At 43.0% G+C, this 105732-nt stretch overlaps 7 protein-coding genes across 11 annotated transcripts; 5 read left to right on the forward strand and 2 right to left on the reverse strand.

Moving 5' to 3' along the window:
- Positions 1-4663: 4663 nt before the first annotated feature.
- On the forward strand, positions 4664-6842 carry LOC311011800 (somatostatin receptor type 5; the record flags this gene model as incomplete). The annotated part of the gene is made up of 2 exons (XM_084006928.1): positions 4664-5088; positions 6152-6842. Exons 1-2 carry the CDS (start codon positions 4682-4684, stop codon positions 6840-6842), a joined length of 1098 nt encoding a protein of 365 aa, XP_083863054.1. The 5' UTR covers positions 4664-4681.
- A 3393-nt stretch (positions 6843-10235) lies between these two features.
- rem2 (RAS (RAD and GEM)-like GTP binding 2) lies at positions 10236-40339 on the forward strand. Its single transcript, XM_084007712.1, has 5 exons — positions 10236-10926; positions 14261-14597; positions 16491-16564; positions 24896-25073; positions 38763-40339. Exons 1-5 carry the CDS (start codon positions 10915-10917, stop codon positions 39083-39085), a joined length of 924 nt encoding a protein of 307 aa, XP_083863838.1. The 5' UTR covers positions 10236-10914; the 3' UTR covers positions 39086-40339.
- Positions 40340-47407: 7068 nt separating this feature from the next.
- Positions 47408-54909, reverse strand: nop9 (NOP9 nucleolar protein). Of its 3 annotated transcripts, none has more exons than XM_084007243.1 (12): positions 54796-54909; positions 53679-54031; positions 52796-53032; positions 52529-52705; positions 51687-51794; positions 49909-50050; positions 49631-49823; positions 49404-49544; positions 49161-49280; positions 48837-49049; positions 47739-47844; positions 47408-47647 (listed from the first exon to the last, which is right to left on the reverse strand). In XM_084007243.1, the coding sequence occupies exons 2-12, from the start codon at positions 53974-53976 to the stop codon at positions 47493-47495; spliced, it is 1890 nt and encodes a 629-aa protein (XP_083863369.1). In that variant the 5' UTR covers positions 53977-54031; positions 54796-54909; the 3' UTR covers positions 47408-47492. The 3 variants fall into 3 exon arrangements, with proteins under 3 accessions (XP_083863369.1, XP_083863368.1, XP_083863367.1); XM_084007242.1 differs by having other exon boundaries at positions 52529-52708; XM_084007241.1 differs by having other exon boundaries at positions 52529-52711.
- Positions 54910-60088: 5179 nt separating this feature from the next.
- tgm1l1 (transglutaminase 1 like 1) lies at positions 60089-75824 on the forward strand. Its single transcript, XM_084007679.1, has 14 exons — positions 60089-60246; positions 64225-64505; positions 64628-64819; positions 67282-67533; positions 69662-69780; positions 70546-70653; positions 71147-71324; positions 71709-71847; positions 72137-72329; positions 72677-72830; positions 72989-73273; positions 74213-74373; positions 74455-74591; positions 74694-75824. The coding sequence occupies exons 2-14, from the start codon at positions 64226-64228 to the stop codon at positions 74836-74838; spliced, it is 2343 nt and encodes a 780-aa protein (XP_083863805.1). The 5' UTR covers positions 60089-60246; position 64225; the 3' UTR covers positions 74839-75824.
- Positions 75825-77039: 1215 nt separating this feature from the next.
- abhd4 (abhydrolase domain containing 4, N-acyl phospholipase B) lies at positions 77040-81945 on the reverse strand. The gene is made up of 8 exons (XM_084008607.1): positions 81783-81945; positions 80492-80577; positions 80224-80328; positions 79817-80105; positions 79031-79230; positions 78818-78929; positions 77898-78084; positions 77040-77556 (listed from the first exon to the last, which is right to left on the reverse strand). The coding sequence occupies exons 1-8, from the start codon at positions 81830-81832 to the stop codon at positions 77467-77469; spliced, it is 1119 nt and encodes a 372-aa protein (XP_083864733.1). The 5' UTR covers positions 81833-81945; the 3' UTR covers positions 77040-77466.
- A 344-nt stretch (positions 81946-82289) lies between these two features.
- On the forward strand, positions 82290-84113 carry dad1 (defender against cell death 1). Of its 2 annotated transcripts, none has more exons than XM_084008609.1 (3): positions 82290-82600; positions 83629-83774; positions 83878-84113. In XM_084008609.1, exons 1-2 carry the CDS (start codon positions 82390-82392, stop codon positions 83757-83759), a joined length of 342 nt encoding a protein of 113 aa, XP_083864735.1. In that variant the 5' UTR covers positions 82290-82389; the 3' UTR covers positions 83760-83774; positions 83878-84113. The 2 variants fall into 2 exon arrangements, with proteins under 2 accessions (XP_083864735.1, XP_083864734.1); XM_084008608.1 differs by having other exon boundaries at positions 82291-82600; positions 83629-83792.
- A 2712-nt stretch (positions 84114-86825) lies between these two features.
- Positions 86826-91311, forward strand: pigr (polymeric immunoglobulin receptor). 2 transcript variants are annotated; one of them, XM_084007088.1, is made up of 8 exons: positions 86826-86955; positions 87525-87866; positions 88370-88451; positions 88603-88829; positions 89773-89863; positions 90548-90636; positions 90754-90803; positions 90898-91311. In XM_084007088.1, exons 1-8 carry the CDS (start codon positions 86907-86909, stop codon positions 90979-90981), a joined length of 1014 nt encoding a protein of 337 aa, XP_083863214.1. In that variant the 5' UTR covers positions 86826-86906; the 3' UTR covers positions 90982-91311. The 2 variants fall into 2 exon arrangements, with proteins under 2 accessions (XP_083863214.1, XP_083863215.1); XM_084007089.1 differs by having other exon boundaries at positions 90901-91311.
- Positions 91312-105732: the final 14421 nt, after the last annotated feature.

The following is a 105732-nucleotide window of genomic DNA, read 5'->3' on the forward strand; positions in this document are numbered from 1 at the left end:
AGAATGGTACACAGTTTACCTTTCAGAAGAAGGTCTAAGTCAGGACCCCTTTACCCTTTGTTGCTTGGATTTAAACTAGTCTCCCAACTTTATGGAAGTGTGATTCTAAACACTAATATAACCGCCTCAGCAGAATGATGTGTGAAAAGGAAAATTAAAGAAATGTAGAAATGATTTCTTGGTGATGTGCTGACTCCCATGACCACCTCTTTTGACAGGCTGTTGCTGTGTCCGGGCAGCAGATGGCAGCAGAGACCGAGCTCTGGTCTGGGATCCTCTGCTCTCTCTCCCACTGACATGTTCCTGCCAAAGTCATCACACTGCCATGGATCCCAGATCACCACGGCTGCACTAACGAAGGCGGGATATGCATGGAGGCGTCCAGAGGAGATGTGTTAATGAGCGAGGTCGGCGCTGACAGTATAAGTATGTGCATTAATGACTCCCATCTATGTAAACAGCAGATCAGCCTCTCTGCTCTCTATTCCAGTCATGTGATCTCCTTCACACTGCCTGGACACGCATCACAGGTGTGTTGCATTCACATGCACGGGTCACTGGATAAGCTTGTTTAACCGTCTGTGTGTGTGTGTGTGTGTGTACCATAACCCCCCGCTGAATGTTTGTGTGTCAGGTGTGTTTTCCAGCTCGCTCATTCATCTGCAGTATTTAGTAGACAAGTGTGTGTTCCTCTCTAATGTGTACCAGTGTGTGTGTGTGTGTGTGTGTGTGTGTGTGTGTGTGTGTGTGTTGCATGTGTTCAGCACCAGCAGATGGGTCAGCAGTAAGCCACTTGACTCGCTGTGTCAACAGTGGAAGGCTGGTGATGAGTTTATATGAGCCATCGGGTTTCCTGCAGAGCAGCACAAACACCGTGACCTCCACTGTGTGTGTGTGTGTGTGTGTGTGTGTGTGTGTGTGTGTGTGTGTGTGTGTGATGTTAAATGGCTTAAGCTTCTGTGTTATATATTTAAGAAGGGAAAAAAAACAGACTTAGTGCCATCACTAGGCCTTCACATCACTGTTATAAAATAAATGTGATTCACAATATTGTCCAGATAATAATCAAATTATTGCTTAAAATCTTCAAATTGCACTTAAAGTATATATATTTTGAAGTCACAAATAATCTTAAATAAGTGGGGTTTCATCTTTCCCAAAATGAGGGAAAAATGCTTTTATATAACTGATAATAATTTGAAATTAGATTATTAGTTAGTGAAAACTCTCTCAATGTCCTGATAATAAACTTATAGAACAGAAAAGCAGATTAAAGAGCAGTTTTGACCATTTAATTCAAAACCAGAAGGTGAGCCTCATATTTGATGAACTGAATAAACAGTTAGAGGTTCTCCAGGTTTGAGTCCTGCTGTGTTCTATTAGACCCATAAACTTTACTGCCTCCATGTTCCTCAGCTCAGATGTTGAGGAGGAAAGCCACGATGCGTTCCTCTGACTCCGGGTTGATCCCTCCTCGATCCCACAGCTGTCGCTCCGTTTCTCCGCTCAGGTTCATAAAAAAAAGCTTCTATTTAGTTCTCATCCGTCTTTTATGATCTGAGGAGGCGTGTTTGATACTTTCCACGCAGGCAGGCCTCGATGGGAGCAGGCATTCATCCTTCCTCCTTCTCAGTGCTCTCTCTCTCTCTCTCTCTCTCTCTCTCCTATATACCTCTTTGTTCCCCCGAGTCTCCTAATAATAATAATAATAATAATAATACCCTCCGTCAGCTATCAGTGGAGATTAAAGTTGTGACTACATCTGTATAATCAAGAAACATTACGTGGCCAAAAGTATGCGGACATCATTTGTCACTCAATCGACTCGGTCCCCCCAGTGATGGGCTTTTCTAGCAGCACCGTTACCTTGGAAACCGTAACCTAGGATTAAATAATGGCATAAAAACTGTGGAAAATGTGCACACCGAAGAACCAACCAGACTAAATGATTTATTATTAATATTACATGGTTTTATAGTAGAATTTACAGTTGAAACGATGTTTGTCATGTAACACGAGAGAGAAATAATATTAAATATGCAGCCGCTGAGCGTTGGGAATAATCGGAGACTGATGTTGGATGTTGGAATACATAGTTCCAGATGTTTCCAGGAGTTTCCGGTTCCCCTTCATCGGCCTTAAGGCTCCTCGAATGTGTGATCAGGTACTTCTGGCTGCATTCTTCTGTGTCCATGTGTGTGTGTGTGTGTGTGTGTGTGTGTGTGTGTGTGTGTGTGTGTGTGTGTGTGTGTGTGTGTGTGTGTGTGTGTGTGTGTGTGTGTGTGTGTGTGGTGAAGGGACAGCGAGGGATCATGGGAAGTCAGGAGGAGGCAGGCAGGTGCGTGGCCTCTCGTCTCCTGTTTTCCCCTGAGCAGATCACTCCTCGCCAACATCTCACCTCTTTCTTCTTCTGTCTCCTCGCCTCCAGCACACACCCGGGTCCGGACGAGGATTCTTGGCTTCTTCTGCTTGAACCCACGTGAGCTTTCACCCTTTTTGTTTTACGCCGATGTGATGAAATGTTGCTTGATGTTTTCCTGTGGATTCTCTTGTGACACATCTTTGAGTTATACTGAGAAAAGGAGGATTACCAAAGGAAATGCTGTAAGAATGGATTCATTCCTGCTTTGAATACACGATATGAAATGTTCTTTGACTTGACATTCTTTATGAATAAGTAATTTGGTGGTGATGGGGTACATTCCCTGTTATATAAAGAACACAGTTTAGTTTTAATGTGGATAGAAACCAAACTCTGGTCTCAGCTGGAGGAATGAATCCCCTTCTCCCCAAAGATCCTCGTTTAGTGTTTTGATGATTGATGAAGTTCTGGTTCCGCTGATCTTTGATTGTAAGTTATTCATTATATTTGTGAACCCATCAAACCATGTGTGGAAGCATCTGCTCTCCACACACCCAGACACATCTATTCTAATAAGTCACCCGTTTGTTGTCTGAATTCTGTTTTGTGGTAAAATGATCTCTGGATACCACAGCCCGGGCTGATTGATTAAATGAGTTTCACACTTCAGATGCATGTCAATCCATAAACGGTGAGGAGGCGGGACTGAAAATATCCTCAACTTCTAAATCGGTAAGTCAGCACCGCTGGAGGTCAAAGTGTCTAAAATTAAACACGATGACTCCAGGCTTGTGATGCTCACTTCCTGTTTGTGTGCTTCCCGGTCGCTTCTGTGTTCTCTCCCTTTGTCTTTTCAACCTTTTTCCCACTAAACTGCTCTTCGCTCCTCCTCCTCCAGCTGCACCAGTATATATTAGTATCTAGTATTTAGTATCTTTAGCCTCGAAGCGTGCTGCTCAATGCATCCCACCACCACATTCATAACCACGGTTAAAAGTTAAAGAGCTTGTCGATCGAGGACATGAGAGTGACTACTAGAAACTAACTTCAGTAGTGTACTTGTGTACAATCTTGAGGTACTTGTACACTTTGTATGGAGGGAAACGTTGCACTTTTTACTTCATTTATTCAACGTCTACTAGTTCGTTTTCAGACTTTCAATACAAAACGTGATCACTTTATAATCTGATGTTTGATTATATATTAATATACCCACATTAAGTACAACTCCCACATAAACACATTAATGTTAGCATGATCCGCTAATTACTTGCTGTTACCACCTTTTTTTTTACAGCTACCAAAATTGGAATCACTATGACGACAAAGAATAGGGCTAATGCTACGTTTCACAACCCTGTAAATGATTATTTCTTAAGTTCCTCTCAAGTTTAATCCTAGCATTTTTGCAGTAGTGGCTTCATTAGCATACGATTTCAAACGCAGCCTTAGCTTAGCATCGATCTCACACTCTGAAAATAACAAATAATGCTATTTTTCTGAAGTGTTGAACTTGCTCTTACTTCACTTCATCATGTGACGCCGAGATCCATCGATGAGGAAACGTGTCCGTAAAGTAAAAACTACATAACAGCCAGGGAGTTTTTTGATTGGACGGGGTTTTTACAGTCCTGCCACGGCCACAGATGAAATTCTTAATTTTCTTTTTATGTCTGAGCATTTCATGTATTCATGGCTATGGGTACGGTAAGAGGATTTCAAGTAATAAAACAGTAAGTTTTACTGAATAGAATCACCTACTCAACCTTTAAATTCAGGGCCAATGGGGCTCTCCCTGTGACTGACGAGCCCGATGACTCAGACACCATGGTTAAGCCCCCCCAAACCCCCGTAGTGTTTGTTGATGTCACTTCTGAAAGCGGAGGGGGGGGAGGGTTAGCCTTGGCATGTCAGTCACAGTAAGAGCCCCGGCAAGCTTTGAATTCCAGGTGATTTGGGGCCCCGTGGATCCGCCGCTGCCATCGGCATGAATAATACATAATAGATGGATGATTGAAATTAGTTTTCTGAGTTATTGTCACTCTGCTACGTCTCACTACGCTCCTGATTTTGTTTTGCTCTCACAGTTGTTGGTAATTATTTTCTCTAAATATCCTTTTGACTCCTTCGCTTTCCCATCATCTCTCTGCCGCTCCCGCCTCATCATCATCTCATGGCGTTCCCTCCTCTCGACCCCCAGATCACCTTCCCTTCATGCAGACGTGCCCTCTTCAACCATGATTCCCTAGAATTAGGTTCTTATCCCACATCTCCTCTTTCTTTTCCCCGTCCATCCCCGGCTGCAGCCTCTCCTCCACCATGCCCGCCATCGTGAACCTCCTCTTCAACGTGGTCTCCACCAACACCACCATCTCCTTCACCGCGGTGCTGCCCACCGTCAGCCTGCTCTCTCTCCTGGCGGGGGTCGGGGGTCACTTCCTGCTGTGGCTGGTGTTGGTGAGGAACCGCCGCAGTCGCTCCAAGCCGAGCTCCATCCTGCTGCTCAACCTGAGCCTGGCGGACCTCGGCGCCCTGCTCACCCTGCCCTGCGTCCTCCTGGGCGCCAGTTTCCGGGACTGGCAGCTCGGCGGCGGGACCTGCGTCCTCCTCGGGTTCATGACTTCGGTGACGGCGGGGGGGCAGATCTTCAGCCTGGCGGCGTTGTCGGTGCTGAGGTATCGGATCGTCGCACCGCGGACGAGACCTCCTGCCAGCCTGACGCAAGTGTGAGTGTGTATGACTTAAACACTGGAGATATCGTGATCCCACTAGCCAAGGGTGCATTAATCCACGGGTGAAAATAGTCCCAACAATTGACCCTGTGCGAAGCCCCGCCCCTCGCTGCTACTCCATCTAGCCGTCAGCATGGAGCCCACACTGTCACCAACGGCCCTCAGATGGGTCTTTGTTTAATGGTACGATCACTAAAAGCAAAAGCAGCATGTGAGGACATTTATTAGTGCTAACGCTAGTCATCGATGTGCTAATGATAGTCATCGATGTGCTAACGCTAGTCATCGATGTGCTAATGATAGTCATCGATGTGCTAACGCTAGTCATCGATGTGCTAACGCTAGTCATCCATGTGCTAACGCTAGTCATGCATGTGCTAACGCTAGTCATTCATGTGCTAACGCTAGTCATTCATGTGCTAACGCTAGTCATCGATGTGCTAATGCTGGTCATCGATGTGCTAACGCTAGTCATCGATGTGCTAACGCTAGTCAATTATGTGCTAACGTACTCTGCTAATGCGGGCGCTACGGGTTTTTATGTAGAAACGTAACATTTTAGAAATGTTTATCCCCTTAAAAACCTCCGGTTCTGAAGAGTGAAGCCGAAGCTGAAGTGCCTTCCACTTGCATTCTCTTTGCTGGCCACCAGGGGGCGACCAGCTCTTCTATGGTTGATTGCTATGCTATGATTGGTCAGAAAAGGGTATCAATGCGCTGCTACACCAGTTTAAATAATATTTACAGTCTCCAACTGTTTTTTTTTTTTAAATGAGAGAGCTTCTACAGATAGAAAAGCCATTGTGAGACAATGAACAAGACAACTATTGTCAGCCGGCATGAGAATAACGTCAGTCAGTCGAGCAGCGTTTAATCGAATCTGCCAACATGAAGCAGAGCCACGAAGCCTCTTTATCAGCGGTCCATGCAGACGTTATACATCAGCATTATAGTAACTGTCACTATTCTTCCCATCAGCCGGGGTCTGTATCGATCTCTACTAGCAGACGTGATGCTGCTGCACAAACAACAAGCCCATGTTGTTCCTCTTCCTCAGGTCGTGCACCGTCGCAGCCATCTGGGTTGTCTCGGTAACCATGGCGTTACCCAAGGTCACCTACATCAACTTCGACGCCGGTTGCACGTGGGCGGCGGGCCAAAGCGAGTGGCTGTCCTTCCTGGTTCCCGCCTTCCTGGTCTACTACGTGGCGCCACTCCTCTGCATCGCCGTCAACTGCGGCCTCATCATCTCCCACCTGCACCGCTGCCGGGGCACGCTGGCCGCCGACCGCCGCAACAAGAAGGCCACCGCCCTGCTGATCGGCTCCACGCTGGCGTTCGCCGTCAGCTGGCTGCCGTACTACGCGCTCGAGTTCGTCAACGTGATGTCGCCGTACGTTGGCTCGGTGGCGCCGCCTGGTGGCAAGTCGGTGCAACGGCCGTCTCCGACTGCTTCCTTGTCGTATCTCCAGGACGATGAGACGGGGGTGTCCCTGCTGTGGGAGGTGGCGTCGCTGGCGGCCATCTTGTTGGTGTGCCTGGCTCCGTGCTGGAACCCGCCCCTCTACTTCCTGCTGTCGCGTCCGGCGGTGCGTCAGCTCCGAGCTCTGCTGCCTTCCTTCCTTCGGAGGCGCACGGGGAAACCCTCCGTGCAGCGCTGGCGTATCGCCCCGGCTCCTCCCCCACGCCGGCCCCTCCCCCCTCAGTTACTGACTCACCAAACGGTGACGCACAGACTCACTCAGTGAAGTTTAAACACTCACACATCCCCACGTGTGTGAGCCTCTCAAGTCGATGACAGTGCATCGTAAACAGAATGCATTATGGGCCATAAAAAAGGCGCAACATTTCAGAGTCACTCAGCAAGTCTTTATATGAAGCTTACAAGAGATTTAAAATGATTGAAGAGAGAATTTAACCAGGAAATTACAAACAACGTTCTGTTCTTACGTCAAAGGTCTTAGAGAGACGTCTTCCAAGGCCCACGTGGGACCTGGACCTGGATCTTAACAGCGTCTGCTGAGCCCACGTTGACTGACACAAACCATCCCAGCAAACATAAATCAAATCCCACGTGGAGCTTTTTATTCAACCACCCCCTCCTGGAAATGCAATAAAGAAACGTCTGATAAGGATGACGTATCGCATGTGCACGATATGAAAAGAGCTCCGGCTGTTTGAAGACGCCTCGGCAGGACGCCGCTACATGGCATCCAGTAGATTAGGACGAGCAATACAACCTCGTTACCCCGTTATTAAGCCGTCTGACTGAAGTAAACCCCCGGGGGATCCACGGACGCCGCCGTCCGCCTCCCCGCAAAGCTCCTTGTGAAGCGCCGGCTTGCAAAAAAAGAATCATCTAAATACAATGTCATCTCAATAACCTTGTGAGGAGAGGCGTCTTCCACTGCCTTGTTGTTGCTCCGAGCTTCTTATTAAATGGGGATTTGACACAAAGGATCGCATCACAACGTCTGAGTTCGTATCACAGTGTGACGCGTTTGACAAGTTTGACTAATTGGACGAGGACGAATAATTGGATTTTTTTTTATTTTTTTTGGTTCGTCGGGCTATTAATATTGAGAGATGTGATGCTGTGGTTTTAATTTATTGGGGAAGTTGGACTTTGCCCTGGAATATTATATAATGAGTTTGTTTTGCAACTGAGTTGTAAATTGCTTCTTTTTTTTGTTATTTATTTTTTAAATCTGAAACACATCTTGGGAAATAAGCTTATTTTGCTCTTTTTCTGAGTTAAATGAGAAGATCGACGTCACTCTGCTAAACAGGAAGTGCTTTAATGAACATGTTATATATCGTTTATTTAAATTAAAAATGAAAGTTAAACATAACCCGCTGGTTTATGCACTAGAAATATTGTCTGTAGTCAAATTGATCATGATAATGAAACACCTGATCTTGCATAATCAATGTTCCGGTGTTGACAGCATTCATCCTTCATGGTTTCATTCCATCAGCAGAAACGAATCCATCCCAGCGGTGTCACCGTCGTGATCTGTGACCGTGATCACATGACCTCCGACCTTGCAGCGTTTCATCTTATTGACATAAACTGCACTTCTCGACCTCCTGACATTTTTCCCAGACTGCACCGCTGCACCATTCTGGTGTCCCCAACCCCGACCCTTTCCTTTGGGGAAGGGGGGGGCGGGGCCAGCTTTCCTCGCCGATGGCGTCCCCCGGTTGGCTAATGAGAGCACTTATCGCCGTTATCTGCCGCCGCTGTGATCCTCTCACACAGTGTGTCGGCGCCGACGTCCTGATGAGACTTTAATTAAAGTCGGCAGATTAGCGGAAACAGCTTCAATTATAAGTCACGCTTAGCGGGCCCATTGAGAGGATCCCTTCCGTTTCCATTCAGCGTGTTTACCAAGCCCCTCCCCCCCCATCTGGAGGCCTCTGGTAGTTTTTTATGGAAACACACTGAGGTCAAGCAGCTCCAAAGAGGGAAGGAATTAATACCCAGGTCGTTGAGGAGACGGTTATTGTAACTGAGTGGACTGTTCATCATCCAGATGGGCGTTTTGGAGAGAGTATTGATCCTTCAAGAACGAACACTTACCACTTAGTAGCCTTAAGAGGATGTCGTGTCGGCCGCTGTCATTGAGCAGTGAAATCCCACCGGGAGGATCCGTTTAATGCAAAGAGCTGCAGCCAGTCAGCGATTCGCCGCGTTTACTCGCCGTAATCGACCCTCCGTTCCTTCGTCCCGCTGTTGGTGTCAAACTGGAAATGATCAAAGAGGAACGGTGTGTTTTCATACGCTGCCTTTAAATGTTCACAATGTTAATTATTAATCGTGTCTTTCATCCCACTCCAAGTTTTTTGCTTTTGTTTTCCGAGAAGAAAAGTTCCTCACACTTCAAAGGGAAACAGTAATTGGCAATTTCTTTTTGTAATATTTCTTTTATTATTATGATGCTTTGAATGTGGTCTTTGGTTCAAATGTGTTAAAAACACCTAATTTAAGAATATTTGATGTTTTTTTCTGGTGAGACAAAAAAATGAATAAACCGCTGAGCCTTTAAGTTGTGAATTTTGGAACTTTTATGTGCGATTGTGAAAGAAGGTCGTCTTTAAAGCACATCCTTGCATCATAAATGTGAAGTTGGTGACGTATTTCTGAGGGAAACAGGAAACAGGATAGGAGGAGGCGGGACATAAGGTTTAGAGGAGTTTGTTTTCCTCCTTTTTTAGATTGACTCACGACCTTCTCCAGCTCTGTGTGGATCTGAGGTTACAGATTGATTGATCTCAATTAGTTCTTAAAAACGGGCCGACAGATGGATTTCAGAGTCCGGTCACGGCGAGCAGCGAATTGAAGTGATGCGTTATGGGAAGCTGATTATTTTTATTTCTCACATATTTGACAGATGTGATCTGAGATGTTGTCGCTTTTTGTAAATGAATTGAACCGACACATTTTCCACTGAGAATGCCATTTAGTGAAGGAACAGTCATGGGGGGGCGGGTGATTGGATAGCCGAGTGGTGGGGGGGGCATGTTGACAGTTTACATGTATTTGGAAATAGTGGGGAGGAATAGATGGATATGTGGGCATCAACATGAAACAAAATGGGATCAACAAAGTATGTAAGAAATCGGGAAAAGCAGCAGTAGTGACCTGTCAATCACAAGGTAGCCCCGCCCTAAATCATCCCCTCCTTTCTGGTCTGGTGGACTATAAATGGACCATCATTTACTAAAGGAACATCATGCTGGATTGAAGAAGACTGATTGAGAACATACACTCAAGTTTATAATGTTAACTGAGATAATCAATCAAGAGAGAAGTACAGTCATTTTCCCATTGACTTCTATGCAATAGGATTTCTTTGCCGCCCCCTGATGGCCAGTAGATAGAATGCAAGTCTAAAGGCACTTCAGCTTTGGTTTCACGTTTCAGAACCCGGAGGTCAACCACTGCTAAAGACCAATCCAATATAAAGCTGATGACATCATCGGGGTTATTTTCTTCTGACCCCAGCTAGTAAACAATCATACTAATGGATTAGTGGTCCTCGTGACTAGTAAACCCCCTTTAAAGCCTTAACGATATTCTAGTAGTTTGGCACATTAAAACCCTCATTCCTCCGTTCAAACCTGGCAACCTTCCCCAAGACTAGAGGCGTCTCTCTGCCGCCCTCTGGCGGCCGTTCCACCGCCCGGCAACAAAAGCTGATTCTCCACCGTCCAACCTGAGACAAACACACCGGTGGGGGGGAGAAGCCCAGACCGGTGAGTGGAGGCGAATATCCGAGTCCATCTGTGCTGATACAAGCTGGGTGCTTGGACCCTTCGCCACCCGGTCCCTCCACCTCCACCTCCACCTCCACCTCCACCCCACAGGAAGAAGATCCCTGTCTCCGGAGGACGCGCCTCCCCCCCCTAACGCACACTTTCTTTGCGGGAGAGAGACATGCAGGTGTTAACTGGAGGCGGGGAGGGGAGCGCAGTCGCTGCCGGCCGTCGGGACGCCGAGGGGACGAGAGGAGATGTGTTGTTGTGTTGATGGCTCTCTCTCTCCTTCCCACGAGAAGTCGCTCGTCGGTCCAGACGGAGACGCAGGTGTGAGCCTCTTTGTCCTCCCCTCCAGCAGCGCTACCTTTCCTCCGGTTTCCTCCCCTTCCAAGGCACCGGAGGTGGATGTTTACGCGCCAGAGTGCAACCATGTTACACTGAGATGCGGCGCGTGCCTTTCGTGTGTGGATGTGACGCCGGGGACCCGCGGATGACTTGAACCGGGGCGGCAGCTAAACAGCACTTATTCCGTTAAAGAGGAGACTTTTATTGACGACCATGGCTGACCAGGTAAGGCGACGCATTCTCCACCTTTCTCTCCAACCCTCGTGCGCTCTGCACAATAGACCAGCGCGCGCACGGTGCGTTTTATAGCACGAGATCTAATGATTGTCTATGTGGGAATTCAGTGTGTAATTTGGAGCATTGTTAGTCTCAGGATAATATATATATATACTTACTCTACTTTATAGTAACATTCGTAGTATGTCTACGCTCCTATGTGTCCCTCTCCCTTATTGGACCGTTGAATTATTCCATCATTCCTCAGATACTCCAAATTGAATTATAATGAGTCGTACAGTAAACCTGGTTTGAAGTGTAGCAGACATGATTACATTATTCCAGCTGGTAAAGAAGCAGCAGACGGTGGGGTCGGGCTGTGACGTCGGAAGGATAAAAACACTGGGAGGAGAAAAGATGGGGGAAAAAACATTGTAGTATTAATTTTGTATCGCGCTCTGTTGTTTGCCCTAGTTTCTCGACAGCCTGGCGAGGGAAGCAGATTAACCCCTGACACGCTGACTCAGCCCGCTGACAGAGCGCCCTGTCTCCGCGTACAGCTCCCCTGAGTGCCGCTGACAATAAAGGCCATGCTTAATTGATTAGCTCGTTCAATTAACCTAATTGAGCTACCCGAGCGAGCCCGTGTGAATGATGCATGGGCGCGCGCGAGCGGCGACGCGACGATCACAAGCAGCCACACCTCAACCGCATGTACCAGAAAGAATTACTATAGTGTGCTATACTATAACTATACTCTACTATATCAGAAATAATCACTATACTATAACTATACTCCACTATAGCAGAAATAATGACTATACTGTGCTATACTATAACTATACTCCACTATAGCAGAAATAATCACTATACTATAACTATACTCTATTATAGCAGAAATAATCACTATACTATAACTATACTCCACTATAGCAGAAATAATCACTATACTATAACTATACTCTATTATAGCAGAAATAATCACTATACTATAACTATACTCCACTATAGCAGGAATAATCACTATACTATAACTATACTCTACTATAGCAGAAATAATCACTATACTATAACTATACTCTACTATAGCAGAAATAATCACTATACTATAACTATACTCTACTATAGCAGAAATAATCACTATACTATAACTATACTCCACTATAGCAGAAATAATCACTATACTATAACTATACTCTACTATAGCAGAAATAAATCACTATACTATAACTATACTCTACTATAGCAGAAATAATCACTATACTATAACTATACTCCACTATAGCAGAAATAATCACTATACTATAACTATCCTCCACTATAGCAGAAATAATCACTGTGCTATACTACAACTATACTCTACTATAGCAGAAATAAACACTACACTATAACTATACTCCACTATAGCAGAAATAATCACTATACTATAACTATACTCCACTATAGCAGAAATAATCACTATACTATAACTATACTCCACTATAGCAGAAATAATCACTATACTATAACTATACTCCACTATAGCAGAAATAATCACTGTGCTATACTATAACTATACTCTACTACAGCAGAAATAATTACTATACTATAGCTATACTCCACTATAGCAGAAATAATCACTATACTATAACTATACTCTACTATAGCAGAAATAATCACTATACTGTGCTATATACTCTACTATAGCAGAAATAATTACTATACTTTAACTATACTCCACTACAGCAGAAATAATTACTATACTATAATTATGCTCCACTATAGCAGTAATAATTACTATACTGTGCTATACTGTACCCTAACAGAAATAATATACTGTGCTATACTATAACTATACTCCACTATAGCAGAAATATTGTCTACTGTTATATAACTAAGCAATATACTCTTGTTATGGAAGTACATCACACATAACTCTATCTACTTTACTATATTATTATATATTATAATATATATTATACAGTAATCTACTATACTCCTTTATGTATATACTACTCTGCTATATATTGTACTGTACTAAAGTATACTATACTACTACGATGTTCCTATATATGATACAGTATACTATATAATGCATTGTCCTATACTAACTATACTCTACTGTACCAGAAATTATAACTAATGTGCTATACTATAACTACAATTATAATTATAAACAAATATATACAGCTATTGTCTACTATACTATACTATTCTATATTAATCTGTACTATATTATATTTTATATTGTATACAGTACTCTACTATACTACTATATGGGTCTCTACTATATGTTGTACTGCACTACACTATAGCCTATATAATGTACTCTGCTGTATACAACAATATATTTTATACCATTATGCCATTGTCTACTATACTACTATACTCGACTCTACTATAGTATACTGTACTACATTATAGTACTACTACTGCTACTACATACTACAAAGCAAAAGCATGTAATGTTGTTACGGGAGACGTTAAGTTTATTAGGTACACGTGTAGCTACAATCTAATTATCTAATGCAATTCATTACAGACAACAGCCATAGAAAATAAATGAATCCTGTGTTTATTTATTTACATCACTTTGTGACCTTTAAGGATTATTTTTTTTTTCGGGATTAAGGATTATTGTAGTTGGTGAGACTTTCGTCTGTGGCGGCTCTGGATCGGATTGCATTAAGTGTGTCTAATGTGTTCCTGTTATTGTGTCGCTACCCTTTAATGAAGTGCCAATACTGTTCTGCCACAGAAGCCCGGGGAGAGCTGTATTAATTGCCGTATTAATATTGATGAGGGTCGTCCATGTTTGACCTGCTGTGCCTGCATGCACGCTTTTATGCACGCGGCACTTTTACTCAGCCAAAGTGTTCATGGCGGTATTTAAATAACCGTGGGGATGGAGATGAAGACTGAATGTTTTTCCCACCCATTATATTTTGTGCGTGAATTCACGCGGCGGTCACTATATGTGTGGTGCAGTATAGAACCATCTAAAGCACTTCCAACCTCATTACACACAGCTGCAGCCTGCGTCCCTCCCTAGTGTCTTCTTCCCTCTCTCTCTGTCTCTCTCTGTCTCTCTCTCCCTCTCCTAATCAACCTGCCGTCTTTTAGCATCTTCTAATCTTCAGCCCTGTATCTCCCTCATCTCCCCCCCCACCCTCACCCCTCCACCTCTCGTTGCTTTTGACAAGCTCTGCATCTTCATCTGCGTTTCTCTCTCTCACACACTACCACTAACCTGACTCACCCACCACAACAGACAGTATTACTGCACACGTAGGTCTGCCTCTCCACCGTCCTCTTTTCTAGACTTACACTCCTGTTGTCTTTTGTGTTTCATGTCTGACTCCAGTACAGCATGTTTCTCACCACGGCGCCCCCCCTCCGGCGTGGCAGCACCCCGCTGCCCCTCAAACACCAGTTGCGGAGGGAAGAGGCCGTATCTGAGGATTGCGATTGGATCCCGGGCATGGAGCAGCCCGCCACGTTGCCCATCAGCGACACGGCGGTGCCCCGGGACGAATCCGGTGGCCAATCGGCGGCCATCCAGTCGGCGTACCACAGCCACGGCGGGGCGATGAGGATAGTGCTGCTGGGACAGAACGGCGTGGGCAAGTCGTCGCTGGCCTTATCTCTGGCCGGGCAGACGGACAGATCCCTCTCGATAGACTCTGAGACGCAAGCATGTGGTAAAGACCTGGAGACCCCTTTAACATCAGGCTTACCTTTAGAAAAGCTTCATTCAGACACAATCCCTGAAGGAAGATGAAAAGATCCCACTCTCGTGTCTGGGTGCTTGGGTTAGCTTAGCTTAGCACAAAGACTGTAAATGGGGGGAAACAGCTAGCCTGGCTCTTTCCATGGGTAATACAAACCTGTAAAGTTTACTACATTAAATGTGGAGCAGAAAACAGATTGTTTCCCTCTTTTTCCAGACTTGATGCTAAGCTAAGCTAACCGGCTAGCTGCTTTCATATTGAATACACAGATGTGAGACGGGTATCGAAACCGAAATGGGATCGAAAAGAAAGTGAATATTTCCTCTTGGGGTTTATATTTCCATTGGAAGCTGCTAAGAACAGCCTTTATTTTGTTTTTTATTGGCTTATCGGCCACCGGGTCTGTCTGTCACACAGCTGACTGCAACCCTGAGGATCATCAGCGTTGATCCTCAAACATCCCATCGATGACTCAGTGTCACTAACTGCTCTCTCTCATGCATTAAAGCCGACTTTGCCCCCCCGACTCCCGCCATACAGTATTCATCACTGTCCATGTTGTACACTGGGATTCATGCATCATAAATGGACAGAAAAAGCACTTCCATCCGAGCAGCTTGTACATATTTCCATGACGGCGCTCCAATCCCCGTCCCCCGAATTTTGAGCAAAGTGTTAAATTATTCTATGAGCTACACGTCGAAACGGCAAAACCAGAAACAGCAGCTAATCAACGCCCTTGTGACCTCGCCGATCAATACGCGTCCTCACCAAGTAATTACCAGTAAAAATACAATGAGACCTGATTAACACCAGGAGATCTGGTGCACTCCCACCTTTAGACAGACATGTCATCCGTCATAGTGATGTTTCGGGTCGATTCGTATCCTAACAGCTGTCATGCTGTCATGGGCTGTGTGTCTTCTCTGGTTTGTATCGAGACACTCAAATGGTCAACAACATACTTTTCATTTACCTGCAAAACGCAGCGAATACAAGTGTTTTAAAAGCCTATATTTTTATATTTTTTAAAACACCTCTGATTTACCTTAAAACAAGTGGTCTAAATGTTTATTAATCCGCTGCTGAAAATAGTTCCCAGTCCTATAATACCCAGCTCTTATTTTGTCATTCATATAAATGTATAAAATGTCATTTATCTGTGCTCGACCTTTTAAAAGAGCTACAGAGCGTTTCAGGTGCGTGTTGAAAAATGGGCTTAAACATGTGTTTTGGTTTTCTTTTCATTGGACTTGTTGACAACATGTAGAAGAAATCCTGGGAATATCATCTCGTACAAAAATGTCTGGGAAAAGAGCGTCCTCATAAAAATAAGGAGCAGATGTCTGAAAATGGGTTGCGATTTCCAAACATGGTCACATGACCCAATTTAACCATCTCTCTGGAACTGCTTCCAGGTGTCTTGAGTAGGTCAGAGACTTTTTTTGAGACCTAGATTCATTTTTTTAACTTTATTTTAGGCATTTAAAGGTTGAGTAGGTGATTCTATTCAGAAACACTTTCTGTTGTGTTGCTTGAAATCCTCATCACATACCGATAGCCAATCAATACATGAAATGCTCTGACATAAAATAAAATAAATGTCATCTGTGGCCGTGGCAGGACTGTAAAAACCCCGTCCAATCAAAAACGTTTGGGGGAAATAATTGGATGGCCTGCCTGTCCATCAATACTTCCTGATCAAAATCTCTGTTTTTTCCAAATAACTCAACCTTTAATACAACAGATATTTCATTTAGTTAATAGATTTAGACTCCACAATGCTTACTGTCGTATATTTTGTGTTTCAGTATCTAGTTGTCCTTCATCATGGCGGTTTATAACGTGAGTGTCTGCTTGCAGGTGAGGGCTACGAGTGCTCGGTGACGGTCGACGACGAGGACAGCAAAATCATCGTTTTCGACAACTGGAAACAGGTGAGTTGTACCGACTGGCGTCTTCACACCTCTGTCCTCTTAATCCCCGTACACTTTAGACCGACCGCTGGCTTTTGTGCTCCGGTGACCTTCTCTCTTAAGCCGCTATTCACTTTTTTTCTTTTTTTCTGGTTTGACATTCAAGAAATGAAAGAAAAAGCCATTTTGCTCAATTTCCGTGATGGGCAAATTATCTGTGTGTATTCAAGCGTAGCGACTTTCATGCAGGGAATCCTGCAGCTGCGCTCACTGTACTCTTTTTGAAGTTCCCTCGATCGGAAAAGTGGAAGTGGCTCTTTTTGTTAACCCTACTTGTTTCAATTCAAATCCACAGTTAACGAGAACATTCCGGCGAGGGGCTAAAATAGCATCATCAAACTTTTGAGCGGGAACGGTTGGAGTGAGTTAATGGGACCCCGTGGCGTTAGAGCGGGAAATTCTTGAGCCGCAGGAGAGCGATAACAGCTGGTCAAAACACTCACTGTCACACTGACGACATTGTGAAAGAATCCAAAGCATGCGGTCATTAACGCCTGATAAACACGCGATGGAACGGGCCGATTAGTGTGTAGGGGTGGATGGTCGAATGCATCTTCTTCCAGATGTCCACTCGGGGCTCTTCCCCATCAGGTTAAATTATTCACACGCCGCTACATTTAAGCTCTAGGGAACACCGCCAAAAGCGAGATCATCTCCTCTCTTTCTCACCCCAGATTTTTCGTTGCCCTTCCTTTCCTGCAGCCGTGACCGTCTTCCAAAAGCTTTGTTTGCTCGACCCTTTTTTCTGTCGCAGATAAATCTCGAGTTAATTACATCTGTTATTCTATGCGTGTTAAAACGAGGCAGGGCATTAAGGAGCAGCAGACCAGCGGGAAGCTTGGAACAACTCCAGGACTGTTAGCAGTGGAGGGGGGGGCAGAGAGGGCTGGACAGTGTCCCGAAACATCTGTAATGCATGCTCATTTTTTTGTGCTCTTAATGCCCATGACTAAAAGACACACACATGTGCATATATCCTGCACACAGATGTTGTCCAGCTGCTTAACACGTGTTGTGGCCGTTAAACTGGCACAGCGTTAACACAGCGGCCCCATAAGGACACCCCCCCCCCCCCCCCACCACCACCAATTTACACCCACGTTACCATGGCAACATACAAAAACACACACAGGGCTGAGTTAATCACTCACTCGTCCATAAGATCATGCTAGAACAGTCAGGATCCGACGGCGTCGGCCGTGGGGTTTTCATGCGTTCCCGGTACCAGCCCCGGATCGGCGCCTCGTCGCTTTGCGATACAAAAAAATGCCCCAAAAAAAAAGATGAAAATATTCTCTTGAATTCACACTCGGCGAGAGTGAATTCAAGTGCTTTCTTGGCTCGACTCACAGCTGAGTGACACACGGAGGTCTCGCTGTAATCTTCCCGCAGGTAGAGCTTACTGCCAGCGCAGAAGCATATCGTATGTTGACTTTGCTGACAGGTGTGTGTGTGTGTGTGTGTGTGTGTGTGTGTGTGTGTGTGTGTGTGTGTGTGTGTGTGTGTGTGTGTGTGTGTGTGCGTGTGTGCGTGTGTGTGTGCGCTGCATCAGCATTACCAAAAGTGTAAAACACACACCAGCATACACGTGCACAGGGAGGCTGCTCTGCTCGACGCTGGGACCTTGTGAGCGTTGGATGGTTTAAATAAGTCATCCGTGTGCCCGAATTAGAAACGCTGGCCGGCGAGGTCAAGGCCACGCCGACCCCTTCGCCTTCAGACTGACATCGGTTGTGTAATACATCTCTCACAACAGCCAACTGGGTCCTGTTTGTACGGGAACCAAGAGGGTGATTGAGGTCACCGAGGACCAGAGGGGTGGGGGGGGCTTTTAATACGTGTTTATCCGTCTGCACGTCTGCAGTTATTCCGAGCTCGAGTCTAGGATTTTTTTTCATCAATATTTGATAGCTCGAAATTAAAATATTTATCAAAGACAACCAAAAGGTGCAGCCTCAGGCCTGTAGAAATGTAGGCCAGTGATGTATATGTGTGTATTTCCCAGCATGCAGCGAGGTTATTATGTTAAAGCAGGATGTAATTTGGACGGAGATAATCGCTGCTTGACCACATTCTTTTCCACCCGAATCAAAGGGAAGAAAAACATCGTTCCACCATCCAGTTCTTGGAACTGAGACAGATTTCGACGGCGTCTCCGGGGGGTTCCCTCCCCAGACATCCTTCTCTTTCCTGTTTTGCTGTTTTTGCAGCCTTATGAGAGTCGTTCTGGACTATTTACAGTCTTGTCTTCATCCACGTGAGCTATTATAACTTCACAGTTTTGTTTGGATTAAGCCTCTGCTGGGAGTCACCGCTCAAGTGTGTGGAATACTGCGAACCAAAATAAAGAAATGGGAAAGCTACGTGCTGCGTTAAATGTACGAGATCAATCCTGTGAAACTTTTTTTGTAAATCGTGTGGATTTAGAAAACTCAGAAATCAGGTGGATTTGGCTCACAGCTGCCTGTCTGATCCCTCCCTCCCTCCAGGCTCCTTCATTGACATTTTCTATCCGTCCACCAGATGCCTTCCCTGCTTCTCCCGTCACCTGACAGCCCCGCCCACTGACTCACCTGTTCTCTGCTCTCATCCTGCAGTCACCTGACTTCCCCGCTCACCTGTTCCTATTTTTCTCATCAGTCCTCCAGATATTTAATCAGCCCGTGTTCATTCACCCCTTGTCAGTTCCTCCTGTTTCTTTTGTTGGTTTCTTGGTTGTTGCCTTTGTGTTCAGGCGTCTGTTATCTTTATTGTTTACCTGGATCGGTGTACCTGCCTGCCTGCCTGCCAACCAGCCGGCCTGCACCTGCCTGCAAGCTATTTTCATGAATAAATCACTGAACGCATCGTGCTGCGTTCGGGTCCCCTATCCCCGTTGCCCTCATTAACCAACCAGGATATTTCTGTAACGAGATAAACATGACTTAGTTGTCATTTTTAGCTGCGTCGTTGCCATAAAATCAATTCTTGACATTCATAAAGAAGCCGACGGAAAACATCGGCTTTTCATGAAGTTCCAACGCCTCCATCGTCTCCCACAAAACTTCTGATTGTGCATCATTTCATGAATTATTCAGCCACGTTAACCTCAGTCACAGAGCAGAAAGGCAACATGTAAAGACGCAGAGCCTGATTGGTCCTCCTTTATACATTTCAAAGCATCAGGAGGATCCCGATGGAACCAAGTTAGAGGATTACTAGTTGTTGTTGTGGGTTTTTTTTCAAATAATATTATAGTAAACCGACAAAATTAATTACTAAATATGTTACTTAAGCCCTGGAAGGAAATCCTCCATTTATCCTGCCACCGTAGGGGGGGTCAGAGGTCAACTACACAACAGCGTCCCTGAAACCGGTAGGGATTCGTGGGATTTGCTAATGACTACTTCAGCAGGGTGCAGGCTCCACATGGCTTCATATTAAAGTCTGAATGTGGGTCATGCAGGGACACTCACTTCAACCCCCTCGTGTGTGTGTGTGTGTGTGTGTGTGTGTGTGTGTGTGTGTGTGTGTGTGTGTGTGTGTGTGTGTGTGTGTGTGTGCGTGCGTGCGTGTGTGTGTGTGCGTGTGTGTGTGTGTGTGTGTGGTAATGGCATGCAACAGTCGGCATGTTTCCCCATGTCTGTGCCGTGACGTCGGCTGCATTCATGTTGCTGTGATGTGGTCTTATGACGTGCATTGTGTGCACGTGTGTGTGCACGTCTGTGTGCACGTGTGTGGCCCAGCCAGTGTGGGCCAGATGGCCTCTGTAATAGATTTCCTTAGGGAAGCGTTGTCTCTGTGCACCAGAAAGTAAGCGAGAGACAAATAACAAACCCACAAACTCAGCATTCAGTAAGCTTCGTCATCCTATTATCAGATTTTGACTTAGCGATGAGAGCTAGGTGCTCTTCTATCTCGTCTCCCACTTCCTTCCTTTCTTTTTTTTTGTTCATGTCTTCCTTTCATTCATCAATCCTGCGTTTATTGATCCTCCTGCTCTTTCATTTTTGCTCCGACACCCAGTCAGAGAAATGGAACGCCAGCCAAAGCAGCGGATGTGCAACGAAGCACGTGTTTTTTTGCTTTTGAAAGAGCAAAACGGTGGCGTTCTCGTCCCCTGTATTTATCTGTGCATGTGAGCGCGCTCCGTGGATGTTTGTGCAAGCAGGTGGCGATGCTTTTGACCTTTTTGTTTCTATGTTAAAGCCATAAGCTGCTTTGCTCGTGTATCTTGTTTCTGCAAAGCAAATTACTTGGGAGCCAATGGAGTGGAATAGTTCAGGTCCTGTGTTCCAGGCAGCAGGGTTCATGTTGTGTAATGGGGGATGCACACGCACACACGCACACACACACACGCACACACACACACACACGCACACGCACACACACACACGCACACACACACAGAATGTGGCCAAATGCTGCGTTTTCTGCCTTCTTTCACTGGGAGAAATAATAGCTGGAGTGCTTGCAGTGCCACAGCATGTTATGCAAATGATGGCTGATAAGTGATTAATCGTGCTCACTGTTAATGGTTACCTCGCTGTAGCACGGTGGCGTTGAGCGTGGTTTGAGTGCTGGATTTGTGTATAATGTGTATGTTTTTCAGTCTGTATAAAAAGCTGATAAAACGTATAAATGATTTATTAATTATATATATATATTCCAGTTTAGTGGTTTGCTAAAAGCTGCTTTTACAGCAGCTTTGAAGGAACGCTTCTCACGGCACAATCCAAGATAAATCCCCTTCTTTCAAAAAGAAAAATAATGCAGGATGGAAAGCCACGCTTCTGTCAGCTTTTATTGGATGTGATTTTCTTATCTACGCCAGAAAACAGGAAGTTGTGGAAACATTATTTGGTAGAGCGCCTGGTTTTTGACCCTTTTTATTGGTGGAACAGATATCTGGTCATTGTGAAAAGCAGATTGTGTTTGAATGTTGTAAGAAGCTACAGAGTAAAACGAGGAGCTCCACCAATGTTGTATAGCCTTCTTCAGATAACAGAAATCACAGTACAGAAGTGACAAATAGGTTTATGGTCATTTACAATTAGTGTTGCTGCAGTATAGAAATGTTCCTTCCAGCATAACTTTAACTTCATCTTTTCTACCTTTAAATCTACACTATTTCTGCTCCAGCAATCACATCTCTTTCCTCCTCTTAGAGTTGCCTTCTCGCTTTAGCTTTAGCTTCGCAGTTAACTAACCCTTTTTACATCGGAGGTGCAAGGGTTACTGATTTGGAAGCGTATTGCTGCAGGCTTTAGTGTTGCCATTCTCCTGCTGAGTTCATATAAAGTAATGTGTTCGCTACATAGACAGCCTCAATAGTTCAGCTCCAGTGGTACGTTTCACGGAAGCTATCAGTAGATGCTAATATACAGATATAAGTGAGGCATTTGCAGAGACATTCCAGGACGTAGCCCAAAGCAACAATCGCCCACCATTATTTATTCATAATTTCAGTGTAGATCCAGCGTCGGACTCGTAGCTATGAATATAAATCAGTTGTGAAGTTTACGGCTGTGTAATTATTGGAGTATAAGGAGCTCAGACTTAGTATTTGGGAAACAAATCTGAAATATTGGAGCGCTAGATATAGTCAAAGATCCACAGACCAAAATGACTGCTGATGTATGTGTCCACATACTTTTGTCCACGTCGTGTAGCGAGCTGAACATAAAGGATGATGCCAATCGAGTGAAACCTCGCAACGCATCCATATTTCTGGTGGAGTGGCCTTTTAATTGGTATTTTGCTGAATGCTCACTGTGTGTATTTGCATATGATTTGAATATTACTCCATGGTTTTTGGCTTTTGTGTGTGTGTGGAGAAGGTATTGACAGATGGCCTGCTCGCTGTGAGCAGAGTGGAGCTGCTTAATCGAGGGAAAGAGATGGAGGGAGCGACTTGGCACCGTCCTGAGTTGCTCTGCCTCCGTCTGATAGAGAGGTCTATAGACTCGGTCACCGTTTTCCCCCTGAAGCGATCCATCACACCCCCGTAATCGATGTCCTCTCTTTGTTTGCACTCCTGGCGTCTCTGAGTTTCTCCCTGTCCGTCTTGTTGTTTCCATCCCTCATCCTGATCCCTGGATCAGACAGAGACAGGTGGCGGAGATGCCTTCCACGCCAATGGGCTCCGTGCCCTCCATCCTTTCTCCGCTTCCCTGTCTTTTTCCTGTGCTCCGTCAAACTAGACGAGCGTGCCAAGGCGCTCCCCGTGAATTTCCTGCTCCGGGATCCGATTTTTTCTTGTGGGTCGCTTGAGACGATGTGAATATTTCAGGTCGTCTGAAACTCTCTGGAGGGCTGGGGGGGGGGGGGGGGGGGGGATTTACCTTCAGGGGCTGCTGATGTAGGGCAAGGACATCCACGGCCTCACACACACACACACACACACACACACACACACACACACAGAAAGCATGCAGTCCAAAGCTAGCAGGCAGATTGTGTTATCTGGTGGGGAATAACATGTTTTCATATTGATCTAAGTCACCAGCGTCACAGGCCTATTTCCAGTTGTAATGCCACTTAATTGTGTTTGCGGTTCTAGAATCGGAGATTTGCCGTGTTTGGAAATAACACAATGCGAAGTTATGGATTAAAGCCTCAAATTGAATTTCAACAATTCCCTCTGAGCGTGTTTACAGTTGGGTCAAATAAAAAAACATCAACTTTATTTCCTGGCATTGCGTCATAAACAGTGACCAGAAATACGGTTGCATTCAAATTGCATTTGAAGACGGCAGTCTCAGTCTGTGCTTCACAAGCAGAAACCCATATTTTTATATATAATTTTATAATGGATCTTTGACTGGCATAATACTGTGGCGTCTGGTCTCAGGTTCCTGTTATTGGCAGAAAAATAGTTTGTATTGATTGTGCTCGTCCAACTTCAGATATAAATATTTGGTTTTAATCTCTTAAACCCCACTGGCTTTTAAGAAGCACTGCTAATTCCACAGAACCCTAAAAACGTAATGCATAGTGATGATGCCATGGTTGTCAAAAATCCAAAATGTTTGTACAAGACATATAATGTTTTTCATTTGATGCCCCTTTCTAAATGTAAAAAAATATATACAAATCCCCGTTATGAGCAGATAAAAATGTGATCTCACATTGATTTAACTTTTGGAGTAACTTTCAGGTCATTTTAAAGCATTAATGTCTTGGACATGTCTTGGCAGCCATGTTTCTTGTCAAATGGCAAATGTGAGTCAAAAAATTCAATAAAATGGTCAAATATGGTATTTTACCTCCTTTTTGGTCTCCTCCTCCTCCAGAGGGGAAGTAACTCTGGCTAAATTAACCAGCTAGTCATCGTCTGTCTACACATACAGTCAGTTTTATTCATAAACAACCAATAAAAACTTAATTATGAACTCATATATCGATTAAATATTTGTGCAGCTTTAAGGGGATCATGAGGAACCACACAGTAAAAGGTTGACATTCTTTGGTCGTGTTCTGAACAAAGACTAAAAATATCTAAAAAGCTACAATAATGTGAGAGATAAACGGTGCATCCCTAATCCTTATGACCACCGGCTGCTTCAGACTTAAATCTTAAATTGGATTGCATTTATACTCTGCCGTTCAGAGCCGCGGGGGAATTAATTTCACTAAACCCTGAACCATATGGCAGTATGGTCCCTGCGTCTAATATCGCTCACCGAATTATGAGACCTTTGACTGATAAATAATTTGGTCAACAAATGATTGGCTGGAAGGGATCTGGCCATCGACGCTTCCCCGGATACGATGACTTGAGTTGAGATTTAGTTCAGCCAGGAGAACCTTTCCGTGACCCTCATGAACCACCTTCAGTCCAACGTTAGCCCAGCTGAGAGAATCTGGGGAGATCCAAGCCGCTGTTTCTGTTGAAGCCACTCTAACTAATTGAGCCTGTGTGACAAGAAGCCCCGACAGGATGTTTGGTGGTCACTTTTAAAAGAACAGGACATTCAAAGTGAACAGTCCAGTCAAGTTGATCCTCTGCATCCTCTCATGGGAGGGTGATAAGAACTTGGGTGGCGCCTGCTTGTCATTGGCACTGATGTCCTTTCAGCTAACCAGTGGCATAACAAGGAATTTTAGGAGGAATTTGAGTTCAAACCTGTTGTTCGAGGACAGATTGTTCATTTGCTGATGTGCGTGTAAAGGATCTTGTGTAATGTGTAGCTACACCTGACATTCCACACCTGTTCAGCTGTCACCGGACCTCTCCTCCATCTGTGCGTTACTAACCTGCTCCACTGAGGATGCTGTTTTATTCATGTGTGTGTGTGTTTGTATCCACAGGACCTGTCCACTCTACAGTGTGATGTGTGTATCCTGGTCTTCTCGGTGACTGACAGGCGAAGTTTCCATCGCACCGCCCAGCTCCGCCTCCTCCTCAGGGAGTCCCAGCCACAAATACCAATCATCCTGGTGGGCAACAAGAGCGACCTTGTCCGCTCCCGTGAAATCAGCTCAGAAGGCAAGTGGTGTCCGTGATGTTATCCTGTCATATATGCTTTGCATCTGGCCGTTTGCCAAAGCTACCCCCCCCCCCCCCCCCCCCCAAACAGCGATTGTCCATTCATAGCTCAGCAACGATATCTAGGCATGGCGGGTCTGTCAAAGTCAAGCTGTGGACTCCTCCACATGCTGTAGTGAGGTTTGCAGAATTTTGAGCAAAGGGGTGTGGTATATATTTTAAGGCTGAAGCAAAATATATGCAATATTGCAAAGAATGGATTAAAGGGTGTGATTATCTGCTGAAATGTTAGCTTATACAGCTAACTTGTTTGAATAAAAAAACATACATCTAAACTTCTTTCCAAAATGAAAGCACATAGGGTCAGAAAAAGTCCTATTAGATTTTGTCTTTCAAAAAAAGACCACAAATGTCATAAAAAATTCATAGTATAGTATTTCATTTTCAAAGAGTAATAGTGTTGTAGGGCAGAAGATATTTAAAAAGTCAGAATATAGTCAGTCGGCCATTTAAAAATCTAGAGAATATAAGCTCATAGTATGTTATGATGTAAAAATCGTAGTATGGCATAAAAATGTATGTCATCAAAAGTAATACAAATGGTATGAAAATGGTTTAGGGTTAGGGTTGGGGTTAGGGTTACAATTAGGGTTGGAGTTAGGGTTTATTTTGGCTGTATCTCCAGAACGATAAGTCGTAGAGACGTGGGCTCAAGACTGGCTTTTCGGAAGGGTTGAATTAGGTCTGATGCCACCCACTCCCGAGTCTCTACCACCCCCCACTCCCGAGTCTCTACCACCCCCCATTCCCGAGATATAAGCAAAAATGAGAAAATTGTGGTTGGTGTTACAGCTAGAGGGTTAGGGTTGGGGTTAAGGTTAATGTCCAAAAATGATATTGGAGAAAAAGAATCATAAATAAGTCATAGTACTATATTTCATGTCATATTGTACGTTGAAACAAATACATTTTGTACTTTGGTCGGAAACATGTCCAAAAAACAAGTAATGGTGTAGTGCCTTATATAAAAACACCTCCTGGGTCAATGATGCAAGAAAGGAAATGTACAAGAAAGAATTGAAAAGCATTCTCTTGTTCGCTTCTTTTTGATGCCTTTCAAGTGGATCTCCAAATGAAAGATCTCAAATGGAAAGTGCCTTGTTATTACTGTGGCTATATGTGCATTTACGCACATTTTTCCCTTTAGATGAATGGAAGTGTGCATTTACTCGTATCGTACATCCCTTCTTTTTACACTATGTTCTGTTTATCTCTGTCTTGGCTCATCCATCCCTCTGCTTTGGTGTTTTTTACCATGAATCTACCTCCAAGCCAACATCAGTCTCCAGTCGAGAGACTTTTGGGGTATCTGTCTTTTGATCAGCAAAATCAAGTTGTTCACTGTTTGCAACATCAGGGATAAATGCTCCATTGGAAATTCCTCGTGGGAGGAAAGTTCTATTTTTATTTCCAAAAAGTGTGGAAATAAAGGCTAGTAAAGAAAATCTATTCATCCACATGGCTTTTTTTATTCTTATGTTTGTTTGTTTGTTTTACCACATTGAACATTAGGTGTAATCAGGCTTTCTGTCAATGATGAACAGGAAAACAATATCTGCTGGAACTAATATAACACACAAAGTAATTGATTACTCTGTTTTTAATTGTTTTTGCAGACAGTGACGGCTAAAACATCCAAAAGTCAGTGTCAACCTTGTAGGATTATTATAGGAAATAAATTGAAAATCAAACCAGATCCCGTTCTTTTCTTCTGTGATTTGTCGCAGTGCCTTGATTAGTCCTGAAACAAACCTGGATAGTAGTTGTTGGTCAGTCGGTTGATCGTCTTGTCCAGACTGAGTCAAAAAAAAAAAGTCATCGTATACATCGAAAGTGTTGTTTGGATGCAGAAATCTAATATGAATTATGAAATAAAAATGAATCAATCCCTTTTTTCTGTGGCAGGCCATCAAACTGTCTGAATATCATAAATGTTTCAAAGACAGAGAGGTAGCAGAGTGACTGTAGCTGAGAGGGATAAAAGCCTCGCAGCACAGTTTGACCTTGATTTGAACTTTGCATCACAGTTCACAAGATGGATCAATTCAAAACGTTAGTCATCGCTGCAGTTTGTGTGTGTGTGTACTCCTAAAACCTAAATGTCAGATCATCAGATATAAAGACATCTTCTGCTGTTGTTGCAAACATTACCCCCGTCTGTCCCCTTCCTAATCCCTCGGGTCGTTGGCACATCTCTGTTGGGATTATCTCCCTCCGGCAGGACGCCGCTGCTCTTTTCTGTCTTTATGTACGTTTGCTCTCGCCGTATGTGCACAACTGGCAACGTACAAACAAGCAGACGCGCGGCTTCGTGTCTCTCCATCTTCTCGCTGTCTGATGTCATCGCAACGTTTCATAGCGAGGAATCAGATCACAGGGAAGAGGAGAGGAGTGGCAGGCTGAATGCATGAGAACGGTGTGTGTGTGTGTGTGTGTGTGTGTGTGTGTGTTGGAGAGTGGGGCTTGTTTCGCTGCCATTCAGACTGAGGATATCATTTTTTACAAAGGGAGGTCTAGCTGATTTTGGATCCCGGCCTGCCCATTCTGTCCCATTCTGACCCTTATATAGTGGCTATTCAGAAAAATTGCCAGTCGGGCTTTAAAGGTAAATTGTCTCATCTTGTAATCTGCAGAAATTGCCTGTGACCAGAGGTGAACCCAACTTTCAGACACAAAGGAGGTTGAAATGACGACTCGTCACAAGGGGAAAGCGTCCTCGGGCTCACTCGATTCAGCTTTTAGCGTTAAAGCGGTTTTGATGTTAAAATGACTGTTATGTGTGTAAAGATCGTTGGCTCTACCCGGCTTTTTATTTTCAGCTCTTTGCTTACAAGTTACAGGTCGGGTTGTATGAATGGGACCCACGGGCCTCGTATAAAAAAACCACAGCAGGTCGAAGGGATAGGCTGAGCCAAGTGCACCGGCATCACAAAACAGCAGAGTCGGAGTAAATGAGAAGCTGGGGACGTCATCTAGGAAGCTAAAGCCCCTGATATTTTTCTGAAACGGAGCTAAAAGAAAGTGTGAAAAATAATTTAATCAGGATGGATATGAAAAAAAGGAAGATATTTACTCATACATTTCAAAGTTCAATTCATCGATCTGTTTCTCCCAGTCGGCAACATTTTTTTTTATCATATTCACTGAAGCCGACACTCCGATAAAACAACATAAATCATCCGGTTTTAGGAAAAAAAGCGCGCTTCTACGTGTTGTTTGTTTTGCAAAAAATCGACAGCGCCCGGATCATCCTGTCCAATCAGCACGCAGGGCTGTGTTTGTGCACACACAGAGCCCCTCCCCCCCTCGGGTCGTACCACTATCACAGGGGGGAGGCGGAGGGAAGTAGCAACAATTCCTCGTTAAAAACCCAAACGAGGAGGTCCAAAACAACCAAGAAAAAGAAAACACCGGTGGAAAAGAAGGGAAAAAAGAAAGATGGCGACGGTGCCCGTGATAAAACCAGAGTCAACATCGGACCCACGTTTCAAAGGTGGCGTGATCTAAGGGAGTTCAAAGGGCACGAAGTCGAGGGGGAGGAGCTCGGTGGTCGTGGGGGAGGAGCTCGGTGGTCGTGGGGGAGGAGCGTGAGAGTTGGAAACATTCAAAATCTGACAGAGTGCCCTCCATCCGCCAGACTTAAAGATAAACAATTTTGTGCTGTAGTAAACAATCTCAACAATGTAGGTTGTATAGATATGAATGGTGGAAAAAAGGTGTGGTTAGTGAGACAGGTCCGTGTTTCATCATATCTAGTCTATGGTCTTAAGACGGGTCGGGACATCACTGAGGACAACCGGCGTCTTAGTATGAAACCAGGGGTTCTGCAGGGCTCATGGTTGGAGCCACTTTAACACTGGAGTGAGACAGACGCCCCATCCCGAAGTAAAAGGTTCTCACGAGGACATATGAATAGAAAAAAAGTGTGTGTCTGTTTGTTGTCTGGAAGTGTAGAAACACAGTCTTGGGGGGGGGTCGACTCCTGTTTGCTTCGCTTGGTTGTGCGAGTTAAACCGAGGCAGCGAGTGTAAAATTTGTGCGCATCCGTGCCTGAACATCGCTGTCGACTCGACTTCAGCCGCGGCGTCGGGATATTCCTAATGACGCGAGTGGAGGGAGGGAGAGAGGCCTATACTCAGCACATTCTCTCTCTCCATAAAAGAAATAAATAAATAAAAAACTCCCAGAGGCAGTGATGTGGTCAGCGATATGGAAATATGTTCCCGCGGCGCCTGACAAGGATGTTCTTATGTTGGCTCCTGACAGGCCGAGTGTATTCTCTGTGATATGTGAGCCTGACGCCTGCCCGGCTAACTAACATCCTCCTTAAAGAACCCGGGGCCCGGCTGAGAGCGCCCAAGTCATAAAGTCTATTTATGGCACAGAGTGACACTTTTATTCTGCTATCTCTCACCTTCACCCCCCTCCCCTCACTCTCCAGCATTAACACACACACACTAACTCGCTGGGAAATGTATTCGTCATTTGCTCAATATGGCCTCGTTGTGGTTTTGATTCATATGCACTCTGGCTCCGTTTGCTTAGTCGGCATTCTTTCTGTCTGTCTCTCTCTCCTCCGCCCGTCTGTCTCTTTCTGCCTCCCGCTTGTTCATTTCATCTGTCAGCTTTCCTGTCGTCATCTTTCAGCGTCTCCTCCGTCTGTGTTTGTGACTCACTCCTCTTTGTTTCTTCTACTCTCCTCTCTCCTCCTCATTTCCTCTCCTCTTGCTCCTTGTTTCCTCTCCTCTTGTTCCCTACTATCTCTTCCTTGTTTCCTCTCCTCTTGCTCCCTGTTCTCTCTTCCTTGTTTCCTCTCCTCTTCCTCCTCATTATCTCCTCCTTGTTTCTTCTCCTCTTGCTCCTTGTCTCCTCTCCTCTTGCTCCCTACTATCTCCTCCTTGCTTCCTCTCCTCTTGCTCACGTCTATCTCCTCCTTGTTTCTTTTTCTCTTGCTCCTTGTTTCCTCTCCTCTTCCTCCCTACTCTCTCCTCCTTGTTTCTTCTCCTCTTGCTCCTTGTCTCATCTCCTCTTGCTCCCTACTATCTCCTCCTTGCTTCCTCTCCTCTTGCTCACGTCTATCTCCTCCTTGTTTCTTTTTCTCTTGCTCCTTGTTTCCTCTCCTCTTCCTCCCTACACTGAAAAAAATTTGGAGTGTTATTTACTTAGGAAAACCTGGGAAAGTTTTTGCACTTAGAAATTGTAAGTAAATTCTAAAAGGACGATCATCGAGTAAACCTTACTTGCAGGATACAAGTTACTTTTACTAGCAAACCTCAGGTAATTTACTGATTATTATTAATATGGACATTGAATTTTACTCTCTCCTTCTTTGTAAGTTTTACTCAGACTCTGACTGCTGCAAACTGAAAAATCTCACCTAAAAATCAATGGCCTTTCAAGGTAATTTTAAATACCTTTTTAAGTTTTATTTATGGACTATATGTAAGTAACATTTACACAGCATTTTACATATTTTCTGCAGTTTAAATTGCCTAAATTTGTTCTTAATGTTTTTGTGTATTGAAACAATGACTTTAAAAATGAGGCAGCTGTTAATTCAACACATTTATTTTTCTGTGAAAAAATATGTTTTTCAATAAAACATGTTTTAAAAGGTTTGTAAACAATACAACACTCACATCTGTGACCCTTTGAAAATGGCCCCACAATCCAACAGTTGAGAACCTCTGGTTTACCTTGAAAATGCTGATCTAACTTCCCTTCCTTCCTTTTCTCTATTCCTCCCCTTCTTCCTCGACCCGAAGACAGCACACATTCATAAAGTGCAACAAGTTGAAATAAAAATAACATCATTAAAACGAGAACATAGACACATGAACAAATGTGCCGTTTTTTTCTTTTGGTTCCCTCTTTGAAAGGACAACTCTTGGGTCAAACATGTGCACTCAAGCTATAAGCTTGTTTCGCAGAGACAGGATCTTTGGGGACAGCTTAAGGACATCAAGCTCTAGAAGAAGCTTCTGGAACACTTCAAAAGTGTACTTCATTTTTGGTGGGTAACTCAAGTTCATGGCATAAACAATGCCCATCAGCAGGAGACAGGCCTTTGCAACACTTCCACAGTTGTCAAGTACCTCAGTCCCTTCAACCACAATCGACACATCAGCGTCGGATGCACCTTCATCTTCTTCTCCTGTGTGGTAGACACAGATCCTCAGGACTTGCTCAGCCTGGTCCTCTTGAGCTGCCTCTCTGCTGATACCCTGTAAAATATATGTGGATCCATGTTCAGGTGCATAGTAGAGCTTAATTTCTGATTTAAATGATTGGAATCTGGAAAATACACACAGAAATAAATCAAACCTGATTAGAACTAGATTTTCATATCAGTCTAAAAGTCAACTTAAAACTAATAATGATAGGTACCGAGGGTTTTAGATTTACCTTACATTAGCCGTTCAAATCAAATACTGCGGCAGAAGAACTTTCCCGGTGGAGGCTGTAAAATACAAAGAAATCAAATGATTAATGCATCATACTCAAAGTTACTTGAATACCAAGGACAATGGAGAAGCAGCATTTATTGGGCTATATTAATATCACTAGAATATATACAACATTAGATTGTCCTTTCAACTTTTGTAGCCATTACATTTTATGCTGCGCAGCACAGAACTTCAAAATTTAAAACATATTCTGCTTCATTTTAATTTGGAATAGTATATGTTCTCTTTCAACTTATTAAGTGCAAAGCACTACACATTTTTTAAAATTATATTTTACTTTTTTTTTTTTTTTACCTGAATAGCCAGATGACGTTGCTTGTGACACTGCTTGCTGTAGTTGCTGCTTGAGAGGGCACTGTGTCAACAGCAGAAAGTCGGTGGTTTGGGCTGAAGGACAAAAAAACATAGACAAGATAAGACATTAAAACTACAGAATCATGTAACCAAAATAAACTGTACCATTGTCAAACCCATGTCGTTCTGAATATAATATGCACACTTATTGTCACACTATGAGGCCACAACAACCACACTCACTGCACCAATAGCTTTTAAAGACTGGTGATGCCAGGCGTGTGTTTATATAGGCCTATTTGTCAGTCTATAGCTCCATGGGCACGAGAGAGATAGGTGCGCACACACACACTGTGACGGAGCGTCTTTGAACGCACCGTCAGACCGGGGCTCGCTCGCTCTCCTTTTCCACCGAGGCATTTTGAGGGCCGGTTAGGAAAAGGGGTATTACCCTAACCCTAACCCTAACCCTCTAACCACTAGGCCACCTGCCAGCCATGAACAACCCTTTTTATGGCTTATTTGGACTCACTTCACCCAGACTTTGATTGACACGCGATACACAAGCATATGTTATGGCTTTTAAATCATTTTTACAACATTTTATGAATTTTGTCGATTTTTCACTTTTTTTTCGACATGCTATAGTATGACTTTTTTTTTCCCCCGAAAAATTTGACCATGTCTTTTTATGCTTGTTTTGGACTCACTACACTCAGACTTCACGCGACAAGCGATATGAGCGATTTTTATGACTTTTTAATATTTTTTATGAATATTTCAAGAATTTATTTTGACTGACTTTTTCGTGAATTTTCGACATGCTTTTGTATGACTTTTTTCTAAAAAAAGATTTAAGATATTCTTCCAGCGTAGAGAAGTTTTTATTTAGCAGTGGACAGAGAGGAAGCATGTGAGAGAGATGGGGACGTGACATGCAGCAAAGGACCTCCAGGCGGGATTTGAACCGGTGTCGTCTGCATATATGTTTACATGGGTAAATGGCTTGCACTCTAACCACTAGTACCCCTTTTCCACCGAGGCATTTTGAGGGCCGGTTCGGAGCCGGTGCCCAATCGCGAACCAGTTCTTCCTGTTTCCACAGACAAAGAGCCGGCTCTCGGCCTGGAAAACTGGTGGACACGTTTGTGATTAAACCGCTGTTCTCTGGTTTGTGTTTGTAGAGCTGTCGGACATCGGCGATATTGAACGGAGGTCCAACCTGCAGATGACTAAACATCAAACACTCTGATCTATTGATCACACACTGTTCTACACTTTAAAAAATGTTGTGATTTTAGTATTTTGTGTATTTTATTGTTATTGTATTATTTACCAAAATAAACACTTTTTCTGAAGAGACATGTCTGCTATGCTTGAAATGAGCGCTGCGGGGAAACCTCAGACGTATACAGTGACGTAATGACGTGGCTCTCTGGGCTCTCTAGCCGGTGGAAATGCAAACAGGTTCTCGGACGGTTCGCAAGTTGAACCAACTGCGAACCAGCACGGCACCGGCCCGGCTCTTGAACTATGGTTCGCGTTGGTGGAAAAGGGGTATCTGTCTCTCTCTCTCGGTCGGACAGTAGATTACATTTATATAGCGCTTTTCGGTCGTACCCGATATCCAAAGCGCGCACAGTAACCATTATTCATTCACACCGGTAATGGTAAACTACGTTTGTAGCCACAGCTACCCTGGGCTGGGGCAGACTAAGCAGCGGTGTCGGGGGTCGGGGCGCGCTCCGTGCTCTCACACACCGTCACACACACCGTCACACACACACACACACACACCGTCACACACACACACACACCGTCACACACACACACACACCGTCACACACACACACACACACACAGAGGGGCAGAAGAATTACCGTTGCTACGCGACCCGTCCATGTGCCTGTGTTTAACGTTACGCCAGCTGGAGGGAGAGAGAGAGGCAGGCGAGGCCTAATGGCAAACACTGGATGCGACGGTTAACGAGTGCCCCCCGCCCCCAGTCGACAAAGGAGTAACTTACTCCAGTACTACTCGAGTAGTGACCCCGAACCTTCGGATAGTTAAATATGCCACTCGTTGCAGCCCTAAACATGTCCACCACATTATATCCTACATTGTTATGAAAACCACCGTCAACTTCACATTAAAAGAACGTGCTCGAGATCTTAGGAAATGGTCCGCTTTGCCAATTTCGTTGGCAGGTCGCATTAACATACGGTAGTTAAAATGACGGTCCTACCTAGATTTCTTTATGTGTTTCAGATGGTCCCCATATATATCCCTATGAAAACATTTAAACAGCTAGATAGACTAATCTCTTCATTTATATGGAACAACTCTAACCCTAGGATGAAAAAAAACTATCTGGAGGTTCCTAAAGATGCTGGTGGGCTGGGATTACCCAATTTTCTTTGGTATTACTGGGCTGCTAACATAGTAAAATTAATTCATTGGATTGATACATATGAGAATAAGCAGGGTCCAGACTGGGTTCATATGGAATTATTATCCAACCCTTTACCAACACTTACATCATTGTTACCACACAACTGTAGTACAAAGTTCACGAACCCGGTTGTGAAAGCCTCACTTAGGATATGGTTACAATTTAGGAGGCATTTTGATTTAAAGCAGTATAGCAGGTATTTCCCAGTAGCAGATAACTACCTCTTTCTTCCATCTGGTTTCGATAATGCATTTCAATATTGGCATAGAAATGGGCTGATGTTCTTCTGTGATTTGTATCCTGATGATGTGTTTATTTCATTTGAAACACTTGAAAATGACCACAATATACCCAGATCGCATTATTTTAGATTTCTTCAGATTCGTAGCTTCACCAGAGAACGGTTTCCCTCATTTCCTTTCCCACCACCTAAGAATCATTTAGATGCAATTCTAGGACTGGATCCTTATGAGAAGAAACGTGTATCTGTGATTTACAATATGATAGGAGACTTGAAGCCAATACTATGGGATAAAACTAAGATGGCATGGGAGAAAGATTTGGGGGTTGAGCTTTCTGAAGATATGTGGCAGCACAGTCTAAAGCGTATTCATACCTCATCATTGTGTATACGACATGGTTTAATTCAATTTAAAGTACTCCATCGCCTGCACTATTCAAGAGATAAATTGTCGAAACTTTTTCCCTCTGCAGATCCTAGTTGTCCGAGGTGCAGCTATGTACCTGCCACGATAGGACACATGTTCTGGTCTTGCACATCCCTCAATGACTATTGGAGACAGATATTCGATGTATTTTCCAAAATTTGTGGTCAGACTATAACGCCTGACTATCACACAGCCATTTTCGGTGTAACACCTCCAGGCTGCAAAGTCTCGAATTTGCAGGCAAATGCTTTGGCATTTGCTTCTCTACTTGCACGCAGAATCATACTTTTTAATTGGAAATCAAACTTACCCCCTTCATTTCTACAATGGTTGAGGGATGTTCTATCTTTTCTACCTTTAGAGAAACTGAGATACAAAATAAGTAAAGCCCACAGAAACTTCACTTTTACCTGGAGTCCCTTTATAGAATTTGTAGAAGGTTTTTCCTTTCAATGATACAAGTTGTATTGGATAGTTAGAACCACTTTATAACATGCTCAAAACATTAATTGATTGAAGTTAAGATAAGAGGTCACTGTCTGACTATTTTTGTATGTATTTGTTTTGTTTTTTGGTATTTTTAATTTTTGTTTAAGAGCCTTGGGGGAGGGAGGGGGTCTATGTTTGGAGGTTGTATGTTTGTTAATGGAAAACTGCAAAATAAAGTTTGGAAAAAAAAAAAAAAAGAACGTGCTCGACCGTCCGGGAGCTAGGCTACACGTTTCATAAACACAAAACAAACCACTCGGTTTAAACTTAAGATAATTATCAAAAACGATGGTGGAGCTCACAACTCGTGCACTTACTCAGGGAACAGCACATGGATGTATTAGGCTATATTATCGGAACAGCAAGGTCCGACTGTTGTACCCCGGGGGTGCACCACCAAAGTCCACAGGGACGTTGCGTTTAGTCACCATAGTAAGTACATGTAGCCTATGGTAATGGCAAGTGGGGTCATGTTACATTTTATATTATCATCATATTATATTTGAACTTTTCATATGCAGGAAAACCCGGACTGACTTACCTTCAAGGTGATTTAGCCGCTCCTGCCGCCATTAATCCTGACCGCAGTCACCCCGTCTTCATGTGGTTTCGCGGTCAAAGACGTGCATGCGTCCTGGAGGCGAGCATGGTCACAAGGCGCATGTGCGGATTCATAACATGAAACACTATTAAAACTTACTTGATATTTCTAAGTTCATGTGCAATGATATGAAACCTTTGAATATTATGTGAAAATATGTAGTAAAACTTACTCTTCCCACACTGTTTATTTATTACATGAATGACATATATAGATTTACTTGAATAATTCCAGTTCTCACTGATACTTACAATTAGAAAATAAAAATTGTGACAGTTAACCTAGTAAATATTACTACACCACAAAATCGTTTTTTTCAGTGAACTCTCTCCCCCTCATTTCCTCTCCTCTTGCCCTTTGTTCTCTCCTCCTTGTTTCCTCTCCTCTCACTTACTCGCTCCTCCTTGTTTCCTCTCCTCTTACTTCTTACTCTCTCCTCCTTGTTTCCTCTCCTCTTACTTCTTACGCTCTCCTCCTCGTTTCCTCTCCTCTTGCTCCTTACTTTAGCCTCCTTTTTTCCTCTCCTCTTGCTCCTTACTTTAGCCTCCTTTTTTCCTCTCCTCTCACTCACTCTCTCCTCCTTGTTTCCTCTCCTCTCACTTACTCTCTCCTCCTCGTTTCCTCTCCTCTTAATTCTTACTCTCTTCTCCTCGTTTCCTCTCCTCTTGCTCACTTCTATCTCCTCCTTGTTTCTTCTTCTCTTGCTCCTTGTTTCCTCTCCTCTTGCTCACTTCTATCTCCTCCTTGTTTCTTCTTCTCTTGCTCCTTGTTTCCTCTCCTCTTACTTCTTACTCTCTCCTCCTTGTTTCCTCTCCTCTTACTTCTTACTCTCTCCTCCTTGTTTCCTCTCCTCTTACTTCTTACTCTCTCCTCCTCGTTTCCTCTCCTCTTGCTCCTTGTTCTCTCCACCTTGTTTCCTCTCTTCTTGCTCCTTACTTTAGCCTCCTTGTTTCCTCTCCTTGTCTCCTCTGTTTACCTTCTCTTAGTTTATCCTCCTCTAATTAAATTTATCTCTCTTTCAACAAGTTATAAAGATCTTGTTGGATTCAATCAGCTGTCGTTGGTATTAGGATAAGCCCCGTTGAGCCGGTTTGGGATTTGCCTTTTCTCCTCCCTGTCTTACCTCAGCCAGTATTAGGTGGCGGTGCTACGGGGTCGACAGCTGCTGTGCAGCAGGATTATAACGCCTTTATCAAATTTGTCTACGCTCACTAAATATGTATGTAAATGCAGCCGCACACGAGCCAGATTAACATCTCCCATCGCATCGATAACTCAGAATATTAACACGGGTTTAAAGAGAGGAAACGGGTCTCGAGTAAATCATCTTCAGATATAGATGAATGAATGGCTTACTTTTTTTCTGTAAGTGGAGTTTGCTCAGTCGCCTGTCAACAGATGTATCACCATGACAACTGAGCTCCATCGACTGATGAACGTGCAGCAGAAAGCTCCAGAAAACGTTAGAAAGAGGCTCACGTGTTAAGATTCATATCTAACTATAAAGAAAAAATCTTAATTTACAAGCTGGGTGTTTTTATAGAAAACAACATAAAATGTTTCTATGACACCACATGCAGTGTATGCGTTAAACTGTTATCTTGAATACCAATATTAAACCCTAATATCGAGAGCTAAAGAGGGCTCAGATACGGGCTCTGAGAGAGGAGATAAAAAATAAATAAAAGCTGAAATATAGTTGAGCTGCCAGCGAAGCCCATTGGTTGCAGAATGATCTGTATCTGTTAGCTTTCCTTATCATCCAGCATGTTTGACCAGAGCCAGACAGGAGCTTTTAGATGAGATACCGAGCCTCGTCAACAACACGTTTAGTCACCTGTTCTTATCCAGGGGAGACACATTGATTTTCTTTTTTTCTATTTCAGCATAAGAGATTTGAGCACCTATAGTGGCAACATTAACCCCATCCTTCCAGATTCGTTGTCTCGCTTTCTGGCTCTTTTTTAATAATTTTGGACTGTTGATGAGAGAAAGCACATGTAGATTTTAGAAAACAATTGGCATGGGGAAAATAAAAAGTATAGTATGGAAATCCAGGTTATTTCTCTTAAATCTTAAATTCTAGGTTTAACAATTTTTTGCTTTGTGACTCTTTCATTTCTAATTTATTCCCACTTTTCTCTTCATTTTGTATTAAAGCTGGGATTATCATCTTCAAAGAATCTTTTTTTTTTTTTAGTTATATTTGTTGAAATTCTCTTTGCATCCCAGACAGCAATCAATAAATCACATGCTCCAATTATCTGATTATTCTGGTCTACCCGGTGCTACAAAATGGACTTTCATGCTCGTCTTTAAATGTGATATCAATCATACAGAATCTGAACAAATGATAAGTTTGAAAAGAGGCATATTTTGCAGTTGTCGCCTTCGTGATATATCGTAATCCTCTAAAATCCTCCTTTGTGACTATCTCTCTTTTAATCATAGCTATCAGATGAGAAAACTAAACACTGTGAGGTCAATTTGGTGCATAAGAAGCTACAAATGAATGTTTCAGACTCACCAAACATCGGTGGGTGAACTGGTAATCCAGAGGTATTAACTTGAGTGTGTCATGATCCAATATTATACTATATACTATATAAATATACTATATAAAATGCACCGTACAAACATATTTAATTGTCTCTCCAGAAGCCCAATCCAGCGCCATGATGTTCGACTGCGTCTACATGGAGCTCTCGGCCTCGCTGGACCACGGCACCAACGAGCTGCTGGAGGCCGCGGTCCGGACCGCGAGGGGCGATTGCGTGGGCCCCGGGTGGACCGACGGGGACCCCGGGGCGGGCCGCAGGGAGAGCCTGACCAGCCGGGCCAAGCGCTTCCTGTCGGGGCTGGTCTCCTACGGCAGAGACCGGGACCGGGATCGGGGCCGCTACCGGGAGATGAGCCGCAACCGGGGCAGCAAGATCCTCCGCCAGAAGTCTCGCTCCTGCCACGACCTCAGTGCACTGTGACACACACACACACACACACACACACACACACACGCACACACACAGGCAAAGAGATGCACACACACACACCAGATTCAAGGATATGGAGGCAGGGGGAGGTGGAAAAGGACGGGGAGAAGAGGGTCAAATGAAAGATTTGCAGATTCGAGTGGAAGGACAGACATTTAAACTGGGGAGGATAAAGTTGTGGAGACGGAGCCGAAATCAGCCTGGAATCGTAGCACCACAACCTTTTCGTCTCCTCCCTATCTGTGAAACCAGTTGTGAGAGAAAAGGAGTCCGGGTTGGAGGCTACGAACCGATAAGGAGGCGAGCTTGATTTTGCTGCTCGGGGTGAATCAGCGAAGGACTCATTACCTGCTGAGAGCAGGAGGGAGAAGATTGGTGACAGTAGAGAGAGATGCTCGATGCTTATTCGAATGCCGGGGGAGGGGGAGGGGGGGGTCACAAATAAACACATACCCAGGTAGCACGCACTGATTATGTAGAGACTGATAGCAATCTAATGTATACCTATTGTGAACCCTGTTTTCTAGCATGCTGAGTAGACGATCTAAGACCCTGTAGGTTTGACAGTTACATGATATTGGGTTGACTGAACCTCAGTGGCCGTTAGCTAATGCACAATCCAGCTAGTGTCTCCTAGCATTGCCATCTCGAAGGCAAGACCCTTTATTTACCTTTCTAAAAAAAAAAAAAAAAGGTCCTACGTGCATTCTTCACACCGCATCCACCTTTTGTGTCCCATAAAGTGTTTTGACGATTCCACCACGTTCATCTGTGATTTTTATACTAAGGCTTATAATAAAAAAACGTCGGCGCCCAAGCCATATTTTCTGCTGGGTGCATCGTGAGCGATCAGCACAAAGAAAAAAACCCTTTACCGAAGAGAGAACAGGTCAACTACGAGGAATAAGACGTCAGCAGGGATGACCGGACTGAACTTTCCTTCAATAGACGCTGAGTCACCGAACGCTGGGATGTTTCTCGAAGCACAGGAGGACAAACGAGAGAAAACCTAATCTACCTGTGGCCGTTTGATGTTTTTCTTTTTTAACCTGCTGGCATTCTTGTGTGTTGAGAGTGTATTCTGTGGGGGGCTGGCCATGCAGGTGACCCCCAAAAAAGAGAATGTTCTGGAAGCGTTGTTTGGATTTCCCCATCGAGCTCGTGGTGGCGTCACCGACACGCCGCTCACTCCTTCGTCACAGTCTACTAAGCACTCGTCTTTCCACTGAGAATAAATTCATTTCTGTTTTACATCCTGAATGAGTGTCTTGTCCTCTTTTTTTTCCTTCTAGTTCAGGAGGTAGAGCGTTTGGCTGGCAACCACAAGAATGCCGGTTCGATCCCCGGCTCCAAGCTGAGTGCCTGGTGTCTCTGAGCAAGACACCTCACCCCAATTGCTCCTGACGAGCTGGCTGTCGCCCTGCGTGGTTGACTCCGCTGTCGGTGTGTGAATGAATGGGTGAATGTCAGTCATTCCTGTAAAGCTCTTTGGAGAAAAGCGCTATATAAATGAGGCCATTTACGAACCAAATTATATTACAGCCGTTGCTCGGTTGAGAGAGAGTTATGGGTTACTTAAAGTCCCAGTCGGCAACATTATTTTGATCATATTCACTGAAGACGACATTCCGATAGAACAACATAAATCATCCGGTTTTAGAAAAAAAAAGCGTGCCTCTACGTGCACGTAGAGCCTGTTGTTTGTTTTGCAAAGATCGACAGCGCCCGGATCATCCTGTCCAATCAGCACGCAGGGCTGTGTTCGTGCACACACAGAGCCCCTCCCCCCTCGGGTCGTTCCACTATCACAGCGGGGAGGCGGAGGGAAGTAGCAACAAGCTTCCAATTCCTCGTTAAAAACCCAAACGAGGAGGTCCAAAACAACCAAGGAAAAGAAAACACCGGTGGAAAAGAAGGAAAAAAAGAAAGATGGCGACGGTGCCCGTGATAAAACATCGGACCCGCGTTTCAAAGGTGGTGTGATCTAAGGGATTTCAAAGGGCACGGAGTCGAGGGGGAGGAGCTCGGTGGTCGTGGGGGAGGAGCTCGGTGGTCGTAGGGGAGGAGCTCAGTGGTCGTGGGGGAGGAGCCTGAGAGTTGTAAACATTCAAAATCTGACAGAGTGCCCTCGATCCGGGACTGGGACTTTAAATTAAGTTATACTTACTTTAGTTAAGCTAATTATCTAGGATTCGGGGTTTGATTCCTCACAACTAGCGGGTGAGTTCATTAATAGTTGATTAATCTATTCCTTCCTTATTTTTCCCCTCCAATGCACCAAAGAAGCATTTTGGTTCCCTAGCTGGAGTCTCCCAAATTAAAAGAGCACGGTTCCCTGCAGCCAATCAGACGAGATCTCATCAGACGTCTGTGGATTTCAGCTTTCTGATGCCGGTGAAGTAACTATCCGGAGTGGACAAATGGGAGGACTCTTGAGAGGAAGGCATACTGGCAAAGAGGCAGAGGGGTTGAGAAGAGAGAGAGAGAGAGAGAGAGATATGGGCTTGGAGAAATGCTTTGAGGAGTAATGGTTGCTTGGAGACTGTTGTCAAGGAGATGATGAGTCCTAGGGTCTGTTGGCATCTCAAACGTCCTATATTTATGTTGATTTGCAGAAAGAGGAGGCTTCCGTTCTGTTTGTACTTGGGCGGGTTCGGATGAGAGATGGGTGGCGATGAGGAAGGTGACAGGTGAACTCCTTGGACGCAGACCGGCTGGGTTTTTAGGCGACACGTCTGGAAGGGAACAAGAAAATGACACATTATGGGCCCGGAAACAGGTCAGATAGCTGTCAGATAATAGCAGACGTTTGACAGCTGCACGGAAGCCCCGCAGCAAATGGAGATGGAAACGAGCACAATGCCATACAATTTATTTTTGTGACATCTTATCAGTCTCTCAAATCATGACAGAAATCCTCTCTCTCTCCCTCTCTCTCTCTCTCTCTGTCTGTATTTCCGTCGCTGACTCACTCCGTCAAGCGTTTGTTGTGATTCTCGGGCCAGAAGGAGCACTTTCTCGAGAGCAGGGAAGACAGAGGGAGCTTTAAAAGCCGAAAAGAACCACCTACTGTGTGCCAGTCGAACTTACTGCTACACTTTGCACCAAAGAAAGACTATTTTCAGAGAGTGCTGTGCATAACTAATGACATGCAGATTGTGGGGCTCGTTTGTTCAGAGGTAAAACAAAGCTTGTGTAGCGTATCTGGGCGATGGTGATGGCCAAGACACCGAGTGGCGTTAAAGTACGCGTTGTCAGATCCCCGAGAGGAATCCACGTGATTTGTTTTCAAGAGGGCAATGTTCTCATGGTACCCTCAAAGGTCATTGTTCCTCCGCTTTGTCTCCCGGAGCGGTGCAGATATACATGCAGAGCCATAATAACAGCACAACAAAAGGGGAGCGAGTGAGAGGGAGATAAGGCCACGTGGTCGTCGAGGCTGGTTGGAGACGAAAGACACAAATCAACCCTCGTTTATTGGTTGGATTAATAGCGGGTCAAAAGGCGAGCGGCGTCTTCTGCAAAAATATGTCAAACTATAACAGGATGCCATCACAACGAGATTAGTATTGATCTGGACATTAGCTCACGTGGATACTGGTCAATACGTTGAGTAGAACTATAGCTGCTTCGTGCCTGAACATTATGCGGAAAGTAGACCGTGTATAAGAAGTGGATTTAGTCATCGAGGCGTCGCCCAGTGGTTTGTGGACTACGGTTTGAAGGCCTCGAATCCGGCATTTCATGTTTACTGAGATAATAAATCAAGTAATCAGACTTCTTTTTGCAACCAGAGGAGTCGCCCCCTGCTGGCTAGTAGAGAGAATGCAATTTTAAGGCAAAAGAATGACTGCTCCGTACATAGGGAACAAAATCTAACTGCACCTCTAAAGCTCAATTAATATCGTTTCTTCAATAAACACAAGGAGTAAAGTATTTACTATAAAGTGCTCTGTATTAACTCTCTGCCATTTTATCTGAGCGCCTGAATTCTGATGCAAAAACTAGACCGTGTATAAGAAGTGGATTTAGTCATCGAGGCGTCGCCCATTGGTTTGTTTCATGTTTACTGAGATAATAAATCAAGTGAAAGTAGGGTAATTTTCTCATAGACCATGAAGTCAGACTTCTTTTTGCAACCCGAGGAGTCGCCCCCTGCTGGTTAGTAGAGAGAATGCAATTTTAAGGCGAAAAAATGACTGCACCTCGCAAACACCTCAAATAGTTGGACGGGAAAATAGGAAACACGCTTCGTCGCTTTCTTCAAACGTTTAAAGTGAAAGAAAACTGCAAGCCTGATACGACGGCGTATAAGGGCCACTGTCGAAAAAAAAAAAAAAAAAAAACGGAGCCGAGAGAGGCGGGCAATATTCTGAGATTAAAAGTCACAAATTTGCTAGTTTAAAACTGGCAAATTTGCGAGTTTTAAAGTGGCAAATTTGCTAGTTTATTACGATGCTAACAACCTGCATTTATGCTAGCTAACTTCGCTTCCAAATGTCGCTTTTATCTTTCTAATTAATTCATCCCAACGTGTGATGCTTTGCTAAGGCCCTTAAGGTAATGGCTGTTGATGGTTATTGTTGGTTAATTTTATATGGGCCAAATTGTCATCTTATTTGTGTTTATTGAGCAGGTAATTTGCCTAAGCTAGCGGTAGCTTTCACTTGTTGTTGTTCACTTAGCCAAACCACCCGATCAACAAACACACATACCGTAAGATGACAATTTGGCCCATATAAAGTTAACCAACACTAACCATCAAGAGCCATCACCCTAAGGACCTTAGCAAAGCATTGACACACGGGATGGATTAATTAGAAAGATAAAAGCTACATTCATGGGAAGTTAGCTAGCATAAATGCCGGTTGTTAGCATCGTAATAAACTAGCAAATTTGCCACTTTAAAACTAGCAAATTTGTGACTTTTAATCTCAGAATATTGCCCACCTCTCTCTGCTCCGTTTTTTTTTCTTTTTTCGACAGTGGCCCTAATACGCTGTCGTACCTGACTCCGTCCTAATGCTCAATTATTAACATTCTCGCTTCTTCAATATACATAAGGAGTATTATTTACTATACGGTGCATTTACACTCTGCCATTATATTTGAGTGCCTGAATTCTCATATTAAAGTTGTGGAAGTATAAAGTGTCCTTGAAAGTTCCTGGAAAAAAAACAATGCAATGTGTCAAATTTTATAGATGCAAAATTCCAATGATTGGGACATTAATCTGTATATAAGTGTCTGAAATCTCAGTTTATTGCCCCCTATAGACGACTGAGTGTCTATCAGCAGCACCATGAAACTAAAACCCAACCTGGCGTACGACAACTGCTGCATCACTCACGATGATTTAATGCGCAATTTATAATTTAATGAATTAATGCATTCCTCTCGCTCACTAATAAGAAGTGATCAAGTCATGAGTTTATGTGATGAGTTCCAGCTTAACGGATCATCAAATTAAAAGCTATCTACCAGGTGGCAGCTTAGGGATCAGCGGGAAAACGAACAGATGTGTTAAAGGATCAACAATTGACATCATAGTGAAAAGAGAAAGAAAAGCTGTGCATTAACGACGTGGCAGAAATCTGATTGTGACTTTATAAAGCTTCATATTTGTGAGAAAACTGCCAACGTTCTGCTCTCGGAGTCACTTTGAGGTAACGCTCATTATTCAACGATCCATTAATTGAATAATTTCTTAATGGTGAGCAGTAATCCATGCACTCAGCCATTATGAATAATTATCAATTACACAGTCGATTTGAATCCTTTTTATTAAGTGTAACACACCATCTTTTCTGCATCGTGGAAACTTTGGCTTTCTAGTCTCAGAGTCACAGGAAACGTTGAGATTCCTCCCGTGGAGTCGGCGACACTTTGATGCCGAGTTTTCAAAGGTTATCATTGTTGCTGGCTTTGATCATCAAACCAACTTTTATTCTGCTTAATTGGAGTGAGGTGTCGGCACATATCAAAACCCAACTAGAAAAAAAATAGATCTTAATACTTAAAATCTACTTTTTTTTCTAGGTTTGAGAAAGTTCATCTTTTTTAGTATTCTTCAAAGACAAATGTGTCCAATTTCTTCTTTCACACTTTTGTCTTTTATGATGCAATCCAATGCAGAACCTGCATTTAGATAGGCTAATTACCTTCTTTTGGGGGGGGGGGGGGGGGGGGGCGTCTGCTGAAGGATTTATGTGCTGGGCGGTAATGTAGCCTATTGTACTATAATCTACTGGAAGATTTTTCTAAAATATGTTTTACAATAACTCACATATGCAGAAGGTCAAAACTATCAGAAACATCCTTATAAACATATCAAAGCCACAGCAAATACCTGTCAATCACAAGGTAGCCCCGCCCTGAAGCATACCTAAACGGACCACAGGGTACTAAATGAGCATCGTGCTGTATTGAAGACTTGAAACTAGAGATTGAGACCATAAACTCAATGTTTACAATGTTTAATGAGATAATTAATCAACTAAGAAGTCATATTCTCATAGACTTCAATGCAATCAGACTTCTTTTTGCAGCTAGAGGAGTCGCCCCCTGATGGCCAGCAGAGAGCTTTCAGAACCGGCGGTTTTTCAAAGCTACTGTGTTGGATTGAATTACAATGTTTCTTTTAAACATGTCAATGTTTTCTTGCTTAATATCTTGGGATTGAAAATGAATGAATGTATTTCGTAAAATAGGTTAAAAGGATGTAAAAAAAAACAACCAAAGAAAAACTAGAATTGGACTTTCTACCACATATCGGGGTCGGTATGTCCAGTATGGAACGCTGCATGTCGTCGGTGTGGACAAATCAAACTGTGAATGTATTACAGTGTATTTATGACCTGGGGGTGAAGTGGTCTTTGTTGTTGGACCCACACTGATGGAGCGTGCCATCTCGCTCCACATATCTGCTGAGATGCATCTGCCAAGATAAAGGCCTTCCATCTTCAAATCAATACATGATCGATGTTCCCCTCTGTGACTGAAGCGAATGCGTTTCCCACAGGCCTGCGACAAAAAAAGAGCTCGCCGCTGAAGCACAAAGCCGTTCCCGAGGGCCTGATCTTTCCCTTAAGGATTTATGAGGAAGCACGAGGCTCAGGGGAACAGACGATGTCTGACGTGTACTTTTTGTACATTCGTATACAAGCTTAATTGGATTAGCATCCATATCGCTCACAGCAACAACAAAAAAGTGACTTTATGTTCACACAATAGAGCTTGTGTTGCTCTACACATTTCAAGCTGAAAGAACAGCACTGAAAATAAACGCTACACTTGCACCCCCTAGTGGCCAAGCTGCTCCTTACACTTAATTGTACTCTATAGTCAGGGGGTGCACTCAGGTAAGGAGCAGGAGACGGTGTTTGATACTCATCCCACACGTAGTTTTACTTAAGCTGCCCTCTGCTTCTTGTATTGTTGATGATGAAGATGCTGCAGACCTCCCGGTCCATGTGGAGCCTCCGATGTCTCCATCCACAGGTCAACAGCTGGCTTCTGGTTGAATGTGTTCTGAAGGTCTTGTTTGACAGGTGATATGCATCAGGGCTGACAGACGAGGTCTGTGCTCGCTCATATTGTGTCGGGATGTGAGAATCCCCTCTCACACGCATCATATTTGAAAATATTCAGTTTATTATAGTTTCTATAATTAAACCTGAAACTTGTGTTGATACAACATGACAAACAATTAGATCCACACCGAATATCTAAACCCAGGGATGGACGCATTAGGTCTCGTTAGTGAGACAAATACTTTTGTGTATTCGTCATTTTTAAATATTAGTAATTTGACTTTTTGCTTAAATACTGTCTGTCTTAAGCACTGGACTCATTTAAAGACATGTTACTGAGTAAAGGACGTTTTTGTGACTTAAAATTCACCTAGCAATAAATATAACATCAATTAAAGTGTGCATTTAAAGCAGGAGATATGGAAATGTCCATCTTTTAAGTGGACTGCCCGGGGGCGCCGAGAACCCATTCCATATTCAAGGTCTTTAGAGATGTTGGACTATTTTGTCTGAATACCCATGAAATTTAACAGCGAGAGGTGAGAAAAAGACCAAAAATTCCCCGTGGCCAAAACCCAAAATGTCAAAATTCAGCAGAAATATTTTTTCGGTGTCAAAAACGGTCGGACAAGATGTAAAAAGTGCAGAAAAACCTCTGTTGGATTTGTTAATGTCTGTGCCATTAATTTGCTCTGGCCATTTGCATTTAGCAGGTATTCCTAATGTTAGTGTAAGTAGAATGTAAATGTATTACACATATATATACTTTAGAAACACACAGTAAGGATTATTATCTTCTTTATTCTTTTTATCCAATTACATAACAAAAAAAACTTCAACACATTATATATAAAAATATATACTTTTTACTCCACAATGTCACTGAAGAGCTTCCTCTTCTTGGACTCGCCGGTCTGTATTTCCTGCCAGTGGGCTTTTCTGTGGGCGAAGTGGGAGAGAGCAAACTTGGCCCACACGTGGCGAGCAAACTGATTTGACCTCAGCTGGCTTTCACTCATCACTGCACGGGGAGAGGGGAAAGGAAGTGGTGAAGTTAGAACATGTACATTTATACCCATTAAAGTGAGGATCCGTGGGATGGTTTGTATTACCGAGTTCCTGTGCGATGCCTTGCCTGTGACTGACTGAAGCACTGTTCCACACGGCTTCCAGCACCCGACTCCCCAACCTGGAGCACGCCATCTGGACGTACTGGCCCTGATTATAGAACGAAGAAAGGGTCATCTCTATAGATAATGTTCTACTTCAGACAGAAACGTCAACAAACATGTTCATTTCTTCACACTTTGATATCGGAAACAAGAATCTGAAATAATGGATTTTAAAAGTGAGCCTGGAACGTCCACAAAGCAATTTATTCTGGTGTCTTAATGGCAGAAACGATGCTCAGGTAGGCTCTGGTAGGACTGTGGTCACAGATATTAAGGTGTATTCACCCAACTTATTATCAGAACTAAGGTTTTTCTGACTAAGACTAAGCTGTCTGCCAGCTGAGCCCCGTTAATCAGCACGATCCATAATTAAAAACCAATTTGTTGTCTCTTTTCCACGGATCTGACACCCGGCAGCTCTGTTCTCTACATGCACGCTCACCAAAATTACTGATATGGATACGACTCGGATTGTGATATTAATGATGAGATAAGGATGTTATACAGAACATGACACCAAATACTTTTACAAGGGAGATTTGTTTTTAAGTTAACATAATTGAAGTAAAGTAAGTTCAAACTATTTTATAAATGTTTAACTGTATTGCTGCAGGAAACGAAAGGTTTTTTTTAATTATTATTATTATTATTATTATTATTATTTTTTTTTTTTTTTATCAAACGCCTGGGCTAGTCTGTGTTCCACCAGCTTCTTTCATTAGCCTTCTAAAAATGTTCTTGGAGTTAACTTTCCATATTCAAAGGCAGCCCGGCAGTTCCGGCTTCACTTTGTCTCTTTTAGCTTTAATTTCAATGTTGTTTAAACTGTTAGAATTCCCCTCTATTTTTGATGCTTATTATGTCTCTTGACAGCAGTTACTGTGAAATTAAATCATGGCCCACGGCATCTGTTTTTGTTAAGAGTCGACAAATTTCATTAAAAGACCAAAAACCAAGAACAAGCTACCAAATCTAAAAGTTCACAACGAACCAGTTTCCTGTTCTATAATATTCCCATAACGCCCCTCGTCGTCGTACCTCCAGCCTCTTGAGGATCTTGCCCCTCCCCTTGTCGCTGGATGTGGTGATGAGGGCCTGGAGGACGTGGCTGCCCGAGGGGTCACCGGCCAGCTTCAGGATGTCAGCAGGAGTCAGAGTGCGCAGGCTGCTGAGGAGCAGCGAGCGCTCCTTGAACTTGGCCAGAGCCTGGACCAGTCGGGAGCCGTGGTAACAGATGGAGGTCAGGGGGACCTGGAAGGGATATCGAGAACACCAGAACTGTCACGTCACCGCCTCTGCAGCATTTATCATTTATAAATATTCATCTGAAATGACTTCATTTGACTCGTTTCAGTCGTTTACCTCCGTCTGTATGCTGCCCTCTGCTGTGTCAGAGTGGTAATACACCTCGTAGGTCATCAGGGACATGAAGAGAGGGAGGCAGCTGACGTGACGAGAGCCGGGCTCGGCACAGTGGAACGCCTGGGAGGCAACGCAACCAGGTTCTCATTACATACACATCAAACAATGCTTTTATTGTCTCGTCATTCACTTTTGTTTCCAGTCATGAAGACGGAGAAGTAACACTTTTAGTTTGGCACTTACGTTGAGGAGGCACTGCACCAACTCCTGCTGTTTCTCTCCACTCTCTGCACAGCTCTCTGCCATTTGGACGATCACGCCCATGTGACCCGCGGCCAAGATGGCCTCCAAGCCTTGGACCAGCTCATCGAACAACCTCTGGAACTACCGGGGAGAGGGAGAGAGTGAAAACGGAGTCGTCCTCGAAATGGCAAAATCCTGATTTCAATCCTCAGACAATAATGACCCACCAGTTTGTATTTGGCCGAGGCCGCCGTGAGCCTCTGGATGGGGAAGTTGGCGATGGGATGGAGGGCTAAGTCGACCATGTGACCCTTGAGGTGGTTCTTGTAGAGGTCCCGGAGGAGGGACTTGTGGGATAGCAGTAGGATGGTCTCGATGAGGCGACTGGAGGCCTGGTCCTTGAGAAAGACCAACAGGGGGCTGAAAGACGTGCAAAAACAAAAACCAGTGGTTACAAAACACATCAGGGCACAGCAGAGGAAACGGTACACGGGTCGTCTCTGACCTCACTCCCGGAGCGGCGCTGCGACTGGTCAGGTACTCCATGATGCCTTTGATGAGCTGTTTGCAGAGTTTGGGCCGTTTTCTGTGACTCACGGTCAGCATGGTCTGGAAGACGGCGCTGGCGACGCCGTCCGTCACGCTTACTGGGAAAGATGGGAGAGAAAATGCTTCTTAGACCTTTGTGCCAATTTAAAGCTGCCCTCTGGCAAACAAATCAGCTTGTTGTATTTACACCGTTTCTCGCTAAAACACACTGTGTGTATCCTTGAGGTCGAATAAACGTGTTGCATTTCCTTCTAGAGCTCGGCCGATAAATCTGCCAGGCTGATATGTTGGTTTGAGGTAACAAACCATTAAAGTTTGACCATTGTAGTAGGGGTGGGTAAAAATATCGATACAGCAATATATCACGATACTTTGCCGCCCAATACAATATGATTTCTCAATTAAAAAAAAAAAGATTCATGTTTAGACGCGTTGTGAATGCAGTACTTTATCCTTTTTCATTTTATTTTCAATATTTATTCCAGTGAATTTCATGGGAATTAATCAAATGTAGTGAATGAAATAGTTTTGACTCAATTCGTCCTCTGATCAATATCATCTGATGTACATATACAGGTACTTGTGTTTTCATCTTTATTTATATCGCAATATCGTGATACGTATCGTATCGTGACCCAAGTATCGTGATACGTATCGTATCGTGAGGTTCTTGCCAATACTCACCCCTACATTGTAGAGCACTGGCAAGTAGATCTTTACACCATAAATGTCCCGAAATACATATCAAGATTATTGATGTTATGTATTTAAGTTTGGAAGATGGAAGAGCAAACTTTTGTACACCTGTAGGAGGACAGGAACCTGGGAGAAAACTGTGGTCGACACTAGAGAACAAAAAACTGCACTTGCATTTAGATGAACTAGATGGAAGCAAGTGAAGAATTGTATCTATTAACATATAGAAAGCATACCCTCGTGTACGTATGCGTTATTACACACCATCTAAGACCGTCTTGAAGCTTCAAAATGAGTCAAAAACAGGACGAAATTATCATGAGGCAGGAAGCGGTGCAAACAAGACGAGGAGGGGACAAAAAATAATCACCACGACAGAACGCATCATTAATGTTTAGTTACTTTAATGAGCTTTGTTATAAAAAAACACCAACTAGCCAGCTGAAGTCATCAGCTGATTGATGGAATTTAAAAAATCTGGCCTAGAGCGCCAACATGGCTGTGTTCTGTCTGTGTGGCGTGTGCTCTTGCCCCGAGGTTATCCATCGACTATTTTATTTTGTTTTGAAAATGGTTGGATTTATCATTTGAATGCTAAACACGATCTTGACGGCAGAAAAAAAAAAGAAAAAAAGCTGCCCTTGAGCACTTCCCCTTCGACTCTCTTGCATTTAACATGTTTTTTCTGAGTCAAAGAAAAACACCAGAGCAGTCGGCGGAGAAGAGGAGGGAGGCAGAACAGCTGACAGGGTTTGTTGGAATGGGGATGTCTGCCAGATTCACTGAAATACTCCCTTTCAAATAGATCATGCAGACTTCGCCCTGCTATTCAAATGTTTCCTTCCACCACATCAGCTAAACAACTTCTTTATGTACAATTATTTACAGTTTCCAAGCTTCCAGTTTCCACCCTGCACTAATACAATAAGTAAACACAGATACAGATTATATAATTTACCAATTGTTGTAATAAAGTTGACCATAACACAAATAATCGTCTTTGTTTTGGCAACAATGAGGACACGTGGATAAACTCACAGTTAATGTTGTCCATCAAGCGCTCTGTGAGGTTCTTCAGCTCGTACCAAAAGGACGTGGGAATCTCAAAGTCTGTCAGCTGAGGAGCAACGTTGCGTTCTTTTGCACCTGGAAGGAAAGAATAAGGAAAGACGATGAATAGAAGCCGGGGGCGACAAGCCTGAGTGTGAAGGTCCTGACACCGAGCACCGACAAAGCCAACAGCTCAAACGCCTTTTCTCCTGTTTGCTTCTTCCCGTCTTTCATGTTGTAAATAAAGCGGATGCCTGAGGTGACTGCCACACCAAAAGGATGAAATCAATTATTTTCCAGGGTGAACAGCAAGTCAGACGGCTCTCTCTCTGTCCGGTAAGGGTCGACTAAAAGGGTCACGGACTTTCAACAACAGCTTTATAAGACCGGGGGATTTGTCACTCTTAGCTGTATATCCTCTTCATTTTATTTTTCATAATTCTTTTTTGTTACTGTAACGTCTTATATATATATATATATATATATATATATATATATATATATATATATATATATATATATATATATATATATAAAATGCATCTTTTCTTGTTGTACAAGATTAATGTGTTATTGTGCATTGTCCCTGTCTTGAAATAAATAAATTACAATATATTTTTCAGAGAGAAACAAGGCCAATACCAATTAGTTTAAACATCCTCTTGAATTGATTCATAGTCGTTTGTTGCTTAATTTCTTCATCTACCCCCCACGATCATCTATCAGACAGCAGTACGACGTAGAATAATAATAATAAAGACAGTCACAGGTGTTTTAAATTGGGGGTGGAGCCACAGAGAGGGGTCCACAGTGTGAAACTAAGAATTTACCTGGACGGGTCTCGGTGCGGGGGGGTCCCAGGCAGCCTGACAGTACGTGTAGAAGTGTTCGGACCACGTGTGAGCCATGGACATGTCTGAGGAACTCGGCACAGTTGTCTTTCACCACCTGACTGAAAGACAACACCTGGGCCTCCAACGCCCCCTCCTCCTCCTCCTCTTCCTCTTCTCCTCCTATTTATTACAAAAGCGTTTGATTCAGTGACATCCATCCATTCAGCCGTCCATCACATGGAAAAAGACACGTGAGAAACTCACCGCTCCACCTGGAGATCTGTCTGACTGCACTCTCCACCACGTGGCCGCCGCACCGGTCACAGGAAACCGTCTTCAACTCCGACCCCGAGTCGCCGCCGAGTTCAGCCAGCAGCGCCGCCACCTGGTCGGGACGGCACAGAGGGAGCAGCCGCTGCAGGGTGATGCTTCCCGTCTGGTCCATCGCCACCACCACCGCTTTACCTTTAACCTCTGTGAGAACGTTCTCCACAAACATCTCTGCAGAAGACATTAAAAAGAGACAGAATAAGAGTCAATGTTGACACAAATACAACTATAATCGGACTGTGCATTTTAACACACAATTAAACATATTAAATAAGAACTGATGAATATGTGACAGTGTGTTTACATGTACTTAAGATGCCAGGTTACATGGGTAATTCTTTGGAAAATATGTTTACGTTTTTTCTTTCTGGAAGGTTAAAAGAACTGGCCGTAAAAGAACTGTGACTAAACAGAAGTCGGTCCAAAATTGGCCCCCAAAAACATTTTAATTAAAGTGTCTGATCAAGGAAGAAGTGAAGAAATGTGTGAATGTGAGCACACATTTAATTCCCTAGTAAAGCAGATAGAATACCCTAGAAAAGAAGGCACATATACATCATGCAATCCCTCCAACTCTACACAGTCTTAATTTAATAATAAGACTGAAATCATTTTGGACTGAAATGAGAGTAGAGCTGCAACTGACGATCCTTTACATTATCGATTAACCTGCCAGTTGTTTCCATCAATTTGTATTCGTTAGAAAATGTTGAAAATCAATCAACAATATTCCAAACCTCAGGGCGACACACAGGATATTTATGTGTTAGCAGCTGGATGTTACAGATCTGACAGAAAAACAAATGTTCGTCCTCACCTCTCTCCTCATTTTCTTCAAAGCCTTCACTGAGTCTTTCCCCGACTCGGCGGAAATATCCCACACTCATGGCGTCCAGACGTTTCCTGCCACCGTCTCCCTTCCCTCCTCCTTCTTCACCTCCCCTCCTCTTCATCTCTCCTCCTTCTTCTTCACCTCCCCTCCTCTTCATCTCTCCTCCTCCTCCTTCTTCACCTCCCCTCCTCTTCACCTCTCCTCCTTCTCCATCTTCACCCGGGTGTCTCCTCTTCTTTACTCCCCCTTTTTGTTGCTTCCCTTCCTCCGTGTTCACCAGCATTGCCGTCACGAGTGGAGAGTCTTGGTTTAGTGAGAGAGGATGCTCAGTTGTTATTCTGGATAACACAGGAATGAAAGTAAAATCATTAGGATTTGATGATCAAGTCCACTTCCTCAACAAGCAGCATTTTGTTTCATCATAAACACCGTACGAGAATGTTACTTAAAGTTGATGCAAATACAAGTATTCTATACATATATTAGTGATATGATAATGTACACTAGATACTAGACATACCAATGGCAATATTAAAAAATACTTTCGTATCGGTCGGTCTGTATTTGATAATAAAATAATAATAAAATGAAGAAACAAGCTTGTTCAAAACTGTATAATAATAATAATAATAAAAATGGACACTTCTTCTTTTATCAATACATTTTAGTGGACAGGTTAGACACACAAATCTGCAAATTCTTCACAATAATACGAGGGCAATGAAATATATAATAAAAGTTGTAAATAACACGAAAGTAAGATATTTGGGTGACACCAAAGTAAGCCGAATTTACCTTCGACTACAAATGATTCAGACGACGTCGTGAGTCTTGTTTTAAGAGGTCGTTACGGTGGCCGATAAGCGGTGAAACGTCATTTTATCATAGATTGTAGCTGGAGTTTGGCTAAAAGGCGACCTCGTTAAGACGATAGCGGAGGAGCATGCTAACTCCATGCACCACAACTGGAACACAAACTAGCCGGATGTTCTGTTTGGAAACGAGTGGACATGTTTCTAAACAACGTCTTAAATAAGATTCACATGAGTCGATGCAAAGAGAAGTTATAAAAAAAATAGGCAACAAATGTATTTTAACTCACGTGTGAGATGTGTGGACCTGACCGAGGCGATGTGGTGTTGACGCGTCGCGTAGTGATGACGTAGTGTCGGCGACGCCCTCTGCCCTTCGTGGAAGTCCAAAAACTCGTCTTTTTTTCCCCACTTTCTTTTTTTTCAGAGGCGTCAAACGTAGACATTCAATACTCAAGTAGAGACCAGAGTTAAAAAATACACCAAGTAGAAGAACAAAAATACTCTGGGAAAAGTAGAAGTATTGATACAACTTCTAGTACAGGCTCTGAAATGTACTCAAGTATAAAGTAAAATATGAAGGGCGTTGCTACTGGCTGATACCTGAAAGTTACTACTTAGGTAGCTACAGTAACGCGGTAAACTTCCCATCTCTGGCAGTCATCAAATGTAATTAATTATCAGACTTTTCATAGGAGGTTGCTTATATATATATATATATATACTTTTTTTTAATTTTTTTTTATTTATTTATATTTATATATATTTGTATATATATTTATTTATTTATATTTATATATATTTGTATATATATTTATTTATTTATATTTATATATATTTGTATATATATATATATATATATATATAAATAAATAAATAAATGCACAATGTCATTAAATGCAGTGAGCTTTGGTAACCACCAGGGGGCAGCATGGTTATTTTCCTGCTCCGAGGATTCTTCTACCTCCCCATAAAACCCCTCAGATCTGGTGGTAAAATGAGTGGAGTGGACTGGAGCTGAAGGCTGCTTGGGATTAAATCAAAGAAAGACCTGCTATCCGACTCACCGGGGACTCATCAATTCATGAGGTCTTTTTTACAGACCTCACAGCTTCCTCAAACACAAAGCAGAAGAACCTTGGCAGGTCACAGCTCTATATTCTGTAGAAAATAGACGACCAATGTTGAATTTGTAAGCCAGGTCATCAGCACTTGTTTTGATCCTTCTGATGAATAACTGTAAAATGATGACCTGGCGGCTTGTTTCCAAGTGCCATAGAAGAAGATACAAGAGAGAGGTTTTGTTGGTGGCCTTCTGTATGAAAACGTTATTGTTTGTTCTCTCTATACGTGCAACCATCTCTCATCTTCTCTTTGGTTGAGCACAATGTTGTCATTGAGATTAATATAAATAAATAAAAGGCATTTTGTTTTGACACCAAATCACAGCATCTCCATGAGTAATGATACAATAAATGAATAAATGTAACGAATATAAATGAAATGTATACTGCTATTTAAATTTCAAGTACGAATCATAAATTGGGGGCTTTTGACAGGTAAAGAACTGGCCCTGCTGCCCTTCCTGTGACAGTGAGGACATATCCTCACCCACAGTCTACATTTAGGTGAGTAGTTAAATGAATTGGTGAGGCAAGTAGTTGTGATAATAAATATATATATTTTTTGACAATTTCCACTGTGTCACTTTCCCAGTAAAGGTGATTAATTTGACTTACTAGATGACAAAGAATGAGATGGAGAAAAAGGAAATTGGGTGATTTAGAGGTTTACAGGTAATGCCGATCTGCTGGTCAGCTGGTCAATCATTATCTGAAATCCTAAAAAAAAAGAAAAAAAGAAAAAAAAAGACTGTGAGAGTGCCATTTAATAGGATTGCCATTGAATTTGGGAAAGCCATTCATGTCCCCCTCTGGATGAATGTAATAACTTTTCATGATATCTTTAATAACACCGGATTAAAATTTCAATTTGTCCAGTACTTCATTTTATGACTTCAAATTAATGGCATTCCATCAGCCTCGGCTGTACTTTGTGTTTAGTGCTAATTCGCTAACATTAGCATGCTAAAAATAAAATTACTTTTAACCCTTTGAGATCACATCTATGGTCAGAATGTGCATCTTTTTAACAACATATACAAAAAAAATCTTAGGTGACCAATTTCAACCTGTAACATAATGACATCCATCAATCTGTTAGCGACGAGGGAGGTTTGTGTGGAGGGCCCCATTCTGGGCCCCGCCCACTTTTTAGCATGCAAATTAAATGCGAAACATTAGATTTAAATCCCTCTTTTAACCATGTAATGCATCTCACGGGAGAATACGTCACAGTGCAGAAGCTACAGCCGCGTTAGCGTCCGTTTCACTGTCTTTTACAGTCATAACGTTAGCATTGTCCGTCTGACGTTAGCATTACGACACATCGCTGCTCCGACAGCTAGAAACAAAATGGTGGGATCAGAAAACTACGGAAAGCCATCATAAATAAAGTCAATAAGTCAATCGTTTTCAATAGAAAACACCCGGCTTTACCTTTAATGTGCTGCACAGAGGAGAAAACCAACATTTGGCTTCATGTTTATGTGTTTTAGCGGCGGAGCAGTGAGGATAAATCATGTGTTGGAAAGCTGTTTGTGTTCGTCTCCAGAGCAACAGCAGCCGCATGTCATGAATCAGCCCTGTGCTCGGCAAACTGTGAATGAACGCCGCGGTTGATTAGGAGTCACACGGCGGACGCACACAAAGACACATTTCACCATCGCGCCATTGTGAAAACAAGTGGAATCGCATGAATCACAGCAACGCCGTCATTTCTTATGAAAATGCTTCTCATATAGGAGCAAACACGTTAAGACATGATAATAAGTTGGTATACATTCGTCAGCACACGTTAAAGTTGTGAACACACTTATTTTTCTAGCTGATAGAAGATTAGAGTCGCTCTCAGCGTGGAAAAACTTGTTAATACGGCTTAAGGCCTTTAGCAAATTACCCTTTAAACGCCAAAACGGACTTGTTGTTTTTGTTTCTGTATTCTTTTTTTCTGGCTATGTTGAGTGTTTTATTGAGTGGTGTGTGTGTGTGTGTGTGTGTGTGTGTGTGTGTGTGTGTGTGTGTGTGTGTGTGTGTGTGTGTGTGTGTGTTGGCCTTTCTGATCCTCGCCGGATCACAAAAGGTCAGAGGAACTTGGTTATTATTTAACAGAGACGTGTCAATACAGCGCATACCAAAAATATTCTCCCCGACACTCCTTGACACGGGCGATCCCGCTGTAGTGTTTGCAGAACAGTGGTGCTTGTATTTCTGTTGATTCCTTTACTGTGTTTTTCACCCCCGACCCCCTTTCTCAAGTTAAAAAATGCATATACATGTGTCTCCCACAGTCAGGAAGTTTGCTTTGGCCCGCTGCTGGCTGCTTGCTTTCCCACGTATGTATGTGTGAGAGAACCTGGATCCAAGTCCCATCTGTTACGCTCAGATACTCGGAGAACCCGAGTCACCTTCGTGCCTCCTGTCACACCCACTTGCTCTGCACAAGCTGCAAACGCTGCCCATGCCATTTATCACACCAGCGTCTCGCCAACAAGATGAATAAGTCCAGTAAACGCTCAAAATGTACAAAAAAAAAAAAAAAAAAAAAATGTTGTGTATGCTCTAAGCTACCAATCTCACTTTAACAAATAATACCTATAATTACATTTAGTAGACGCTTTTATCCAAAGCGATTTACAATCATTTGTTGGAAGAAATTGCAACCGTATATCACCATCAGTACAGAAAGGATTTCACAAGAACACGTCCCATTGCTCAGTTAACCGTAGCAGGTATACAACAGAGATACTACGTTCATTTTGTATTTATTTTTAGGGGTGATAATAATTAAGTTATGAATAATAAATACACATTCCTTAAGGTAACCTTCTTAACAAGTAATAACATTAATGATGGCTGTTTTGAACGCCTCCCCTGACGTGAATGGTTTGACCCCCCCACCCCCAAAACCAGGCTGAGTGGCAGGAAGTGATCTTATATTTAATCCAACACCGCCAGAATGAACAGCTTCCTCTTCCACTTTTACCGACTGCTGATAAACACGACTTATGCGGCACAAACGCAGCTCGACTCTAATCATCGCTATTCTGTATTCGTACAGTTGGGAGTGACGTTTGGTGACGCTCATGGTCCCCACATGACGTACCATTTCTGATACCCTGCCTTTTCCTCTCGAGCCCCGACGAGGCTGATTGTTTCTGCTTTAAGGTAAATATCCCGACAGCTATTGGATGGATTTCTGTGAAATGTCCCCCGCAGGTATTCAAAGTCCCCAGAGGTTAGATTTTCAACTAGCCGATTCACATCAGCCTCAGCCGTCCCCTCGTGTTCGGATCAATTTGCATCGTAACCTGCTTAGGTTAGATGGTGAGCGTGGAAAAGCATCGTAGGCTATTTAATGCTGACTGACATCAGATTAGTTTCTTGATTAGCGACCACACGAGGCCGGGGGAAATCATTTTTATACAGAATATTGCTGTCTGGAATGTGAATACATGAATGGACAAGATCAGAATCACGGTAATGCAATGTGAGGAAAACATGCTGGATCATTAACCTCAGATGTCTCTTATAATCATCATCATCAATCATCATCAATCATCAGACACTGTATGACTTCATACGACTTCATATGACCTCATGATCTCATCAAAACGCAGAACTCCAGTCACTCACAAGGTCTGCTGTCATTGGTCGCCGTCGGGATCCATGAGGGAAATGACATCAGAGTCAAATGTTTCATCACATGAATTGCTGAGTCGACGCTTTGCATTCAACAACATGCGAGAGAAAGCTTGACGTCCGGCTGTCTTCTGAAGTGTTGGCTGGTGGTTGGATGGTTTCAGAATCAGGACGGGCGTTGCCTGTAAAGTGTTCGACAGAGGAGAAGTGAAAGTGTGCAGAAGTTGACATAACAGGGGGTTTCCTAAAGAGGAGGTTCAACGTTGAAGTCCACATCTTCATTCACTGTGGTTTTTGGTCTGCTTTGGTGGTTTTAATGTGTCGCCTGAAGATACAATCATTTATACATTAAAAAAAAAAAGATATGGCAATTATAGCACAGCCATCTTTACAGGTTGAAACACTGCTAAATACTAGGATCTAATTTCCCACACTTTTCTCGCTTTATTTAGATGATTATTGGTTTTAGGATGCAGGTTAGAGGTTGTTTTGCTGGAGTTACTGGCGTTTTATTGGCTGTTCCCATTAGGACTCACTCTTCCCTCCACTCCCCTCACTGTGCGGGAATGATACAGCAGACTATTGCGTAACGCACATTTCTTCCTCCCCTCAGGCTCGATCTCAATGTGTGTGACGTCATGCGCAACCCACCACATCGCCTCCACATTACGTGCGCGTTTATTACGCAGCGCGAACCCAAAGTGGCACCTCAAAGGCAACGGGACCTCCTGGGTGGGGAAACTCTGTTTCCATAGTGGGTGGGGCGGCGGTGGGCTGGGCTCCGAGCCGGAGAGGAGGGCGTGTGTGTGTGTATCAGTGTGTGTGTGCAGCTTAAAAGTGCAGTATATTTCAGGACAGGCATAAGTCATCTGATTCAGGAGCGGAGCGAGTGAAGAAAACTTTCCAAAACACAGATAACAAGGCGAACTCGGGAGGAAGCAGGAGGATTCATCACTGATCCGGAGAAGACACGCGGATAAAGTAAGATTTCCAGTCACTCCTGGTCCAAGTGGGGTTCTTATAAGCGCACGACCTAACGGTTCCTTAGAGAGAGAGAGAGAGAGAGGGAGGGAGAGAGAGAGAGAGAGAGAGAGAGAGAGAGAGAGAGAGAGAGAGAGAGAGAGAGAGAGAGAGAGAGAGAGGCTCGCATCCCATAAAGACACATTTAACCTTAAAGTCAGACCATCACCATCAAAATATATACTATATTAAAAAAAAAAAGGAAAACAGTTTTTTGCTTTTCTCGAACTTTATGTTTTGCTTCATCAGCTGTGGGAAGAATTTAACCCCCCGAACTTTTACTTCAACAAAAATCCAACAATCACTTCTCCTAAATTGGTTCCCATCAGTTGATAAGAAGAAGGCCAGTCTCCTCCTTCTAATCTCCAAGAAGTTGGTTTGCTGTTAAAAAAAGCCTTTTTTCCATATAAAGAACAGTAAATTGAGGTATTTTAATGCCCTCCCTTGTTGGTTGGAGGCCAACCATCTGCAGCTGATTCCCTCTTTTTCTCCTGTTTCTTTGCTGCATGCGATGCTCCAGGATGTTACCATGCCGTTACACTCTTTTTACACACACACAAAAAAGTATTTGATGAATTAATCAATTCCACTTCATAGAACTTAACACCCCAGACCAAACAAGACTGGCCATAAAGCAGGGGTGTTGTCGTTTGGAAACAGTGACTTCAATTTGAAGCGCTTATCTCGTTGGCCAGTGGGCATACCAGGGGTGTCGGCATGCCAACACAAACCCAGCCAAGGGAAGCTGCAGGGCTGGGGAGGGAGAGAGAGAGGGCACGGGGAAGGAGAGGCGATGCATGAGAGGCAGGGGGGGGAGAGAAAGATGAAGAAGGAGTGACACTTGATTTCAAGCTTGGCTGGCGACTGCATTATGAATCCATTTAAAAATGTGCCGCATTAAAGTGTGAGGGAAGAGCAGAAAGTAGGCTTGTGGAATGGCTTTTCATGGTCTTTGGTGGTTGAGTGGATTACTCTAATTGTTGCACCGACGGTGCCGGAGTGAGATAACTTGGCTTTATTAGAGCCTGCGAAGACGGGAATTAGGAACAAAATAGCGTGAAGTGAGTGATTGTTCAGTTTTGTTCACATTTTTAAAATCTGCATTATTTGGGCAATTATAATTGTGTCTTGCCTTTCATGACCCCAAATATGCAGATGTGTCAAAAGTACAGATGTTCTGTACTCGAGTACAAGTACAGATACTTGTGTTCAAACTCTGATAAAAGTACTAATTCAATATCAAGTGAAAGTAAAAGTGAACAGCAGGCTCCAGAATATAGTGAAAGTAAAAAGTAAAACGTGAAGGACATTTTTACTGGCTGTTTTTTTTTTGCAAGGCTAACTGAATCTCATATTAATGTCATATTAATAATTTAAAAAAACTTGATAATTCACCTCAAATACATTAAAACAAAAGCATCCAGCCTGTTTTAAAATGTAGGAAGTGAAAGTTGTCAGAAAAATAAATACTCAAGTAGAGGAAAGTAAGTATTTGTTATCTCTCCACATATCACCAATTGTCAGAGTGAGTAAAAAAAAAAAAAAGGAAATTGCTCACCATGTGTTGAACTCTTGCTTTTCACCACATTTCAGTGACCACGTTGTTTCCTTTCCACTACAGTCAGAGATAGAGCAGCACGGAGTCGGCGTGACTTCATGCTTTTGGGTGGAGATCGTGTTGCAACGCAGACAGCTGACTGCATCCATTGTGTCTGTCACAATGATTCGGAATGTTTTTTGACAAATATTTAGAGGATTCGGAAAAAGAAGTTGAAGCAAAAAGGGAGGAAGGTCATGTGATCAACAGACTCAGGAAGTCAAGGAGTCGAAAAATCAGAAGGGGCAACATGAGGGTCTGATCCTGTGAGGTGCCCCTCCCTAGAGTGCCTCTTCCTCAGCTGTTTGCCCCTTGAACTACAGCATAACTTCACTGCCCCCCCCCCCCCCCCCACCCTCAAAAAATACAGTGTTCTCAGCCTGTTTCATTACCTGCCCCATGCAAATAATTAACCATGAAATCAATAGAAAAGCTTCATCAAAGCCTCTCAGCGCTGCTTAACTTTCACCAACTTTTAGCTTTAGGTCCTTCAGAATGTTAAGCAGCGAAACATTAGCTTGCTCAGTGCTAACAGCATGAAATAGGTTTTAAATAAGTCAGCTGGAAACATGAGAGAAGTCAGCAGGAGACGCAGCTTTGTAACCAATTCCAATAGCGTTAATTAGCTAGCCGGCTACAAGTCCATGGTTAGAAATAAAAAAGAATCCTGCTACCGCGCCTCCGTGTGAAATCACAGACACATTCTTTGAATTATTACTAAGACGTTATCTTTGAGTACGCCGTAATCTTTGGTTGTGTCTGAAATCACTCATTCACTCCTCCAGGGAGTACGACTCTATCTGGATCGGCCCGTTAATTACCTCATTGCTGTCACACCATTAAAACGCGTCAGATCAAGGGCGGCTGCCGGACCATCCATCATAAATACCAATACATTTTGTTGTAATTTAAGTTCCCGTTGGTAAGAAACGATGCTGCCTGTATTTCCAGGGCTTTTATTTTGAAAAGTCAGAATAAAAGCAATTGTTTACGCAGTATTTTCCCAAATTAATACAAAGTTTTAAAGTACTTTGTGCACTGCTTTTCAAGAGGAATTGATACTTTGAGGCAACTATATTCAGACAACACGGCAATCTCACTATAATTAACCAACCCAGCAGAAGAAGGCAACAAGTACGAGCCAATCAGAAGGAAGGACGGGGCTATAAACCAAACATCTCCTATACATTTACATACGTTTACATGAAAAAAACAGTGTATTTCTCCTGACTAAGTGCTTTTATGCGTCTCATTACAGTTTATGGGCGTTTAAAAAGAGCTAAGAAAACTCCAATTGCGTTTTAATGTTCAGGGTATCACGGCGCCGCAGCCCAAAAAGTTGCAGATGGTGAAAGTTTCCCCTTTTCCTCCTCCCTTCATTACAGTAAAACACTTTTTTCACTCTCCTAATGTCGACATTCGGCGCACGTGAAGCCGAGTGTGAAACCCGAGGATGAGCGGGAAGGGCCGGCTTATCTTCGATGTGACAAACGATGTAATTCCGTTGTGATTATCGGTGCGCTGTGCGAGGGTGTGGGGAGTGACAACGGTGATAAATGTTCATATAGTACAGCGCTGGATGCCAAGCGTAGTGTGGTATATACACCAACGACATGATCCCACAGCAGCCGGGGTGAGGCAGATGGATTCCAGCTGCTTCTAGGGGGCGTGTTAGATCGCTCAGGGGTCGCAGCCGACGAGGACTAAAAGGCTGAATACTCACGAAACGCTCTGAGAAAGCCTGACGTCCGAGGAGAGTGCATGTCTGGAATGTGGTAATTGTGGGAAAAAGCTAAAGAAAAGGCGCATTTGCTGTTTCATGAAGGAGAGAAAAAAATAAAAGGGGTTAGAAGAACGCTGCCAATGACCCCTACAGTGGCCCCTACAATGTGGACGCTGTCTTTTTGTTGTTGAGCTGTGTTGCTTCTCACTTGTTGCATAAGATTTTAGAGAGTTCTTCTCCTCCCCACGTTCAATTTCTGGTTTCAAACCTCAGTTAAACATTTTCTGGCAATTACTTTCTTCTGGTAGAGTCGTTCCAAGAAAAACTGTTGAAAGCAACAATAATCGCATGAGTAGAAAGCACAAGGTTCACAATCTGGGGGCCCAAAGTGAATCCAAGTACTCACAAGGTGAAATTAAAGGTAAAAAATCTGATAGCCACCCAAAGGTGTGCGCTTTCAAATCTTTAATCACCTCAACAAACTGAACAATTTATTCTAATTAGTCCGCATGAAGTTTCATTTTAAGGGCTAAATGCATTGTATGTATTAAAGGTGCTGTCAACACATCGTTATAATGTTGAAGTTAATAAGTCTCTTTTGTTCTGAAACGTCTCCTAGCATGCCAGGCGAGCGGTTGTCCGTGAGAGGCACGGCGGAGGTGGGGCGTTACCCCGGAGCGGCCCCGCCCACCAGGGTGGAGCTGTCCATTCACAAAGAGGGGGAGAGCAAACAGGAGGAGGGGGGCTGTCGCAGCTGGTTCAGGAAGATGTGTCCGTGCTGCTGTAAGCGCCAGAACAGCACCTCCTATGACATCACAGATAAGGTGGAATATGTGAAACCCCCGGCCCCGGAGCCCGCAAAGCCGAAGCCTGAGAATGGAGAAGCGAAGGACGTGGAAGGTAAGAACTGTGGTATTAAACTTGATTTCTTTCAACCTGAGTATTTTAGCATGTAGCTATCCCTGCATGCATATCCTCCCCAGATGTATTTAAATTCCAAGTTCAACCTTTTCCTCTCTCAGAAATGAAGTTGTTGGTGAGTTCTGTGGACCTGCTGAGCTCCCAGACGGGTCAGAACCGACGGGAGCACCACACCGACTTGTATCAGGGGGACGAGCTGATCATCCGCAGGGGGCAGACCTTCCAGATAGAGCTGGAGCTCAACAGGCCGTTCGATGCCGACAGTGACAAGCTGCATCTGGACCTGAAAACAGGTGATGGACAGCGTCATCCAACAGAAATCAATACGATTAAAGTCCCAGTCGGCAAGTCCGGCGGATGGAGGGCACTCTGTCAGATTATGAATGTTTACAACTCTCACGCTCCTCCGAGGCTCCTCCCCCATGAGCACCGAGCTCCTTCCCCTCGACTTCGTGCCCTTTGAACTCCCTTAGATGACGCCACCTTTGAAACGCGGGTCCGATGTTGACTCTGGTTTTATCACGGGCACCGTCGCCATCTTTCTTTTTTTCCTTCTTTTCCACCGGTGTTTTCTTTCCTTGGTTGTTTTGGACCTCCTCGTTTCGGTTTTTAACAAGGAATTGGAGTGCTGATTGGACAGGATGATCCGGGCGCTGTCGATTTTTTGCAAAACAAACAACAGGCTCTACGTGCACGTAGAGGCTTTTTTTTCTAAAACCGGATGATTTATGTTGTTCTATCGGAGTGTAGTGTCGGCTTCAGTGAATATGATCAAAAAAACGTTGCCGACTGGGACTTTAACTGGATCCTACAAGTTCCACAAGCAACTCACAAGCATATAGTTCAACCCAGAGCGGCAACGTCAGTTACCATTATATTTTGATCAGAAAAGAAAATCCACATAGTGAACAAGCACATCCAGATCTAAACCCAGAGTAGGACTATGCATGATGAATTAACCGTGCAGAGTTGGCGGAGTGCCCCTTTAATCGGCAGATGCTACGAGCTACATAGCATGGGAAATGTAGTCAAAAAATGCCACACATAGCTAGCACGTTTAAAATCGAGCGTCCGTTCAACCGCAGCGAAAACCACAAGTTTAGAATTCCACCCGCCAACCCCGACGCGTTTACAGCCTCCAGACCGCGGGACCCCGGACACCTCGCTCCTCTGGTATTTACAGGCCTCAGACTACAACCATCCACTGCGGTGACATTTTGCTGTGAAAAAAGGTTCTGAGTGCTGCTCTTTAAAAAAGCATGTTATTTTGTCCAACTAGGAAGGAGAATAAAGATCCTGAGTCCATTATCGATAAGGTCGATGCGGCAGAGAAGAGAAGTGTTTCTCATTGATTTTTCATTTGAGAGGTGCCGGAGGAAGTTCTGGCTGCGGTCGGACGGAGAACAATGGTTTCTTCGGAAAGCACCATCATCCCCGGGGGGGGGGGGGGGGGGGAGAAAATAGCTGAGAGGAAAGCACCCAATAAGTCTTAATCACGCTGATGCGTTCAAATCGACTTTGATATAACCGCTTTCTCTTTCCTCGGAGGGGTTGCTGTTTTATGTAGTTTGTTAGTATTTAGCAAAACACAGAGTCAAGTAAAAGGGAACGTCCAGGATAATAAACTGCACTAAATGTGCAGAGATGTGTGTGTGTGTGTGTGTGTGTGTGTGTGTGTGTGTGTTTTCCAGAGAACTTTGTTTACTCAAACTAAACCATGCTCACAGCTGGGTGAAGGGCTGATATATGTGTGGTTGACGGTTTGCTATGGTCGTGTCATCCGCTGGGAACAGGCGATCGCTGTGAAGTCCTTCCAATGCCTCTCCTGCTGTCCAACTTGAATTAATCCAGATGATCAAGGATAGCTGAGAATAATCAGAATAATTGGAAAGCACTCTGCCAAGCTGCAGAAACTCAAATGTTCACTCGCACGTATGAAGCAAAAAATGTGACTGAAAGATTCTTTTTGACTGCATAACATTTACACGTTTATTTGGATAAACACACACACACACACACACACACACACACACACACACACACACACACACACACACACACACACACACACACACACACACACACACACACACACACACACACACACACACACACACACACACACACACACACACACCCATCCATCCATCCATCCATCAAACCATCCATCCATCCATCCATCTACTTATCCATCCTTCAATCCTTCCATCCATCCATCATCCATCTACTCATCCATCCATCTACTTATCCATCCATCCATCCTTCAATCCATCCATCCACTTATCCATCCATCCACTTATCCATCCATCTATCCATCCATCCATCATCCATCCATCTACCTATTCATCCATCCATCCATCATCCATCCATCCATCCATCCATCCATCCATCCATCCTGTTTCTTGTCTGTTACATGTGAAGCTACATCGAGACCGTTAACCTTAGCTTAGCACAAAGACTAGCAGGAAACAGCTAGCCTGGCTGAGCCCGAGTACCCAAAATGTATTAATTACTGTGCTAAAGTTATGCTGCTAGCTTAAGTGTACATTTTTTTATGCTCAGCTAAGTAACAATCTCACAGCTGTGTTTTCATATTTAACCGACAGACATGAGCGTCTGTATCAGTCTTCAGCACCAACAACCGTGTTGCTCTCAGAACAAAACACCAACTACGTTTCAACATATCAGGCGTATTGTTAATTAAAATCGGACGGCAGTGTTTCCTTATGACTGACATATAACCTGTGTGCTGTAGGTCCCCTGCCCTTGGTGTCCAAAGGCACCCACGTCATCATCCCCCTGGTGGATCACCTGGAGGACGAACGCTGGGAGGCCAAGATCGTGGAGCAGAGCGGCAGCAAGGTCAAGCTGTCCGTCAACTCGCCGGCCAGCGCCGTGATCGGCCTGTACGGCCTCACGGTGACAACCAGCTCCTCCAAGAGCGCGGCGGCGACTACTTACGACTCCAGCAAGAACGTCGTCATGCTGTTCAACCCCTGGTGCGAAGGTAAGATGGACAGCGGGTGTGAAGAGGAGGGGCTGGGGGGGCTTACAAGGACCGAGGGCCAGGAATGTGGGAGAGGACGTGTCCCAGGTGATAAGAGGAGGAAACAAAAATGTCTGGAATGACTTATTCTCTAGCTTTCTTTTCAGTTTGAGGCAGAGCAGCTTTGAAAAAAGTCAATATTATACTTGCAGGAGAAGTGCCACATGCAGCCCAATTACTGGAGAAAGTGTTACATAGCTGCTGCTGCTGCTGCTGGCACAAAGCCTGTCTGTTTTAATCTGGGAGGAACCCGGTATAATGTAACACGCGGGTGAGAAGGGCCAACTGGATCTGTGAGCGTGTTGCTGTCCATCAGACAGCTGCAGCGTGACCCCGAAGGAGAGTTACTCAACCCTCCGCTGGCCAGGATTCAGGTCTGCTGTTGGTCGGTCACGCCACCGAAGCACCGAACTCATTTAGGAAATGTTTGCATGCCATGAGAGGATTTTTCTCATGCATGAATCAGACACTTTGTGTGTTCATCAGTATTTTTTAATTAAATAATGAAAGGAGTTTTTTCCCCTCTTATAAGCCTGCATTAGTAGATTTTTTTGGCCACTTGGGGGCGACAAACAAGCTGTAAACTCACTTTTTTTTCTAAATAACTAACATGTTAGCAGACTGTTGCCTATTTACACTCCCAGCAGAGCAACATTGAGTGTTTCAAGGAGTTTGACCAAAAAATACATCACTTTTTAAAAATGTGAACCTGGTTTTAATAAAAGGAGGCTCGGTCTTTTTATCACGACACAGCTGCTTTTGGCAGAAAGCCCAGTCTCTTCTTCCCGAGACCAATCTCTCCCTCACGCTCTTACAATTTGAAATCCTGCAATTAACCGAATATTAAAAAAAGAAGAAGCAAAAACGTCATATGGGCGAGCTCGCAGTAATCCTACAGCTGGTGACAACCTGTCCTCTCCCTTACTTTAACTGCCTCCATGTGGATTTCCTGCCTTTATAAGCCTCCCCCACCCAAGTCGCTCCCCCTTCATGCTATCTGTTGACCCAACCTTCGCAGTTTTCGGACTTCCTCCATATCTTTCTGTGTGTGAGAGTGTGTGTGTGTGTGTGTGTTCCCTGCAAAAATATTCAGCAAGAAGAAATGAAAAGCTAAATTATCACAGCTGCCAGATGCTGTCAGCCGCTCTGCATTCTCCTGTAAGATCTCAAGACACTCTTTTTTACACTCCACTCCCCCTCACTCCCCTCTTTCCTTCCCAAGCATAACTTCCTCTCATTGGTCCCGCATGACTTTGTTAAACCTCTTCCTTCCACTTGATTTTTCTCATGTCCATCTTGAACACTTTCGCTGCTCTGCCTTCTTTCCTTCCCTTCGCTCCCCTCCCGCCCCTCGGTTATCACGGTGTCAACTGTGAGAGATTAAAAGCTCTGGAAAAACAAGACATGTATTTGTGAAGTTAGTGTCGGGGGTGCACGCCCAAAGCCTGGAGAGCCGATGCACTCGTGAACAGACCGTTTCCCATAAATGAATGCGGGGCCCCCAGTGCAAGGTCCATGGAGTCATTGTGTTTCCTCGCCATTTCCTGACCTTGGGGATTCTCACAGGATTTGTGAATAGAAAATCACATTCTTGTGTATTCTCTGTAGTCACCGAAGAGGTGATTAAAAGCCTGAATTCTTCACAGACAAAGAGGAAGCCTTTCTATATTCTTGTTTTTAAATCCCACTACATAAAAAGCCTTTACTCATATTTCCTGTTTAAGCCAGTCATTCCCACAGAACGGGACACAGTTGATTCTATTTGGGTCACAGAATTTCTTCCATAGTGCTTTATTTAACATTTTATATGTGCAGTACACATTAGAGCCACACGAGGGAGCCTCAATGCATTTATTGCTCTGATAATTGTAGCCTACTTCCATGAAAGGCTGGCATACGTTCTGTTTGTGTTACGGATTAAGCCTGTTAACGCCACCTAAACGTACAACTGATGAGAGGAAATGAGAATGCAGTTATTGTGGGAGTTTAAGAGGATCAACGTGGATGTTAAAGACAGAAGAGCGTATAAAATGTGGGACGAAAAACAAAATCAGTGCTTTGACGCCAGATTATTGTCTCGTCTTTCCAGAGGACACGGTGTTCCTGGACGATGAGGAGGAGTTAAAGGAGTACGTTCTGAACGACACCGGGAGGATTTACTACGGGACGGAGAAACAGATCGGCGCTCGCACGTGGAACTTTGGCCAGGTACGACTAGCAACGCAACACGTGACTCGAAAGTGCTGAACTTGTGGTTTTGAACGATCATGATGTCATTTGTCCCCGAATGAAAACATTTAGTAAAAAAAAAAAAATGTGAAATGCTTTTCTAAAACTTTTCTCGTTTTTATTAAAGGAGTCATAACCTGGTTTTATACGTATCCAGCCCCCCTTGGATCGCTTTGGATCAATTCGTAAAACTTATTAGAAAAAAAAAAAAAATTTTAATCAAACATTGAGCTTGTTCTGACCCTTTTTCGTACCGCGATTTTATCACGCGAGATTACGCGCGAGGTTTTGACTGGTCCGGATGTGCATTGTATAATATGTAATGAGGCGCGCGTTGATTCGCCGCAGGAAGGACAGAGCCGGGGGGGGCTTGCCTGCATGCAGACTCCAAAACATAATGGCGGCGCTTCGGCGATTTCAGGTAGCGGACGGGGCGGGGTTGGGTGGTGAAAGAGGGGTGGGCTTATGCAAGTAGCCGCCACGGTGACGTCACCGAAGGCGCAGAATCAAAATATGCGCCTAAGACTATTTTCAACAGTGGATTAATACCTAATCGATGCATTAGTTAATATCTCAAAGATTAAATGAAATAGAAGTTTTTTTTTATTATCAGTTTTTCTTTATTTCAGTTTAAAAAAATGTTTTACCTCCTTTTTGCCGAAAAAAACGGCACAATCTTCCCCTTTCGTGCCACAAAAAAATAACTAATTTCCGTTTGTGGATGATTTTTTTTTCCGGCTTCAGTTTCACGAGGGGATCCTGGAAGCGTGTCTGTTTATCCTGGAGAAGAGTGAAATGCCTCCGTCTGGTCGAGGGGATGCCGTCAACGTAGTCAGAGTCATATCTGCCATGGTAGGTTTACTTTTATATGAAGATCAAACTCATCTCAGGATATTAGAAAATACTGAGGTCAACTTGTCAATTGGATTTCTGTGAAGTTGTCTCTTTTTTTTTGAAAGCCGACTCCACCACATGAATAAAATCATGGTGGGGGAAATAAAACAGAATATTTATTGGCCTAAAAGTAGTGAAATTTCAAAATTCATCAATAATAGAAAGTCTGCTAAAACTTAAGAAATACCACCCATGTGTTTAAATAATAAATTACAGCTAACCTTGGCTCATGTCCACGAACAACATGACCTCAGTGTCTTCACTAGCGGCTACGGCGCTCATCGTGCTCTGAACTATTTTAATTGTTATTTCTTATTTTAATTCACGTGCATAATTTACCCGTCTGTTTTCATTTTTAACTACTTTTGTCAGTTGCGGTCGCTCGCTTCCACCTCTGATGAAATGTGAATTAAGTTTGCTTCGCTTTGCGTCACCTTTTCCACTTTTTCAGATCAACGCTCAGGATGACTCCGGGGTCCTGGTGGGGAACTGGTCTGGGGACTACGCCGATGGAGTCTCCCCGTCGGCGTGGAGCAGCAGCGTGGAGATCCTGAGGAAGTACCACTCCACCGACGGGATGCCCGTGTCGTACGGACAGTGTTGGGTTTTCTCTGGGATCACCACGACCGGTGAGTCATGGGAGCATCAGGATCACAATCAGGCCCTTCTCATTAGTTCCCTGCTCTTATAAGAGGACTCCATTCATTGTGCAGTGCATGCAGGGTTCCCTCACATGGAAGCCAACCTGAGCTACTGATAGTGAGCCGTAGCTCATACGCGCCCTAAATACCTCGCATTGGCATTCCCGCCATACCTCCGTTTGTTTTTGGCACCTATAAAGCCACATGTGTTGCCTTCAGTCAGCCGGGATAATAAAGTTCCACGCGAACCGTGCAAATGCCATCGTGGCAGAAATGTCTGAAGTCATTTATGTTCCGAGTCTCGATTCAATTAAGTGATGGCCTCGTGAGTTAATTGGGCTTCAATGAATCCATCTGTGTGTCCGTGTCCAGTGCTGCGCTGCCTCGGCATCCCCGCCCGCAGCGTGACCAACTTCCAGTCTGCTCACGACACCGACGTATCCCTCACCACGGACGTGTACTTCGACGAGGACATGGAGCCGATCCACTACCTCAACAGCGACTCCGTGTGGTAAGACGTGTAACTTTACATGCTAGGCAACACCATGCTGCTAAATCCATACCATAGGAATGTGCTTTATATTTAGATCTGCTCAGATGGCAGAGCAAGGTAACAAAGTCCGGCCCCGGCACCTCTAAAGCCAGCCAAAACAGTATCTCATGCAATAACTCAAGTGTAACAACATGGAGACTATCCATCTTTATGCTAAGCTAAGCTAATTAACTCTTGGTAAACGGCAAATTTCACAAACTACTCCTTTAAACGGGACCTCAAATTAACATAATGTAATCCCGTCTAGGAACTTCCACGTGTGGAATGACTGCTGGATGGCGAGACCAGACCTGCCTGATGGTCAGGGAGGATGGCAGGCCGTTGACTCGACTCCCCAGGAAACGAGCCAGGGCACCTTCCGCTGCGGCCCCGCCTCCGTCAACGCCATCCGCTCTGGGCATGTCTACCTGAAACACGACACGCCGTTCGTCTTCGCCGAGGTGAGCCTGCGTTGTTCTCTGGAGCGTCGTTTAAAAGGGTATTGCCAAAGTGAGAGAAAGGTGATCAAACTCAAGAAAGGGTGGTCTTTAGATCTGAATCAGGCATGAAGTATGAAACTTTTAGAGTTTGTAGATATTATTTAGTGCGTCTCAGCAGACACCTTTTCAAAGAGCGATATTCTTTCCAAATAGGGACTACTTTCTCTCGCTGGATTAAGAACAGCGATTCCCTTTCAACTTGTACAGAGCAAAGATTAATAAAAAAAAAAAGTAGCAAAGCACATTTTGGTTCAACTTCATCATCAGTACGAAAGGCAAACTTCTCTCGTTGGTACTTTTCCTATCAGGTCAACAGTGATAAAATCTACTGGCAGAGGAACCTGGACGGCACTTTCAGCCAAATCCACAGCGAGAAGAAAGCTGTGGGCCACTGCATCAGCACCAAAGCAGTGGGCTCCGAGGAACGGGCGGACATCACACACCTGTACAAACACCAAGAAGGTACATGGCGAGCAAGTCGCACTTTTCTAATTGCATTTCTACCCTAGATTCATGTTCCAGAACACACACTTCCTGGAACAATCTTCAATTGTGATGATTTTCATTCCTCCTCTGACCCCTCAACGTCTTGTGGGACACATCTCTTGTATCTGTACCAGGTTCGGAAGAGGAACGCATCGCCGTGGAGACCGCCAGCCGCTACGGCAGCAAGCCGGAGGCCTACTCCGCAGCCATGGCGGAGGACGTGTGCGTGGAGGTGAAGATGGAGGGCGAGGGGCCCCGGATGGGTGCCGACGCCCAACTGAGCATCCTGGTGAAGAACCTGAGCTCGGAGCCTCGGCGGACCACGCTGCACAGCCAGGTGGCCGTCATGTACTACACCGGGGTGCTGAAGGGCACCATCAAGAAGGAGCAGATGTCTGTGGAGCTTTTGCCCAACGAAGGTAAAAAAAAAGCTCATTCTCTTCTTATGCTGGATGAAACGTGTATGTGAAAGAGGTTGCCCGGAGTGACAAGCCTGCCAAGCTCGTAATCAAGTGTCTTGAAGTCATTTACATCCTCCATGACTACAATACCTTTATGTTATTAAGACAGTTCTGAAAAGTGAAGCCAAGCAGAAATGCCTTTAACTTGCATTCTCTCTACTGGCCATCAGGGGGCGACTCCTGCGGTTGCAAAAATAATTTAAATCTGTGAGAAAATGAGCCTACTTCTCTCTTGATTAAATATCTCAGTAAACATTGTAAACATGAGTTTATGGTCTCAATCTCTAGTTCCAAGTCTTCTTCACAAATTATGGTTAATTTATTCAAACAGACCATAAAGCAGGGGATGCTTTAGGGTGGGGCTACCTTGTGCTTGCCTCCCTACCGTCGCTACCAATGTAATAAGCTAGGATGACTTAGCTGTGAAGGTGACCTTGAATTAATCACACCAGAAGCTAGATGGATCTGATGTGGCTTAAAATCTGTAAATTCCGGTTTAAAACAAGCTTATGTCTACATTACATTCCAGCATCGATCTAAAGTTTGCGATCAGTACAGCTACAGGTCATACTAGACTGAAAAAGGCTTCAGCAGCAAAGCGGCAGAACAATGAGTCGAGCATTGGTCATGACTTTCCATTTGTAAGGAATAATGAGTTATAATAGTTCCAGAAGTGAATACAATGGTTTCTCGCTTTAATGCACCGGAGCAGCCAGGGGAGCTTTGCTAATAGGAGACTGTGGATTTAACAAGTTTTACCATGTTAATTAGTGAGACCTGAGGGTCCCAGTAGGGAGGGGGATTCTGTTGCTTTGGACAGATCAGGGTCTTTACGCTAAGCTTAAAAAGCAAATGAAATGAAAACTCACCGACCCTTTTCTGTTCCCCTCCACACAGAGAAGACCATTGAGTGGACGCTGCCCTACCAACAGTACCAGAACCAGCTGGTGGATCAGGCGGCTCTGATGCTGACTCTGTCTGGAAGAGTCAGTGAGACCCAGCAAGTATTAGCCAACCAGACCAGCTTCAGGCTCCGCACCCCCGACCTCACCATCACGGTAGGTCTTCGATTTAAGGTGAGGATCACCTTTAGTGTTACAGAAATAAAAAATGACTCATTTCAAACCGCCCTCCGACAGCCTTTGGGAGACGCCGTCGTCGGTAAGGAGATGGCGGCCAAGATTACCTTCACCAACCCTCTGCCACGCATGCTGAAGGCGGTGGTGTTCAGGGTGGAGGGCCTGGGTCTGCAGAGGGGACACGAAGTGGTCGTTGGGTAAGAACATGACCTCGTCTCTTTCACCCACACACATTCCCCACTCAGCAGCACCTCCTTCTCTAGACTGACGCTCCTCTCCTCTCCCCCCCCCCCTCTCAGTGACGTTGGTGGCCACTCCACGGTGACGATGACGGAGCACTTCATCCCCACCCAGCCCGGACACAGGAAGCTGGTGGCGTCGCTCGACTGCAAACAGCTCACGCAGGTGCACGGCGTCGCCGACGTCCTCGTCCTCGAGCAATGAGAGGCGGCGTCACTTCCTGTCGCACCACAAAATATGAACTGAGAGCCTGTATATGAAAAGGTGCCTGTATCTTTAAAAAAATGTGTTTTGTAATAAAGCAAATATTTTGTTATTTTTGAAACTAGGAAAAGACAAATAAGCAGCTGTAGCAATATCAGTATTATTTTTTTATCTTTACTTCAAATAATATAAATTCACAATGATGCCTTGCTCTGAAATGTCTAAACTGTGGTGACGTGTGTCTAAACACACGCCAATGGAGTGCTTTCATTAACAAGCATTCGTATATTGAAGTTATAAAACTGAACACTCGTGCTGTTCAGAAAAAAAACACGACCAAAGCACGTGAAGTGACGTCACGTTCATATCGTGATCATGTAAATACTGTGTGTGCATTATTGCTGTAGCTGGTCATAGAAAGGAAAACGTGCAGAAAGTGTCGTCAGACAAAGACTTCACGTGGCTTACATGAAGGAAGGGAGAAAAGAACGATGTTGAAATTCACATTAACATTCTGCAAAGGGCAACTTATTATATTTTGCATTTTTTTTTTAAATGTCACATTGAAATGTAAAACAATTTGCAAAAAGGTAACGTCACTTTTATGTAACAGATTACGGCATATCTCAAATATTTAAATCTCCAAAAAAAGGTTGTTTTTAAATCACCAGATGAAATGCAACTTCGCCTTTATTTTGAAAGCCAACAAGTAGCCAATCATAAAGTTTGTGCAGAAAGGTTCCCTCTGGAAACCTCCTCCCTCCCAGATGTTGCTGTGTGTTCCTCCATCACGTGGAATCATCCTGTAACACTGAAGTCGGCTTCATTAATGCTGCTTACCTGAAAACTTGTCAATGCTGCGTCAAGGCTGTTTCACTTGAGCACTAAAAAGTACAATGTGAAGTATTTTAATAACATACCTGGAATGTTGTGTTTTTTCCCCTCTGTTGTGTTGTGATGGTAATAAACCTTTAACTGAGACGACGGCCCGACTCCAGACTCTACTTCCTTAAATCATTAAACAAGTTGTTACTCGAAAGGTGAAAGGTGAAATTATAATGTAATGCCGAAATTAAAGAGGAAGCAAGTGGCGACCTGTTCGTTTCCATTCCAGTGATCCACCATTTTTCATCTGGGAAATGTGTATTGCATAAGGCATGATTTCCTGTATCATGACTCATTTTGCACCGGCGACACGCCTTCAGCTGCCTTTCATTAAGCGTTTTGAAGACTGACTCGATGCCGACAGTGAAGGTGAGGTCATTCTTGGCTCGTCTCAAACACATTCTCATTCACGTCTGGTCTTTTATCTCTTACGCATCCGTTACGCAACAGATAAAACACGTCTGGTGTTTTATCTGTTGTGCAACCGATCTGTTATTTAACTTCTCACATTAAAACTGCACATGCAAATAAAAAACATTACTACATCCGTAATAATAATCAAGTAATAATAAACACTTTTAATTCCAACGTTAACTTGAAAACACCCGTGTACTGTTCCTTTTATATTTTGACATTGTTGTACTTTTTATGGATTAAATTTGAATATTCTAGCATCTGAATATTTCTTTAATCACAGAGGGTGATGGGATAAAACTGATGGATCTGGAGCATGCTGTGTGACGTCCTGTTATTTCAGCAGCAGAAGGTGGAATGTAATCAAATGTGCTTAATTTGAGTATTTCCATTTTTTTTTTTTTTACTTTTACATACAAAGCATGCAACCTTCTTATGAAATATACATATAAAAAGTGAGGGCTGGCCCAAAGCAATTACATTATAATTATAATATATGTAATTATTGAAATTACTTTCCACATTTTTTTCATTGTATTCATTTTTTTAATTGTTTTTATTACTTATGATTGCTCCCCCCCTCCCCACCACACTAAAAATCTGTACCATGTTAAAATCAATATATCTCTCGTAGTCTATGAAAGTCTCACCATAACTCTCCTCCTGTCTGCGTGTCAACGTGTCCTTGAGCAAGGCAGTAAAACTCCCGGGGCGTTTCACAAGCAGCACACGGCTCCTCAAATGCTTAGGAAGCGTTAAATGCAGAGAATTTCAAACTGTGTCTATGTGTGACATTGTAATACAGTTAATATTAAATTTGACACCAACAAAAACAGATTTCATATGGGAATGATACTCGTTACTGCCCTCTACTGGTTGGGCCACAAAGTGCATCACATATGGATTTCTACAGCAGCAGTTTGTCAAATTGAGCTTTTATTGTTTTCAAGGTATAAAATACAAACAGCTGGTTGATATGGTGGAAAATATATAAGAGAAATCAGCGATTAAAGACAAAATATCAGACGCAGCGCCGTCAGTGTGAACCAGTAGCCACGCGGCTGCTCCGATAAACCCATAAACCTGTATTATTACTCTGTACGACCACATTAACAAACACCTTCAATCACGTTATAAATAAGTTATTTACTAAAATAATATCAATAACCTGTTGCTATGAGAACAGGATTCAGAATAAGATGGCGCCTTGATGTGCCCCAACGCAAAACCATCCAGCACGCTCCACATGGAAAGGTCAGAGTTGAGTCGGTCAACATCATCACAAACAAACATACATTCAAACACACACACACACATACGTGCTGGCCGTCAGTTAACAGAGTCACAGATGTTTTCCACCACTCTGTTGAACTCCGCTGGTTGATCAGCGTACACGTGGTGCGAGGCGTCGTCTATCCGCTGCACAGTGGAACAGACACAAAGACAACAGTCAGCAATGATGCACCGCCACGGGAGGCCACGCCTCCGCCCACCAGATAGGATGCAGGTTTCCATGCATGCAAGTCCAAAATGTCACCACTTCATCGATACAGTTTTTGCCGAAAACATGTTTTGCAAGGTCGCGCTGTGAAGTTATTCCCTCAAGGAGAGCGTATTCGCAAAAATGGGGACGTAGCGACGACGGTCGTCAACAGCATAAAACAAAGACATGCTTTGATCTGAAACTAAACCCATCTGAAGCTGAACTGCACATTTTAAGACTCCTAAGTGGATAATAACACGCTCATGACTCTACTCACCAGGACTCTGGTGTGGGCCTGGTTCCTAATCTGGACAACTCTGTCCCCAGACGAGCTGTCCACCCAGGATCGAGCCCCGTACAGCATGGTGAGGGGCATGGAGGGGGGCAGCTGGTGAACGCGGTGCAGCATGGGTCTCTTGGCCCAGCCCAGAGACTCCGCCATGGCCCGGAAACCCACCTCACCACTGGGAGGAGCAGAGGAAAAAGGTGTTAGCAAGATTTGTCAGTTTTTTAATTTTTTTTTATTATTTTTTAATTTATTTATTTATTTTAAATAGATGAAATGTTCTGCTTTACCATTTTTTATATGTTTTTTTTTGTGCTATCTCCTGTATTCATAGTGTTTTGTATGTAAAAGGTCTCCAGAGTGCCAAAGCCTAAATTCCAGAACAAAGGGAGTAACGCTCCCCCACAGAAACTGCATGCAAAGCCGGAATCCAAATTCTTCCGTAAAGCGGTGACATCACCAAGTAACAATTTGCATAATATCTGCCCAGCCACTAGTTTGTCCCGCACTCAAACACAGCTAGTCAGAGAGGAGCTGAGCGTGGAGTCTCCATGTTGTTTGTATGGACGTCTAAAAGACGAGGAGCTGAAGAACAAAAGGCTGACATTCATTTTTATCATCACTAATCAGCAATAAAACTCCTGGTATCTGGTTATGGTGAGGGGGCGGGACATTTCTGACAAACACACAAAGCGGTTGACCAATCACAACACAGAGTGGGCCAGCTGATCAATCAGAGCAGACTGGGCTTTTTGGGAGGGAGGGGCAGGAGCTCAAGAGAGCTCAGGGAGAGGAAGAGAGAAGCAGCATTAAATCGTATAAACATGTTCTAGTAGGAACCTGACGTACTAGTGTGCACCAGAGAAGGAGCACAAGGAGGTTCTCTTGAAGGGATGAGTGCGTGTTCTTACCTCGGGTTTTGGGCATTACAGTGGTAGATGTACTGCGTCATAGTGTCATCCTCAAACAGATCTTCGAATTTCCTTTTGAAATCAGGACGGAATCTGTTCACCAAGCCTGGACCTGAACCAGAGACACGCTGTGAGACGAGTTCAGAGTGTATAACAAATACGTATATATAAATACATATTATACACACACACACACACACACACACATCTTACCCCACGGCCCTGCTGCTCTGATGATGGCCAGTGGGTTGAAGAGGGAAACCACCGCTGCAATAGCTTTGACCCAGCGTGGAAGGGGCGGCCTCTTCACCACCTCTGTCTCCTGACCATGACCCTCTTGGGTCTGGGTCTCGGTCTGTGTTTGGGGTCGCTCGGGGAAACCCCAGGGGTCCACCAGAATAAGATGAGAAACTCTGCAAGAGAATAAGTTATAATTTCCCATTAAAGGGGATGAATTTGTCATCAGTTTATGCACAAAATACGGTGGCGTTAATCGCTGTCTTTTTGGATGCTACCACTAGGAGGCAGCGAAGTCAAGAATCATCTTATTCTACATACTGACTGTAGAGGAGATACTGTCCATATGAATAATAAAGTGTATGTAAGCGAGCTACAGAGTGCAGGACCTTTAATTGAATTTTCATTTCTGTCTTTGGTCGAGCACCCAGCTGCAACATTGCTTTGATACATGCTTTAATAAGGATAATGTCAGGTAGAAATACTGAAGCATCATTTGATGAATTCCTGAGGTTCATTTAAGTAAAAAACTTTCTGGCTGAAATTCAGTTTTCAGAATTTTAGAAATGAGCCAGCTTAATATTCAACATGACATATTCAATGTTCCCCATTCAAATACAATCTCTGCCTTCGCTAATGTCAGTCCATTAAACATGACTCACTGAAGTCCTTAATACTCGCTGGCAGCTGCAATTACTCTGTTCTGCAGCTGCCTCTCGGGATCTCATTTATTATAACATGGTATTCCATCAGCATTATTACCTCGAGGGGTACTGGATGGCGTAGGAGGTAGCCAGGTACCCCCCTAGACTGTGTCCCAGGAGGATCATGTTCTCCAGGCCGACAGACTGCCTCCACTGCTCAATGGAGTCGACAAACTGCTCCTCCGCCTTGGCGGCGTCCGACGGGAAGGGAGGCCTGGAGCTCCTGCCAAAGCCCAGGAGGTCAAAGGCGTAAACTGGCCGTGACCGACTCAGCGTGTCCACGTTCCTGATCCACAGGCCTACCCCTCCTCCGAATCCGTGGACCATCACAAGGGGAGTCTTCGGGGCTAGGCGGTGATGGGAAGAAGACAAGGTGAGTTATGTCATTACAATCTAAATACCGGCGGTGTGGAATTCCAGCCGCTGCCTCCCGATAAACAAACAAACATAAGGGGAAGGTGTTACCTTGTTCTGCAGGCTTGCGCGCCGCCTTCTTGGTGACAGTCAGGGTCCATAGTCGATCCTGGTTGGGCAGGGTCACAAAGCGGGCCCATAGGTCATTCTGAATACCTGAGCAGACGTGGAGGAGATGTAGCTATTAATCATCACAGTGTCATATTACACTCACAGAAGCTCAAAGATATTTCATTAACAGTTAGCTGGTGATAAGCTTAATTTATATTAGTTCCTAGCGGTTAAATAATCCGCCAACAAACATCAAAAACATTCTTACAAGCAAGAATCCGGGACTCTGCAGTCTTTAAAACGGACATGGAGGTTGGACGCCAGGAAGGCCACCAGCTCCAGACCGGGTTTGACCTAACGGGAGAGAAACAAACAGCAGAGACTGAAGAGAAGGTAGCTGCAGGAGTTACCCGACGCACGCTGAACGTACAACACGAGTGACTCCAGTGAAGTCGGTTAATGGTTAAAGTCAGCGTTATCGGCTTTTTGCAAAGAGCAAAGTGTCTGGTTTCACAACCATCATGCTGTTGATATGAATCACGATCACCTCAGCCAAAAATAAAAATAATTATCACCAATAATGATAAAAAAAAAAAGTGCTTAAAACTCTGGCACTAAAACATACGGGAATCACTTTACATTTTTTATTGAAAATCAATCAAGTAAGATGAGATGATCACAAACCATAAGGTCTCCCTGCATAAATAAAGGATAGATAGATAGATAATATAATATAAATAAATTAACTTCTCTTCCGTGAGAGCGAGCTAGAAATTCTTTTTTTTCCCAAGTCAGTCATGCGACAATATTCACAATCATCTTATCGCAACTTGTTTTGCTTTTTTAAAATCTCCATGTGCAATAAAACCCTTGACCCTACTAGCAGTGGTGTAGTGGTCATCATTTACCATGATAACCTCTGACCCCATTTAAATGCCAGGCAGTTAACTGCATGCAGCACATTTACAAATCAATCTTTCTTTTTTCCAGGATAGAAACACATGTCCAGTCTCCCATTTCTCCCATCAACTCCAGCAGGTGCGCCACCAGGATTTTCTACCTGTTCTGCAATCAACATACCAATTGAAATGTGCTGAGTCACGTGACCGGCTCACCTAGGAGCTTCACTCACATCCGCTCTTCAGTCCATTGAATTAACATTTTAAAAAGACCTGTTTGACAAACCACTGCCCACTCCTGTGAGGTCTTTGTTATTAATAATTACCCGTATATCCCTTAAATAAAATCCCGGAGAGCCAGTGAGTTAATCAAGGTTCACTGATTTTAATTGTTTTCCTCTTAAAGTTTACCAACAGCAGTTGTGTTACACAAGTATAGCACACGAGCCACCTTAGTGTCATGCTACATGGATGTAACACAGCACATAAATATCAGAACATGTTTAATTAATATGTAAAAACACACTGTAGTAACGTTACAATGACACAGCACTTCAGGTAGGTATTGTACTTGAACCCAAACAAGTGTCGTCAGAAAAAAAAACCAATTTACTTCTAAAAGTTGAGCAAGCATGTGAACTAGATGCGTGTTGGACTTACTCGGTCTCAATGTCGTTCTGAATCGGGTCTGTGGTCGCAGCAGGGTCCATGTGTGGACATAGTCCGGTGACCACATTCAGATGAATTAAATAACGAGGGCGGAGGACGACGCGTTCCCTCCGTGTTCTTGCTTTGATAACACAACGCCATTCCCAAAGTCAAAGAGCACAGAAATAATCCACCGACAGGATGAGTCGGCGGTACAAAAAATGTTTTTTAATTTTTTTAATTACCGCAAATAACCAAATGGAAGGCAGCTGTTATAGTACGGTTAATGTGACGTTTCTGTGATTAGCTGTATTAATAATTAATACGTTTATGGGTCGTATACAATGTAGTTGACGCACTTGAAATACTAACAGAGTGAAACATCTCGTCATTTTACAAACACCTTTGTTCTTCCGTGGGCGGCGCCAACTATCCTCTCTTTTTCCCTTCCGTTTTGCAGTTTCCAACCGGGAATCGCGCACGGAACACATTCTCTGTGACACCGAGGGCGCTTCCGGTTAGTGAGGACACGTCACTCATTCGGTTGAGGAAGCGATAGAGACCTGTGCAGGACTCTTTTTCCTTTACAGCCCTATTTGTTACAGATAGACGGGCAAACATGTCGAACTCGGTGATCTCGGTGATCTCGCGGTTTCTGGAGGAGTACACCACCACGACGTCCAACAAGCTGAAGGTGGTGGACGCGTATTTGCTGTACATCTTGTTGACGGGAGCGCTGCAGTTCGTCTACTGCCTGCTGGTCGGAACCTTCCCCTTCAACAGCTTTCTGTCGGGCTTCATCTCGTGTGTGGGCGCCTTCATCCTCGGAGGTAACAGATTACAGCTTTAGTTTAATATTTTTCGTGCTCTTGCGTCGGTTTCGGAGCGTCGCTGGACTTCTGGCCCGTTTGTTTAACGTGCGTGTGCGCGAGCAGACAGGCGTTAGCTTACAATGCTAACTCCTAGCTAAATGTCACTAGCCTTCATACAAAAACATCACAATAAACGTCCACGAAGGTTAGAACATTAGTTTGTTGGTGTTAATACGTCTGTACAGAGGTGTTTTACTGAATTGTGTTACAATAAGGTGTTTTAACCAGATCACATAATCAGAATCATACATTTAAATATAAAAAAAAAAACATTATCTGGGACAATAAATAAAGTTGATCAGGGTTTTCTTTTTTATTATCATCGCGATAATCGTGAATATCGTCGCATGTGTGAATTGGAAAAAGCTGTCCAGATTGCCATCATAGTAGAAAAGGGGAAAAATAGGCTGATTTAAAAATAAATACATTTTGTTTTAAAAGGAATTAAGATCAGAAAGACAATGTATTCATCCATTATTTTACATGTAGATTATATTATTATAGTGAATTATTTTGGCCAGGATAATCGCGTTAAGTTTTGATAATCGTCCCATGCCTAATCGCAAAACTGCTGCCTCAAATGACCATAAACAGTATAAATAACATCAAATGAAGGCAGGACTTATTACTCTGTTGCATTCGAGTGCATCAGTTTTAGTTTGGTGTGCAGAATCAAACTTCGTGACAGCCCTGCTACTCTGAGCTCATGTTGACATAACTAGATGACTTGTCTATAAATCCCAGTGAGATTTAGCAATTGGGTTGATACTTTATAATGTTCATAACATTGAACCGCACGATGAATCGACTCAATTGTTCGTTTGGCTTTAAAATGTCAGAAGGTAATGAAAAGCGTCAATTAAATCGCAACGATATTCAGTTTAGTTTAGGCCTCACGTTGATGTTGTCATAGCGACAAGTGTTATGTAGAGGCTTAAAGCGTAATGATACTAACCCCTCTGCCTTATCCTTTTTTCCCCCCTCAGTGTGTCTTCGTATCCAGATCAACCCACAGAACAAAGGAGACTTCCTGTCCATCTCCCCGGAGAGAGCCTTCGCCGACTTTCTATTCGCCCAAACTGTCCTGCACCTGGTTGTGATGAACTTCATTGGTTGAAATGTGACTCACGGTGTCTTCGCTCTCAGAAAGGTTAATATTTATAAATAATAAATGCATAACAAATGCTTCTAAATAACTACCTGGATGTCACTAACCCACCTCTCCTCTTTCACAGATCACAATGAGAAGTTATCGAAACTTCGCTTCAAAATGCTACATCATCATACTTCTGTGCCACATTCAACCATCAACAGTTGCATCTTGTCACACGTGATGCAGTACAAATTTCTTACAGATCATGATTTTTTTTAAATGTAAAAAATTTGTTAAGCATTCCTTTTTGCACTTAGAAGAAATAAACTCAAATGGTGACCTTGAAAATAATTAAAATGCATTTTTTTTTTCACAAAAGACTTGTTTCAAATCATTTAAAGGAAAACACCACCGCATTTCCATACTGAACTATGTTCTGCTCTGATGTTAGACGAGGTGATACATACCTCCCTCTCCTCTGTGCGTGCACTAAATGGCTCTTGCGCGCACTCCGCGCAGCGCTAATTTGCTAGCATGTAGCTTGTCCTTAGGATCCAAAGGGGGGTGAAGTTAGAAGCGACCAAGCACTTCCACGTTGTCCCTATTTAAATACGGTTACGTGAGTAGTTACACGACCCAAGTTTGGTTACACAAAATGAAACATGCTAATTTTTCTAAGCGGATAACAACGATAACTATATAGTATGGCGGAATAACAACTGGAAGCACTTCGACGTTGGCGCAGTAATATCATCACTCCGCTCCCCCTCTTACTTCCGTCAATAGAACCTACGTGACCTGCACGCCGTCGCCTGCACTACCTGTAGTAGTTTGTGCACAGTTGAGGAAGCATCAGGTTGTAGTAAGATAGTTTGTGAACAATCAAACATCATGGTTATAACGTGCATCGTACAGGGTTGTGAAAACAAGCAGAAGGTATATAGTCCCGTCATGTTTTGAGTGATGATATTACTGCGCCGACGTCGAAGTGCTTCCAGTTGTTATTCCGCCATACTATATAGTTATCCTTGTTATCCGCTTAGAAAAATTGGCATGTTTCATTTTGTGTAACCAAACTTGGGTCGTGTAACTACTCACGTAACCGTATTTAAATAGGGACAACGTGGAAGTGCTTGGTCGCTTCTAACTTCACCCCCCTTTGGATCCTAAGGAATATACTGGGACAAGCTACATGCTAGCAAATTAGCGCTGCGCGGAGTGCGCGCAAGAGCCATTGAGTGCACGCAGAGGAGAGGGAGGTATGTATCACCTCGTCTCACATCAGAGCAGAACATAGTTCAGTATGGAAATGCGGTGGTGTTTTCCTTTAAGCATCCAAGTCTTTTGAATGCATGGTGTTCTCTAAATGTCAAAATAAACATTTTTACATTACAGGTTGAACATAAATGATAAAGACATACGGTATTCATATTCCTCGCTTGAAAATAAGTTATTTCTATGAATATATCAGTACATTACATGAAACAATAAAGTAGATGATATACTGCAGTCATATTACATCAGGATTCAGACTGCACTGACCTGAGGCTACGTTTGAGCCAGTTTGGCCTTTGGGGGTACGAGTGTGCCTTGCAATTAAATAAGAGGTAGTCTCCCTACCTGACATGTTAAACGGATAACATTCGTGCCTAAAGAAGTTGGGGACACTTTATTTCTACAAAGAAGTCCTAAAACATTTAAGGTTTATTAAACCGTTCATTAAATGTCTTATTCTGCACATCGGTTAAGTAACGTTACCATCAGTGGTGGAAGATGAATTTACACCCTTAACTCAAGTAAAAGTAGCAAAAAGCACTGAAAAAAATACTAAATAAGTCAAGCTGAAATGGAAAATGCCTTTTTTTTTTAAATCACATCTTTTATTATAGTGTGCACATATTGAACAATACATATCACCCCAATTACTAAGTTTTTTTTAAATCAAACCCCGACTTTTTTTTTCATCCATCAAATTTCCAGAAAGTAAACAGTTAATACCGCTGACTTGGATCGTCCTTCGACTATGCTGCTGAAACAAACATTAGGAGGCATCATGACACCATTTAGCTTGATACCTATGTGATGTTTCTTATCAATACATGATGTTTAATAGATCAGGATCACATGCTCTCTTAAGTTATTATTCAAAACATATTTATACAAAATATATGTCAAGCCTCTCTTAATGGAGAGAAACACGTAAACCATTCTCGAGCAAGGCTGAAAGAAATATCGGGATATTGGGAAGTTGCCGTGACCTTGCACACTCAATGTCAATTCTGCCTCCATGTTCCCAGGAAATGACCATAAAAGGCTTATGAGCCAAAGCAAAAAAAAAGAAAAGGGACTTCAGGGACACAGTTAACACCCTTCACAGAGCAAATTGAGAGGCTTGCAATAATTGTTTGTTAATTCAGAGGCTGACGGTGGCTCTGTGTAGGAGCTTAATCCGACAAATGAAGGCTGGACCAAATCCAAAGTTTTCAGGCTTCAAAATCGAATAAATTCATTGTAGGCTGCCAAGAGAATCCTCTGCAAGCGCCGAAGGAAGGCACTCAGCGTCCGGTGGCTTCGGAGAATAGGTTATTAAAAAAAGATGGCGAGCACCGTGACTGAAATTATAAAAGGGGTTTAGGACGTTTTTAAAACTCACGGGCCTAAAAATCGTCGTTCCACATTCAGATTTTTTTATTTTTTTTATAGCTCTTCTCTATGCAGAGTGGTACCATTCTCACTAATAATCCTAATTTACCAAAATGTTGAACTATTTCCCTTAAAGTTTTGTTTATTGTGGGATTTGGGAGGTTATATCCAGGTTTAGTCTGAGAGTGCAAATAAATAAATCCCAAATATGTTAGCAAATGGGCAAATTCTAGAAATCTATTTGAATTATTTTGCACAGATTTTGTGAAAAAATATTTTAGGTCACATTTGAGGTCATGGAAGAGATCCGACTTTACAGAAGACCGGTGCCACAGTGTTTGCCGAAAGTATTCCTCACTATTAAAATCTAAAGTGGCACCTACAGGGTTAACATCTGGAACATCTGGATCCAACTTGTGGTCACATGACTGAGTAGATAATGACACAGCGGAACTTGGGAGTCTGTGTTGAGACAAGAGGGGCGAGTTCACTCGGTAAAAACCTCAAAACAATACGGATGGTAAAAACATGCTGCCGGCTTTCCTACTCGTCCTCAGCCTGTTGCCGTGGCTCCCAGGTAACAACTGAGATCATACGCTTAATGAAGATGTAAAATACACACTTTGTAGCTGTTTTTTGTATACAGATAATTGACGAGATAAAAAAAAAGGTCCTCAAGGAGGATTAACGACTCAGCCCACTCACTTTAACTGTGTGCTTTCAGCAACTTCTTAAGCTTCAGTTCTCTTTGCTATTTTATTAATCTTCTGTATAAATCATTTGTTGGAGACGGACTAGAAAGGCTGGTAATGTTATTTTCTGTGGGAGTCAGAGGCTTTTATGTAGCAGGCTTCTGTGCTCTTCGCCCCTGGGCAAGAGTGTGTTTGATGTTTATTTTGTCAAGTCTCAAAAAGCGCCGGTACATCTGTCCCCCATGAAATCTCCATGATGGGAGGATAATCCAATTTTGGAAAGTAGAAGGAAGTCTAGAGCAGGAATAGCGTTTTGTCACAAAGGAAACCGAAACCATAAATGTGGTGCAAGTATTGCTCAAGGCCGCTTTCCACCGGTTCCTCAATCACAGATTAGCAACGTCCACAGAGTCTGTTTTGACTGAGAGTTTAAATTAAAATCGTCTCCCGCCAGCCTTCCTCTGCAGCGTGAAGACGGAGGGGGAGCTCGCCGTCATGGAGGGTCAGTCCCTCATAGTCCCGTGTCATTACGAGCCCCAGTACGCCGCCTACGTGAAGTACTGGTGCCGGGGGAAGATGAGGGAGTTCTGCACCAGCTTGGCTCGGACGGGACCCCGATCGGCCGATCCGGGCGAGGAGAAAGTGAGCATCCTGGACGACCCGGTCCAGCAGGTCTTCACGGTGACCATGAGGGACCTGAAGGAGGACGACTCCGGGTGGTACATGTGCGGCGTGGAGATCGGCGGCGGCTGGAGCGCCGATGCCGTCGCTTACACGTACATAAAGGTCATTCACGGTGAGAGAATGTTTAACTCATCCCTTTCCAACACTAACTAACGCTCCAGCCTACAGATTGATTGATTGATTGATTGATTGATTGGTCCCCCGACAGACCACCACGTTTATACAGGTGAGTGAAGGAGGTTACTTTTAGGCCTGAGATAATTATGGAGCGGCGCTTTGCTCGCTGTGTGTATGATTGCGAGAGTTTGTGCAGGTGACGTTTCTGGAAGTTATTGATAACCACACTTCTAATAAGAAGCTCTTAGTGGGAAAACGAGACAAATATCGCCTCGGCATTGGCCGGCTATTGGCGATCTCTCTTCCTAACGTCGACGCCAGAGATCTTCATATTTCGGCTCAAACCATACTTCGGGTATAGCCAGTGTTTGGTCTGTCCCTTCTGGGCTCCCGTAGAAATATGGTGGTGCAACACGGCGGACTCTTAGTTTCAGGGGATTATATAAACACACAGTTATGAATATTATGTTCCATTTCTGTTTCTTTCCCGTCCTGCAGGCATGTCAGTGGCGAACAGCCGACTGAGTGGGGAAGAAGGGAGTAGCGTCTCAGTCGAATGCAGCTACAGTGAAAGATACAGGTACTTCATTGCCCCATTCATCACTTTACACCTGTCATGTCAGGGTTTTGTCTTTGAAGTCACTTTTATAAACAACACTTCGAAAAAGCATCGGCAAACCCCAGAGAAAGTTATTTGGTTAGAATCTTCAATCCCCCCTCCTTGCCAACAGAGAAAGTGATAAGAAGTGGTGTCGGAGCGGAGACTGGAGCTCCTGTCTGGTGACGGGCCCTGAAGGGACGTACGACGGCACTTCAGTGGCCATCAGCGATGACAGAATTAGGACTTTCACGGTAACCTTAAAGAGGCTGCGGCTGAGCGACGCCGGCTGGTTCTGGTGCTCTACAGGAGAGCAGCAGGTGCCGGTCCACGTGCAGGTCTCACCCCGGCCCACGACCGGTAGGTGGAACCCTTAAAAACCATCCATTCATGTCTTGCATTCAATGAGTTTGCAATGTGGTCCGAATCTTAAAAGTAGTGTACAAGCGATGGTCACTAACCGAGCACTATGTACCAGCATGCATTGCGGCTGAAGGAAAACCGACAGACAGATGAGAGGAGACAAATTTATGAAAATATTATAATTAAATGTGAGCATCACAACACAGACGGTCACATAGTACTTTGTGTTTATTTATTAATTTGGGAAAATACAGTTGTTGCCTCCAAAGTAACAGTAGTTCATTTTTACCTTTCACAATAAAAGCCCCAGATATATACAGTAGCACCAGGGGAACTTAAATTAGAAACAAATCAGCTCACAATATATATTTATTTAAATACCAACTATCCCTGCAAAAAACGTGTCATCCCTGCACTCAAAGGGAGTGTTGATTATCTGATAATTAGCCAACACTTTCACGTTACATTTGACACTTTAAAAATCCTCCTAAGCTGCAAGCCTTGCAAAGTCAGAGCAAATCTCCCAAGCTGCATTTTCACAAAGTGAAACACATATTATAAATCTGCAGAGCCTCTATGGGGAGTTTCAGGTGGTGATCCGACTCGCCAAATGAAACTCACGAATGTTATTTAAAATCTATTTAAACCATTATTAGGTATGGAAAGAGGAACAACTCTGCTCCTGCGTGGCATTTCCCCCTCAGCTCAGTCTGCAGCTGCTGAAATGAGAAGTAGCCGAGAGCAGCTTCGGAGATCAAAATGTGTTTATGACAGATGGCAGGGGGCCGTCTGGGTCTCCGGCCCTACAAGTATTGATTATCACGAGTCACTTATCAACGAATATTGATGTCACGAACTCTGCTGCTACAGAAACACTCTTTTGCTTAAATTAGCACGACACTATTTATTCAGCTATAACACTTTTTTTTATCTTCGGCAGTGGCGTCGTCGACGTTGGCGCCCACGGCGAGTCAGTCTGCAGCGTCGCCGCCGGCGCCCAGACCAATCAGGGAGTCCTGGAGCAGTCGCAGGTACGCAAAAGAGTGACATCATTGCTCACGCTCGCTCTTTAGGAGAAATCTGTCATCATCTTGGCCGTATTGTTACTATTAGAACGGGACGATGCAAGATTTTAAAACGGGATCGGGATTTTTAAAAAAACATTTCTATGTTTTCATTATCGAGATGATTGCAAATATCGACAGCTTGAAAAAATAATATAATGTAATAAAAAACACAATGTTGCCATTTAAAAAAAATCTATTTATCCTGTATTCATGCAGGGAGACTTTGTTTGATTATTTAATTGTTTTTCACAAAAAAGATGTGTGCATCTGTGATGCAATACAAAATATTTGTTTTATTAAAAGAAAATGCAATGTTTTGTTTGTTGGTTTTTAAGTTGTAAGAATATTTTGATAATTATCGGGATCATTTTGTGCATTTTTGCAAAATGTTATTTTGGTGTCCTCGCTCTACTTTCCACTTTTCTCACATGACAGCGAACTAAGCAGCCAATCAAGTGACTTGTGACAATATTTTATTGTGTTTTTTTATTTTAATTGCAATAATCCACTATAAAAACCCTACACGGTCCCATCCCATAACCGTGACAAGACATTTTCATATCCTCCCATGGCTGGTTGCTGTGTGCTGACAGATGCAGACTAGACCTGAGCAGAGTGTGTGTGTGTGGGTGTGTGTGTGTGTTTCAGTCACATCCTGGAGTCTTTGATGGTGTGTGCGTCCGTCATGCTCGTCGTGGGCTTGGCCATGCTGGCGAGGAGGATTTGGAAACGTCGCAGTAAGGCAACTTCTCCTTTGTCTCTTTAATTCTGCACAGAATCACGTCACCATCCTCCCCCTATAGGTCTACGTGCATTAAATATATATTTTAATGTCCTCAATATGCATTTTCCAGGGCAGGATCCTGTGACCAGACAAGTAAACGGGATAAAAGCGAGGCACAATGTAAGCCAACATCAAAACATTTCACAATATTCTATGACACACTATTATTAAGGATGTGTTATAGCGATTATTATCGTGCTCATTTTTCTCCCAGCAGGATTACTCGGAGGATGTAGAAGACCTGCAAAACGCCATCGTTTTCCTCAACAGGGATTCCCAGGAAGAACACGTCTACTGAGCTCAGCGATCACTGTCGGAATGTATTTTTGTTGTTTGTTTGCTACGTGATTTCCTACCGTTATCTTTTGTTTTTTACAAACTGCTTCCCATTTGCATCAGGTTCAGGCTGGAGATCTTACAAGAGTATACAAGAGTATACTCGTCTCGCTAGGCGAGTTTACCAGAATGTAATCATGAGGTTTCAAATAAGTATTTGTCATGTTTTGTTGTTCATTTTTTCATGCTTAAAAATTTTTTACACATGGTCTTCTTTGGTTCATTCCAGTAAATTTAAAATGCAATTATTATTTTATTTTCGTAAATAAAAATAAAAAAAACATTTGAATGATTATTTCTTCACTATATTTTTTATTTATGTGGGATAATGCTTTATTTAACAGGTCCAAGATCATTTTTCATGCGATGTCGTGGAAAGAAATTAGTCATTTCAGGCGTGCACTACAACCTTGGACTTAACTCGGAGGTACTGTCCAGACAAACAAATGTCCAGAGTTATTCTCCCTCAACATAATGAACACGCATCTGGGCTGCTTTGCAGGACATTGTTTTGGCTTCCTGCTGGCTGTGAGCGACTGTAATAACGGATGCATCGACTGTTATTCATCAGTTTTATGCTGTAAAGCCTGTACCGCGGATGTATGTCTCTTCCCTAAACACCTTGGCGGTAGCTCTGCAGCGAGTGGCATAAACGTAATTTAATGTGGTATAAATAGTAGTTTACTAAACACGTTTATGTCCATTACTCAGGTTTTGCTCGGCTTCCCAGAGGAGTATAGAGTAAAAAGTATCCCTATAAAAGGACATTTCTTTTTTGGAATGCCGGTATCTCGCTTCATATTGAAAAGGAAAAGAATAATCAAAATGCTTTAAAACAAGCCTGTTTTGAAACTATGAGGAATAGTAGTATTATATAGAATATTTGTACTCGGTTACTTCTAGAGTGTTGTCGGGGTTGGAGGAAAGAGTGGAGTGTGAAATGTGCTTTCCTTGAAAAAATGTGCTCCATTTTTGTCAATTCAATACATGAGATATTAAATTATTTTGGGGGTGCGGTATTTTGAGAGGCTCCTTTGCACTTGTCATGCGTTACGCAGCGAGGTAAACACGAGGCCAGGACCTTGGAGAGGTTCCTGACTCCCATGACAACGACCTCATTGTTTTGCCTCCTCTTTGGTGGTGTGATTTTTTAAAAAGAAAGATATTTTTAAGGCATTTCTGCTTGATTGGTAGAGAATCTGGAAGGGCTGGAATCAAACTAATATTAAAAGGAATTTAAAGTTTTTCCACATGAAGAACATAATGCATTAGGGATAGGACGATATAGGATTTTATTGTGGATCGAAGAGGTATGATAAATTGATTGTGCCCACTAATAAATGGTTAATATTGTCATGAGTGCATGACACAGATGGTCACAAAATATTGTGCATTGATTTATTAATTTTGGGAAAAAAATGTATTGACAATGACAGCGTATTCATTCTTACTTTTCAAAATAAAAGCCCTAGACACATCATTACTGCTCACAAGGGGAACTTAAATTACAACAAATTAGCTTACAATGTATATTTATTACTAAAAAATACGTAATTAAAGAAGCAGAGAAAATGACTTGACGCATTTTTTCATATTGCTGATGATCTCACTATATTTAAAATAGAACTATGGATTGAATATACTGTGTAGCTCACCATCGTGGTAGAAAAGTGAAAAGTAGAGCCTGTTTAAAAAAAAATAATAATTATGAGAAAGAACCGATGTTACGACTTTTTTACTTCTTTTACGAACTTTACGGAAAAAAAAATGTCTTCCACCTGCGATGCAATAAAACTACTTATTTATTGACAAAATGTGAGCCAACAGGATTCCCAGATTGCTTAAATGCCATTTTAAGAGCTTTAAGCCTATTTTATGATTATCGGGATGATATCGTGAATCGTTATTTTGGCTACGATACTTCATATCGTCGGAGGCCTGTAACGCATCACGCTGCTCAAAAAAACAGGTCTAATGATGACGCTGGTCATTAACACCGAATAAAGATAACAACGGGCTCCGTTATGGGAATTGCTGTCAGGACCAAGAAATGCAAAACAATTTGGAGGCAACTGTTGCACAGGAAGAAGAAGAAGAAAAAAAAAAGGAAAAGTCCATTGTGAATGGATAACAACCGCAAGAAGGTAAATCGCGTCTGCACAGAAACCTCATGGGACACAGTTTTTAGTTTTGCTGCTCCAGCAGAACTAGACTGCCGTGTTTATTGCATAACAAGACAATGAAACGTCCAATTAAAACACTTAGGCAGACGGAAAACTTGCGAAAGCAGATTCAGACAATGTGAAAATTGTCATGAGACTCACTTATTTTGAGAAAAGAAGTGAGCAAATGAAGACAGAAACCAGACGGAGGGGTTCACAAATTAAGTCTGGTAGAAAACAGCTCTGCATTTCATGCTTGAACCGTCTGTTCTGGTGCTGAAAAACGACGTGTTAGAATTGTAAATTCAACAAGCTAATGAGATGGGGCAGTTTTTGCCTTTTATTGAGAGATGGAGAGTGAAAGGGGGGGGGAGAGATGGGGATGACATTGCAGAAAGGGCCGCCGGTCGGATTCGAACCCAGGACTGCTGCGATGAGTCTGAGAAAGCTAGTTAAAGGTCAGGAATAATTTAAAAAAATACTACATCCACTACATCTGCATCCTTTTAGAAAAAGGTGCAGAATCAAAAGTATCACTTCTCTTGAAAAATGAATAATTTTTAAAAAATGTTGTCGGCCCGTTAATAATGTTTTGTTTACCTCTGTGTAGATGAGTGACGTGTGGCTTGTGAGCCAACAGAATAACGACGTTGGTATAACGTGGTATCTCGGCGTAGTCGGGGGTCAAGAGTCTTTGGGGTTGCCAGTTAGTGTGGAAAAAAGGAAAGTTTGACGGTAAGCGGGCGGCATTTCGGTACCAGTCCCAAGTGCTAAGTGGCAAAAGGAGGAGCGAGACCAGAGTGAACATCGGTTCAGCGTTTGATCGTTGGAGTCAGCTGAAGGAGCGTGAAGGACTGAAAAGCCACGTCGAGGTGGATACTCTTCTTCTTGACCGGTAAGATATCATTAAAGCTAGCTTTCAGCTAACACGAACACTGGCAACCCATTGAGGGTGCGTGCGCTTCAAGCAACAGCCGTGTTGTGGCGGCGTCAATGCAATGGAATCTAGAAGCTGGATGTTATCAATGTTGTCAATAGCACCTTTAAGTCACAGGTTGACGGATCCCCGATGAGGTTTTATAAATCTTTTATTGAGTCTTTTATTAATTTGCAGGTTTTCATGCATCGAGCTTAAACTGAGAAACTCGTTAACAAGGAAAGTGAAATTCAGCAGGCAACATTATTGGTGCTGGAGGATAAAAAAAAAATAAAAATCTCTCTGAACTGTACAAGAAACAGCCATAAGGGAATGTAGAATCCATTAACATCCGACAGAACAAAACTCCTGCACTTAGCAATTTAGGTTCCTGCCCTCTGGTTCCCGCCTCCATTAGCCAAAACCAACGGATATAAATTCTCTTTCACACCTTCCATCAACTCTCAGAGAGCTGCACCATATATCGTTTCAGCATCGACACGATGACATTAACATAAACTCAAACACGTCACGTTTCCCCATGAATCACCTCAAGTCTGGGTAGGCCCACCACAGTTTCAGAACAACATCCAAACTATTCGCCGTGGTATTAAGCACGGTGGGGGAGAGACGGACGGTCAAGGTGGCATCTGTTGCTGGCTGACCTTTGCCGAGCGCATTTCCTCCACGGCGTCGGCTTGGAAAGGCTCAAAGTGAAGGTGGCTCAGGGCCCGGATCTTGCTGTTTCCCGGGACCGTGGACTTGTGCTTGCTGCCTGCTCTCTCTCCCGGAAGGAAAAGGAAGGGCCTGACTGGGGCAGATGCCCACGGAGTTAAAGGTCTCCCTGCTATTCTGCTATGTTCATTTATGTTTATTATTCTACTCTGCCTACTTTAGTCTAGTTGAGTTTCACCACTTCGTCGATGATACAGAGACTCAGTCATTAATCTAAATCAGTTCCGCCACTAGATGGAGGTCAACCGTGTTTGAAATATGTTCGGTTATATATTGCTGTGTGTGTGTCTGTGTGCGTGTGTGTGTGTGTGTGTGTATACACAAAATCTTTTTCTCCTGACCAAACAACATCGAACATTCTGTAGCCGGAGGCTTCTATTCGTCACCACACAGACAAATGCAGCATTTAAACACCTCAATATTCATGCATTTTCCTCCATTCAATATGAAAACATTTCAATTCAAGCTCATGCATTAGGAATTACATTTATGTTGCGGTTCCCTTGAGTCTTGCCATTTGAGGGCACCGACGATCAATACATTTTGCACTCTGCTGCAGATAATAAACCATCAGTAGGTAAACACGGAGGGCCGGCATGAAGCAGGAATGCCTCTTCTGTGCCCGGCAACAATTGGTATGAAGGCCGAGCTCTGCACGAGCATGTCTAGTCCTCATTAAATGCTGCACAGTTTTGTTCTCCCAGATCCAAGTGGACGGGGAGTATTTACTGGGATGAAAAATAACGTAATAGTCATGAAGCTACCTGAAGAGAATATACTGCTTTATAGCATACTAGTTTGCACGTTGTAAAGCATGAGTTCATAATTTGGCATTGCGTCTTTGTTCCGTAATCACGGGTCGACCATAAACTGAGAGAGGAGCCAGATTTCCCCCCAGTGTTTCTATAGTAACGGTAGATAAAGAAACCCAAAGCAAAAATGGTACCTAGTTGCTACATCCCTCTCCCACATAAGATCCACAGTGAGTGAACAAAGTGCCTCTCACCGGCCGAGAGAGCACGACGAGGCTGGAAATGAAGGGCACAGACCGGTCCTCTTCACTCTCCAAACCAGACCGTAGAAATACTTCCTGTACTCTGGTCAAACTCAAACTGGTGCTCACTTCAAACACGTGGGATTGGAACTGACAAAGAGGATAAATGAGTGAATTCTGAACGTGGATGCTGCTTGCGAGGACAAACCTGTATTATGGTTTGGTTTACTTAATGTGTTCTAGCTTCAGGAACACAGCATATTGCCTTTCATTCAGTAAAGAAAGTATTTATCATCCGGTGCGGTTTAATTTAAGTGGAGACGGCACCTTGAGACTTAGATGAGCTGCTTTATAAAAAACACAATATACTGCCTGCACTTTGCAGCCGTATTCAGGAGAAGATAAATGACAATGTTCATCATCAATATGCTACAAAAGAATGATGAAACGAAACCTGTTGGAGTGCAAACTCATTAAAGGGTGGTTGAAGTTGCTGAAGGTTATGCCTAGTCTTATGGCTTATTAGGTGTTGACTAGTTTTAATGCTGCATGATTACTTTAATTGATTTGTTTTCTAAAGTGTTTTTTCCTGCTTTCCACTAGCTCTCTTCATTCCTAAATGGTTGTTGTTGAGGGGGAAAAGTTGTGGATTCTAGGGTGCATCTAGTTTTATCAATGGGTTGTTGAGAGATTAGGAGTCTAAGAGGGCCTACGATTGATCCCTGAGGGACACCACAATGTGCTCTGCACTTGCTAACAGAATATAAAATGCACTAATGAATGGCAATGGCAATGGATGATGGGTGATCTATGATCTTCTACTAAGATACCAATAGGACTTTCTTTCTAGCACAGATCATGCCATAAGAATGCCATTTCATTTGAAATGCTGCATCCGGAATTTATAAAATACACTTTTTAATGTCTGTTTGATTTGAGATATGAAAGGCCTTTTGCTACTAGTTGCTGCTCTGGTTAAATGGAATGAGGAGTCAGGAGTCGCTGTAAAACATCAGATTTAAAAACATCCAGCAGGACAACAGGTTATTTGAATTATGTGAATCAGGTGAGGTTGAGAATTGATCACATTTTCTCTTGCATTGTCCATATTATATTGAATTTAGCATATCAATATTAAGCAAAAAACCTGTTTAAAATCCAGATGTCTTGCTGCATTGACATGACTGATGATTTTAATGCTTACAAGTTGGCTGCCTTTGTCTCTAAAGCTTGGAATAAAAAGGATGGATTATTTACCGAGTATTATATGTAGTTTATGCTAAATTTCTTTTTCTAAATGATGGCATCTCGCAAGCCTGGCCATTTTATTTTCCCATGACACAATGAGGATAAAAATCCAAATCAATCATTTCAGGTTTACGCCTGGCATCACTTAAGTAATTGAACCACTGAATTATTGAAAGAACATTTGAAAAGACTGAATAGAATAGCAGCTTTGTGTATTCTTCATTCAGAGTCGTCACAGGCATCCGACTACAAAGATGAACAATTTTTGCCATATTCTTTAGCAAATGTTCTGAGTGCATTTTAATGTGACATTTTTTTAGGTTAAGCTGGGTTACTTTGATGTGGCAGAATAGCTGCTTCCTATTGAAACAGTAATAGAAAATGCCAGAGAAAAAGAAAAGAAAAGACTGTTTTGACCATTTCCTGATGGGGCTGCGCCAGGGTTCAGCTCCTTCAACAATGAGGATTGTGATTTTAAAATGTCATTGCCAGCGTGAAGCAGAATTGCTGCAAAGTGGTCCAAGTGGGTCAAGAAGCATTGTATTCTCATCATCCGCAGGAAAAGCACAGCAATAACAAAAGGGCACTGAGCATCAGCTAAGCAAAAAGCCTATTGTGCATATGGCAGTGATGCCATATGCAGTGATGCCCCCCCCCCAAAAAAAAACTAAGATAAAAGACTGAACTTTTCACCATCTATATTCCAGAATTGGGCACTTCTTTCTTTATACATCAGCAAATCATTTCTGGACCCATTTTTCAGGCATACAAATAAGTAAAAACAGAGCTCTTTATCTTCCCAAATGAGCTGCCGCCTCTCGCAATGCTCTCTGAGGAAAACAACTACTTTCAAAAGTGAAACTTTAAAACATCTACAAAACCATCTTCCACAATCAGAGATAGAAGAATACCAAAATTCAGCAATTCGGGCAAAGTTAATATCAATTTGCTTGACGGTGCAGTGTCCTCGAGTTACAAAATCCATTATGTGTGAAACACTTATTGAGTTTTTAAAATATTGAGAGATTACCATTATTTCTGTCACCTTTTGACAAGTCTGCTGTAAGTCCTAAAAGTGCGCTCACTGATAAAGTTGCCTTTCAGAATCCTATCAAATATGAATGCCTGATAACTCGGATTCGCATATAGAAAACCCTTTTCTGCTCCAGAGAGGAAACGCACAGCTGAGGAAGGCTGCATCTACAGAGTAGTGTCAAACCCCTAAAACACTGCATTGCGGCTGAAATTATTACAATATAACAATTATTCACATATATTATTATTTTTTATTTAACAAAATACCTTACATGTTCATTAGGGGTGGGTAAAAATATCAATACGGCAATATATTGTGATACTTTGCCGCCCAATACAATATCGATTTTTCAACTCCAAAGATCAATTAAAAAAAAAAAAAAAGATTCATGTTTAGACGCGTTGTGAATGCAGTACTTTATCCCTTTTATTTTATTTTCAATATTTATTTATTTCAATACAATTGTAAGTCTCTTTGGTCAAAAGCGTCTAAATGACCTAAATGTAAATGTATTCCAGTGAAATTCATGGGAATTAATAAAATGGAGAGGCTGTTTTGAATTAAATAGTTTTGACTCAATTTGTCCTCTGATCAATATCTTCTGATGTACATATACAGGTACTTGTGTTTTCATCTTTATTTATATCACAATATCGTGATATCGTCATACGTATCGTGACCAAAGTATCGTGATATGTATCGTATCGTGAGGTTCTTGCCAATACTCACCCCTAATGTTCATACATAAAATTAGGTTATTTATCATTTAGCTTCACATGTATATTTTTACCATAAAGTGTAATTGTCTAATCAAAGAAAAGATAAGTGGAGTCTTGTGGGGGTAATTCCCCTCGTCTATACTGTATGCCCAACGTCTGCAACCCCTTGATAGAGAGAAGATGCTGAAGAAAATAGAGGCACACAACGGAATCGATATCAATTTCATGCTTCTGCAGAACTATTGGCTGTGTCGCTGCACAATTTATTGGTCCAACAACTACATTTTGACCCGTGTTGATAATAAGGTGAGTTTGGTCATTTAGAGGCTGATGGTGCCCATGAGCTTTATGTTAGAGTTAAGGATAGAACCGAGTCATTTGATCATGATTACAGCTCCCAGCTCGCCCCAAAAGGTTTTCTGGGACAACTCTCTCATCTCCGAGCTACAGTGCAGCACACTTAGAAACACTTTGTATGATTACATAAGTGAATTATAAAACACTGCTCTGCATGACGTTTAAATATGCATTAAGTTGGAATTCATATCACTGAAATAATTGGCAATACACCACTGGGCCGCTTCGCCTGAGGGCTGCTAGCACCGATATGTAATCCCTGCATCAATAGATTATACTCCCAGTTTTTCCAAGTTGTTGTGATCACTTACACAACCAGCAGACATGTATCAGGCGTAGAATTCATTTTTCTGGACCATCCAGATATCATCTCCTTTAAGCTCTGTAATGTACCTGAGGGAAATACCAGGCTCTTTATCTGCTAAATGTACTATCTACTACCATGAAGTGGAGGTACTGTACATTCAGAGCTGAATACAGCTGCTGGAAACTAAAAAACGGGAAAGTTAAAGGCTGTAAAACCAACACAATGAGCTGCTGAAAGCAGAGACCGAAACAATATCATACTCAAGTAAAAGGTAAACTTTTTGTGTAAAATAAAATAAACCTAATAAATATATTTGTTTCTGAACAAAATGTTAAGTGTTTTAGTGAAATTTTAAGAGTTTTAATCACATTTTGATGATTATCTGGATAATATCGTGAATCACAATTATCATATCACACCATGCCTAGTTCTAATAATGCAAGGCACCAATTAATCCAATTTTATTTCTTTTGCACCGTCTTCTTCATTACTCTTAGGAGCGGTTACAGTTCCACGTGACAGATGCCTTCCTGCAGAAGAAGCACTACTGGACTAACATTTTCAAATTCCATCCATCCATCCATCGTCTACTGCTTATACTGTATTCAGGGTCGCGGGGGGGCTGGAGCCAATCCCAGCCGTCATTGGGCGAAGTCACATTTTCAAATTATTATCTAAAATAATTCAAATCCAGCTAGAAACAGAACTCCTAGAAATTATTCTAGGAAGGTCTGACGACTACATGAAATTAACCAACACGCAGCAACGTTTCATATCCTGCAGTCTCGTCATTGCAAAGAAGTCGAAATAAGGCACAAGCTTCCGTATTTCCATCAGGTTTAGTCACCTCGCACTAATCATCTCACATCTGTGGCCTAAAATGATCACTTTGGTCTTCACAGGAATAAAGTAGTAAATGACGGCAGCGTAGGGTCAGTGAACGGGTATCAGGCATTAGGCAAGGATATTTTATTAATCTTCCATCTTATTAAATTATTATTATATTCCCCCTAACATTGCCTGGTTCAAAAATGAAGATCTAATCACGTGTATTTTTATGTTGATACATATCATGCTTGAATAAAAAATATTCGAGAAGTAAAAGAATAAAGTAGGTCAGTTCAATTATTGAGTTAACTTAAAGACAAAATAGACTGCATTAAATGTCAATGTATACACTTCAGCAAAAAACGCTCATTATGTAGAAACCATCAGAGGGACAACAATTATTATTAATAAAATAGGATTAAACAGAAAAGAGACCAATATCAGTAAATACACAATAAAATCGTCTATGGACGATTTTTTAGAATAAACAGAATAAGGAAAAAAGAAAAACACCTAAACAGACAACGTGAAAATGTACCTGAAATACTGAAATAATAAATCACATAACATTTGTTAAATCAAAAGGTGAGACGGCGCGTGCAGCTTCTAAAGACACCGCGTACCGCGCACGCGGGACGACGCGGTTGCTGACGTAATCGCTACGGAGTTTAGCGGTGCGTTGTTTTACTCACCGGAACCGTGAAGTCCGCCACTGTCCTGGTTCTCTGGTCCACTCGGTCTCCCTTGGTCCCCCATGGTCTTCGTTCTCCGGTCCACCCGGCGTCTTTTTGTCCCCCATGCGGTCCTCGAGCCCAATAAACGTCTTAAATAGCACACATTAGCATGCTAGACCTAGCTTACCCACAGCGGACGCAGCTCACGAACACACGGTGCGTCACTTTGCGTAATTAAGGAAGATGCAACATATTTATTTTAAATAAAAACTGCCAAGGTGCAGCATTGTTAGTACTAACTAAAGTACTAACTGGTTCGTGAGCGCCTGTGGTTTATTTATACTGTGTCATTTCCGGAGTGTCACCTCTCAGGACGTGAAGCCCCGCCCCCTGCGGACGCAGACACACCTGCAGATTAAAAAAAAAATGTATCTACTTTCTAAAATAGATTAGAAGTCTGATTATTTATGTACTTATTATTATTTATTATATTATTATTTTTAACAGTTTATCGGACATTTTTCAAAAAAATTGAATTGAAATGTACAATACTTGCTTTGTATCATTAGAAAATAGTATTTTTGATTGGTTGTGCATAATTTCCTCATTTTCCACAGAGATGGGAGTGGTGGTGATGCTACAGACCTGTTACAGACCAGTGGTGGGACCTCACTTCAGATATGGGGTGTGAGCGGAACCGGCGGTCCAGGCAAGGGGACCAGGCCGGCGGTCCAGCGGTGAATTTACACCAATTCAATCGGCGCAGACTCGACTTTTCAGTAGCTAAAAGTTCCATCATGTTTTCTGTGTTCTCTCTTGTTGATGACTTTGAGACTGTGATGTGTGTGTGCAAACTGGCGGGGGGCAGATCAGTGGAAGTGTCCTGCTGTGCTGTGCATTGTGGGAGTTGTTGTCTTCCATCCATATGCACCAAAAAGTCTGCCTTCTCTCGATCAAGAAGGCACCAAAATCAAAATGTATTTTACATTTCGACTACATATGTCCCACGTTCAATAGAGATTCATGAAGTATTCCTTTAAATAACATTTAAATAACAACAAAGAGCTCAACCAGGTGGATGAGGCCACTTCTGAAGTGCCTTGCATTCTCTCTGCTTGCCATCAGGGGGCGACTCCTCTGCTTTTAAAAACAAGTCTGATTGCATGGAAGTCAACGAGAAAATGACCCGACTTCGCTCTTGATGTATTATGTAACATGGAAAACATGAGATCATGGCTTCAATCAATATATTCAAGACTTCTTCAATACAGCATCATGTTCATGTTATAAATTATGGTCCATTTAGAGTCAAATAGACCATAAAGCAGGCGATGCTTTAGGGCGGGGCTACCTTGTGATTGACAGTTACCACTTAATTAATGCAGTTAGCTACTAAGATGACTTTAACACTTGTTAATTGTATACCTGCCCTTGAGATAATGTTAAGGTTGTAGCTCAGGGTGCCGCCCTGCCGCTTGTGTTCCTCAGATCCACCCGTCGCTCCTTAACAGACCAAATATGGATATTTTAATGCTAATCCTTCAGTTGAAGGATTCAAATTGTGCTCTTTAGAATGAGACACTTCTCTTCAGCTCAATAAAAAAAGGCTTCCTTATACATTACACATAGGAGATTAATACTTGTGAGTGACTTTACCCAACCGTCCAATGACAAAGCACTCGCCTCTCTTGTTAACCTCCCTTAATGTATGCATTATGGTCTTGTCTATATGGCCCATTTGTGTCGATGGTCAGCATTAGGCTGAGTAGAGGAAGGCATATCACCGAGAGGGGGAGGGGGGGGAGCTCTCAAGGTCTGCAATCGTGCATGGCCGTTCACATTTCACTGTGTGACATTCGCCTGCAGAGGGATGATGGGAAGGATGCGGCCGCCGTGACAGTGAGGGATGAAGGACACGCCCTGCTGCTGGAAGATATGTCACCGTACATCAGAGTCCAGGACCTGCACTTCACCGTCTGGAGCTCCACTGCTGCTGGTTTTACTCTTCGTTACATGCTTTATTTCCACTTCCTGTTGACCGCCACAGGAATGTGTGAAAATTCTACGTAAGTACAGTAAGAAAGCACTTTGTTACTGTACTGTAATTTCCAGGTATCTGTACTTTACTTGAGTATTTATATTTCTGACAATTTTATACTTTTACTCCATTACATTTTAAAACAAATATCTGTATTTTCACATTTTCAAAACAGGCTTGTTACTTTATTTTTAACACGTTAGAGGGGAATTATCTATTATTTTCTTGATTATTAATATGATGCCAGATTTAGTTAGCTTTGTAATAACTAGAAAGCCACCTTCCTCATTTTGGCCGCACAAGAATTAACTGGAAAACATGATTTATTTGAAATGGAAGCAACTCAAATTGTAGCACAGTACGATTGTTGGCATCAACATTATAAAAAAAAAAAAAAAAATTATTGATTTTTACTCAAAAAACTCACTTTAAAAGGACAAATACACAAGCGATTCCAGTAAATGTACATACACCCGTGTACTTGTCATACTGACTGCTCAGTGTGTTAGTATTTGTGTTTTAATATGTGTTTAACGTGACAAAACAGAATAATTTGTCTGATTGAGAGCATTAAACGCCTCTCATCTCATCAGGTTAGTTCCACTGTTTCTATGACCACCAGAAGGCAGATAATGTGAACTCCTGCTGGCAGAATCACACCTTGGGGATGCTCTTCTGTTGAATTATGCAAAAGTGATAAAAAAAAAATCTGTCACTGACAACCGTGAAACACAGAATGACATCTACTCACTATTAAAGCTCACCATTAGTAGAAAAAAAAACATGATATGTACAAAATTACAAAGCCTGAATATAAAACAACCAAAATAGGCTGCCGATTACGATCCCATGCACTTTGCATCAGAAACTGAGGCTTTTGTCCTTACTGCCAAAAACACTCATCCACAGGTGACCAATTACTGTGGCGTCCGTGTTGTACAGGTCTGCTTGTAAAGAAGAAATACTCAAGCACAACATTCGAGTGCAACGTGATTCATTTACTTTTTATTTCTCTCTGAGGGGCGTTTCTTAGCTTTCCACATCTGTTGTTCTATTTATCTGTGACAGGCCCATTGTTGTTTTCAAAAATATTTCTTTTAATCACATAGGCCATGTCGATGCCATGCTTTTCATTCATGCCCGGAATTTAAAAAAAAAAGCCAAGCGAAACTAAACTTCCATTTGGGAACTGCAATCACAGCGGCTGCTATTATAACGTCAGACTAGAAATCAACACACAAGAGGGCCGATTGCTGTTTCTTCTCTCAGTCTCACCTTCGCTGCACTTTCTCTGCTGGTGCATTTAATCCTTCAGATGCCCGCTCGGATTTCTATTTTTACATTAAATATGAATAGATCTGAGTGACCCCACGGTGCCGAAACGAGCACTAATCAGAGACGTGTGGATGCAGACAGAAATTTGTACCCCTAAAAAAAAATAAAAAAATAAAAAAGCCATTGTAGAGGCAAGGTGGAAACGCATCAATAATTCAGTCTCACACATCTCATATTTGACCTCATACGAAGATACATTCCCTTGAACCAAGTTAGACGAGAGATGAGAACAGATACATGAAAGGAGGATGGGTGGGTAAAAAAAAAAAGAGAATAAAAAGTACAGCATCAGTATGAGAACCATGAAGTATCACCCTTTTCCCCAGCTGCATTCTCACTCCGCGTGTTGATTGATAGGATCGCAGGCAACCTTCGCCGTGAAAAGGGAAAACCTGATTGGCTCAGAATCCCAGCACTAAGGATTGGCACGCATCCAGATTTTGTGTGGTGGAACATGAATTTGTGTTGCTTTTTTTTTTTGTAAAAAAATAATAATTTGAACTGTCCTTGGCTGTCCTTGAATGATGTTATTACTCCGAAACCAAAACCCTCCAAGCACTTAAAAACAAAATTCAGATTTTTGAAGACAAATGTGCTTTCCAGAATCCTGAATATGAATTAGTTTGCCATAACGCCTCTTTCTGCATCACAAATGACTCAATAATCCACTTACATATATAGCTATTCCACATTACAAAGTGCTGGTGCATTTGGGGAAAAATAGCCTTCTCAGTCGAGTACTCTTAAAAACCTGGATTTTCGCTATCGTTAGTATTATTTCTGCATAAATTTCCAGCTGTTAAATCAATTACGGAGGTCTCTAATCAACAGCACACGCCTGCAGATACATATTGAAATAATGTGGAGTGATTAGACCACGACGTACCAAAGAAAACCCAGAAACAAACTCATTGTTTAATACGCTCAGCGTGCGTCCGGCGATGTGGGTGCACCAAATAACAGCCCGCCCCTCCAAATGACAACCGCATGGGACATTGTGAGCTTTTGCCATTGTGTCCATGACAACCATTGTAAACGTGGCTTTGTTGGGCACGTAATGACAGCCTGAGAATTGTATCACAGCGGGCACAAAGAAAAATCCATTTGCTTCTTAAGGACAACTGCAATGAGAGAATCTCCATTGTGTGACATGGGCGACATAATACGCCTTCAGCTGTGCTGCGATGCCTTTTTGTGTTTTTTTTCTTTCCTGGTCAATGGGAATGTTCTACTTTTGCTCCCTGATATTAGCTCAGCTGCCGGCTGTGAGGCTGCCGCTGTTGTTCGAGCTGCACATACAGCGTCATCAGAAAGGCTTTTATAGAAAAACATCTGTCGGTGTGATACTGGTCGTCACGCTGGTC

The sequence above is a fragment of the Eutrigla gurnardus genome, assembly GCF_963514095.1.
Source record: "Eutrigla gurnardus genome assembly, chromosome: 4".
NCBI lineage: Eukaryota > Metazoa > Chordata > Actinopteri > Perciformes > Triglidae > Eutrigla > Eutrigla gurnardus.

Coding starts and splice junctions, on each gene's coding strand:
- pigr (XM_084007088.1), top strand. CDS start 86,907: ATGCTGCCGGCTTTCCTACTCGTCCTCAGCCTGTTGCCGTGGCTCCCA. Junction 86,956..87,524: donor CCTGTTGCCGTGGCTCCCAG/GTAACAACTGAG, acceptor GTCTCCCGCCAG/CCTTCCTCTGCAGCGTGAAG. Junction 88,830..89,772: donor CTCACCCCGGCCCACGACCG/GTAGGTGGAACC, acceptor TATCTTCGGCAG/TGGCGTCGTCGACGTTGGCG.
- tgm1l1 (XM_084007679.1), top strand. CDS start 64,226: ATGCCAGGCGAGCGGTTGTCCGTGAGAGGCACGGCGGAGGTGGGGCGT. Junction 72,831..72,988: donor CCTGTACAAACACCAAGAAG/GTACATGGCGAG, acceptor TATCTGTACCAG/GTTCGGAAGAGGAACGCATC. Junction 74,592..74,693: donor GGACACGAAGTGGTCGTTGG/GTAAGAACATGA, acceptor CCCCCCTCTCAG/TGACGTTGGTGGCCACTCCA.
- dad1 (XM_084008609.1), top strand. CDS start 82,390: ATGTCGAACTCGGTGATCTCGGTGATCTCGCGGTTTCTGGAGGAGTAC. Junction 82,601..83,628: donor GGGCGCCTTCATCCTCGGAG/GTAACAGATTAC, acceptor TTCCCCCCTCAG/TGTGTCTTCGTATCCAGATC.
- nop9 (XM_084007241.1), bottom strand. CDS start 53,976: ATGCTGGTGAACACGGAGGAAGGGAAGCAACAAAAAGGGGGAGTAAAG. Junction 49,281..49,403: donor TGGTGCAGTGCCTCCTCAAC/GTAAGTGCCAAA, acceptor GTTGCCTCCCAG/GCGTTCCACTGTGCCGAGCC. Junction 47,648..47,738: donor AGGCATCGCACAGGAACTCG/GTAATACAAACC, acceptor CTCCCCGTGCAG/TGATGAGTGAAAGCCAGCTG.
- rem2 (XM_084007712.1), top strand. Junction 16,565..24,895: donor TTTTCGACAACTGGAAACAG/GTGAGTTGTACC, acceptor TTGTATCCACAG/GACCTGTCCACTCTACAGTG. Junction 25,074..38,762: donor CCGTGAAATCAGCTCAGAAG/GCAAGTGGTGTC, acceptor TTGTCTCTCCAG/AAGCCCAATCCAGCGCCATG.
- abhd4 (XM_084008607.1), bottom strand. CDS start 81,832: ATGGACCCTGCTGCGACCACAGACCCGATTCAGAACGACATTGAGACC. Junction 80,578..81,782: donor CAGAACGACATTGAGACCGA/GTAAGTCCAACA, acceptor CTCTCCCGTTAG/GTCAAACCCGGTCTGGAGCT. Junction 78,930..79,030: donor CAGAGCAGCAGGGCCGTGGG/GTAAGATGTGTG, acceptor TCTCTGGTTCAG/GTCCAGGCTTGGTGAACAGA.